Consider the following 144,179-nt stretch of genomic DNA (forward strand, 5'->3'; position numbering starts at 1 on the left):
GGATGTAAAATCTACATTCTTGAATGTAATTCTTGAAGAGGAAGTTTACATAGAACAACTTGAAGGTTTTGTGGATCCTAGCACAAAGGATATGGTCTATAAATTACACAAAGCATTGTATGGTCTCAAGCAAGCTCCTAGAGCTTGGTATGAAAGACTTCATAACTACTTGATAAAGGTTGGTTTTCAAAGAACAAATGATAACAACAACCAGTATAAGGATAGACAAGAACATTGTGTTGGCAGAAATCTTTGTGGATGAAACTTTATTTATAAGAAATGATGATTTATGAAAGGAATTTTCAGAAGAGATGAGTAAATAATTTGAGATGTCCATGTTTGGAGAGATAAAATTCTTTGTTGGATTGTAGATTCAACAAAAGAAAGATGGTATCTACATTACTCAATCCAAATATATCAAAGAGATACCAAAGAAGTTTGGAATGGAAGGTTCAAGACCAGTTGGAACACCTACGTCTACTAGACATAAGCTTTCCAAAAATGATGATTCCAAAGAGGTAGATTAGACCACATATAGATCAATTATTGTAAACTTGCAATATGTAGTAGACACAAGGCCTAATATTGCATTAGCAGTTGATATGTGACAAGATTCTCAACAAATCCTAAAGAAAATCACATGATAGAAATCAAGATAATTATGAGGTATTTAAAAGGTACCAAAGACTATGGATTATGGTACAAAAAAAGAGGCAATTTGGATTTGAAAGCAATCACAGATTTTGATTGGGCAAGAAGTGTTGATGACCAAAAAAAGCACCAGTGGTGAAGTGCTTTTTCTTGGTAAAAGACTAGAAGCAGAATTTTATTTCTCAGCTTACAATAGAGGTAGAATATGTGGTAGCAGCAATTACTTGTTCCAATGTTGATTGGTTTAAGCAACTGTTGGCAGGTATGAAGATAAAAATCAAGGATCTAGTGATTATATTATGTGATAACACAAGTGTAATTAATATATCAAAGAATCCTATGATGCATACCAAAACCAAGCACATTGTTATAAAATATCATTTTTTTTAGAGAATTGGTATAAAATAAAGAGGTAAGATTGGAATATGTGAATACTAAAGAACAAATTGTAGACATATTCACTAAGCCATTACCTAAGGATGCACTTTTGTATCTAAGAAGTGAGTTAGGGTGATTCCCCTATCTAAAGCTCACTATATGAAGTTTAATGATGCATCAACCAGAGCATGTTGAAGATTAGTCAGTTGATGAAATATTGAAAAGGGAACATTGCATATGAATTGGTACATAAGGTACACTAATATTCATTGACTATTGTCTTTGGCATAAGATTTCAAAGAGGGAGAAGTTTATTGTCATTATCTCACAGAAATTTGAGAAAGAGGGAGAGAATATATTTCTAGAGATGTCAAAGAAGGGAAGTTTGCTATTAGAAGAAGATGTTGAAGCCATAATTTTGCTAACAATGGGAGAAACTCAAGGTAGAGGGGGTTCACATTGATAGAAGTAGTTCTCATGGATGAGAATCAAAATGAAACTAAGGATATGTTCCTTACTTTATTCTTGCTCTAAAAATTTCATTGCATTATGACATGTTGTGTTGCCATCAATGCCAAAGAGGGAGATTGTTGAAAATAATCGATTAAATGTATATTGTCTTTGATGTTACACAAAATTTCATCTAATTGCCAATTAGTGTATGTCGATTTCATTTGGGCAATGAAGACAATTTCCTGTGTCTGTCGAGCATTCCAAATTTTTCCAAGTTTAAACTACGCTGAGTTCACTCAGGCGTCAAAAGAAAGTTTGTAGAAGTTAAGTATTAATCAAGCTCACTCAGTTAATGAAGGAAACGTTGGATAGAACTAGTGTTAACTAAGATCACTCAGTTATGAAAGGAACTTTGTGAATATGCAGTGTTAACCGAGTTCAGTTGGTTAACACAAGAAAATCATTTTTGAGTTAGTGTCTACGGAGTAGGGTCAGCTAATGGAGGATTTTCTTATTTTGGCATATTGAGTTTAATTGATTTATTTGTTGGTTCTAGTTAACTGAGGAGATGAATGCTTAGTATTCTAAGTTGTATTTAACCCAACTTGACAATGTGTAAGATATAAATATAAGGTCAAGTTGAGGATTAAATGTGTGGAACAATAACTAAAGATTTGAAGATGCTTAAAGGAAGAAAATTATAAGGATAAGAAAAATATCCTTATTGAATTGTAAAGATACATTCGATCAGGAAGGATCAAGTATACAAGCCATAATTGAGATCTATAATCAGCAATTCAGTTGCATCAGAAATAAGGTCATCTCATTGTTACTCTCTAGCCATTTTAGCTATGATCTAAATCTCTTAATAGATTTGGCTTAACAACTATTTGTAAATCCTCTAACAAGGTGGCATTTCTACTTGAAGTGTCTTAAAGACCTCTAACAAGGCCACTCATAACAAGGTGATCAAATCATCTAATAGGGTCACACCTAATAGTATGTTTTGTCACCTTTAACAAGTTTGGCTCCTAACATGGGTCACTTTAGAAGAGTGAAAATTAGTAACTAGTTGCAATTGGTGGTTTTTTCCAAATTGGGTTTCCACATTAAATATTGGTGTCACTTGTGCTCATGCTAGTTCTTTTATGTGTTTGCAACTAAGGTAAATAAGGCTAATCACAAAAAATATCTTAAGATTTTCATTTGTCGAGTTACTACTACTATTTCAATGTTTATTGAGTTACAACATTTTCTAGAGTAAATCGAGTACATGTGTGTTTGCTGAGTTATTGCAGAATACAGTTTAACCAGAGTTTTGATTTGTATTGACATCTAAGGAATCTAGGATTTATTTTTGTGGCAACTGATTCACCCCTCCCCTTTTAGTTACTCCTCTTATATTTCCAACACACAGACATAAAAAATAATAGTTATGTATTATTTTTCATCATCCCTAAGAAAATTAAAAAAAGAACATTATGAATAGTGATACGTGCATGACAAAACATGTAACAACATATATAATAAATGAGATACAAATATATGAATGCCACAATTGGTTGATTCCTTCATCACCATGTGCAAATAAAGAAACAAGGATTGTCTAAATAAATCTAAATAAATTATATAACGAACAACACATCATGGGGGAGACACAATACAATAAGAAAACACAAATAATTCATAGTACAAGAAGGGCTAGTCAAACATATTTCTTTCCCACCATCTCAATTTTCAGTGTTTAGGGAAGATGGGTATTACGCTAAAGGATAAATATCAAACATGAAAATGGAACAATAGCCAGTTCCAAACAAGAACCATGTTGTAGATGGGTCACTTTTTTCTTGATTGGGATGGAGAGATAATGATTTTCCAAATATAGTTGGTAAGCCATGATTAACATCAATAAGCTCACATATATCATATAAAGTTCACTAGTATGAATATCATAATTTGCATTAGGAGCATTGAAAATCTTCATCATCAAGAGTATCTTCTTCATCCAAATTAGTTGTAATAAGATCTAAGATTCAAATAGACTTATCATGTTTGTTCAAATTTATATTCTCCAAATTAACTTCCTCCCTTGGGCTACACCTTAGTTTATCAAAGAGAATCAAAGCATCAGTACTTGTCTTAAGGGACGAAAGATTTTGGGAAGCATTCTCATGGGCTCTAGCATGATGTTTATGATAGTGGTCACGAACATAAGTTATATTTATATTTTCTTGAGATTTTTTTTTTTTAAGACAAATCAACCTTGGGTACTTTTCTTCTCTAGGAGCAAGAATGGAAGGCACAAAACTAGGTTGAGAAATAACATCAATGATATATTTATAAGACATAAAATGTGGAATGAGAGCATAATTAGGATGAATGAAAGGTGTGGGAAGAATTCTAAATCTAGGGAAAGTATATGGTGTTAGAGTAATATTTTGTTTTCTTACTACTTAAATCATTTTGATTTAATTAGTTAAGTTATTACTCTTTAGTGCTTAAGCTTTCTCTTAGGTGCATTAATAATTAATTCTTTTATTAATTATTAATGTGCAACCTAGCTTTCTTAGGCTTTAGGGTTTTGTTCACCTTTAAGATTGAACTCTTGTATTTTTTGCTTTTTAGAATCTTGGAATACATTTTTTGCTCTCACTCTGTTGAGATTTGCAAGCTATACTTTTTCCCTCTTTGGTTTCCTTTTAGCAATAAGTTATTTGCATGTAGGCATTCTTGGCGAACTGTGAAGTTGATTTTTCTCAACTTCTACATGGTATTAGAGCTTCCTTATTGTTGCTTGGTCTGGAGATCTTAAAGCCATGATTCAAAGATGGAAAACCAAGTTTTTTGTGGTTTTTTTCTTCAATCTGGAGGAGGTTCTAAAATGGATGCTGCCATTGTGCTCAGAAGGCCTGGTATAGTCAAAATCTATATAAAATTTGTCAATTTTGGCCACAGTAGCCTCTGGATTTTTTTTTCCTTCCCAGGAATGTACAACTCAAAAATTAAGAAAAAAAATTAGAAAAAATAAAATAAAAAGCATTTATTGGCATGCAAACACCACTCCACCAACATGCCGCTCACTCCTAACCCATGTCCCGCCCCCACCAGTCTGCCATTGTAGCTTGACCTGTGCCCTACCATCATCGGTGAGCCACTATCCTGCTGCTACTGCCAGCACAACACCACCCGACAACCACTGATGCTGCCACCCTGTCGCTTGGTAGCCACCACCGCTAACCTATCACCATTGCTGATGCTGATGTCAACAACCTAATGGTGATGTCATCATTTTGTCACCAATTTTTTTTTGGTAGGGTGATTTTTCTAGCAAGTTTTTCAACGAATGGAATTTTTTCCTAGCGACCAAATTTATTTTTTGGCAGAGGTCCTCTTGACGGTCATATGACCATCAAATTTTTTGTTGTCTTTATATTTTTCTAGAGAGTTTGCTATTTGGAAGAGCAATTGGTCTTTTGGTCATAACTTGCGCATATAGAGGTCTTTTTTCAATCCAAAAGAAGCATCAGAAAGCTAGTTCTAAGCCAAAGATGATGATACTGGTTCCATTTTATGACTTGACTATTTGAGCTCCTATTTTTGGTATTGAAGTAGAGGCTCTAGTTTCCTCCCTCTCTGCATCTGGCGTCTAGGTTTTCTTCTAGTTTTTTGTGCTTTCCTTAGTTGTTTCTTTGGTATACAAGGGATAAATTTATACATTGTGGGGGGTGCATTTCATTTCTATAAATTAATTTAGAAATGTCCCTTCTACTTCTGTCTATTTTCTCTCAATGCCAAACTCTTCTATTACCTACCTTACACCTCGTAACTACCATACTTGGAAAGGACAGATGGCTAGATTGCTTATGGCAAAGGGGTTATGGTCATGCCTTGATGCAGCTCAACCAATTCTATAGAGGCCTTATGAGGTTCTTATGTAGTGAAATAAAATGGATGAGGCAATGGGCCTTATTGCACTGAATATTTTAGATGGGTTACTATTTCATTTGGATGGTTTAACTACACCTAGGGCTATGTGGGACAAGTTTTCCACCTTGTTTGGTACAATGAATCAATTTAGGGTTCTATAGATAGATGTAGAGTTCACCTCCTGGATACCTAAATCATTCTCTAGCATTGAGGACTTCTTGATGAAGTTCAAGTCTATTCAATCTATTTTATAGGTTTCTAGAAAGACAAAGTCAAATGATGAGTGTACATTTCTGATACTCTCAAAGCTTCAAGGTCTTTATCAGATTTTCACTTCTACCTTCTACTCCACTATGGATGCACTAGGTGCATGGCATGTTATGTCCTCTTCTAAGACATTCTATGATAGGTTGACTCGTGAGCAATCCAAGCTCACTCAAATGGGTTCACTTATAGGTTCATAGTTACAGGCATTGCTTTCCAAGTCACATTAGGGTACACAAAAGCAGATATCAGATTCCTCTTCTTAGAATTCTACTGACCCATCATCCTCTTCTAAGAAGGAGAAATAGAAGACCAAGATTCCTACATGTCCCTACTATCAAAGGGGACCTCGTGATGAGTCACATTTTTTTTAGAAGAGATTTGATGGCTATGAGAAATAGATTGTAGATTTGCAAGCTCCTTCTTTAGAAGAACATTGTTTCCTCTCTATCATCTTCTACCTCACAAGGGTTTTCTTTTCTGTCTTCTTCCATATCTTTGACATCTACACTAGATTTTAGACAGGGTCATGCATTACGGGCATCCATTGCATCCCCTTCCCAGGCCCCTTGGATACTGGATTTAGGTGCTTCTCACCATATGGCATCTTCTCAATTGGTCTTCTCCACTATTGAGGCTTCTCCCATTCCTCATATTCTCATGGGGAATAACACTACCCTAACAGTCTGTGGGAAAGGTTTAGTTGGCATTCAGGATGGCACATTCAATGATGTATTCTATGTTCCATCTCTGTCTGCAAACCTTCTCTCAATTTATCAGATTACACATAGTGAATCAGGGAAGACAGTTGAGTTCACAATAGATTTGGTCTTCATTCGGGATAGTGCAATAGGAGGCCTTATTGCTATAGGGATAGTTGATCATACCACCCATCTCTACACCTTCTCACACTTTGGTCCATCATCTCCATTGTTGGACTATAGCTCTTCTCTTTTGCGAGAGCATCATGTGGTGCAGTCAGGACACTTGAACCTTTGTATTGTTCTTGAGATCACTATTTTGATTACCACACCGCATCCAGTTGAGGTTTGTTCTCTTTAATAGGATTCTTCTTCAACTCGACTTGACCCTCTAGCTTCATTCATTAGGCCTCCAAGTGCACTTGTTGAGGATTCCAAAGAGGACATTCATCTCCTCTTTCATGACAGTATCAGCACACCTATCAATCCACCTACATTCAAGATTCCCTTTCAGAATCCTCATGTGTTTTCCTTTGAGCATCAGTTAGGCCTTCCAGTTTTACCTCTCATTTAGGGGTTTCCTTGTTTTGTGCCTCTGTTTATTTTGCATTGGAGTTTCATTGGCTTGATCATTTATATAGGGGCTCCATCATTCTTGGGGGGCTTTGGTGTCTCTCTCTATCTCTCTCTCTCTCACTCATGGGGGGGCTAGTTGTACTTATGGTTTTGAGAGAGTCTCTTGAGCCATTTCCTTTTTTTTTTGTTTTTTTTTTCTATCTCTTTTTGGAGAGAAGTTTTTCCCACTGGGTTTTCTCCTTTGTCTCTAGTTTATAGACATTTCCTTGTATTGGGTACTTGATCAACCCTTGTTGCTGGGACCCAATTCCTGCTTTCATAGCTGTGCTAGGTTAGCTTTTCCCCCGCGCTTAGCTTAGGGGGGGTGTTAGAGTAATATTTTGTTTTCTTACTAATAATTTTGATTTAATTAGTTAAATTATTACTCTTTAGTGCTTAATCTTTCTCTTAGGTGCATTAATAATTAATTCTTTTATTAATTAGTAATGTGCAACCTAGTTTTCTTAGGCTTTAGGGTTTCGTTCACCTTTAAGGTTGAACTCTTGTATTTTTTGTTTTCTAGAATCTTGGAATTTTTTTTTTCTCTCACTTTACTAAGAGTTCCAAGCTATGCCTTTTCCATCTTTGGTTTCCTTTTAGCAACATGTTATTTGCATGCAAGTGTTCTTGGTAAACAGTGAAGTTGGTTTTTCTCAACTTCTACATATGGAACATCCTTAGAATAGTTGAGCTCACAAATATTTTGGAATTTGAATTTTTGATAGAATAAAAAATGTTTATTTTGTGAGGTTTAAATTGGTTGAGACATGGAAGGCCATAATAAGTCAAGGTCAAATTTCCCTCAAGGTACTAAAGGTTGATATAGACTGTAATTAATCATGATGATTTCTTCATCATGGGGAAATTTCAAACATTTTTGAATATGAGATACTACAAGTTTTATGGAGGTAAGTGAAAGAAGACCATGTTATATATTATTGGTATTGTTGCAAAGGAGATTGCATTATATAATTTGGTATTAATGTTTTTTCATTGATGTCAACATAAATTTTTTCCTAACAATGTTAACAATTTATTATGTGGAGAGATTGGATTGGTATGGCTTCTATGTTACTAATCATATGGTGTGTGGTTGTAGATGGATTCATTAATGTTCTTATATGATCATTGTTGGACATAGTAATTGATGTTAATATTTATTTGAGTAATGGTGAGTTAATCAATTATTTGGTTATATGATTTTTCTAGTGATGATATTGTTGCAATATTTAGATTGGTACAGAATGGTTATTTCTGCTAACAAGATGGCATGCTTAGGAATTGGATGTGTTTCCTCATCTAGATTATTTCATTATGATATGCAAGTTATTTTATATTTATGTGACAATGATTGTCTAGTGATGTTTATGATGAATGGTGCATAATTGTTTGTGAATTTGAAGATAAAGATGTTGGTGTTGTGGTGGTATTCAATGATGATTGTTATTAATTCTTAATGGTTTCCTACTCTTAGTATTAGTTTGAGTTGGCTCATACATGATCAAATTAGAAGATTTTATGAATCATGTTAAGGTATTCTCGGTTGATTGGGTTAGTCAGCATGTTGATTTGGATTGTGAACACAATTAATGTATCATGGTGTGTTGGAAATTATTTTTTAATGTATTATCTATGTCCTAATAGACATATCTTGGATAGCATTGGTTTTTGTGACGTATTATTATGGTTATGACCTTGATCTTAGCTAAGCTAATTTCATGTTGATGTATTTTATAAAAGGATGAAAATATTTTGTATTTGCAAGAGAAAGATGTTGTGATGAGTATATGAGATGAGAAGGTGTGTGAACATGTTATATGTATAATGCAGAAGAGGTACGAGTGGAGTTTTTTGAGAAAAAGAGTTGATGTAAATTATTAGAGTTGTATTGGCATATCAGATATGTTATCGATCAATTCATAATTTAGTAATTTTTTAATATTGGATTGTTATCCATTCCAGGATTGTTGCCCTTGTACTCTCAAGGTTGTTTCCCTCTTGTTTATCTTTGAGTAATGATCTCTTGGAAGTGATTTTGGATGCATGTGTATTCCCTCTACACTTTAATAGCTTTTATATGCTTGTTACCAATTTTCATGTTCATTCATTGGTGAGGTTTAGTAGCCTTACTACTAGGTGAAGTTTCCTCTACAATACCTGAGTTTGTCATTATTATGTGATCTTGATTAGATTTGTGTTCATTTGCATAATAATGGAAAAATCAAGTACATATGCATAAAAACTAAAAGATCACAAAAAAAGAATACAAGGATAAAAAATATTCATGGAAAAGGAGCTTTCATGGCGACGGGAACTACATCATAGGTTGAAAACTCAATAAGCCTAGTGCTACATGAAGAAAGTAGAAATAATCATTCAGCAGAAATGCATGTGATAAGAACATGTTCTGAAGGTGCAATTGTGATTTCAACATCTAAAGAATACTCCAAATCATCGAGACATATAAGATACATCAACAAGTGATATGTATCTCTGCACATATGTTGAGGCAATGAGACCCATTCAACCTATTGCAACATGCTATAGGATAATCAAGAAGCGACGGGAAAAGGGATGAAATATCAAAAATATCATCACACATGACATGCATGGTTTAAATGAACCATTAAAGAAAAGAAATCCCCTGCAAGAATTAATGGTGTATGTTATAGCTTCAAGTATTCCTATATCAACAAAACAAATATCAATGCAAGCAATATGATAAATACATGGTGAACATTTGGGCACCTATTCATGCATTTCAAAATGTAGCCCTAAAAAGGTACCAAGTGTCTTTTTGCATGCATCTATCATAGTGATAAGGAATTCAAATGCATCATTTCTCAAACATACAATCTCATCAAAGTGATGACCTTCAAATACATGCATGTAGAAGTGACAAGAACAAGTTGTAATTCCTATAGCACAAGACATGTGGATTCAAAGAATGCAGCCAGTGGCTTCCATATAATGGACTACAACAAAACCCCATCAAACAAAGCATAAAGATCTCATTTAGGTCATTAACTTGCAGAAATAAAACCCTTTCCAAATGCATCAATTTTGTATGGTAAAAATGACACATGTAATTGGGTTATAAAAGAATGAAACAAAGCATAAAGAATCCATGACTAAGAAATTGTAGAAATAAAATGTGCAATAGCATTCAAAGTTTTTTCACCACAAATAAAATGAGAAAATTGAGAAATAAGAATCAAAATCCTACTTTATAGATTGAAGATTGATGTTTCTAATTTTGAGCTATAGGAAGTTTACTCAAACTATCTCCTGTCATGGAAAATTTGCAAAACCTCCTCCAGTTCAAACTTAGACATCTTTTAAAAGGCTTTGAAGGTATGCGAAGCATATTTTAGCCTTTATAAATCACTCTTTCATATTTATGATATCATTTTTATGAGGGGGTTTTTATAAAAGAGTGTATAATAATGGTAGGGAATATATTTATTTTTCTAAGTATTTATAAGGCATGTTTTTGTCCAAGATGGGAGATTTTTTTAATGTTCAAATTCCTAGGTGGTAATAGGGGCTTTTGTTTTCATGGAGTTATAAGGATTTTACACTTGGGATGTAATTGAATTGTATGTGTGAGGGGGTCATTATTTTTGCATTTTGCATTAAACATGTAAACATTTAAATGGATGATGCTCTTATAATCATTCCATTTAAATATAATTTTAAAATGCAAAGATTGATGAAATGATTGGATTTGATCATGCCCAAGTCACGGGGCCTTGGTAATTAGTTTCCCTTGTTACATACACCCACCGACTGAATTTGAGGAAAATGGCATATTTCATATTTCAGCATGATCCATGGGGATGTCAGATTTCATCTACAATTGATTTAAGGGAAATCATGGATATATTTCTAATTTGAAGGCATGGTGCAGTTGTGGCTTTTGAACCTATTTATACCTCATTCCTTAGCATTTTTAGCTAGTTCATGCATCCTATCTCATTGTAAGAGGCTTTATTCTTTCTCCTTTCAAAGATAGTCTTGTTTGTAGCTCATGTCCTATATTGTGATGCAATTTTTCAGCCTTTACTCCTTTTGAAAAAAATATAACAATGATCCTCTTTGGACCTATTGTTAGTTTGTCATTGTCTTTGATCATTTTCAACAGTTAGTGTGGTTTCATTAATCCTTGACTTGAGTTAAATGTTTGAGAGGCATTTGAGAAATAGTTTTATGAGAAGAGTAAGTGTAACTTGTGTGTAATTTGGTTTAGAATTTGTGAACAAGTTTCCTCCTTTTGGATCCCACACCTTGTTATATTTCATGCACTTAAAGTTAATATGATTTTCATGTGATCAAATTGTTATAATAATTTCAAGTTGTGAGTTGTTTATTCAAAGTTGAATCACCCTTATAGTTTTGGTGAGTCACCTTCATTTCTAGTCTATTTTATGTTATTTGTTCTCTCTCCCCTTTTCTTACCAAGTCCAAGTCTAGTTTTACTGGGTGATTCAAGGGAAGCCGACCCTTTATACTTGAGGTTGATCCTTAACATGACATACCCACAAGCCAAGGATCATCCCATGTTTCACTATACTGTTAAAAGTTAAAATTCAGCACAAGGGTGCAATCTAAGTGACTACGATGCTATTACATTATCTAATGGGTTTGATCCCCATCATGTTTTTTCCTATAACAAGGTTTCGACACAAAAAAATTGGGTTTTATGTGTTATGGTGATTTTTCTTTCTTTGCTTTAATGATTATGTTTCATAACTAAGATGTTTTGGTGGTGAATGGTTTTATGGATCAACTTTTATTTCAAAAATGATTCACACCCCTCCCTAGTTATGAGTGTTACCTTGGTATTCCTAACAAATGGTATCAAAGCCTTGTCTATTTCTAGAAGCTTAACCACTTGAGGAGATATATGATGACAACCTTTAAGAAGGATAATTTAAAGTTTTATGGAACCAATTATGCTTTATGGAAAAGAAGAATGATTGCTCATTTTTCCTACATGGGAGTAGAATATTGGGAAGTGCAAAGAAGAATCATAAGCCTCCTACTGATCTATCTAATGCTAGTGCTAGTGGGGAGAAGGGATTTTAAAATAATACAAGATCCATTGAAATATTATACAATGCCTTATTAGACCCAAAATATGAAAATTTCATGAAACTGGATACTACTAATGGTGAAAGGGTAAGTATGGAATCATTGCATGAAGAAGACACCTATGTGAAGCAAGGAAAATGTAGAATTTAAAAGAAAATCTTGAATTATTGAGTATGAGTGAGGATGAGAACATTAGTTCCTATGTTTAAAAAGTGACAAGGCTTGTTTATGGAATTAGATGCACCAGTGGAATCATGGATGGAAATAAAAGCATTTCAAAGACACTAAGATATTTTCCTCTTACTTATGACCACAAAGCTGTTGCAATTTAACAAATGAAAATAATATCTAAGGTTAATAGGGATCCATTGGGTTAAGTTATCTACTTATGAAATAACTATATTTGGTGGCAACTTTACTAAAGTAGAATCTACATTTAAAGCTATTATTTCTAAGGATAAGAAAATGTGCGGATCTAGTGAAATTTCTACAAGTTCTTATTTTAATTCCAAATCAAGATATTATAAGGACTTGGAAGAGATTGAGGAAGAAGAAAGAAATATGGAAGAGTTGTAAGCCATGATTTTAAAAAGAGTATCTAAGGGTGAAGGTAAGTATGGAGGAAACTATCTTGAAGTGTTTTTTATGTAATGAGATTGGTCATTTTGCCTCTAGATATCTAGGGAGAACTCCAAAGTACAAACTTAGAAGGTTTCACCCTAAATTTCATAAGAAATATTAATATGCAAGTGAAGGTGTGCCTAATGATGAATATAAGAAGAGTAAAGAAGATATTGTATTCATTATGATTAGAGATGAGAGCCCTATTTGTTTAAATGAATAGAAAGCCATGATTACACATATTGAAAATAAATTTGAATGGGTGATTGACAATGGATGTTCAAATCACATAACCAGAGATAAGAATAAATTTGTGAAGTTAGACATATATGATGGGGGTGTTTTGAAATTGGGTGATAAAATTTCTTATTTGTTAAAAAGAAGAGGTTATGTTAGTCTTGATGGTAATAATAACATTAATGATTCTCTATATGTTGAAGGATTAAAGCATAATATTTTGAGTGTTGTAGTGCCTCCCATGTTTGCATTTTTTTCCATGGTTATTTTGACCTAAGAGATACCTTGATTGTTGTTATTTTCATATTGAGATGATTCAATGACGATACATTATTTTGATTACTAGTATCATAGGTGCTAGATGTTAGATGATGTTGCTATTTAGTTTGATCATATATGGATGATGATGCTAGTGATATAACATGATGATATATGATGATACTTAGTTTATTTTATAGGTAGACTTGGACTATGATTTATATGTTATCAAATTGACATTATTAGATTCATTTTTCATGTGTTTTATTGTGTGGATATCTGTCTTTTACCTTTAGTAGATATAATCTCAAATGATGAATAATGATTATTTAAAATATTTATCATATGATTATGGTGTGGATATTTCTCTTTTACCTTCAATAGGAATGGAACCATAGTCACTTGCTTGCAATATCTACATGGTGTCTCGTTCTCCTTCATGTAATTATGTGTCTATATATTCTTCAACTATTTATACATTCAATGCCTACACTTGATGTTTTTTATTTATTGAACATGTAATGAGTACATTTACCTTGAATTCAAGATTTGAGTGTGTACCTATATCCCTGAGAATGACACTAGGAGATAGTGATCTTGTTTATTCATGTTGAGCCAATGTCATCCATGTATGGGAGATGTATTTGCATATTGTTATTGTTAGAGTAATTAGCTATTTTTGAAATATCTTCATTCTACTTAATCTAAACTTTAGGCATATAATAATTAATTATTTTATTAATTATTATAATGCAACCTAGGTTTTACATTTTAGGGTTTTGATCTCCTTTATAAGGATGATCTATTTTTGTAATATTATGCATTCACTCAATCACAATTTCTCTTTTTTCCCAACAAGAATGTCTCATTTGTGTGTTTGGGAATTCTAGCCTCAATAGCTTTTGCTCCTCTCTTTCTATGAGAAGTGTTTGCATGCAGGTGATTCTTGGGAGCTATGGGGTTGATGCTTCATCAACTTCAACAAGGCATTAGAGCTCCAGGTCTTCATGCCCCTGTCCATTTCGTAGAGTGCAAGATTTTTTTTGGACCCTTGCAACGATGTATGTTCTATCAATGCCATTAAAGGCATGTTTATTTGAGGATCTAACACTTCAGCATCACCATCAGCACTTCCTATGGCTCATTCAATGTGCATTCCTTGTGTCTTGTGCTTGTTGACCAATCCCACCTACCCCACAAAATTTAGAATTTGGAATTTTTTTAGTCAAATCTAGCGACTAAATTTTTTTCCCTTTCTTGGGTAGTTTTTTTTTTTTGGGCTTTTTGGGTGACAATTTTGGGCTCAAGCCTCTCCTTTTTTCTGACACATGGAAGGGGCCTTTATGGGTGTGGGTTATTTTGGTCTACATTTTTTGGAGGACAACCAAATTGCCTGCATAAGTCATGGCACATTTTCCATCCACGCGGAAATATTAGCACTCCTTCTTGGTCAATGACCCATCTTTAGAGATCCTTTAGTGGTTTTTTCAAAATTCTTCAAGCAATTTGGACCCTATGTAGTAATTTCCATGCCTTTTTTTGAGATGCCACATCAAACTCCACTAATCCCATATTTTTTGGTCCATGAGATTGGAGCAACCCAAGAAAAGTGATGCATTTATTGAAGCCCACCATGGACTTACTCCAAAATATTCTTGGTCAGAGCCTCTGCCTTGATTGGATGATGCCTTGGGAATGGGTGCACATGATAATTTGAGTCCCCTCGTTATTCATGGATGAGTGAAACCTTTTTTTTGTGGACCATTTATGGTGGTAGGTGGTTTTTAGAGTTTAATTGGTGTTTGGCCCCGTTCTCACTCTCCTCATCATGAGTCGGTTTGAAGACTATAACTAGTAGTTCTTTCACTTTGATTGAGCGTTTTTTACCAAATTTTTTTAAAGTGCCAATTGTTCAATTTGGGCTCCCACCATTTTTGCACTTGTTGATTTGGTTGGTTAGCTAGGATATTGGCAGTTTTAGCTTGGATATTTGCAATTTTTTTGGAGGTATGGAGATACAAATGGGTTTGATTTTCAGACAAGCACAAACCTTTTTGGTGCCTCATTAGGAGCACAAGAACTTGAGCGTCATTGTCTTTAGAGAGTACACATCTTCTCCTTAGGTATTTGTTTCTTGTGTCAAGATGTGTGTTTAGTAGTTTTTTTATTGCCTTGGCCTGTATTTCCAATGTTGATGTCTACAAATTGAGGAAGACATGCCCTCTATTTTTTCACCATTTCAAGAAAAACCTTTGCCCAATCACTATGGGCCCACCCCTAACTCCTCTACTTAGACTTTTCTTAGAGGACCACTCATTTTGGATGTTTCTCATGAAAAAAGGGATTTGGAGGAGGTTCTTTTATTTGGGGATTTCATGTGGCACATTTCTTAAGTAGCACATTTTTTTTGGTTAAGTGCATGGACTTTCAGCCTTCCTCATCTTGGAGCCTTGACCTTAGGACAATAATGCATGGCACTATTCTTTTTGGTGAAGGCATGAGGGCAATTTGGACTTTATGACCATTTTTTATAAACAATGGTTTTGCCATTATTCTTATGTTTGTTTTGCATGTGCCATTTTATGGATCCTTTATGGATGGTTTCCCTAGATGCATGTGAAAATTTATGGCCACCAAAATTATTTTCCCAGCACTGGCTCAAATTTCTCATGCTTTTTTTTGGCAATGTGTTTCTAGCAATAGCGATTTTCCAGCACACTAGATATTATTTTCTAGCTACTGGGTCATTTTAAAGCATTTGTTTTCCCCAAAGACCATTTGACTGTCAAATTTATGCTTGTCACTTACTAATGCCAGCACTGCATCAACACTCCTGCTACCCCTTTTAGCTTTGTTTGGACCTATCTTTACATTTTTTCTCATATCTTAGGCATACAAATTCTATTTTTCACAAACGAGATATAGTCAAAAAGTTGGCTCTAAGCCTATCATAGTGGTATAGCTAATTTTTTAGTTTTGATGTTTTTTTGATGGATTTTTTTTGCTGTCAAAGTCCAAAGTTCTATTTTTCACTCTAGGAGACATATCTTGAGAATTAGATCTTTGATTTGGGAATTATTTATATCATTGGAAAGGTCTTTTAGAGCTTTTCTAGTGATGCTATTTATTTTTATAAATTCTATTCCAGGCACATTGTAATGCCCTGCCAAGGGATCCAAAGAATTAACCTAGAATTTCACTAAATTTGGTAACATTTTTTTATTATAAAAAAAACATGAAAGTAAATACCACATATAACTTGTACTTAATAACAGAAGCAATAGCAATGTCTATCTGATAGTAAACATAACATACATAACTGATTACATTCTTTAAAGATCCCTTAACGTTGAATTACATACATGAATCCATCTAGTACAACATCCACATGAAGTAATAATGATAAGTCCAATGTTTAAATATTACATTTCAAATGCTCATTCATCCTCTGTACATGTCACAGGGTATGACAAGCTCAAAGAGTATACATATGTAGAATAAGGTACATCATCCTATTCTAATCCATGATACATCAAAGTAAAGATAATCACATGATACATCATCATAGAAGACATATACATCCATCATAAAGATCAAACAAAATAAACTAAGTGCACGGTTCCTCCCAACTGTTAATAGCATCATTAGACCATTGTGGGCCCTAGCCATCCGTCTGTGCGTAACATCCCAAAACACCGAAGAGATCATTGGTATTAACATAATAGGAATGTCACTCCTAACATATACAACATCATATGTAGAAAGTAATCTAACATGCAAATATAAGCATAAGATAACATCATCTAACTTATGCTAATCATCAATGAAAGGATACATATCCACCATCATGAAGGACGCATCAGCCATGATGTCTCAATGAATCTCAAATGATAAGAGTGGAAAATACACTACCACCCGACCACGTGGTACCTAAGTGGTCCACTTCCACTGTGCTGAGGAGATAATCTCAAGTCCTAAACAAGCTATCCATATAGCACAAATCTCTATAGTCCAGGAATCCTAAAAGTATACTAACTCAAAGGTTCCAACACACACAAAATTGACATCTAATTCCGAGAGGCACACAATGACATGTAGGAAACTTACTCTGCAAGCGGGAAAGTGTCATCGCATTTATCTTGTACAAGTTACCCTGGCAGTTAGCTAAACTCCATAGGTCCATACAGATCTCATGCGGCCACTAGTATCCCCTCATATTGACAAGGCATACTATGGAATGCAAGGTCGCAACCATGCGTTCTCACTACTCCCATCCTAGCCTATACAAGCACTCAAGGCATGGGCGAGAACCAAAACTCTTATCTTTTTAGGTTCATTCAGTTAGTGTTAGGTGTGAATTTTATCACTTATTAATCCAACTTACAATGAGTTACCTTGGCAGCCTCTTAGGGCCCCGGCCCCCATTGCAAGCCACTTCTTGACACTACAAGTAGATTACCTACCCTAGGCTCATGGAATCATAAATCACCACAGTCTTGTACAAGTGACTATAAAGAAAATCCAGAAGATAATCCATAAAAAGAATCATCAAATAAGCATCAAATATCCATAATAAGAATCATCAAATCTCCAAGATAAGAATCATCAAATCTCCAAGATAAGAATCATCAAATCTCCATGAGCATCCGAAAAGCATCCATAGAAAATCATGACCACAACAGTTCTCTATTGGCAACTGAAGGCATCACTGATAATCATAAGTATCCATTGGTTCTCAATAATCAAAATATATTTCAAAATAAATCACAATATTCATTGGTTCTCAATAAACAACCAAGAATATCTCAAAATCATACTGATCGAAGACTCCAAAATGGTTGAGTCAAACATGTCACAACATGACATCATCAAGAAATAAATCCACATTTCAGTCCCATCATGGTGACTAGAAAATAATCCAAGGATAATTGATCGATGACTCAAAAATGGTTAGCTCAAGTGTCTCATACACATACATCTCAGCTTCACACATGAAGACTGATGAACAATAACATACAGTAAATACAAACATTTCATAGAGCATATGATCACATAACCATGGTTGGGCTTATAAAGATCGAGACCAAATAAGATCAACATGCCATCACATCTCATAACCTCCGAGCCTCTGGTAACAACCTAGGACTGGTCAACACTAGTCAACCCAAAATCCAAAACAAGAAGCATAGAGAATACACGATGCAAACAAATGTTTTGATTTTGCTATCTTACATAGTTGAATCAAGTGTAGAGGTTTTTAGTTTTCTGTTTGCAAGTATATTTTCAAGTGTCTTAAGTTTCATCATTTGACCTACAAGTCAACCCATTTGTTCTCTGATAGCATTATCCTTCCATTATTAAAAATTACATTCTAAGAATAGCTTAAGGGTAAAAATTTACTTATTAAATCATTTTCTTTATTTGCTAAGATCCATAGTACTAATTGGATAACTCTTCCTTAATGTTACTTCTACATTTCATAATCAAAGGACCATTATTCATTTATAAAAGAACCAATTATCAATCTTCGAATAAGAAGAAGAAAACTTTATTTATCTCAATCCATTAACATAGGTACACCATCCATGACCTATTACATCTTATTAGTTTTCAATTAGAAACTTAATTAAGTATTACTAAAGTTTGATTTTTTTAATTTAATCGTTATCATCATTGACAACCATATAATATCTAAAGTCATAATTCAAGTCATAAGACTTATCAACTTCGATATAGATAATCTACAATCTCGTTAAAAGAATTATATCAATTAAATCTCTATTACATAACTTGATTATTAATTAAATCTAATTAACTCTCATTAATTGATTTAATTAATAATTGCATAACCATAGCAACATTCCAATTAATATTAGTTGACTAATAACCAACTAGAATTCTATAAGTTGAAAGTCAACTATAATTCAATACTCAATGATCATATTAAGAATTCAATAATAATAATCTTGTTAATAATTAATAACAAGTTATATTGGAAATCTTATTAATAATTCTATACTAACCAAATTCATCACTCTTCAACAAAGTTCTCATTTATATTTTAATAATAACAAGTTATAATAAATTCTCAATACCAGGTATTATTATCTCAAATAAGTTTTCCCTATGTATATTAATTCAGTTAACTGATAATCCTCCAAATTATTAATCAATTCAATTTGATTAATATCTTTTACAGTACTTCGATCATTAACTAATCTCCTTTAGAGTAACTCTGTTCGTATTAGTTAATAACTATTTGAACTATTTATACTATTATTTATTAATAGTTTGTTAGACCCAACAAACATTAATAAATAATAAACTTATCACAACTATAAATAATCAATTTAGAGAACTTTTACATAGAACTTCATTAGCTAACTTTTAATACCATTAAGGTATTCAAACGTATTAACCAATAACATAATAATTCAATCTTAATCCAATATCATTTAGAATTTCTAAATTTAAATCAACATAATATAACTTATCATCTTACAATTATTTAATCAATATTAAAATCAACCATTAGACTTCATTTTCTAATTGTTCTAATAATATTTTGTCTATACAAAAGTTGTTTGAAAAAGATCCCTATCACAAACCGATAAGACTCATTATAGATTTTAACATGAATAATTTTTAAATTCTTAGCATTATCATCTTCATTGAACAACTCTAAAATTGTTTAATCGTATTCAATATACATTATAAAAAGTCCACTATATAAACTATATTAAAATCTCTTTTCTTTTAATCCATTTACTTAGATTGACTAATAATTAACTACACTTCTTCTACTATTAACTAATCTTAATTAAATTTGATTTAATTAGATTACATAATAGACCATATAAAACTAATGCATATTAATAAGATTTTAATAAGGGAAGATTGCAATAATATCTTTAATTCATTAAATAATCGCCAATAGATTATCTCTAATCAAATTTGTTGATAACTATTTAAACCATTATTTATTAATAGTTTGTTAGACCTAACAAACATTAATAAATAATAAACTCATTAAACTATATTTTCATAAGCTCCATTAGTTATTATTTAACTAACCTTTAAGGCATATCAATAATTCAAATCGTAGCTATGTTATAACAATGTTATAATGTAACTATGACTCCTTGTCAATATAATAATTCTTATTTAAATCTAAATCCAATATCATTAAAATTTGAGTCTCTTAATAATCATCATTAAACACTTTTACCACCCCTTAACTATATATTAAATAGTATTTAATATACATTAAATAATTAATATTAAAAGTCATCCATTCTCTATTGAATTCAATATCTCTATCCATCAGCTCCATCCACAAACTTTCCATTAAAAATCTCCATTAATTCATTTAGAACATTCTTATTAGTCTTTAGAATAATTAAATAATTATTAAATTCTAATTATATTACTTTGATATATTATTTTTGTGATGTTTAAGCATAAAGAACTCTTGGTTATGGGAAATGAAGAGACATCCGTTTTTGAATAAAACAGTCTCAGTACGACGGCCATATCTCCCTAATGAACCGTTGGATCGGGCTGAAATTTAAATATGTTGGAGAGGGCCAAGTTGTGCCGATTTTGACTAGAGCAATCGAAAAATTCGATCCTAATAAAATATTATGAATGACTGAATTCGGGTCTATCCAAGAGGCAGCGACATGACAATTTGTGATGAATTAAGAATTTTCTCTTAAAATAATTGTTCTCTAAATTTAACCATAAAAGGTTTTGTTCATATGCATCTAAAAATATAATTGATAGAAATATTACATCTAATCATTCGAATTTTCACCATAAAATTTCTATTTTAATTCCAAATCTTGTCTATCTAATTTCACAATATAAATTCGAACCCAAACTCGATTAAGATCTAATTATTTCTCCTTAATTGGATCTAAGATTTTTTTATTGTTTTCTTCTCAACCAAATAAAATATCTTGATTCCAATTTCAAATAGTAGATTCAATCATAGAGAGTGTTCAGACACATAAAACAGATATGATGAAGATAGGAAGAGAAAGAGTGCAAAGGAAATATGAGAATATCACGAGTGCACTTGGACACTGATGCTAATTTGCCATGCCTCAGAAGTCCATAGAAAATCCCTTCCTTCTCCATCATTCGCAATTCTTCGAAGAATCCAAGCCGATCGAATCCTCCAAGTGATTAGAAGTGCTAGAAGGAGCATAGAAGCAAGTAGAAAATATATGAGCATATGAATCTTCTCCCATGCATGTAAGTTATGAAGCTTCTATTTTTGCTTGTAACTCATGGCTTCCATTAAGCTTGCAGCTTCCATTAAACTTGTAGCTTCCATTAAGCTTTTCTTTTAAGATTCTATGAATGCCTGAATATCAAGAGCTCTCAAGAAACCTTTGGAATGCTTCTTGAAACTGCTGAAAGGTGTCACCAACTAAGCATGGGTCTTTTCCAATTCTTTTTTGACGAGTCATAGAATTATAGACACCTTGTGCTTAATTGATGCACTAACCCCTGTGTTGTTGACACATGTTAATTCCCATGCAAGCTTATAACTCCAATTTACTTTACTCTTTCCAATTTTATTTATTCAGTCTCATGCACTAACTTTAATATCTCCACTTTTCAATCCTAATATATTTATATTTTAATCATATGAGATTTAGAATCTTTTAATAATTTAAAATATATTTTCCACTTTTAAATTTTATTTTCCAAAACTTTATTGCTAAAATATTTATTAGCTTTAATAATAATATTATTTAGTCATCTATTTAAAAATGAGCCCCAAATATATTATTATTAAAATAAATATTGTCACATTCTAAATTTAATATTATAACTTTTATCTTCCAATTTAATTATTTTATTTAATTAATTTTTCAATTAATTAAATAAAATAAATATCAAAATACCATATTAATTTTCTATTAAATTAAACCATTAACTAAATATTTTAATTAGGCTTAATTAATAGAAAATACTCCAAAGACTCACAAAGGTAAAAATACGAAAAACTCATCATAGCCAATATACATACAAATCAAACCAAGGGGTTTATATCATGAATTACATCATCTAATGCATTCAGAGGGTACTCAACTCAGATACTTGTCCTAATTTTTCAATTAGAACAAATGGCTTAAAGGGTTGGGATTTGGACTTGAGAATTTATCTCCCCTCTCTTATCATTGAGATAATGTGATAGGGTACGCTCATCGTAGCAATTCAGGGAAGTCGATACCTGGTACCTGCAACCTGCATAAAAACTATGCATGTACAAGCACAATATATACTAAACTAAACAGGCAATGGCAGGAAGTGGTGCATCGTGTATATCCTGACTAGTAGGTGACTACGACTCCCTTCCTTAACCACATCAGACACACCATACAAAAGAAAACACACAAAGCAAACACACACACCATACACATGCAAGTATGGGGTAAGTATCCATAAGAAAACACATATGATAATAAATCATCTTACTAATCATCATTAATAACTGCAAACATTGAAAATAATCATCATACATACATGAAATGTAGAGTCTAAGTAATCTCATCACATATCAACTGAATTCATAACACAATATCTGATAATCTCATAATAATGTTACTAACCATCAATATGAAACTAGCTCTAAAAGAGTTCAACAATGATAACAAAATGCAAACCAGGGGCAGGCACTACACACATTCTATTCATTTTTTATTGCATTTTTGAATTCTAGTGGATATCTTGGTTATTTTAGGTCTGGGGATAGATTTTGTTGCTTTAGAGAATTTTTCATGGGTTGTGCTATCCATTGTATCAACCTTATGTCTCTTCTAGTCTATTTAGACTTCATTTGTATGCATTCTTAAAAACGCACTTAGATAAAGTGCCATATTACATCTACATTTTTGTTTTAATTTTTTTGCCTTCTGATTTGAGTAGTTTCATTTTAGGACACTCATATAGATTACTATATTCTTAGAATTTACCATATCTTGTGCCTTATTGTACATGCACTACTCTGATTAAAGTGCCAAAGTGGGTTGATTTTTTGCCTTTGTTTTCCATCTCCATTTGTCCAGTGAGTATTCCTTTTGTGACATTAGCCTCATGATGTGTCTAAGGTTGATCACCTAAGTACACACATATGTATTATTTTGTGCATCTTGATCATGGTTCCTTCATATGTAGTTCTTGTAGCCCACTTTTTCAGTTTCCTATAACCTCACCCTTGTCTGCATTAGGGAGGGTTCTTTCATTATTTCTCATGCTTCCTTGGTTCAACAAAGTAAGCTATGTATTTAGTATTTATTCCTATGTACTAGGTGGATGTAGTGGCTAGGTACCTATGCATTTTGATGAGATGGATCATTTACAATGTAGACACTATTTTTTTTTTCCTACTCTAGTTGCAACCTCCCATGTTCAATTGATAATCTCTTCAAGCTTTAGTGTTTATGCCATTTGTATCTTCGAGTTTAGTTGTTTTCCTTTATGTGCCTCCTAATTTAATTAGTGTCTTTTGAGAGCACTCATGTAGATTACAATCTTCTCTACATGGTTAGGTTTTATTTTAGTGGAGGTTCTTTAGATCAATAGTTACTTTTGATAGAGCTTTACAACTTCTTATGCTTCATTGGTATTCTACATAATCATATTTTATTCATATCTTTTGGGACATTCCCTAGTTTGGAGGCTTCTTTAGTCCTTCACTAGTTCTTTCAACATTCTTTTCATCTCTCTTTGGAGGGTTTTTCCCATGTGATTTTCTCTATTTCTCCTCTTTATAAAGATTTAGTTGTGCTTGGGTATGTCATCAGGCTTTTCTTTTAGGACCCAAATCTACTTTCAATAGCAGTTTCTAGGTTTTTAGCTACTCCCTAAGTTTATCTTAAGAGGGGTTATTAGAGTAATTAGACATTTTTTATTAACTCTATTCTACTTAAGCTAAACTTTAGACATCTAATAATTAATTATTATAATGCAGCCTAGATTTTACCTTTTAGGGTTTTGATCTCACTTATAAGGATGATCTCTCTTTATAATATTATTCATTCACTCAATAGAAATTTCTTTTTTTTCTCATCAAGAATGTCTCATCTGTGGATCTAGGAATTCTAGCCTCCATAGTTTTTGCTCCTATCTTTTTGTGACAAGTGTTTGCATCCAAGTGATTCTTGGGAGTTGTGGGTTGATCTTTCATCAACTTCAACAACTATTGTTAATCCTCTGGTAATTAGTAAATTTTGAATTCCTAATGCATTATGTGATTAGATCTGTGAGCCAGTTCATGCATTTAGGGTTTTGAAGTTATTGTGTAACATATTAATTAAAATGTTGATTTTAATTAATTTGGGGAATTTTTATTATTTTATTTTAATGTATTTTATTTATTAGTTGATTGACTATAGTAGAATTATAAAAATTTGGAATTGTTTAATTTAATTTGGGAAAGGGACCAATTAGATTGTTAAGTGATTTAATAATCTAATTTATAAGTCACTTTAATGAAAGTTTTTATATTAGGCAAATGTGAGTTTTATTACTTCTCACCTTTTTATTTCATGATTTTAGAGAATTTTCTCCAAAACCCTCTTTGGTCTTTTGTGGGATTCGTTCATTGTCAAAGTTTATCTCATTAGAACTTTGTGTGAGTGGGATTGTGGGATTCATAGTGGAATTCTCCTTCTTTGTTGAGGTTTCTATTGTATTAAGTGCCCTTGTTTATTGTTGCATTTCCTAGTTTTCAACATTTGGTGAGAAATAGGGCTCTCAAGTTTCTTTTAATTTACCTTGTTTATTATTGTTTTATTTGTTGCAAAATGAACACAGGTCTAGAGCTAGTGTTCCCCTTTGTTTTCATGCATTTTCATAGCTTGATTGGTCAAGTATGAGTGTTTTGGTGATTTAATTCATATGTTTTGGTAATTTCATGCTGTCATATTTTACATGTGCACTTGAATTGAGAATTTTATTGGATTTTAGTGGTTTGACCACATGTTGAAGTGGTTTTTTATTTTCATTAAGATTTGAGAAGTTGAAATTTCAGATATAATTTTAAAAAAAAATCTTTGCCTCATTTTGATTGTCACCTAGATTTTGTTTGGATTTTGTGGTGTATGTTTGGATAATGGAAATGGATTTTCCTCCATGTTGCCATTTATGCCATGGTTTTAATTTTTGGATTATGGATTCATTGGTGAATTTGTACTCCTAACAAAATGCTAAATTATGTGAACTTTTACACTTGTTTATTTTTCTTGTATTTCTTGAATCCAACCCTTGCATTGGTTTAATTATGGTTTCATGTTATGTTTTTTGTGACCACCCATGAGTACGTGCACATGCATATGGAAAGATCTTACAAGACAAGCATAAATCATGTCAACACTAATGTGAGTTTATATATTTACAAGTATGTTTCTACTCTGAATTGTTGGATTTAGGTTAGTTGAGTGATTGTTCATTTGGGGGTTGGGTTGGGAATGCATTACCTTATAGAACTCATTGTATAATGAGAAAGGGTATGTACGAGTAGACATGTAGAGTGCCTTTTCATGGACACCCCATCCCAAAAGTATCTAAAATGGTAATGTGGAGAGGTTTTAATAAACTAATAACCAATTAAATACACATTTAATAACACTTAATGAACGATATGAGAACACTTATATGGTAGCAAAGCATCCCAAGGGAGTTGATGTGAGGGTGTCTAGATGTTACCCAATCTCCTGCACGAGTTGGTGTGAGGGCATAGTATGCAGCTTCCCAAGGGAGTTTATTTACCATATCATTTTACATTACTTGGGCTAGTATGAGCTAAGAGATTACACTCCACCAGAGTCCCTACATTGTTATCCTATAGTTTGTTCTAACTAGTGACTTGATATACTACACTCCATTCATTATTATCGGGTTTTTATGTCTTATTATATTTGGCATGTGTAAGCCTTGGATTCTTTTGTCTTATGTTTATGTGGCCAAGTCACTGTCCTCATGAGCATGTCAAGGTGGGCCTACAAGCTCCACATAGTTGAGAGGTTTTGCTACTGATACCATTGTTAGGGATTAGAGAATAGAGACAAATATCTTCCAAATGTAGGATCTTATCAACTTATTCCTCCTCCTTTGTTCCTATTGAATTCACTTTTGTACTTTCACTCTTGGAGCAAGTTCTTCTTGTATTAAGTTATTCTTGTACCTTGATGCATGACCTAGATGTTTTACTTTTATGTTGCATTTTTTTTTGTAATCAAGAAAATGATGCTTTAATATTCTATAATCCAGTACTCCCTAGTTTGGAGTCAGCTTTCATTTCATGTCATACATTGGCGTTGACATGTCCTCTCTTTTTTTTTCAGAGCATCTTAGCCATTGCATATTTTGGCAACTGTGATTACCTATTTTAGGCTATATTTTATTCCTTTGTGAGGTGTCAAAATTGGTTTTGTCCTATGATAGCTTTAGGTTCTTTATGTTGTAGAGCTTGTCAAGAGAGTTTGACACTTTTTGAATGGAGTCAATTAGAGTATAGATGTGAAAATTATGGCTTCTGGAGTGAAGGTCATTTTAATTGTGTAGTATTAGTATTTTATCATGCCCAATAGTAGCATCTCTTCACATGATGAAATGCAAAAGTGCATTTTATCATGTACAGTAGTAGCATTTCCTTATATCATTTATTAGATGAAGTCTCTCCTTTTTAGGCATTATATCATTCAATACAATATTTTATCCCACTTTTAAAGGAGTTTTATTGCATGACATTGATTGTACCTTTTTGCACCTTGGATAGTGAGCACTTATAGACATTTTTAATGTTTATGATTTAGTTTTTTCAGGTAACCATTTGGAAGTTGTACCTTCCCAACCTAGAACAAATCAACTATTGGACACACTTGGATGGTTAGGAAAGTTATCACAATATCTTTGCATATGAGATGGAAATGGACTTGAATGGTTAATAATCTAAGAGTTTGTACTTGGGAATTAAAATGAACATCATAGCTAATGCTAGTATGGACAATGGAATGAACCTTGCATACATTAATCAGCTAGATGAAAAATATATGTGTTTGAGAGTAATGGTGGTCTTAGAAATATTTGGTCATTTGGTGAAGTATTTTGCTTGCAATCATTATGATTGGTTTATTAATGTATCTATGCTTTATTTAATATAAAATATATATATTAGTGTATGTTTTATCCTTCTTTCAGCATTACATCTAGTATCAAAGCCCATGTTCAAACATTTGGATCTTTGTATTATGCTCAAATTATGTTACTTGAACATTGAATTCTATATATATACTATGAAATGATATGTTATTTTTATATAGTCTTATATGCTTTCATGAGGTTCTAACTCATGTCTTGTTTCCCCATGAAGGATTACTCTTTCACATGGGCATGAAAGTGGTTGTGACAATAAGAATGTTAGTTAGAGTGATCATGAGGAAGAAAAATGTGAGGAATATTTCAAGAAAGAGACTTAGTAGGAAAGAGAAAAATATGGAGAGAATTGAGGTGGATTAGAGGCATTGACTTCATTGATTCAGAAGCTCATGTCTTAGTTGGGACCCCAGATTAGCATGGTGGTTTATAGTTAGAGGGATCACATAGTGGAGACTCCCATATACCTAATCAAGGAGAAGAGGAGGGGGAACATGAGCATTCTCACACCATTGAGTGCTACAAGGAATGCAAGAGAGATAGAGTTGTGGGTGATGAGGATATTATCTAGTTGGACATTATTATAGGCCTTCAACAATCTCAACTCATTTTCTTTGATGGAAAGGGAGGCAACAGGAAGGCCAATACTTGGTTTTTGGGCCTTGGACATTACTTTGCTAAGTATCCTTATGAAAGAAACTTTAGAGAACATTATGTAATCACACACTTCATAGATCATACTTACACCTGGTATAACATAGAGGAATATAAGCTCTAAATTAGCCATGCAAATATCACATGGGAGATATTCAATGAGAGGTTTAGAGAGAAGTTTATCTCTTCTTAGTAAAGAGAGGCTAAGGCATATTAGTTCTATGAGTTCAGGTAGGGTGACATGATAGTGGAACAATATGAGATGAGATTCTTCAAGTTGAGACAATACTTGAGTTGTAACCATGATGAGGTTCTTCTGACTCATCAATTCATTTGATATCTTATCAGATCTATCATTGGGGATGTCTGTATACACCAACCTAGGACACTTCAAAATTTTCATCAAGAAGGAAAATATTGTTGAGAGTAATGTGGCTAGAGGAGATAGTAGCAGAGTACGTACAAAGAATTATTATGTACAACCTATAGGGTTAATTACACTTTATACAAAAACATAGTCTAGTCAACCAACTCATACCTAATATACACCTTTTGGTTATGCTACTCTAAGAGTTAGAAGAGTACTTTTAGTACAAGTGCCTCAAGAGGACATTCATATGATATGGGTGTTGGTAAATAGATTTTTTCTTCTTTGATTATGACTCTTGAATGCCCAAATTAGGAACAATATCTAATTACAACAACTAAAAAGCCACTTGTGAGTAAACTGGCTTCTCTTTGAACTGATAGGTACAACTCCCTATGGTAGATTCACAATGAATTATGTTTTGTTTCTAAAACTAAAATGGGTTATGTTCTTGACCCGAGAATAGAAGAGGTAAACCAAGCCAGACCTAAACAAAATCTAACTCAGGCAAAAAGGATTTCTAAAGAATTGATTGAGTTTATGAACCCACACATCTTATGGACTCATAAAGCTTAATAATATGATTAATAATACTGAACTTAGTTAATTTTAATTTGAACTATAGTTAGCTTAATAGGAAAAATTCTTTGCAGATCTCTCTTTGAACATGTAGTAACAGTACTTATCACAAATGTTCGCTACTTTGAAATAGAGGAGCGAAACTCTATTCTTCCTTTGTTTCAATTAGAAAAAAGAGAAATCATAAAACTATAACTAACAAAAATGGAACAAAAAATAATTGGTACAAAAATACCATTAATTGTCTCTATAACATCAAGTATTTCACACCAAAAATTTGTTGACCTTTTATTAATCTTTCAATTTCATACATCTATGATTTTGAGATGATCGTTACAATAGAAGTTCAATTAGTTCATATTCTCAAAAATTACAAATGGAAAGACACCAATTTGTCATATGACAATAATTACATAAGAAAAAAAAAAAGGGGGGGGGGGCAAAATGTGAATCACTTCGACTTCTTCCCTTTTTTTACTTTCACTCTATAGGCCTTAGTGGCAGTTATGATTGGGATGAGTTCTTCATGCTTAGGCACATGCATGTTGGTGTATCTCAAGAGCCATTTGGAATGTTATTTGGCCAACTCTTTCACATTAATCAATTGATTTGGTAGCTCCTTCATGGCCAGGTGTATGCATCCACTGAGTGCCTAGAGTTCTGCAACTCTATTTTGACTATTGGAAGACACACCAGGCATACTATCCAAGAATTTGGAGAAGTTCTCCTTCATGACATTTATCCTAATGACTGCTTTTCCTTGGCCACTCATCTATGAATCTGTATGTAGCACCTTCATGAGTTTGAATCCTCTGTATTGGGTCTTCTTCACTTTATCCTCTATTTTTTTAAGTCCTTTTTCTGCTGACAAGATCATTTTTGTCTTGAACTACATGATCGTAAGCCACTCGAATAGAGGTTCATCTCCCTTTGGCAATATTTTTTCTTCAATAGCTTCTTTTTCCTTCATTTGAATGATCATCTTCAAAAGGGAGACACAATCATCGCACTTCATCCTTTCTCTGGCTAGAGTATTGCTATTTGATAAGATATTATCCTTCTCCAATTCCAACCTTAGGATAAAATTACCAATTTGTTCTATAATAGTGGCTCCTTTTAATTTGAGCTTCTTAATCCATTCCTTACCAATCTAGCCAAAGTGCCTGTCTTCCTGAAGTTGAGAGATGAGGGTCTAAACCTTAGCAATAGTAGGATTTTTGGTTACTGATACTCCAAAGATAGCTACCAATGGAGTAACCATCTAATGAAACTATTCAATTCTTATATCTTAGCATTCATTCTAGTCTTTGATAACTTTAGACTTTCTAATTGTCCCTCAATCACCTCATTGGTTAACTTCCACAAGCCAACTTTGGTATCCTGCTTGGCCTCTTCAAGGTCCATAGAGTGCAGAGTAAAATCATTAGTAGTCATATCTTCAATCCTTCCTCCTTTGTTGGGCTTGGCTATCTCCATTGTCAGGTGCCCTATTTTTGGATCTTTCCCAAGTATAGATAAAGTTTTCTATTTCTTTACCTTGGTTAATGCAGATCCAGAATGAACTACAAGGGATACCATGTCTTTGGCGAGAACACTTTCATCTTTCCTTTTCCTCTTTCTTTCTAGAGTATCCTCCAATCAAGAATTAGTGCCTATCACTTTGGAGGCCATTCCAAGTGATTCTATACTAAACATCTTCTTCTTAGCTAGAGTGATTGTCACCACAGATGAAGAGAAGGGATTCTTTGGATCTTGTAAAATGAGATTTGAAGAGCTCTGACATTTATCTACCTCTAGTGTTTTCTTCACTGCCTCATCAGACTCAGTAGACTCACTACTACTGCTCTTTCCATCTCCTAGATCTACTCTCTATATTGGGGAGCCACTTGGTTGCAGAAGTGTAGCACTTACTAGCAGAACAGGGCTATGATTAGAAGAGAGAACTGGAGTTACATGGGGAGAAGGAACCAGAGAAACACGAGGAGATGGAACTGGTGTGGTAGCACTATCCTTTGGCTCCTCCGTCTTCTTCTCTTCAATGCTAGTTTGGGTTTTGATGACTAGGAGGGAGCCATCATGACAAGTCTTAGCTATGGGAATGCTCTTGTCTAGAGGTTGATCACTTCCTCTTGAAGGTTGAGCTAGTCCTTGAGTGATAGCTATTGTTATGCCTGGTGTAGCACTCTGGGAGGAAGAAGGCATTACAATTGCTAGGGAGGCTTGAGTGGTTGTACCTTTACTCTGGCTCCTCTTGGTCATCCATTCAACCCACTTCCCAATTCTCTTGATGATTCTAGCCATCATAACATTTAAATCCTCCTCAACATCCTCAAAAGGTTTTGAACTGATAGGGATTCTCCTTATCTTAGTTAAATATGTATTGCTATACATATTTTGTCCATCATCCTCCAATCCTTCAACATTGAAATTGATACCATATGTTTTAATTTGCTCCACTATGAGCCTGGTGAAAGCATGATCTCAACTTTCAAGTTCATCTTTACAATCTGCCCAATAGTCTTCAATTGTGGTAATGGTTTTGATCACACTTCCAATCTGCAACACATCCTTCACATATCCATTCAGATCAAACATAGGTCTCATGACCTCATACGCCTCTAATTTGTATTTCATCTCAAACATTTCGAGCATATTCTTTTCATCAGAGCAGGACTTGCAACTATAAGATCCAACTTTCATAGGGAATTCATACCCTTTCTTCTTCAAGCTTCCGCTTAGCACATTCACCTGCACTTCCTACCTCATGATCTCTATCAGCATAATCATGTCATTTGGGTACCTAGGCAACTTCAAAGGGAATCCATCAAAAGCTGCACGACACAAATATGAGAAAGATGAGAACTAGATAAAATAGATCCCAAATTGTTTAATAGTCGCCATTGCATCCAGGCTAAATCTCCTCTCCAAATATCCCTGGAGTTCCCTGCAAATTCTCATTGTAAACCCGTCATTAACTTTGACATATTGTGCATAACTATTTTACAATTGCAAACCTAGATAAAACTCAACGTTTCACATCATCAGGAAATTTTTCTATTCTTGGAAGGCCCGACCACAACTGTAGAGATGCTAGCATATAAATTAGAAATGAAGACATATAAAAGGTGTTGTAAAACTTTGTGGCATTGAGAGCTCTGGACATATTCTCACTTACCTCATGGGCCTAATCAATATACTACGCATCTGAACAAATAATTTGTACTAGAAAGAAACACTGTTCAACAAAATTTAGAGCCTCTACCTCACCTTTCAATCTGTGCAGGAGAACCAAAATGTCTACAATCTCAGGTTTGAGATTAGTACCAAATAGAGTTTTGGGGACCTTACTCTTGGCACCTTGCAGCTTTTGAAACAAAGATCACATGCTTTTTTACTCCACACCATCTTCTTTGAGGAGAACTTAGAGACTGCTCCTCCTATTGTTAGTTCTAAAAACTCCTCTCATTTTGGGACTCAGAGGCAATTCACCATAGTTTGCCTATCAATGGAGATTAGTACTGTATGATCAGGTAGCAAAATTTGTTTGGTATCTAGATTGTAGTGATTTATGCATTCATAAATCAATTCTGGAGCTTGGACTACCACCGAGAAACCAACTACCTCTACTAGTCCACTTCCTCAGAGATTCTCAATTATAGGATGAATCAGCTTTGACCTTAGCCTCCTTTGGAAATCTTGCATGTCATAAAAGTAGAGCGAAGTATCTGTAAAGTTTTGCAATGTGGACTTAATCCCATTTAGCCCATCAAAACCCACAAATCTGGTTGCCATTCTATTTGAGAATGAAGTAAATTGAAACTTTGAATTTAGATGAGGCACAGAGAATTGAATTCAAAAGCACAAAAAAATTGAAAGTGTTGTCCAATTTAATAGCATAATAATTTAAGAAAAGTAATAGTTTGAAAAACTATTATGTTTCTCTCTTTATAGAAATCCTAATTCATTTATTAATCTTTAGGATCTGTGCCACACGAATGAATTAAAGGATAAATCCATTGAATTAGTAAATGTAGGAGCTTCTAATAGACATTTCAGTTTCTTTTCACTATTTTTGTTGGCCCAATAATGACTTTCCTTTCTTTCATACTTATCTTTCCATTTCCCATTCAGTTTAAGAGAATTAAGAACAGAGTATTCCGTAAGGAAATATCTGCCTAACCAGATTTTGCTTAGCATACCTTTCCAACAATGGTTAGATTATTTTCATTAATATCTTAAGATGCCTTGTTTGTAATTCAAGAGTCCAATCTACTTATAAAGTTGATTTCTTTATGAATGCGGAAAATCGCCCTCATGGGTTGAAAACCAGTCGAGGAGAAGGCAATTTCCATTTTTCTGCCCAGGCTTTATTTACACTCTATCTTTTGAGTTAACATTTCCTTTGGGTTTAGAAAATCTTGAAAGGACTACAAAAGTTGAAGGGTGTCCCACTTCCTTGTCTCTTTCCTTCACAATTGCCTTTGGCGAAAAATAGACTTCATGGGTCGAAAGCCCACTAAGGAGGTGTCATTTTTTGGGTTTTTTTGCTAAGGATGATTCTGAGCATCATGATGAATCCCAAATGTTTCCCAAGGTAGAAAACTGTACTGAAAATGGGAATTTATTGTAAAGAAACTCATTATCTTCTTACCTCAATGTGTAAGCCTCATTTATTAATCTTTGTGGGGAATCACCTTCATGGGTTGGAAACCCACTGAGGAGAAAGCGAAGCTCAATTTTCCACAAACTTCATTCTTTAATGGGAAAAACATGATAAGCCATGAACAAGTTCAACTTTGTGAATAGCTTTACAAATTGCAAGGATCTCCATCGAATTAGGTACTAAGCTATCCATAACTCGGGACATCAAGGAAAACCCACCTGGCCATAAAATGTGGGAGAAGGAAAAGATGAACAATCCAATGGAGACTCTTTTCACCTAAGGGAAAAAAATAGACCCAAACATACCTAGACCAAACTAAGACACAAAAATCTCCACTTTTTCAAAATGGATATAGGGTGAAAAGTGGGGCAACAATGGGGAAAGAGAGGTAGTCACAACATAGTCTCCAATCTCAAGGTGGACAATCAAGCTCTAGCATGGGGAGTATCGAGTCATCTAATGCACCTTATGGTGGGCATGGGTTTATTAGAGGACCATGCTTCTCATGTGTTTATTAGGGACCTTGAGTAGAAATGCATCCATAGAAGTCATCAACAAGGTTGAGTAGGAGTGTGGCTATGTTAAAACCTATTCCATTAGGGATGTAGGTAGATCCTATTGAGTATTTGCAATGGTTGATAATTATTAGCTATTCTTAGGGCACCATAGTTGATACTAGAGGTGTGTTACATGGTATTTCTACCACTATTTTATTTGATTTTGGTGCTTTGAATTCTTTTATTTCATCTCTTTTATTCAATGATGTGGGCTAGCAACAAAATGATAGGTAGATAGGCAACATGTAGAGTTGGCCATGGGATCCAAGTTAATATGGGTCCCTAGTCGGTTGTTGTGTGTTGGACTTAGGTGTCATCACCACCATAGTTTATCTCCACATCCTACCTTTAGGATCTCATGGCATTGTATTGTGTATGGATTGATTAGCTTCTCATTAGACAAGTATTGATTGTTGATGCAAGTTAGTACAATATGTCGATGACATAGGTGAGCAAGTCAAGCTTGTAGGGGTGTAGAGACCAATATCACTTTGGATGATCTTAGCTAAGAAGCTAAAATAGAATGTGAGACATGAATGTCAAATGTTTGAAAAATCATTGAACTTGATGAAATTGAGAGTCATGAGGTATAACTTGATGATCACCCACTCCCTAATGAGTACACTAATGTATTTCTAAATGAGTTACCTAGTGTGTCACTGCAACATGACATTGATTTATGTATTGATATAATCCCTGGAGTAGAGTCTATTTATTGTGTAGCTTACTACATGAATACTCAAGCGTTTAGTGACCTTTAGTTGTAGCTAGAGGATTTGTTGTCCAAGGGCCATATTTGTCCTACTATATCCTCATGGGGTGCATTAGTCATATTTGTTAAGAATAAGGTCAGGTCTTTTTATTTGTGCATTGAGAATTGGTAGTTAAATAAAGTGATGGTGAAGAACTGATATCCCTTGATGAGAATTGATGATTTATTTGATTAGATGAATGGAGTATAAGTGGTCTTGAATATTGATCTTTATTCAAGATACCCTCATCTTTGTATCTAGGAGGCATGTAATCATCGACAACTTTCATACACACTTTAGGCAATATAATTTTATGGTTGTACCTTCTAGGTTGACCCATGTGGCATCAATGTTCATGATCTTGATGAATAAGATATTTTTCTTATATCTTGATCAGTTTTTCCTTTTTTCCCTCGATAAAAAACTTATTTATTATGAGAGTATGAAGGAGCATGAGGTCCACTTATGGTAGGTACTGCGGTGCTTATGCAACCATCAGTTATATGGATTGGACAAGTGTGATTTTTTCTAGATTGAGGTGAAGTATTTGGGGCACAACATTAAGGGTGATGGTATTGTAGTCGATCCTTCTAAGATATGAGATATCATGGATTGACTAGCATCCACTTGTGATCTTGATATTCATAATTATATGGATTTGGTGGGTTACCATTGTTGTTTCTTAAAGGATTTCTCTCATGTGGCTCAGCATATCACTTCTCTTAAGAGGAAATGGAAATATGCTTTTGGATAGAGCAATGTGAGTTTGATGTTCTTAAGGAGTGATTAACTAGTACACATATCCTTGTAGTGCCATATCCTACAAGAAAGTTTATGGTGTGTATTGATGCATCATTAGAGGTCATGGGTGTAGTGCTAATGCAAGAGAGATGTGTGATTTCATATGAGTCTTGGAAACTCAAGGATCATGAGTTGGACTACCCCAATCGTGATTTTTTGTTAGTGATCATTATACATGTGCTTCTGCATTGGAGATATTTTCTTTTGGTTGATAGGTTTCAAAAGCATAACAATCATTGTAGCTTGTAGTATATCTTTACTCAGTCAAACCTAAATGCATGATAGTGTCATTGGCTAGAGTTATTGTGTGAGTATGATTTTGATGCTCCTTAAATCAAGGGGATGAAAAACATGATCACAGATTCTTTGAGAAGAAGGATGAATGAGATATCATTTTTTTCATTGGGATTGGATTTGTGTTGTTATATCTTGAAGGTTATTCTTAGTAATACTTGGTATTGGGAGGTTAGAGTGGATATTGATTTCAGATGTACCCTTAAGGGGTGGTTCACAAGTTATTCTTTAGAGTCTAATGGATTATTGTGACACTTGGAGTGCATATATGTACCAGTGTTAGGAGATATTCTTCCTTTGGTTTTGTTAGAGGTATGTAGTGCATCATATTTTGCACATTTTGACATCAAGAAGATACATATCAACCTTAGTTATACTTTTGGGCAAGGATGAAGTGAGTTGTTTCTAATTTGTTTCTCAATTCCTTAAGTGTCAGAGAGTGAAGTAAGAGCACCAACATTGTGTGGATCCTTTGCAACCATATTCCATTCCTGAGTATAAGTAGGATACTATATCTATTAATTTTGCTACAAAATTTCCTATGTCATCACATAATCATGATTCTATTATGGCAATGGTGGACAAGTTGTCCAAGCTATCTCACTTTTCACCCCTGAGGGAATCATATACAACTACTTTTGTAGCTTATGTGTTCTTGGAGGATATTGTTCAGTTGCATGGGATTCCTCATAGGATCATTTTAGATGGATATTCAATGTTCACTTAAGCACTGTAGACATATCTTCAATATGCTTTGGGCGTGGAACTCAATTTTAGTTCTACTTATCACCTAGAAACGTATGGATAGGATAAGTGGGTGAATTAGGTCCTTGAGGATATGCTTCACATGTACATGATGGATCAACAAGAAGTTAGAGTACTATTTGTACTTGGTTGAGTTTTCCTATAATAAGGGGTACCATAGTTCTCTTGGCATGTCACCTTTCAAGACTTGTACAATAAACCTTGTCTTACCCCTTTGAGTTGGGATTGATTGGAGGATCAAGAAATATTGGGTCTAGAGATGCTTCAAAATATAGAGAAGTAGGTTATTTATACTAGAGACCATTTAGTTATTGCCTAGGATTGGCAAAAGAAGAATTGAGATGCCCATAGGCTGGATCATTACTTTTTTGTTAGTGACCCAGTGTTTTTGAGAGTTCCTTTGTAGATGGGCCCTATCGATTATGGAAAAGGCTCTAAGTTAATACCACACTTTATTGGACCTTTTGAGATCTTAGAGAGGATCAATCCTATTGCTTGTCACTTGGAATTTCCACCTAGCCTATCTTACATCCATGATGTTTTTCATGTTTATGTTTTGAGACAATATATTCCTAATGTAACCCATGCATTTTCTTGGGATGATTTATAGGAAAAGAACAAGCAACTTTCTTTGGATCCCATATACAGTTTTCAATATCAGAGGTCTACCTAAAGAGGTTAGGACATAGAATAGGTAAGGGTCCAATGGGATCCAAATAATGAGAAAGTAATCACATGGGAGGATGCCACACTATTAATAGATTTATACCCATATCATTTTGCAAGTTTCTAGGAGTAATCCTATACCTAGTGTGGGAGGATGTAGTACCTCTTGTTTTTGCATTCTATTCCATGGTTATTTTGACTTGAGAGATACTTTGAATTTCATTACATGTTTATTTGCATATTGAGATACTTTGATGACTATACATTATTTTGACCACTAGTATCACAGCTACTAGATGTTACATGATGTTGCTATAAGTTTGATCATATGCGCATGATGATGCTAGTGATGTGACATGATACTTTATGATGGTACTTGGTTTATTTTGTATGTAGACTTGGACTATGATTTATATGCTATTAGATGAACATTATTGGATTCATTTCTAGTGTGCTTTTATGTTGTGGATATTTGTCTTTTACCTTCAATAGATAAATGTTCAAATGATGAATAATGATTATTTAAATTATTCAATTAAATTATTTATTATATGATTATGTGTTGTTATGTTGTACTACTCCACTACTATGTGTTGTTTCCGTTTGGTGCTAGTATGAAGTAGGAACACAGTTGCAATCACTTGCTTGTGAGACCTACACAATGTCCCATTCTCATTCATGTGACTAAGTGTCTATATGTGTTTTGGCCATTTATATAGTGATCATACACACTTGATGGTTTTTGTTTGCTAAATTGGTACTAGGTACATCCACCATAAATTTAGGATCTAAGTGTGTACCTATATCACCGACATTGTCGCTAGAAGATAGTGACTTGGACTATTTATGTTGAGACAATGCCATCCTTGTATGGGAAATGTATTAGTATATTGTTATTATTAATACTCTAGTAATTGGTAAATTAAAATTCATAATACATTATGTGATTAGACTTCTAAGCATGTATGTGCATTCACTGTTTACAATTGTCATGGAAAATGTTGATTTAATTGATTTGGGGGATTTTCATTATTTTATTTTATTTATTGACTAGTTTATCATAGTTGAGTTCCAAATGCCTAAAATAATTTAATTTGATTTTGGAAAGGGGCCAATTAATTTTTTAAGTGATTTAATAATCTATTTTATAAGTCACTTTAATGAAAGTTCTTATATTAGTCAAAAGTGAGTTTTATCACTCATTTCTCACCTTTTTATTTCATGATTTTGGAGAATATACTCTAGAACCCTCTTTGGTCTTTTGTGAGATTTTCTTGCCTTGCTATAGTTTAGCTCATTTGATATTTGCAAGAGTTGGCTCATTGGATTTGTAGTGAGATTCACCTTTCTCCTTGAGGTTTCCATCACATTGGGTACCCTCGTATTTTTATTATTGCATTTCTTGATTTTTAGCATTTTGTGAGAGGTATGGCTCTCAAATTTATCTGAATTTACTTTGTTTGTTTGTAAATGATTGGAGGTTGGTAACTAGTGTACCCCACTATTTTCATGCATTTGTATTGCTTGGTTGGTTGGGTGTGAGTATTTTAGTGATTTAATTTGTAAGTTTTGGTAATGATATGTTGCCAAGTTTTGCATGTGAACTCAGATTAAGAATTTTAAGTATATTTTAAATAGTTTTACCACATTATGGAAGTGGGTTTTCATTTTCAATGAATTCTAAGAAGTTGGAATTTTGGGAATTTTATCTTTGCCTCATTTTGTGTGCCACCTAGATTTTATTTGTATTTTTTGGCCTATGTTTGGATAATAGAAATTGATAGTCCATATTTCCATTCATCTCATAGTTCTAATATGTGGATTTTGGATTCATTGGTGAATCCATACTCCCGACAAAATGCTCAATTGAGTGAACTCTTACACTTGATTCTTTTTCTTGCATTTCTCAATTCTAAACCTTGCATTGGTTTTATAATGGTTTCACATGGATTTAGTTGTAACCACCCATGAGAATGTACATGTGCATGTGGAGGGATCTTGCAAGAGTAAAGCTCCTAGATTTAGGCTAGTTGAATGATTATTCATTAGGGGTTTGGGTTGAGAATGTATTGCCTTATGGCATTCCTTATATAAAGGGAAAGGGTATGTATGATTAGAAATGTAGAGTGGATTCTCATGGGCACCCTAACCTAGAAGTAGATAAGAAGATAATGTGGAGAGTTTTTGAGTAAGTTATAACTACTTAAACATATTGGTAATAAATATTAATGATGGTAGTCGAGCGTCCCGAGGGAGCCAGTGTGAGGGTGTAGTGTTTGGACGGTAGCTAGTCTCCTGTGTGAGGTTATGATATGAAATCTCTCAAGTAAGATAATTTACCATGCCATTTTACATAATTTTAGTTAGCATAAGCTAATTGATTACACTCCACTAGAGTCCCTACATAGTTATCCTATATTGTGCATTGATTAATGACTTGATATACTACATTTCATTCATCATCATTGTGTTTTTGTATCTTAATTTATTTAGCATATGTGTAAACCTTGGATTATTTTGTATTATATTTATGTGGTTGGGTCAGTATCTCCATAAGCATAACAAGGTGAGCCTATGGGTTCTACATGATTGGGAGGTAATACTAACTATACCACTATTGGGGATCACAAAATAGGGCAAACTATCTTCCATATATAGGATATTGTAAAATTTTTCCTCCTTCTCTTGTTCTCTTGACTTCACTTTTGTACATGCACTCTTTGTGCAAATTCTCTTTACATTAAGTTATTCTTGTATCTTGATGGATGACCTAGATGTTTACTTTTATGTTATATTTATTTCGTAATTGAGTGGATGATGCCTTAGTATTTTGATATTTGGTGCTCCCTAGTGTGGATTTAGCTTTCATTTCATGTTGTATGTTGGTGTTAGTATGTTCTCTCTTTTTATTTTAAAGCATCTTAAGTATTGCAAAAATTGGAAATTATGATTATCTATTTTAGGCTATGCTTGATTCCTTTGTATTGTATCAAGAAATGGTTTTTTCCTATTGTTTAGTGGTAAAATGTGTTACAAATGAGGGTTTTTCATTGCACCAAAAGATTGACTTGTTAATTCTTGATACAACTACTAGACTTCTAAACACAGGAGGCAATTAAGCCATGCCACGAGTCCTAAAGGGGAATGTTTTTAGTTAGTCCAACAATCCCCCCCCTTAGCATTACCCAAGGAGATTCAAACCTATGACCAAGCTCTGATACCACTTGTTACAAACTATGGTTACCACACCAAAAGATCAACTTGTTAATGCTTGATACAACCACTAGACTTATAGAACACAGGAGGTGGTTAAGCCATGCCACAAATCTTGAAGGGGAATATTGGTGGTTACTCCAACAAAATGGAAGTGTTTCAATAAGATGTGTAAGTATGATACTTCCACTTCACACTAAGATTGAAATATAAGAGAAAGGGGGGCTTCCATACATTAATCTCAATATAACCCAAGTTAGATTAGCACAACCCAAAGGAATGAAGACACACAAATTCTAAACCTAATTTATATCAAGGAAGTATGAAAGAAAGTCCTCTTTCATGAAATATTAATTGATTTTAGATATGCAATGTGAATGTGTAATTAAACTATTGATTGAATAATGAGAGTAAGATATCTCTAGGTGTTAAATATATGGAATCAACCTAAGGTATTAAAATAGGTCTATGATAAGAGAAAAAATAAAGGATGAATAACTTACCCTCAAAATGTGCAAGGGAATATATATATATATATATATATATATATATATATATATATATATATATATATATATATATATTTCCTCCAAAGATCACATATATTAAATTGTGACTATAATTCTAATTGTGAATCTTGGATCATGACATAAAACCCAGAGAGCATTATTTTTCTGAGACCTCTAGGAACATGTTGACTTGGTAGAAAAAGTGTCTAACATTTTTATAGGAAGATTAACATGTTCCTAAGGAACTATAAAAAAAATTGACCCAATTTCTCTGAAAAGGTCTCATCAAGTAGTTTTCAAATCTATAACCACAATTTTGATATCCTACTCCTGCACACAAGAAAAGCTAGTTTTTATTCTAGTTTGATTAGGTATTTCATTTTTAAATCCCTAAATTGATAAATCAACCTTGAGATCAAGATGTAAAATACTGATAAAGGAAATGCTATCATGTAATAGGACTAAATATATCGATGAGAAATACAATTACCTTTGTAGATGCATTTGATTTTGATAATTGATCAAGTATGCAAATGTAATAGCCTTGACATAAAGAAACCAAAAGGAAATCATAGAAGAAAAAAACTCATGAATGGGAATGTATGTGATGTGCCTTGATGAAGGATGAAAGAACTTGGATGAATTAGATGAGAGATGTCCTCCTTAGAAGCCAAACTCCACTATAACCTTGAAGGAATAAATTGCACACAAGAAGGAAATACTTGATCTTGATGAATGCTTGAAGATGCTTGTGAATTCTTATGCCTACATGTATGCTTTCTCTTAATTTCTTGTATGGTAATAATAGATGGAAATGAAGAGCCCAAGCCTCCTTATATACTACTTTTTGGAAGAAAAAATAAAGTAGGCCAATTGGGAAACAAAATTAAATAATTGACAAACTTGAGACACTTTGAGTCCGAGAACAAATTCCTCAAGCAAGAGGTCGACCTATTACCAATGGAGTCTCAAAAAAGGGGTCCTAGAATCCTTAGAGAATATGTAGAAAGATTCAAGAAATTTTGAATCTGCCAAACTAAATGTCCAAAAAGGTGACAAAATAGAACCTAAAGGACCATGCCAAAATATAAGAGATGACCTATAAATTTGGGTAATATTAGGAAGAAGAGAGTGAGATCCTATTGTTGATAAGCTATAGGTGAGGTATTGAGGTGTAGGGGGGGAAATCAGTACCTAAAAATCTCTAGTTTAAACCCTTTTCTTCACACAGACAATTAGTCTATCAAAACACTTAAACTAATAGTTCTTCTTTATAACTAATAGCATTATGAATATCTAATGCATTCATGTAAACAATAATAATGTAAAATAACCACAAAAAACATAAGATAAAAAAAATGCAACACAATGATTTTGGTATCTCAGAAAACCCTTGGTCAAAGGCAAAAATATGATGGGGGTGATACCCATAACTCATCACTAAAGTAAAAGGTGCTTGGTTAAAAGATTACAATAATATAATCTTTTGAATGAATGCACTATGTTAAAGGTGTCTAATACACTACTAAGAGTATCAAAATTCCTATTAAAGACTACTCTACTAAGAGATTCAATCCCACTAATACAGTGTTCACCCCCGATAAGTCCAAAATAAGAACTTCTAAGTCTTTTTAAAGACCACCTTGGGAAAGGATTTTACAATCTTGTTGAGAAACTTGTTACATAAAAACAACAAGAAATTATTGTGTACTTTGCCTTTCCTTTTTCTTGATAGGTCCTCTTTATTCTTTACTAACTGTTGTCCTTCTAATAATTTGTCGCACTATTCCTCAACCGATAATTACTTTACTTATCACTATTCCAATAATCAACTTACTCATGTTGAATACAACTTCTTCACATCACCTCTTCCTCTTCTCTCCAATATTTTCTTCTCTTCATGTTTCCTTTCTTTTGAACCTAATTAAGGTTTCTAGACCCTTCCATAAACCATCTTTTTTTACTTTTCCTCTTCATTATGCCGATAAATCTCATCATATCTAATAAACAAAACATTGTAGAGTTTCAATAACATTCTAACCTCCGATAACATTCTAAACAAAACACTTGTCTAAATAAATCATTCACTTAATATTTTTTCCAACAAGGACAAAATCATTTTAAATCATCACCATAGGGGTCTATGTTTCAAGGTAGCAATATTCCCCTTTGACATTTGTGGAAAAACATTCAATACTTAAACTCAATACCCCCCTTAGATATTTCTCCAGTTTTGGTTAGTCAACTCTATACATAGCTTTGTGTACTTAATGCCTATATACATATCTCTCCATACATACATCTCTTCCTCTTGTACATAATCTCTCCCCCTTTGACAACAATTCTAATGGAGAAAACCAAACTTCTCATTGTCCCTATGTAGTTGTTGTATACCAAAAATAGGGTACACTTCTATAAACCATTGCACTTGAGAGAACCCATGTAAGAGGGAGTCTCAAAAAGTGGCTTATAGCTTCCTATATATGACATGCAAGAGCTATGATAAGGTGGATTTAAAATGAACCTAACTAAAACAACCCTTGCAAGGTGCATCATAGAATGGAAGATTCCAAAGGTAGATGCAAGAATGCTAATATCCAAGAATCAAGATGAGTGCAATGCAAATGCAAGTAAACTAGAATGAGATGCAAGACTAAGCTAACAATATGAAGAGTAACATAGACACCTAGTTAAGCTATGTGAGCTATGCTATGCATAAAAGAAGTAATAAGATAATGCAAGTATGAGAGTGCAAGTGCAAGATGAGTGCTCCAAGTGCTCCAAAATCACCAAGAAAATTTGTAACATAACAATAGTATAAGTGTGTAAGAGATGAAAGAGTAAGGAGATAATCTCCTTTTAAAGAGAAGTGGACGTTAGCAATTAAGAGGCAAAATCAAGGGTGGGGAATGAATCTAATGTTGACTTTGTGTACAAGAATCTCAACTAAGAAAAATCAATAGATATGTTTAAAAGGAAAAAGATATGTGAAGGAGATTAAAGATTCCACCCACCTTGGAAAGTGTCGTTAGGAATAAGGTGTCTCAACCTTGGATAATTCCTATTCTTCTAATTTGTTTTGTAAATGTATTTTTACAAATAATATGTAAATGTGAGTGTACATGTCTAGTTGGCATGTTGATCACTTACATGTGTTGGCATCTTGAAGTGTGTGAAGGAGATCATGGCTAAAATGGTTATGATGGATTCCTATGATGCGTAAGAGCTATTTAAGGAATGAGCTATGATAGGTGTAAGAGAATCTTATGACATGGGGCCTATTTGGGCACCCAAGAATGAGTGGTTGATGTGTGTAAGAGAATACGCCAAAAATAGGTTGGTATGACAGATTCTCTTACACTTCTCTTGTGACCACTATTTTTGGTAGATTCTATGACAAGATGTCATTGCCTATTCAAGGGATGGACACCCTTTTCTTGGTATTGCATGTACATGTGGCATTGTGCATGGTTCATGGTGGTTGAGCCATGAAAAATTCCCAACTCCTTTCTGGGCATTTTGTTGGGTCGTAAGATGTTCATAAAAGTAGTATTGCATGTTGTAAATGCAAGAGAGAGGAAGAGGAGAGTGTGCAGGTACTGAGGTGCTAATGGAGTCTTCTATTGTTGCTGTTGAACTTGCATTGCAAGTGTATTGTAACCTTGTGTTGAAGATAATACATTGTGCATGTTCTAGAGGGGTGGGGTTGTTTTACTGAAAGGTATTTCCCCACTGGAAAATCTTTGTGTTATGTGTTTCTTTCTCTGTCTATTTTCTTTATGCTTGCTTGGCTGAAATATTATTGTTTACATGATATTGAATTTGTAAGTGTAAAAGATTTTAATAGGATTTGCACCATACTTCTCTTAAGAGATTAGTGTAGGAAGTTGTTTCTGCCTCTGAATTTCCTTACAAGTGTGCACCTCATGTGAGACAACAATGCCTTTTCTTTTATTTTTTAAATAGGAATAATGTTTTTCATGTGCACACTTAGGATAAATGTGACCTTGGGGACTTTATTTAATTAAAAGGGAGCAAGTTATTTCAATTAAATAAAAGAATTAGAATAAGGTGGTCAAACCATAGGTTATAATTAAATAGCAAAGTGATGATTTGATCAAGAATAAGCAATGGATATATTAATTAAAAGTTATAGAAAAGGGGCTCATAGTCTAGATGACAATTTTTGGGTGATTACATTTTCTCCTCTTTGACTAATGTGTGATTTATCTGGAAACACATTGTATCAAAGAAGAAGAAGTGAAGCTAGAAATAGATAGGTAGATCTGACTTTGATGAATGAAGCATAAAGAGAAAGTTGATCCTGAAGGCATATTCGATAAGTAGTAGGAACAAACATTAGGCAAGAGATAGGTCAAGAGAAAATAGAAATGTCAAACATATGCCCTAGATAAATAGGTAGATCAAGAGAAAATGGAAAGGTCAATCATATTCTCCTGAGAAATAGATGTAAAGCAATGATAGAGTATTCTTGCCCTCTTAGGATAGAAATCAAAATGAGATAGAGGAGATGCAAAAATAAGATAGGTTTCATGAAATGAAGATAATGTAAAGTCCTAGATGATAAATTAAGACCAAAGAGTGACCACTAAGAAATGAAGATAAAAGAGAGGTGCAGAGAGTATAAATGACGAGGAAGTGAAGAAATGAAGATTACCTTAGAAAGATTCAAAAATTAAGCCTCAAAAAGTTAGTCAATTGCATAGAAGAAGGATAAATTTTTTAATGCAATTTTAATGATCAAGATTAATCTAGATTTCAATTTTGATCTCAAAAATGGATCCATGATGTCAAAAATAGTTAAGGGTGCAATTTTTGCATAAATTTGAGGAGTTCCAAAACTAGGTTAAAATGTTATATAATGGGTCCAAAAGGGTGGATAGATGTGATGATAAGATTAACCCTTTTGATGAAAGGAAAAGAAAGAATATGATGAGAAAAAAGATAGAAGATATGATGAAGACACGGTCAAAAAGAATAAAAGAGATGAATATAGTTGATTGACACATCTGTAAAAGATAAAGAAGATTCTCTCGACACTCAAATATTGCAATCTAAGCTAGAATGAATTTTAGAATGCAAGCTAGTATGCAAGGTGCAATTTCAAGGGTTATAAAAGTAGGTCCTAGTTTTTATCATTGAGCCTTATTACAGACATCATAAGATCATACAAATAGTTAGTAGTGTAAATTTTTAGGATACAGGTATTATCTATATTAGATAGGTATGTGGGAACCCAACCTATGCATCAAAGACATAAAGGTCAAGATGACAGTGCAATTATATTTTCTAGGTTTGGTGTAGCAAGATGATGCTCATATTGAGACACAAAATATTGAGATGACCATAAGCATGCACTTGTAGAAAAGACAAGGATGATATATATTAGACCCTACGTGTCAAGCATGACAAGTAAGACACTCAAGACACCTAAGATCAACAAGGTATACCCACATGCAGAAAGAAGAAAATGTGCCACATGACCCTAGTCCTCTAGTTCATGAAATCCTTGAGAGACTATTACGGAGAGAACACTCAGCAAAGAAATCATCATAGACATCACACAAAGAACACAAGCCAACAAGTCTTAGGCATTTTTTTTCTAAGTGTGTGTGTAAGTCACATGACTATCTCTTTAAGACTCAAGTCTGCCAATTAGAAGTATCTTGACATCCTAGATTGTAGCCAAAGTATCCATTACATGTTGAGAAACACTCGATATCAAGGGGAAGTGATGAAAAACAATGTTCGAGAGTTGGAAAAGAAACACCAAGGTAACAAGGAGACCCATGATAAGTTATGTAGTTCGTGCCTTGTAGACCTAAACAAGAGTCACTTTCAAGCTAGGCGAGGCAAAGAAATATGAAATGAATGGTTCATGAGTGTAAAGAGAGAGACTGATATACATATGTGCAAGAGTCTCAAGTAGCACCTATTTCCAAATTTTCAACACTTGGTAGGATTTACTAATTCTTTAGAAAGATCACATCATTTTGTCCTATTGTCTAGCAAGGTGTAGGGAATGATGAAGTAGCAAGTTGGTGGATAATATGAATAGGAAATGATGAATGAAGAAGGATGAATGCAATCCTCAAGGACCATATCCTAAATAGTACCCAAGCTAGGGAAAGGGTGAAATGGCCATTTGAAGCATGTTTTGGATAAGCCAAGAAAGCCAAGAAGAGAGATAGCATGCAGGATAAGTAGAAGAGTCCAATAAGAGAGATAGCATATGAGATAAGTAGTGGAAGCCAATAAGTGAGATAACATATAGGAAAAGCAATGGAATCCAATAAGATAGATAACATGAAAGTGTGTAATCTAAAAGAGTAGACATGTCAAGAGGCCCATGAAAACCAAGTTTTTCTTTGTGTGATAAAGACCAAGGGGTCAATTGGATAGGATAGCGATAGGATAGAGCAATAAGAATGAAGTTGTATATGAAGTATATGAGTGAAAGAAAAGGCACAATACGGAAGCTAATGGATAAGATAGCCAATATGCAAGGATAGCTCAACATTGTCAAGATCAAAGAGGGAATAAATGGATTATGGAAGAACTATGCATGATGTTTATTTGCAAGTTTTTCATCATGACACTTATCCAAGGTGCTACAAGAATGATTTTCACCATTAGACAATTTATTTCTCTTTACCTTTTCTAGCAAGGTGCCCATTTCTAGGTTTTCACCAAGGCACTTTTTATATTTTATTTTTTCATTTTTATTTTATAAATAGATCAAGATTTTTCATGTTAGATAGTGCTCCTATTGTAAGGACAAATAATGATAAGCCAAGACCATAGAAAGGTATACTCAAAGATGTTGATAGGGTAATGGAATAGAGATGGTAAAAAAGGTAAAAGAAGGATAAGAGTTTATGCTTCGGGAGACTAGGTAAGTGTAGGCTTGAAAAGATTGTATAATGGTAGGTGAGAAGGTAGGCAAGATCAACATAGACACACATCTTGAAGGATGGTGGAATGTAGAAGAATCATGGACGAAATAGTTGTTAGGATAAAACCACAAAAATAAATAACAATTACATGCAAATATAAACAATATCATAAAATAATAGATCACACAAAAGAGAACACAAGACACCAAGATTTAATGTGGTTCACCCAATCCCTAGTCTATGTCCACCAAATAACAAGTCCAATATTATTATGATCCAGTGATTACAACTTGATTACAATCTGTAATCCCTTATAGCTCAATACCACCACAAGTTGCAATTTTTGCATCACACATTATAAAACAATCCCTAACCCTAAGCACTTTTATACAAGTATTTTTGCCACTTTATGGTTAAAATTAGTTACAACATGTCAACCATAAATTGGTGAATAATTGGCCATAAATTAACAAATAATATCAAAAAAAAAAATTTGGGCCGATGCCCCAAACCCCAAAGAATTTATGATGTATAGTACTTCCCTAATCAGTCACCACAAACTAACAATCTCCCAACTGGGGACTGATTATACTCCACATTAAACAACAATCTCCCACTTGGAGACTGATCTTGTAGCTATGTTGCTACTCCATGAGGCTCCCACTAGATCAAACCACCCTGGACTGTACTATTCTTTTATTCATGTTCAGTCTAGAAGACCAACTAAAGCTAAAGAGGAGTTCAACTTCTCCCTTGTCACTACCTTTTTAAACATATCTGCTAGATTTTCATATGTATGTATCTTGTCTAGCTTTAATTGTCCATCATCCAAAACTGACCAAATGAAATGGTACCATAACTGAATGTGTTTTGTCTTTGAATGTAGAGCTAAATTCTTTGCAAGATGAATGACACTTTGACTTTCTATAAACAAATAATTATCCCTTTGAGGGTGTCCTAATTCTTCTAGGAAGAAATAAAACCATATCATCTCCTTGGCTACCTCTGTAGTAGCAAGATACTCTACCTTTGTAGTGGATAAAGCATTAACCTTTTGCAATCAAGAAACTCAACTCATGGCTACCCCACCAATAGTAACTACATAACCTGTAGTACTCCATCTAGTATTAATATCTCTTGCTAAATATGAGTCAACATAGCCTTGTAAAGTAGTAGTAGAGCCCACAAAGTGTAAACACTTACTAGATGTTCTTTTCAAACTTCTAAGAATCTATTTAACTGCATTCCAATGCTCAATTCTTGGATGACTCATAAACCTACTAACAACTCCCACTGCATGTGGAATATCTAGCCTAGTACATATCATAACATACATCAAGCTTCCTATAGCTAAAGCATAAGGTACCTTGGACATCTTATTTTCCTCTTCTTGTGTCTTGGGACACATCTCCTTAGTCAACTTCAAATGACCAGGTAAAGGTGTGCTGACAACTTTAGCATTCTCTATAGAAAACTGTTGCAACACCTTCATAATATAATCAACTTGAGATAATGTCAATTTCCTATTCTTTCTATCTCTACAAATCTTCATACCAAGGATTTGTTTTGCTGTTCTCAAATCCTTCATAGCAAATGCATGCGCTAACTGGTGTTTCAGCCCCTTAATGTGATCCATGTTAGACCTAGCTACAAGCATATCATCAATATACAAACATAAAATAATGCAATTTTCATCATCCAACTACTTAAAGTAAACATAATGATCTAAGTGACACCTACTATATTCATGCCCATGCATAAATTTTTCAAATTTTAGATACCATTGCCAATGTGCTTGCTTCAAGCCATATAAACTTTTCTTTAATTTGTACACTAAGTTCTTCTTACCTTTGACCACAAATCTCTGTGGTTGTGCCATATATATCTCTTCATCCAAATAACCATGAAGGAAAGTTTTTTTAACATCAAGCTTCTCCAAATGCAAATATTCAGTAGCCACAATACTTAAATTAGTACAGATAGAAGTCATCTTAACAACAAGAGAGAATATCTCATCAAAATCAATGCCTTTTTTCTATGCAAATCCTTTTACCACTAACCTAGCTTTAAATCTTTTCTCACCTCTATCCTCTTCTTTCAACCTATAAACCTACTTATTCTTTAGAGCTTGTTTACCTACAGACAACTTGCATAAATTCCAAGTCTTATTTTTTACCAACGAGTCCATTTCATCTTTCATTACAGACTCCCACTGAATCTTAATATCCACCTGCACAACTTTATCATAATATTTAGGTTCACCAACATATGTTAGTAAAATAGAGTAAAAAGAAGGAGAAAATCTTTCTAGAGGTCTACTTAGCCTCGTTGACCATCTAACATTCATTGGTGCGTGTGGTATTTTTTGTTGCAGTTGTTGCACATCATGAGGAATTGCTGGAACATCATCTTTTGGAGTATCATCCAACACTACATAATCATCTTCTTTCTTCTCATATTGCTGCAACAAATCTTTATGATGAGGCTAATTATTTCCTCTATTTCATGATAGTTTTAAACACTTTGTTAATACTTTGTTTCATTTTCATCAGGACATTTGTGAACTTATGTTTACCTAAACCAATGATTAACCTATGGGTAGATAGTATGTCATCTTTTGCCAATATTATATATATGATGTAGTATTTAATATAATTATCCAAATGTGTGTTCTTATATTTGAATTTAATTTGATAATACATAGTTGCAATTATCTCTGCATTATAACTAACCTGTTAGCAACGAAGCTGAAGATGATTGGAAGAATTCAAAGATGAACATTGAAGATAGCCAATAGCATTCAAGGATAAAAGAACGTTGAGGTTTAGCCATGGTGGAGAAAAATCATAATGGTACCAAAGGACACAGTTGTGAGTATGGACGAGCTATGAAGAATTACGACATTCTCTACATTTATTATTATGTCAAGCAGTTGTTTAGACTTTATTATTCCCGCCTTGAGCCGTTATCTTTTCTTCTCACCTCGAGTTGTTATTTTCCTTCTTTCTCTACTATGAATTTATAGCTAGGTAATTTACTTTTCTATTTTGGAACAAGCATCAATCTTCTATATATAGGGATTGGACCAAGTGTGTTAGTTTAGTTAGAAGGAGAAAGTTTATGAAAACAAATTGTTAACTTTTGCAGTGAGTAGTTTCTACAATTCTATGTATTGTTCCCATGTAATGAATTTTTGAAATGTAATGAAATAGTTTTTGGCTTCTATCCTATGTTAGTAGGTTAGTAGAAGCTAACCAAAGGGGCCCACTTGGGAGATGGATTAGATTAGAATAGTATAGATTTATTTGCAAGCATTTTTAGTATTGCAAGTAGAAGTTGTAAGTTCCTTCCTGTAGCATCATACTTTGTGAATGTTCCTACAACATCTGTGAGAATAGTTATAGTAAATGAACCGAGTTGGAATATATGTTAGTATTTTATTGCATTTCTAGTATTCATTTTAGTAAAGAGTTAAACATGTTAGTTTCTTGCAGCAATAGTGTAGGTTATTTTCCTCACATTTTACTTTCCTACAACATAAGCATAACGACTCATTAAGAGACCTAGTGCACATTCTGTGCCGACCATTTCAAGTATATGTCCTTGGGTTGACAAGATTAAATGCACCTCATAGTGGGAAAAATAGTCCTTAGATTGAATACATTATTCCTAAGCATGGCCTAAAGCATGATTATTATATGCCTATTGTAAGGAAAACCATTTTTGGCACCATTGCCAGGGATGGTGTCAAGCTAGGAGCATTCTTGAGTCATAGTTCTTAGATAAAGTTTTTTAGAAATTTCTAGTTTTAAAACTTTCTTCACCAGTGTGAAGAGTTCAATTGCATGCATCGAAGATGAAGACAATGAGATGAATATGGTAGATTTCTTCCATGGGAGTCTATTAATTTGAACAAAGAAATTGAAGAAGAAGAAGTTAAGTTTCCTTTTGAAGATGCAAGTCCTATTTTTCCTACAAAATCATCTTCAAGACCAAAACCTATAGATACAAGTGGTCTTCAACCTTTTACTAAAATTTTGGCTAGTTTCATTTATAATACTGCTTTAAATCCACTAGTTGTTAATAATCCAGTACCCAATGTTCCTTTTTAGCAGCAGCCTCATAATCTAATACCTCCAGTAATGGCACAACCTACTTTTCCATTTCCTCTCCCAAGCCTCATAAATATTGATAATCTCTAGAATATACTTGTAGCTACTCTTCCAAAGTTCTATGGCCTTGCAATTGAAGACCCTGATACTTTCTTGTTTGAATTTGACATACTCTATTATAGTTTTGACTACAACACTAATGCCCATAAGCTCAAATTATTTTGAGCAACATTGAAAGAATCAGCTCTACGATGGTTCATGGGCTTAAGAGCCAATGTAGCAGGAACTTGGGATGAAATACAAACTCTCTTTTTGGATAAATATAAAGAGTATTGCAAAGCATCTGGTTCAAGAGAAGATGATGTATTCATAATATCACAGGAGGAGGAAGAAACATTTGAAGACTTTGTTTCATGTTTCTTATATACACTGCAGAAGAACCCTCAACATGTGTTGTCTGAGGATTCACAAAAGCTAGTCTTTCTGAGAGGTGTGAATGATAACTGTGTAGAAGCACTAGACTTGATGGCTGGTGGTGATGTATATCAAGCTTCCTAGGATGACCTCAAGAAGATCTATCAAAACTATTCAAAGTCAACCATGAAGAAATGTCGAGGACCTCGTTCCACAGTCACTAAAGGAATCAACCAAGGTATTTCAAAGCTTGAGATATCAAACCTATTGTCAAATTTCAAGTAGGACATCATCAATGATGTCGCTAAACATCTTGACACAATGACTACAAAGAAGAAGTACGTAGAAGTTGAGTTACAACTAGCTGAATACAACCCTCATTGTCAGAAGCAAAAGTAGGACTGCCAATGCAAATTGGTTGCAAGCATGGAGAACCAACATCTTCCAACTAAGTACCTCAAGATAGATGGAGATGATGATCAAATATTTTTTGTTGCTCAATGCTAGCCATGGGCCCAACGTCAAGGTATGCCTCAAGACCCTTTGCAAAATTTAAATTCATATGGTAATCAATGGAAAAATTGTAATCCCTAAGGTCCTCCACAATATCAACCTAATTGGAATAATGCTGGGCAAAACAATCTACAAGAACCCTAATGGCCTCAGAATTCCCAACCATCCTGGCCCAACCAATAGAATAACCAATGGTAGAACCAATGGAACTACTAGCAAAACCAGTAGAATCAATGGCAACCACCCCAAGGGAATTGGCAGTTTATGAACCAATGGAGGGAATCTCAATAGTGGCCTAACCAAAATACCAATACTCCACAATTACCACCTCTAGTTCAACAACTTGCTCTAATGCCACCACTTGCAAATCCTATACCTCAAAAGTAGACATAATTACCTGCACAACCTTGGTCAAATCCAAATAGCCAACAACCATAGTAACCCATGTATATTGATGATGCTCAACAATATCCTACTTATGCTCTAAGTGTTGTAGATATACATCTGAGATCTAGTTCAACTTTACCAATGCCTAAATAACTAAAATACTAGATACTCCTGCAACATTAGAATCCTTAGTCGCTAAACCAGCTGACCCAACCAATGTCACCATTGCAACCAAGCTCAACCAATAGTGGAACCTCCTTTTCTAGAAAAGTTTATACAAAGTAAACCTATACAAATAGAGGAACAACCTTTTGATATTTTTGATTAGTTGAAAAACATACATGTCCAAAAACCCCTGTTCCAAGCCATTAAAGATGTTCCAATCTATGGAAAAAATATTAGAGATGCCTGCCTAAAGAAGCTTGGAATGAAGAAAAAGGACCACACCACAATCCATCTTGTGGAACAATTGGCTGACATTATGTTAGGAAAATTGATCACACCAAAATATTCTGATCCAAGTAGTCCAGTAGTGAATGTGAGCATAAATGGGTAGTCTATTAAAAATGCTTTAATAGATCTTGGTGCTGCTATAAATGCCATGACTAAGGACACTATGAAGAAGTTGAAAATAGAAGGATTAAGGGCTACTCCAACAATTCTACAACTTGAAGATAGTTCTATTGTCACCCCTAATGGGATGAAAGAAAACATATTTGTAACCTTAGATTCTCTAGAGTATCCTGCAAACTTCATGATTCTATCCCCCAAAGTTAATCTATCTAGTTACCTTGTCATCCTAGGTCGACCATGATTAGCCACAATTGATGCAAATATAATTTGTAGATTACGGAATATGACCATATCCAATGGCCAAGCAACAAAGAAATTTGATTTATACCCTATAGCACAACCATTACCAGATTTGAGCACATTTATTTGGCCAAATAGAGGGGATGAAGAAAAAGAGTTAAATTCTATAGTATAACTCATGATGTTACATAGAAAATCCTTTCTAAAGTTACAGGAGGAAGATTCAATACTTCAAAGTATTCTTACTAACAGTTGTGTGGTAGAAAAAGATGTATCTGAAAGTTTTGTGTTGGAACTAATCACATATGAGGAATGTGATGAGAGTTGTACTCTGCTCAAGAACCTAACATTATTCATCCACTCTTACTGTGTGAATTAGAATCAAGTCCAATCTTTGAAGTTGGTATGATAGAGTCTACAACTACTGTTGAACTATCTAAAGGTCATAATCTCCATGTTAATCCTAAATTAACACCCACACAGATGGAATAGTTAACAGAGTTGCTTCAAAGGCATGAAAAGGCCTTTACATGGGACTATGGTGATATGAAAGGGTTGATTCCTACATTGTGCACCCATAGGATATACATCAATGAAGGGTGTCTACCACTCCGTCAACCCCAGACAAGGATAAATCCAAGTCTTAGAGAAATAGTTAAAACTGAATTGAAAAAATTGTTTAATGCTAGTTTTATTTATCCTATATCTGATAGTAGATGGGTACCACCCCTGGTCATAGTGCCTAAAAAGGGAGGAAAATGGATAATTTGTGTAGATTACAAAGAATTAAACAAGGCCATCAAAAAGGATCACTTTCCTTTACCATTTATAAAACAAGTTCTAGACACTCTAGCTGGAAAGAAGTATTTCTCTTTTCTATATGGGTATAGTGGTTATAATCAAATTATTATTGCTCCTGAAGATTAAGAAAAAACCACATTTACATGCCCATGGGGTACTTTTGCATACTCTATTTTACCATTTGGTCTATGTAATGCCCGTGTAATGTTCCAATGAGTTGTTATTAGCATCTTTGTTGATATATCACATGATTGTGTGGAAATATATATGAATGATTTCACAACATTTGGAGTCACCTTTGAGGAAGCAATGATGAATCTTGAAAAGGTTTTGGTAAGGTGTGAAGAACATAATTTGGCACTTAATAGTGAAAAATATTTCATGCTCATGTAGGAAGGTGTGGTACTTGGTCATTTCATATCAACTGCAGGAATACAAGTGGATCTAGCTAAGATAGAGGTAATTCAAACATTACCCATATCTACAAAATCAAAAGATGTAAGATATTTTCTAGGTCATGCTGGATATTATAGACATTTTATAAGAGATTTCAGCAAAATAGCTAGTCCCTTGTATAAATTACTTGCAAAGGAAGTTGAATTCAGTTGGACATCTGAATGTAATGAAGCCTTCCTACACCTTAAGAAACTGCTCACTACAGCCCTAGTTTTACAAGGCCTTGATTGGAATTTACCTTTTCACACACACACACACACACACACACACACACACACACACACACACACACACACACACACACACACACACACACACACACACACACACATAGATGCTTCTGACTATGCCATAGGTGCAATTCTAGCACAACAATATCAAAATCTTGAAAATGCAATATATTATATTAGCAAGAGCCTTCATGGACCAAAATTAAACTACATAGTGACTGAAAAATAATTGCTAGCAGTAGTTTATGCATTGAACAAATTTTGGCATTACATAACTAGCCATCCCATATTTGTTCATACTGATCATGCAACGATTAAATATCTCATGAACAAACCTACTATAATAGATAGGATAGCAAGATGGTTACTATTGTTGCAAGAATTTGATATAACTATCATTGATAAGCCTGAAAGAGCCAATGTTGTAGCTGATTATTTATCAAGAATCCATCATGATGATACTAATACTACTCTGGTAGATGATGCATTTCTAGATGAGCATTTATTTCATATTGCTATTCAAACTCCATGGTATGTAGACATTGGTAATTACATTGCAACTAATAAAATACCATAACATTTTTCTTATAAGGAAAAGAAGCTACTTGTAGAGAAAAGTTTCCATTTCTCTTGGATAGATAATCTCCAATTTTACACTAGACCTAATCAAGTTATGAGAAGATGTGTGAAAGGATGAGACATATGACATTCTACATGCATGTCATAATGAACCATGTGGAGGAGACTTTGCAACAAAAAGAATAGCCTTGAAAATCTTGACAACTAGTTATTATTGGCCTACACTTCACAAAGATGCAGCCAACTATACACGAAAGTGTGATAAGTGTCAAAGGATGGGCCAACCAACAAGAACATATGAAATGCCCCGTAATCCATAGATGTTATTAACACTATTTGACAAATGGGGCATGGACTTCATTGGTCCAATCGATCCTCCATTCAATGAGAAATCCTACATCCTTGTGGGCACTAATTACTTGAAAAAATGGGTTCAAGTCAAAGCCATGAAGCATGCTCATGATAAAAAAGTTGCAAAATTTCTGTATGAAGAAATTTTTACTTGCTATGGTGTATCCAAAGAGCTAGTCACTAACCAAGGTGTGCAGTTTACCTCTAATCTGATCTCAAAATTGATGAAACAATATAACATCAAGCACTGAAAATAAAGTACTTATCAACCTCAAGCTAATGGGCAAGAAAAGGTCACAAATTGTGAGCTAGAGAACATCTTAACAAAAAAAATTCATTTACATCATAGGGATTGGATTAGTAGATTACAAGAAGCTGTTTGGGCCTACAGAACAACCTAGAAGACTACTACAGGATTCACACCATTTGAGCTCCTATATGGGAAAGTAGCAATGCTCTCCATTGAATTTAAACATAAAACATTAAGAACTGCACTAGAGTTAGACATTGAACTTCCTATAGCACAAATAGAACGTCTTTTGCATCTTAACTCTTTGGATGAAATGCACAAAGCTACTTTGGAATGTACTAAAATTATACAAAAATAAAGAAAACAATGGCATGACTCACATTATTAATAAATAATTTCAAGTTGGTGATTGGGCACTACTATATGAATCCAAATTTAAAGATATGCCAGGCAAGCTGCATATTAGATGACTGGGTCCATATCAAATTAATCATGTCTTTGACAATGGAGCTATCCAATTAACTACCATTGAACCAGTGCCTTTTAAAACATTAGTCAATGGTCACAACCTCAAGTTATATAAATGACCCCAAACAAAAGAGGACTTCCTGCAACAGTTCTAGCGGTCAAAATCAAATACAAACCAAGTACCTCTTCTTGCAGCCAAAGGTGTTACCTTCCAACTGCCGCTCTTCAACACTAATTTCTTTGTGCATGCTCATAATTAAAACTTTATGCTCACATAAAGTTCCAAATTTCTCCATTCACTTTCTCATTTCATCTCATTTCCTTACCTTCCACCCAACCACCTCATCTCATTTCTTTACCTTCCACCCACCCACTTTCCACATCATCATTTTCTAATGCTTTCAATAAACACCGCAAATTTGTTGACAGATGCTGTCACTAACATAAATTTTGCCACCTTTTGGTATGTACAATCAATTAATAGGTATAAGATTTTTAAATTATTATTCATTTATATTATGTAGATTTTGTTGATTATATTTAACACTACATTCTTTATATTATGGCGGCATTATGCCAGTTCCATACCTCGTACTAAGTCTAACAAGTGTGGACACTTGTCCATATTTCGTAGGGGGCAGGGAAGGTTACTAAAACCAAATGACATTCCTATTTATTCGTAAAGATTTTTATTGTCAGGTTGTGATGTGACTTGTATTTAAATTTTAAGTGATTTGAATCTCATTTTCGGATGATTTTTACACACATCTGTGATTTACTCTCATTAAAGTCATATTATTTCTCATAAAAAATTGTTATGACAATAATTACCTATCAAATGAAATGTGAAAATGGGTCTATAAAATAACAAAAGAAGCCTAAATTTGTAAGGGGGAAATAGTGCAAGCAGTGTAGACAGTGAATGTGTTAAGCATAAATGGGTGGATAATTGCAGCGGTGAGAACCAGTGGAGCATACCATTTTTCTCTCAGATGTAGAGGTAGTGAGGAGATTTAATACATGTGGTTGGTTAGGGTATTTCTTAAGTTTGACTACATTTGATGAAGAACTAGCCACATAATTCACAAGGACATTTGATGAAGGAGAAGTTTCTATATGGAGCTTAACAGTGGTTGCTATAGAAGAGCGTATAACATAAGTAACTAGGTTACTAGCAATAGGAGAACATTATACCAATACTCATGATGCAAGATCAACCAGGGCTCAATTTTTCATACCAACCAATCCTTAGATGGATATTACCAAGCAAGGTTGCAAAAGAACATCTCTTCTACCACCATACAATGAGCTGGCCATGCACATTATTAGGTACCTCACATGCAAAGGAATATTTTCATATTTACATGCACATCATTTTAAATTGCTCAATTGTATAATGGATAATCATCTAGTAAATGTTCCCAATTTCTTATACAATATGTTGTGTATTAGTGCTGAAGAAACCCAAAAGGGAAAGGACAATTCCATAACCCATCATGCCCTAATTAAATTACTCATAGAAAGATCACTTAGGGATGTTTCTCCCATGTCAGGGGTGAAATTTTTCCAAGCTAAAACCTTACAACCCCAGGTTTCCCTTCATGAATAGCCTAGTGAGGAGAATGTAGTTCCCACTAATGAACCTACTAAGCAAAGCACTTAAGAGGCTGAAGCTGAAAATGTGCAAGGAAATGTACAAGAAAATGTGCAAGAGACTGTGCCTTTACCTATTCAAGAAACCCAAAAACCTACCTCTAGTTGAGTAAAGAGAAAATGAAAATTGCAAGAAGAAATCTCTATTCTGGTAAAAGAAGAGCCAAAACCTATAGTCGTGAGGCAAAAGAGAACTAAGAAGGGTCCTGCAATAGTTACTCCTACAACAGAGACACCAAAAGGAAGAGGTAGGCATAAGGCTATGATACTAGAAGAAACTCGTGTAAGAAGAAGTCCTAGAATGAGAGGACAAATTTCTAAAGAATCCCTCTCATCAAAGCCATCTACTAAAGAATCCCCCATATAAATTTAGGCTTCTTTTGTTGTTTTATAGACCCATTTTCACATTTCATTTGATAGGTAATTAATGTCATAATGATTCATTATGAGCAATAATAGAGCTTTAATGAGAGTAAATCATGGATGTGTCTGTCGAAAAATAGAATTCAGATCACTTAAAATTTAAATATAGGTCACATCATAGCCTGACAATAAAATCATTAAAAAATAAGGGGTATGACACCTAGACACTTGTGTACTTAAGGAAATATGAAGATTTGGAAAAAATCTTTACGAATAAATAGAATGTCATTGGGTTTTAGTGAAAAATGTTTCATGCTCATGTAGGAAGGTGTGGTACTTGGTCATTTCATATTAGCTGCAGGAATACAAGTGGATCCAACTAAGATAGAGGTAATTCAAACATTGCCCATACCTACAAAATCGAAAGATGTAAGATCTTTTCTAGGTCATGCTGGATATTATAGACACTTTATAAGAGATTTTAGCAAAATAGCTAGTCCCTTGTATAATTTAGTCACAAAGGAAGATGAATTTAGTTGGATACCTAAATGTAATGAAGCCTTCTTGCACCTTAAGAAACTTCTCAATACAGCCCCAATTTTTCAAGGCCTTGATTGGAATATATCTTTTCATATATAGATAGATGCTTCTGACTATGCCATAGGTGCAATTCTAGCACAACAATCTCAAAATCTTGAAAATGCAATATATTATATTAGCAAGAGCCTTCATGGACGAGAATTAAACAACACAGTGACTAAAAAAGAACTATTAGCAGTAGTTTATGCCTTGAACAAATTTCAGCATTACATAACTGGCTATCTCATGTTTGTTCATACTGATCATGAAACAATTAAATATCTCATGAACAAACTTGCTATAATAGGCAAGTTAGCAAGATGGTTACTGTTGTTGCAAGAATTTGATATAACCATCATTGATAAGCTTGGAAGAGCCAATGTTGTAGCTGATTATTTATCAAGAATCCATCATGATGATACTGACACTACTCTGGTAGATGATGCATTTCCAAATGAGCATTTATTTCATATTTCTATTCAAACTCCATGGTATATAGACATTGCTAATTAAATTGTAGCTAATAAAATGCTAGAACATTTTTCTTACAAGGAAAAGAAGCTGCTTGTAGAGAAAAGTTTCCATTTCTCTTGGATAGATAATCTCTTGTTTTACACTGGACCTGATCAAGTTATGAGAAGATGTGTGAGAGAGGATGAGACATAAGACATTTTACATGCATTTCATAATGAACCATGTGGAGGACACTTTGTAGTAAAAAGAATAACCTTGAAAATCTTGACAACAGGTTATTATTGGCCTACACTTCACAAAGTTGCAACCAACTATATATGGAAGTGTGATAAGTGTGAAAGGATGAGCCGACCAAGAATAACAGATGAAATGCCTCTTAACCCATAGATGGCGTTAACACTATTTAACAAATGGGGCATGGACTCCATTGGTCTAATCGATCCTCCATCCAATGGGAAATCCTACATCCTTGTGTGCACTGATTACATGACAAAATGGGTTGAAGTCAAAGCCATGAAGCATGCTCATGATGAAAAAGTTGCAAAATTTTTGTATGAAGAAATTTTTACTCGCTATGGTGTACCCAAAGAGCTAGTCATTGACCAAGGTGCACAATTTACCTCTAATCTAATCTTAGAACTGATGAAACAATATAACATTAGGTACCAAAAATCAAGTCCTTATCACCCTCAAGCTAATGGGCAAGTAGAGGTCACAAAATGTGAGCTAGAGAGCATCTTAACAAAAATAGTTCATTTACACCATAGGGATTGGACCAACAGATTACAAGAAGCTACTTGGGCCTACAGAACAACCTGGAATACTACTACAGGATTCACACCATTTGAGCTCCTATATGGGAAAGTAGCAATGCTCCCCATTGAATTTGAACATAAAACTTTGAGAACTGCACTAGAGTTAGACATTGAAATTCCTATAGCACAAACAAAATGTCTTTTGCATCTTAACTCTTTGGATGAAATGTACAAAGCTACTTTGGAACATACTAAAATTATACAGAAACAAAGAAAACAATGGCACAACTCTCACATTATTAATAAATAATTTCAAATTGGTGATTGGGCACTACTATATGATTCTAGATTTAAAGATATGCCAGGAAAGCTGTAGACAAGATGGCTGGGTCCATATGAAATTAATCATGGCTTTGATAATAGAGCTATCCAATTAACTACCATTGATCCAGTGCCTTTTAAATTATTAGTCAATGGTCATAGACTCAAGATATATAAATGACCCCAAAAAAAAGTGGACTTCCTGTAGCAGTTCTAGCAGCCAAATTCAAATACACACAGGTAACTCTTCCTATAGTCGAAGGTGTTAACCTTCCACCTACCACTCTTCAACACTAATTTGTTTGTGCATGCTCATAATTAAAACTTTATGCCCACATAAAGTTCCAAATTTCTCCACTCACTTTCTCATTTCATCTCATTTCTTTACCTTACAACCACCCACTTTCCACATCATCATTTTCTAATGCTTTCAATAAGCACCACAAGTTTGCTGACGGATGTTGTCACTACTCACGTAACTTCCACCACCTTTTGGTATGTACAACAATCAATTAATAGGTATAAGATTTTCAAATTATTATTCAATTATAGTATGCAAATTTCATTGATTATATTTAATACTACATTCTTTATATTATGGCAGCATTGTGCTAGTTCCATACCCCATACTAAGTCTGACAAGTGTGGACACTTGTCCATATTGCTCATAACGAATCGTTATGACTTTAATTACCTGTCAAATGACATGTGAAAATGGGTCTGTAAAACAACAAAAGAAACCTAAATTTGTAAGGGGGAAATAATGCAAGTAGTGTAGACAGGGAAAGTGTTAAACAGAAATGGGTAGACAATTGCAGTGGCAAGAACCAAAGGAGCATACCATTTTTCTCTTAGATGTAGAGGTAGTGAGGAGATTTAATGTGTGTGGCTGGTTAGGGTGTTTCTTAAGTTTGATTGCATTTGATGAAGAACTAGCCACAAAATTCACAAGGACATTTGATGAAGGAGAAGCTTCTACATGGGGCCTAATGGTGGTTGCTACAGAAGAGCGTATAACAAAGTAACTGGGTTATCGGCAATAGGAGAACATTATCCCAATACTCATGATGCAAGATCAGCCAAGGCTCAGTTTGTCATACCAACCGATCCTCAGATGGATATTACCAAGCCAGGTTGCAAAAGAACATCTCTTTTGCTGCCATACAATGAGCTGGCCATGCACATTATTAGGTACCTCACATGTAAAGGAAGATTTTCATATTTACATGCACATCATTTTAAGTTGCTCAGTTGTATAAGGCATAATCATCCATTAAATGTTCCCAATTTCTTATACAATATGTTGTGTATTAGTGCGGAAGAAATCCAAAATGGAAAGGATTGTTCCATCACCCATCATGCCCTAATTAAATTGCTCATGGAAAGATCACTTAGGGATGTTTCTCCCATGTCATGGTTAGAATTTTTCCAAGCTAAAACCTTACAACACTAGGCTTCCCTTCATGAACAACTCAGTGAGGAGAATGTAGTTCCCACTAATGAACCTATTGAGCAAAGCACTCAAGAGGCTAAAGTTGAAAATGTGCAAGGCAATGTATGACAAAATGTACAACAAAATGTGCAAGAGAGTGTGCCTTTACCTGTTCAAGAAACCTAGAAACCTAGAAACCTAGCTCTAGCTAAGGAAAGAGAAAATGGAAATTGCAAGAAGAAATCTCTATTCTAGTAAAAGAAGAGCCAAACCCTACAATCATGAGGCAAAAGAGAACTTAGAAGGGTCCTGTAATAGTTACTCTTGCAATAGAGACACCAAAAGGAAGAGGTAGGTAGAAGGCTGTGATACTAGAAGAAACTCCTGTAAGAAGAAGTCCTAGAATGAGAGGACAAATTTCTAAAGAATTCCCCTCATCCAAGCCATCTACTAAAGAATCCCCCATACAAATTGTTCTTGATCACTCTCCTCCTCACCCTAAAACTACAAACATTCCTAAAAACCCCAATGAGGAACGTAGGGTTGAAGTCAATGAAAATCCAAATGATACCCCAATAGGCCAACCAGATACTTCAAGCTACAGAGATGAAATAGTTCCTAAGAAAATTTATCCAAATTAAAAATAAAGGATAGATCATGCCCTCAAATTGGCTGATCAATCACTTGCCTATAGACCGCTGCCATGGATTTATGCTCTCTCTTTAAAAGAACAAATTCTTTTATTCCAACTTATGCTAACCCTTAAGAATGTAAATACAAAATTTAAATTGACCTAGGAATTTTATGGTTTATATCAAACTCTACCATCCTGGCAGCAAAATTTTCTCTATGAATTATATGTGCATAATTTTGTTACCCAAAAATGGTCTGCCTCACAATAGGTGTATAATAATCATGCTCTAGGCCATGCTTAGGAATAATGTATTCAATCTAAGGACTATTTTTCCCACTATGAGGTGAATTTAATCTTTTCAACCCAGGGACATATACTTGAAATGGTCGGCACAATATGTGCACTAGGTCTCTTAATGAGTCATTATGCTTATGCTGTAGGAAAGTAGAATGCAAGGAAAAGAACCTACAATATTGCTGCCTAAAACTAATATGTTTAACTCTTTACTAAAATGAATACTAGAAATGCAATGAAATGCTAACATATATTCCAACTCAGTTCATCTACCATAACTATTCTCACAAATGTTGTAGGAACATTCACAAAGTATGATGCTACAGGAAGGAACTTACACCTTTTACTTGCAATACTAAAAATGCTTGGAAATAAATCTATACTATTCTAATATAATCCACCTCCCAAGTGGGCCCCCTTGTTTGGCTTCTACTAATCTACTAACATAGGATATAAGCCAAAAACTATTTCATTGCATTTCAAAAATTCATTACATGGGAACAATACACAGAATTGTAAAAATAACTCATTGCAAAAGTTAACAATTTGTTTTCATAAACTTTCTCCTTCTATGATATCCCAAAGACATCATCTCCTCTTGAACCAGATGCTTCGCAATACTCTTTATATTTATCTAGAAATAGAGTTTGCATTTCATCCCAAGTTCCTACTACATTGGCTCTTAAGCCCATGAACCATCATAGAACCGATTCTTTCAATGTTGTTGGAAACAATTTGAGCTTATGGGCATCAGTGTTGTAGTCAAAACTATGATAGAGTATGTCAAATTCAAACAAGAAAATATCAGGGTCTTCGGTTGCAAGGCCATAGAACTTTGGAAGAGCAGCTGCAGGTATATTCTTGAGATTATCAGTATTTATGAGGCTTGGGAGAGGAAATGGAAAAGTAGGTTGTGCCATTACTAGAGGTATTAGATTATGAGGTTGTTGTTGAAAAGGAGTATTGGGTAGTGGATTATTACCAATTGGTGGATTTAAAGCAGTATTATCAAGGAAACTGGCCAAAATAATGCATCATGATATATAATATCATATATATAATATATATAAACACTCTGTTTCATTTAAAATCAAAGCCCATAGATGTTTCATTTAACAGTAAAGAGTAAAACAAAGAGTAAAACATGTTAGTTTCTTGTATTAATTGTGTAAGTTCTTTTCCAAGCCATCTACTAAATAAACTCTCGTACAAATTGTTCCTAATCACTCTCCTCATCACCCTAAAATTACAAACATTCATGAAAACCCTAATGAGGAATGTAGGGTTGAAGTCAATGAAAATCCAAATGATACCCCAATAGGCCAAATATATTCTTCAAGCTATAGAGATGAAATAGTTCCTGAGCAAGTTTTTCCAAACATTGCCCTAGTTCCCTATTAATCAACATGGCTTATTGATTTTGTAGAGCATTTATGGAGGGAATAGAGAAAGAGGAAAAGAAACCATGAATAAGACAGTGGTTCCATTACCTTGCAAAAAATCCTTTTCCAGTTGTTTGGATAACATATGTTTGTTGAGGCCTTATGGGAAGAGGAGAGAAAAAGAATGAAGAAAGACATAGTGTCTCTAAGTGCAGAAATTACAGATTTGAAAGAGCAATTAGCAAATAAAAAACAAAAGATGGATCATGCCCTCAAATTGGATGATCAAACACTTGCCTGTTGACTGCCGCCACAGATTTATGCTTTCTGTTTAAAAGAACAATTTCTCTTATTCCAACTTATGCTAACCCTTAAAAATGTAAATGCAGAATTTAAATTGGCCCAGGAATTTTATGGTTTATATCAAAGTCTACCATCCTAGTAGCAAAATTTTCTTTGTGAATTATATGTGCATAATTTTGTTATCCCTTCAGAAATCCAATGGAACCCTTATATACATTTAAGGGCTTTGATGTCCTAGATGTCTAATGAAGAAAACTATGATAGGAAACTAAATAATTATAGAGATGAGGAAAGAACAGAGCCCCTACCATTAAGATCTAAGAGTAGTAAACTAGAAGAAGTTCTTAGAGATTGATTCAAATTAACTTATGAGGATAAGAACAAGGGAGTAAGGGATATAATCTTTGCTGCCAAAACCAAGGCCTATGCTGATTATGAGAACTTACTCTACTTTTCTTTGCAGAGAGCTATGGTTGGGGCTAGAAGTAGATGGGCTAGATTACCTTAGTCACTTAAAAGGTTAGAGCCACATAGTCCCATCAACTTGGAGGCTGCCCTTGACCGAGCTCCAAAGTATCTAGAGTTAGGGAAATAGACTAGACTAGAACTATGTTGCCCACTCACTATGCAACCCCCAATGCTCATGTGGCCTTTATATGACATTAATGCTGACAAACTTGACAAGCTACATGAGGACAACAGAAGAGAGGTTTAGGAAAGAACATGAGGATTCTATTATACTTTCAAGAGCAGTAGGAAAGGAAGGATAGAAGTGGGGGAATTTAGGTCACTGACTAGGAAATGCCATGCTTGAGGACAAGCATTAGTTTGCCAAGGGGCAGATGATGAGGCTAATTATTGCCTCTATTTCATGATAGTTTTAAACACTTTGTTAACACTCTATTTCATTTTCATCAGGACATTTGTGAACTTATGTTTACCTAAACCAATGATTAACCTATGTGTAGATAGTATGTCATCTTTTGCTGATATTATATATATGATGTAATATTTCATATAATTATCATAATGTGTGTTCTTATATTTGAATTTAATTTGATAATGTTTATTTGCAATTATCTTTGCATTATGAATAACTTGTTAGTAATGAAGCCAAAGATGATTGGAAGAATTCAAAGATGAATGTTGAAGACAATCAATAGCATTCAAGGAGAAAAGAATGTTGAGGTTTAGCCACAGTGGAGAAAAATCATAACGGTACCAAAGGACGTGGCTGTGAGTATGGAGGAGCTATGAAGACTTACTACATTCTCTACATTTATTATTATGTCAAGTGGTTGTTTAGACTTTATTATTCCCGCCTGAAGCTATTATCTTTTCTTCTTGCCTTGAGTTGTTATTTTCCTTTTTTCTCTTGTGCATATTTATAGCTAGGTTGTTTACATTTTTGCTTTGGAATAAGCATCGATATTCTATATATAGGAATTAGACCAAGTGTGTTAGTTTAGTTAGAAGGAGAAAGTTTATGAAAACAAACTATTAACTTTTGTAGTGAGTTGTTTTACAATTCTATGTATTGTTCCCATGTAATGAATTTTTGAAATGTAATGAAATAGTTTTTGGCTTCTATCTTGTGTTAGTAGATTAGTAGAAGCTAACCAAGAGGGTCCACTTGGGAGGTGGATTAGATTAGAATAGCATAGATTTATTTCCAAGCATTTTTAGTATTGCAAGTAGAAGTTGTAAGTTCCTTCCTATAGCATCATACTTTGTGAATGTTCCTGCAACAAATGTGAGAATAGTTATAGTAGATGAACTGAGTTGGAATATATGTTAGCATTTTATCACATTTTCAGTATTCATTTCAGTAAAGATTTAAACATGTTAGTTTCCTACAGTAGTAGTGTAGGTTCTTTTCCTTGCATTTTACTTTTCTACAACATAAGCATAATGACTCATTAAGAGACCTAGTGCACATACTGTGCTGACCATTTCAAGTATACGTCCCAAGGTTAACAAGATTAAATGCACCTCATAGTGGGAAAAATAGTCTTTATATTGAATACATTATTCCTAAGCATGGCCTAGAGCATGATTATTATACACCTATTGTGAGGCAGACCACTTTGTACAACACTTTCTCATTGACTATGGCATCCTTGCTTCTTACAATTTTAAAATTTAAAAAATCCCAAAGCCTATAACCAAATTCATCAATGCCATATCCAACAAATAGACATTTCTTTGACTTAGCATTAAGTTTGGTTCTATTTTTAGAATCCATATGAGCAAATGCTTCACAACTGAAGGTTTTGAGAAAAGAATAACTCACCTTCTTACCATTCAATGCTTCCTCTAGAATACCATAGCCAAAAGGAGTAGAGGGACCTCTATTAATCAAATATATAGTAGTATTGACAGTCTCTACCCACATGTGCAAGGGCAACCCTGCATGCAACCTCATGCTTCTTGCATGCTCCATTATAGTTTTATTCATGTTTCAACCACTCTATTTTCCTGTGGAGTCCTTGGAATAGTTTTCTATCTACAAATACCATTACTAAAGCAATAATCTTCAAATTTATGACTACAATACTCACCACCATTATTAGATCTAAGACATTTTAATTTCCTACCCATCTCATTTTCAACCAAGCATTTCCATTTCTTAAAAGTTTGAAATACATCAGATTTTTGTCCAAGGAAATAAACCCATACCTTTCTAGTTGCATCATCAATAAATGTAACATAATAATGAGATCCACTGAGGGAAGATACCTAAGCTAGTACCTATACATCTATATGTAGAAGCTCTAATTTCTCACTTTTATTTACCTTCCCAGTATTCACAAAACTCACTCTCTTTTATTTTCCATACACACAACTTTCACAAAAATCCATATTAACACATTTCAAACCTGGTAAAACTTTCTTTGAATGAATTTCTTTCATACCTTTCTCACTTAGGTGTCTAAGTCTGTTGTGCCACAATGCTGCATTAGAATCTATAGTAGCTATTTGTTCTCTTTGCTCAACTATAGCAACTGTTCATGAACATTTATTTTTCTTTGAAATGATCAAAGTAGAAGGAACAATATGACCTATACAAAGATATAAGGTGCCTACTTTCACACCTTTTCCTACTACAAGGGAACATTTTGAAACCTTCCAATTTTTATCATTAAAAGTAACTACACAACCCTCATCACCGAGTTGCACTGCTAAAATTAAATTCCTACTCAGCCTTGGAACATGGCTTACCTCATGTAGTAGCCAATGATTCCCATTCTGCAACTTAATTTTAACTTTTCCTTTTCTAACAATCTGACAGGGTTCATTATCCCCCAAATAAACAAGCCCAAAATCCCCTTGGACATAATCACTGAAATAACCTCTATGAGGTGTAGCATGAAATGAAACACCAAAATCTAAAACCCATGAATCATAAACACTTTCTAAAGATAGAATCAAAGAATCTTCTTCAGATTTGGTACTCACCACATTTTCCTCCTTGTTCCCTTCTGGTTTATCTCCTTCATTTTTCTTTTGAGTCCAAGAATCTTTCTTCTTATGCCCTAGTTTCCCATAGTAGCAGCAATCATTTGGTCCTCTCGATTGAGACCTTTTCCCCTTTGACTTTTCTCATGATTTTCCATGATTTTTGAAATTATTTCCTCACTTAGTTGTTCTCCCTCTACTTTTTGCATTCAAAGCACTTATTGATGTAGATCCATCTGAGGTTTTCTTACAAGTTTTCTCACTCAAAATAACACTGATCACATCATCATATTTTAGGGTATTAGATCCAGAAAATTAATTACTCACATCCATTCCAACTTTTAGGCAAAGAACACAAAATCAAGAGAGCCTTAATTTTTTCATCAAAATTAATACCCACAAAAGATAACTGACTAGTAGCAATATTAAATTCATTTAAATGATCTACAATGGATCCACCTTCTGTCATTTTTATATTAAATAAATGCTTCATGAGAAATACCTTAGTTGAAGCAAAGGGCTTTTCATACAATTTCAGTAGCGTTTCCATCAACTCTTCCATCTTCTTCACTTTTGTAATGTTAAATGTCACTGGTGGTGCCAAGCATAATCGAATGCTTCCAAGTGCCTTTCTATCTAAAATCTCCTAGTCCTCATTTGTCATAGTTCCTTGGTTCTTAGTTTTTTGTTCCAACGACTTCCATAAATCCTTCTAATAAAGATAGTCCTCCATTTGCATCTTCCATAACTAAAAGTTCTGGCAATTAAACTTGTCAAACCTCAGCTTACCCTTGTCTACCATCATTCCCATCCAACCACAAGACTTTCCTATAGAGGATAACTAAAAAAACCTTGCTCTAATACCACTTGTTAGGATAAAACCATGGACATGTAAAAATCACATGAAAATATAAACAATACCAAAAAATAATAGATCACACAAAAGAGAACACATGACACCAAGATTAACATGGTTCACCCAATCCCTGGGCTATGTCCACCAAACGACAAGTCCAATATTATTATGATCTAGTGATTACAACCTGATTACAATTTGTAATCCCTTACAAATCAATATTTTTGCAAGAGGCACATTTCACATCATACATTATAAAACAATGCCTAACCCTAAGCCCTTTTATACACATATTTTTGTTGCTTTAGGGTTAAAATTAGTTACAACGTGTTAGCCATAAATTGGTGAATAATCAACCATAAATTAGTGAATAATAGCCAATTGGCATATACTTTATGAATTGATAAATTATGTATAATACTTCCCTAATCAGTCACCACAAACTAACAATAGCTATAGGTTGTGATATATCAGATGGTAGAGTAATTTTGGAGGAAGATGGAGTGGAAGAGTTTGAAATTTTTTGAGGAAGATGTTTGGAAGATGGAGTAGAAGCCTTTGGAAGTTTGAATGTCAACTTTGATTTATTTTCAATATTAAAGTCTTTCAAAAGAGACTTTGGAATCCATATAGCTTTTGATTTTTCTTTTCCTTTGGATGCTTTAGAGTACATTTCTTTAATGATGGATTTAAGAACCCATATTTGCTTTGATTTTTGTCTTTGACTAGTGGACCTGTGTGGTCTCTTGAATGTTTTTCCTTTATTTGCATTCACATGTTAATTAGATAGGACACAATGATCTTCATTTTTCAATGGGTTATTGTATTTCTTATTTTGAACATTCAAATTACTTTGAAAAGAATTGGGATTTATGGATGGATAAGGTTGATATGTCTAGTTCATATGGATAGATGAATGAAGATTTATCAATGATGAGCATCTTTGTTGATCTTTAGATATGATAGGAGAGCTAGGAGTGAAAGTAGGAGATGGAGGAACATAGGGTCCCAATATGGATGGAAGGTTTGAAGGCTTTGCCTTTTATGGATAAGGACCAAGGATAGACTTAGGAGATGTAAATGGATAGTGAGTAGGGATATCAACATCTTTAGAGTGAGCAACATGACCAAGGCCATCAATAGACTCATGAGTAGCTTTGATAGGAGTGTTTGAAGCTTGAGCATAGTTTTGAAGTGGATATGGAGAAGTAGAACAAGAGGAGATGCTTTGATCTTGACAAGTAGCTTTGGATAGAATAAGAAGAGAACTTTCTCATAATTTTTAGTAAGCTCAAGGGAAACAGTTGAAGTGGTATTTTCATCATACTCAGGTGGAAAAGACATAGGATATCAAGGGGTGATATCTTGAAGGAGATAAAATTGTGCTTGATCCTGATCTTTATTGACATTTATATCTTTTTGAGAGTCCTCTTGACATGGAGCCACTTCTAAGAAAAAGGGAGAATGTGAGGTTTGTGTGATAGGATCTTGAAGAGGTAATAGAGGACTATCTGAAATGAGCATAATAGGCATAACATCATATGAAGGTTGAGGGTATTTAGTTTGAGTAGCATAGAAAATGTTTGCAACCAAACATAGATTATCTTGAGATTCTTTTAGAGGTACCCCTTGAGAGTAGGAATAGTCAGTGCAGAAAGCATTTGGTTATTTATTTGATGGAGGTATGTTGGAAAGCTTTTATATTTTAGAAGGTTAATGAATGTTAGAAGAAGTGGAGGTGTCAAGGGAACCAATACTAGACATAGGTTCATCAATATGATCTTACTCAAGAGAATTATCCTCATTACACGAGTCATTAGGGCTTCCAAGATCAATGATCCCATTATCAATAAGATCTTTAATTCTATGTTTCAACTCAATGTAATCTTTAGTTTTATGACCTTTTTTTCTATGGTAGTTACAATAGTGATCATCATACCTTAGGTTCATAAGGTCTATATTTTCATGGTAAAGTAATGATATTGTTTGCAACTAGGGTCTTAAGCACCATATCATATTAGTGTCCCAAAGGGGTCAAAGTCCTCTCAAAAGTATGCCTAGGCTCTTTTGTTTCTTCTCAAGTGCATAGCATGCATCCATCTCTTCATCATAGTGGTCAAAGATAGGTCCATCATGAAATCTTGGCATAGGATCAAAGGAGGTATCATTTAATTTCTCTTTAAATAGGCCTTTGGATCTAGAAGATGAAGGCAATTGATGTCTTGGAGTAGAATATGTAGACCTTGAAGAAGATGATGACCTATGTGTATGTAAAGATCTTAAGCAAGATGCATGTGATGAATGTCATTCTTTCTTCTATAATTTTTTCAAACTATGAGTATGCTTCTATCATTCCCTTAGTGAGGCTAAGGTAAATGAGGTCATTGGTATCTTCTAGTTCTTTATATTGAGTGTATTTGCATTGCCATTTCCTAGCAAGATCAATCATCTCAGCATCATCTAGAGGTGGTTGATACTTGGTAGCACAAGGTTTGAAGCACATGGTAAGATATGAAAAGTAAAGAATGAAGGAGACTAGAAGAAGATAATGTGACATAAGATAACTTGATGTCCAAACTAGAAAAGTAAAGAGTTCACTTACCAAGATAGACAACAATGAGAGATTGACTTGTCAAGAAAAGTGTCCAAGAAACTTATGAAACTAGAAATTAAAGTCAAGAGCTAGACAATAAGACCAATAGCCAAGTAGCCAAGTAGATAGAGTAGGTGAGATGATATGTGAACAACCTCTTCTAATCAAGTAGTTTAGTCAAGAGATCAAGGTAACCATTTTAGGAAAAAGAAGGCCCTACTATGTTGTCATAGACCAAGAAGGTGGAATAGATCAAGAGCACTAAGACCAAAGAGCCATTTAAAGAAATTTCAAGCACTAGAGACATAACAAAGAAAAGTCAAATGATGAAACCCCCTAGCAAGAAACACAAGAAAAATGTTTAGATTTGATGTTTGGGCGTGGTTGACAATAGTTGATATCATAGAAAGTTTGATGTTCAAAATCAAGTTTCCAAGAAAGATAGTGACAGATGTATGGAGTTGTCTTTAGACAATCAAGAAAGGGACAAAGAAACCTTGCATGAGACAAGAATATGTGAGGTCTAAAATGGAAAGCCCTAGAACTACCATCATGTGTATGTTCAATAGATTTCCACATGTCAAGCAAAAATACAAGACACATCAAACAATATCTACCTAAAGATAACAATTCATTACTAAATACCTTGGCCCACAACTTGATGCCCCCTCACCTCACACAAAATGGTTGCCAACAATAGATATTGGCATTGTCATAGATGGGTTACCCACATCTAAAGGAACACATATGGTGAGTCAAATCTTTAGATGATCCAAGTAGTCCACTAGGATTGATCCTTGCACTAAGATATTGAGTGAGTAAAAAGGGTGGCCTCTAAATCCTAGAGTGTCAAGTGAGGGTCTCATTCATAACACCTCTCTTGCACTTGATAATTATGATAAGTAATGAACCTCATGGTTATAACCATGATAAGTAATGGACCTCACAGTCACAAGAGTACCTTAAGAATTCCCACCTAGTGATTTCCTTATGGTTCCAATCCCATGGATAATCTCCCTATACAAAGACAAGTGTTAAGCCCCTCAAGGATTTGGCCTTTGTCAAGGGGTTTGTGATTATAGCGGGTTAGGTTAGCTGGGTTTTGCTTGTTCCTACTGTGGGTTGTTCCTATTTGTAGCTTTCCACCAATAGAAGACCCTCTAAAGGTATGAATCTCACTAGAAGATTGAACATAATGGATCCATACCAAGGAGGTCAAGATTACTGATTCACCCTTTAGGTGAAGAACATACTCTCCTACTCCCTAATGCTTCTCCCAAACACTTCAAGAAAGTTAATTACAACCACTAAAGAGTGGAGTATCCCACCCACTTTGTTGATTTAATGAAGGGTCAAGATTTTTGATTCACCTAAAACGTAAAGAGCATACTCTCCTACTAACAATGAACCCTTACTAATGGGTTTTATGTGCCTATTAAATGAAACAACTAGTAAATGTCGTACATCAAAATGAAAGAAGACACACATAATCTTTTTTTTTTGCTTGGGTAGTTGTGCAACAAGTGTTAGTAGCCCTTTCAATTTTTATTTTTTTCAATTTTTCCTTTAGAAAAGAAAGAAATCCCTACAAAACAACAAGGTTAGGGCATCAAAAAGAAAAAGAAAACAGAATGTAAACCCTGCAAAACTAGCATTATGACTTGTTAGAAAATCAAATAATTGAAATGAAAGCAATCTGGTCTCTAAGAATGTAGAGTAGGGTAAGGACATTATAGAAATCCTTGAAAGTGCTACAACGAGTAGTAAAAGCACTACAGAAAAGAGTAAAGGTGCTAAAACAAAGAGAAGATGCATTGAAATAGAGAACAAACACGCCACAAATGTATAGAATGATCAAAAAGTTGCTTGAAACACTTCTGTGTAAATGCGTTATAGAATTATTCAAATGCACTATAGAAATATTCATATGCTCCACAAAAACTTTGAAATTCTCTATAGAAACTTTAAAATGCTCTAGTTTCATATGCACTATAGAAACATTCAAATTATCTACATCAACTTTCAAATGCACTACAAAAACTTTCAAATGCTCTACAAAAACATTCAAATGCATTACAAAAATTTGCAAATGCGCTATAAAAACTTTCAAATGCTCTACATACATATTCAAATGCTCTACATAAAATTTCAAGTTACTACAAAAACTTTCAAATGCTTCACATAAACATTCAAATGCTCTACATAAACTTTCAAATGCACTACAAAAACTTTCAAATGCTCTATAGAAATATTCAAATGTGCTACATAAAATTTCAAATGCTCTACATAAAATTTCAAATGCTCTACAAAAATATTCAAATGTATAACATACATTTACAAATGTGCTATAAAAAGTGTCAAATGCGCTACAACAAGTTTAAGATGTAGTACATAAATGTGCAAATGTGCTACTGAAAGTTTCAAATACAATACACAAATATTCAAATGTGCTACAAAATTGTACAAATCCACTACAAAAATTTAAAAATGCACTAAACCACCTGTAAATGCACCAAAACACCTTGCAAAAAGGACAAAAAAATATGCAAAGTAAATGCAGTATAGAAATAGACAAATGCATTGCAAGAATATATAAAAGGCTATAGAAATACTCAAATGCACTACAAAAATGCTCAAAAGTGTTATAGAAGTTCAAAAGCACTGTAGGAATGATCATATGCACTGCTCAAATGCGTTGTAATTTATTTCAAAAGTGCTATAGGAATTGACGAATGTGTTGAAACCCCCTACAAACAAAAGTTACTAGAAAACTAGAAATATGCAAAAGCACTATAGAACTGGTTATATGTGTTGAAAGAATAAGCAAAAGTGTTATTTCAATTTTTAGACATGCTATAGAAACTTGTAGAAGTGTTGAAACATAGTGTAGAAGTGTCAAAAAGCTACACAAAAGCAATGTTTCATCTATAATCATAGAAAAATAAAAAAATGCTAAATATGAGAATGTAGAGCTAGAAACCAGTTCCAGCCCCACAATTGACACCAAAAAAATGTGCTAAAAATGTATCACACTTGTATAAACCATTATACTCAAGAATACCCATGAAAGAGAGCATCTCAAGAGGTGACTTATAGCTTTCTATCTATGACATGCAAAGGTTCAAGAAGTGAAATGGTGGCTCTCAAATGAACCAAATCTATGCAACCCTTGCAAGGTGCACCATAGAATGAGAGATTAAAAGAGAAGAGGCAATGAGTGCCAATATCTAAGAATCCTCAAATGGGTATGCAATGCAAGATAAAAGATAAACTAAATGAGATGCAAGATGCAATCTAACAAGTATGAAAGATTACAAAACCCCTATTTAGACTAGTTGAGCTATTCTAAAGCACAAAAGGAAATCTAAACTAAAATGCCATAATGCAAGAATGAGAAAGAAAATATGAAATTCAAATGTAAAAGTGCTCCAAGTCCTTCAAAGATCCAAAGTCACCAAGAAAATGTGTAGCATAAAGTTAGCATGAGAGTCTAAGATGAGAGAATGAGGAGAGAGCTCTCCTTTTAAATAAAAATGGACGATAGGGACTAAGAGACAAAAGAGGCATAATCAAGGGAGGAGAATGCATCTTGAGTGATCCATGTGCACAAGAATCTCCACCAATCACAATCTAAAGTTGAATTTTGAGAGGGAAAGAAATGCATGGAGGAGAATTAACAATACTTTAAAATTAGAAGATTCCTCTCACGTAGAAAGTTGTGCATTCACGTGTAGACAAAAATGCCTTTTTCTCTTATTTTTGAATAGGAAAAATGTTTTATGTGTGCACACTTAGGATAAGTGGGAAGTGGGGATTTTTATTTAATTTAGAGGGAGCAAGCTCTTTTAATTAAATAGGAACTTAGGATATAGTGGTCAAACCATAGGTTATAATTGAATAAATATTTTTTTGATGATTTGATCAAAGATAAGCCATAGATAAATTATGAAAAATTGCTAGAAAGGGGACTCATAGTCCAAATGACTATTTTTGGGTGATTACACTATGCACCCAAGTGGTTTCTAGTTAATTAATTTAAAGCCAACATGCACCACTCCCATCTCAAGAATTCCATTATAGATTTATCAATGTCTTGAAGGTTTCTACAATAAAGTAAAGGCCTTCTCCTCTATCTCTTAAGAGGAAATTTGAGCAGGGCTCTTGTCCCAAAGTTTAGGTGTCTCTAATATATCCTCTTTAATTCTCATTGTGGAGAAATATCTATCTTCTCTTTAGTTTAACTCCACCCCTTTCACTGAGGTTAGTAGAGATCCTTTCTCCATCTACAAATATACATGGGTTTTCTACAAATATTAATAGTTGCATATTTGACCCACTAGATAATATTCTGATATTGAAGATAATATTCAAATGATCCATCTAACCCACCAAAATTAAGATTTTCAAATGATAGCATTGCAAAGGCTTTATCCTTGACTCTAGTTGTTGACACGGATCCTAGGGATATCATTGTAGCTATGCCATTGCATTCACAACCTCCCTCCCTATATGATCAAGATTGGGAGGATGATGGTTTTTTTATGGACAAACTATGAAGGTAGTGCCATTTCTTCATCAATAGATTAAAATATGCTTTCCTCTATTGCTCAATGCTTGTATTTCAATGTTACCCCTCTCGAAGGAACCTTATACCAAGTTGATACTTATAAATGAGAGGTTTTCTATTATGTACCTTCTTATATTTGTGGTCTTATTCTTCTATTTGTTGTATCCTTGAGTTTGGACATTTACAAATGATGCAAAGTATTGGGGACATTTACGTACTCCTTCCATGTTGACCCAATTTTTTGTTTCTTTGTCTTACTGTGATTTTCTTCAGATTCAATCCATCATTGGAAATGATGAGATATCCCTTGAGAGTATGTATCCTCTATCTTATGAGATTTGATTCTAATCCATCAGTTGCTCTCGTCTCTATGAAAATGTTGTGGAATCATGTGTCACTTATTAGGAAGTGAAATTTGATGCCAATATTTTATATATTGGCATGCCATAATATCTTTTATTTCCTTGGAGTGTCTTATGGTACCCTCATAGAAATATAGCCCATTACAAGTGGAGGGTTGTATTATGTGTGAGTTAGTGTCTAATTTTGTTTTTATCTAATAATCATGATGTCTCTAAATTATAATATTTCCACAAAATTTCAAATTCGATCTTAGTTGTGTCTTCCTTTGTGGGGACCAATCCACTATCTTTGTGTCTTGATCTTTCCCTTCATACGCTTATCTAGTTTAATGCCACACATATTGACAATGATTTTAAGCCACCCTATCACAAGCCTATCTAGCATTTCATCATGTCAACATATGTATCTAAGCCACCCTATCACATACCTATATAACATTTTTTATGCATGTAGAGCACTATAAAAATCACCCTATCATATAGTTATCTAGAATAACACAACTTTACAACCATATCGACATAACATCAATAGTTTTGTATCTACAAGTTGTCTTCATCATCTAGCACAATCATCTACAACTTGTATGCTAGTTACAACTCAATAGTAATTTAGGGATTCCTAATTGGGGGTGACCCCACTTGATGAAATGATCATAGGTTAGTAAAGTAATCTTATCTTACTTTATCTTGACATCTCACTCTAAAGTGGGGGAAAAATATAATGGCATAAATTTACACCCTTGTGTGAATTTCCATTTTTCATTACCACTATCTTGGCGTTAGACTTAGTTTTCACATCACCCCCACCATTCATTTGCATGTTGCATATCAACATATGTTTTAGAATCTTGAACATGGAACTTGGATGACATAGGACACGTTCATGTTGTAGAGATAGTCATGTGACATGCACACAAATATAGAGATATAAAGGTTGTCACTAAGGAATTAAAAAACTACCACCTTGCATTCATAATGACTAAATCCTATGTTTGTTTGTGTTGGAATCAACTTGCATGCATTATAATCCTTTCTTTCATATTCATTTGGTCTTCTTTGAACACTTGTAAGTTTTTAAGTGCCTTAATTTATTTCCATGCTCCATTCTCACAATCTTGGAGGAGTTTAGTCTCTTAAACTCTCATAATTATCCACATATTGGATCCACTCTCTCCCCTTGGATCATATGTTGTTGAGGGGAGTCACTTTAATTTACTTTATTGCAATCTTGTTAGTTTATCTATTTTCTATATTTATATCTTTTTTTATCATTATGCATGACATTTTTATACAATTATTTACCATCAAATTTGTGACTACTTGAATATTTTGAAGGTGAAAACATTGAAGCAAGGACTTGACTAAAGAAAGTCTCCAACAACCCCAACAATTTTCTTTTTTAGTGTGGGTAGCTTTTGAAGAAAGGTGAGCTCAATTTTTTTTATTTTATCGACCATCAAATCTAGAATCTTCTTCCAACTTCTTTATGTTAGATTAGTATTCTATTAGTTTGCTTATTTTTTGGTCCTAATCTTTGTACTCTATCTGTACAAGATGTTTGTGTGTCATGATATCATCCATGAATCATATTGGTGTTTAAGGTAGTAAGCTTATACAAATTAGTGTATGTTCTTAGCATTTGAATCATTTATTTCCAATAGCTTAATCATTTTTATCAATCAAATTAATTCAATTATGATTGCTCATTTATATTTAATATTTTAGTTAATAAAGAACATTTGCAATTAATACAATATAAATTACTCAAACACTTCTCCTATAAAAAGTCACATTTGATCTCACTGGCTCTGTAATGCCTCACCTGGGAACCCAAAAGAAATAAACCTAACATGTAACAATATTTACTGAACTATTTAAAAAAAAAGTTTAAACAACATCAAGATAATAATGTGGAAGCAATATAAACATACACAACAAGTACACAATCAATGATAGATACCAATTCCATTTCCCAAGGGTTCCTTCACATTGATTCATGTTAAGAGGTTTATATTAATTAGTTTAAGTCTCATCTACAATGTCTCATGATCATAAAGAAGTAACAAATACATAAATGCATAAGCAAATGCATAAGTATAATTAATACAATGAAAGTACATCCAATAAATAACATCCACTACACGTCATAGGATATATGAGAATAGATCTAATACATCAAAATACATGATAACATATATACATCAACTAAAAAGAAGTCCTTCAGATAAGAAATAAGAATGATAAAGGTACATCTCCTACACTAAACATCCAACAATTGGTAATGTGAGGGGGACCCAAATGGTAAGAAGACACTACCTCCCAATTGTGTGGTTACCTAGTCAAGATTCCACTCCCATTGTGCAGGGAAGATAATGAACAATCCACAAATGGCTAATCAATCATAAAGCATTCCTAGGAAAGTAATCCTAACAGCCAAAACTACCTCAAGGTACACATACTACTCAAGAAGATAAGATAATCCAAAAGAAAGAACACTCAATCCAATACCAACACTGCATAACAAAATATCATACATATACCAAGAATAGATCAAATCACCAAAGTCATAAGATAAAGTCAACGAAAGATATCTACCTCAACTCAATAACCACAGGTGGGTAAAAGCACAAATATGTGTCATCGTTATGATACCAAAACTTGTTTTGGTCAAATCTCATTTCTCTATCAAAACTCAATTTTTTCCAAAAACTAAAAGTATCCTTTTATAGATCTCAGATTCAATAGCATCATTATATAATTTTTTGAGTGTTTTGATTAGTTATAATATGTTACAATCTCAAAATATTATAAGTTGATATTTCGACATTTTAGAAGATGCTCCCTCAAAAAAGGAAAAAAATAGTAAATCATATCAAAAAAATTTAAAAATTATATTTATCTCTAGAGGAGAGAATCCTCTTCATGAATATGTAATTTTTTTCAAGAAGGTATAGATTTGATAGGGAAGTTTTGACAGGAGGAAAAAACTGTTGGATTCTGATAAGGTCGAACTTGAGTACTTATAACAAAGAAGATATACATCAAAAATAATTATTTCTTTTTTTTTTCACTAGCTATACATGTCATTTATAAGATATTTTCAAATCAGAACAAGAAAAAAGATGATTTGCACATACTTGTTTGACAGGAACTACACCCTATGTTTTTTACAGTTAAAAAAGAGACTTCAAAATAAAATAAAATGAATAAATTCTTACTCAAAAAATTATAAAAATTATAGGCATAAAATTCATCCAATTCTATGCATTTCATCAGTTTACATCATCTTCATATTTTAAACACAAACACCATTTTTTTTGTCATTAATGTTGAACCATCACATTTTGATATCTTGTTTCTTTATAAAAGATGACATAGGTTTGTGCTTTGACCCAGGTCAAAAGAACATCAATTGCAAATCACCAATCACCAACAATGAAAGTAAACAACCACATTAAATACATCCAACAATACGTACACCACCAGAGGTAAATACAAAATCTACGAAGGAGACTTGATCTACATACTAGGGAGTGTCATCACATGGTCAAACTACTTGAGTTACCTTGGACTGATCTCTCAATAGACCCCAGACCCTCAAATGTTGAACTACCCTAGACTGGTTACTCTAAACCCCAAACACTCAACGTGACACATGTGGAACTAGAAAACCCTCTCAAGAAAATGAGGCAAACCAATCATACATTCATCCCATTCCCATCCTTACTCTATACAAGCACTCAAGGCATGGGCGAGGCAATATCTCTAACTTATCTTATTAGTGTATTTCCCAAATTATTAATTACTAGATTATCACTTATTACATAACTTACAATAGGTTACCCTGGCACTGACCACTTCGGGTCCCAGACCCCTACTATAAGCCACTCTCGAAGACATGTACCTAAACAACCTCTCCTAATCACATAAAACACAGTTGTGTCCCATACCACAACACCCATAATGGTCAAACTCAGTTCCTTAATAGACAACCCAAAAACAAGTTGGTTCTCCCAACCCAAGTAAACACAAAATCACCACATAACAAATCTCATAAATGCAACTTTCAAATTGAAACACAAGTTCATCATGATAATCAAAATAGAGAAACATCATAAAAGAAAACACAATGACAAACTCTGGTGTACATCATAGTTGGCCATTCTAAATAACTCATAGAAAAAGAACTATCATAAAAGGTTGATGTAAGACTACAAGTAAATACCAAAAGAAAACCACAAATAAACAAGTCATATGGTTAAAAAAATCTGTTTGATTTAGCCAAAAGAATGTCCTTTTAGTCATCATCTTATCTATGGTTTCTAGGTTAAATAATGTCTCTACGAACTCAAATATCTAACATAATCATAATCACATTCTCAGACACAAGTAAATATAATAAATCAAAATAATTTATCAGTTAAATTGATGCAGTTTTAAATTCCAACTTCATTAGAAAATAATGATATTTATAGATACTATAGCTCTAAGAACGTAGAATTGTATTTTAGAAAAAAATCATAATTAAATCCATTATATTGATTTCCATTTTTTAGCAAATTCCAAATTTAAATCAATTTAAAAATATAGTCCAAAACCTTTTAATTATGATATAACATCATCAATATATTACTATTAATTTATTTTAAAACAAAACAATTAATTATTAACAATTAGCTAAAATTCTAAATAAATTTATAAAAGAATTAATTAAAACTAATATAAATTTTAAAACATATTTTAATTAAAATAATAATAAAATAAAATAATTTTAAAATTTTAATAATAATAATATTTTTTTACTAACCCCAAACTATGGGTGTGGCCTAGTGTCGCGCTACCAAAGGTAGTCGTACGCTACCTTGGCATCAACAGATTGTCCATAGACAGCTGTATGTTGCCTCGATAGTGTACCTATCCTTTGGGATAGTCATTGTCGTTGACAATCGTGGGGGTGAGAGATGGGGTTCTTGCCCCCCTCTAATTTTATATGTATGTGTATATATATACTTGCAAGTCTGAGCCTAGAGAACAAAATTTTCTAGCACCTTTTTTTTCAACAAATACTAATGAGTAGATTTTCAAAATAACAAATCGTAAATAAGATCTAAATTGATTCCAATCAATCCCTAGTCAGACATTCATTTTCTCCCAAACAATCCTTCTGTAAACAATTAAGAATTAACTTCATTCAATTAGATCTGGAAGACAATCAAGATGATAGGCATAATTTCAATCACTCACACAAGCATAGAGAAAACTAATCTTTTCCAAATTAAGAATACATTCAAGGGATTTCAAACCCTAACTCATGCTCATGCTAAAATCTGACAACCGATGAAATTCCTATTGCAAAACAAAAATCCTTCAAGCCACGAAATATCCTTCTTTCTAAACCCCAGAGTTGCTCTCTAAAACCTGTGTATGTAATAATGACTTGAAAACCCTCTAATATAGGATTCTAATTATCTTTTAGGGTCTCTGTCTCCAAAGCTCTAAAATTACAATTTTTTTATTTAATTATTCATTTCTTGCATAAATGATCCACTTTTTAATAAAAAAATCTTTTATTATTTATTTCTCCACTTTTCTTTTAAAGTAATTTCATAAAAAAACATTTATTTATTATTTAATTAATAAATATAACTTAAGTGCATTATTTAAATGTCACTAATTTTAAATCTTTATTAATTAAATAATAATGCTATCATAATTAAATTTTAATATTTAATATTTAATTTTCAAATCTTTTTAATGTAGTTTTCTAAATTAGGACTTTTAAATTAAATCAAATTTAACTTTAAAAATCTATTTAATCCAAAAAATGTAAAATCGTCCTATTTTAACATTTTTCCATTTTTTATTATTAAATAACATTTGATAAATTGATATCAATGTTTGATCCAAGAATCATAAATAATTAGTCTATCAAGCTTATCACCAAGTCAAACCTCAAAAAATGCATAAGGAAAATTAACCAAAGCAAGAATCAAACCACATACAAACAAAAGACTCATGGGTTTAAAAAGGGTAGATAGTCTGTTATGATTCCTCCTTGTAAGACAAGTATTTAGGCTATGTTTGGGATTAAACCTGATCATTATCTTGTCATTCTCACTATTGAGTATTTGTAATAGGGCACACTCATCTTGGTAATTTAGGAAAGTTGATGTCTGGTACTTGCATCCTACATAAAAGATAAGCATGTACATGTATATAAATATATCTAAACTAAATAGGTAATGACAATGAGCGATACATCGTGTAGATCTCGACTAGTAGGTGACTACGACTCCCTCCCTTAACCACATCAAACATGTCAGTCAAAAGACAAAGCAAACACATGCACCATACACATGGAAGTATGGGGTAAGTATCATAATTATTCACAAGTCAAAACATCAAAGCCTCAGGTACAATAATGCATCTTTGTGAATACAAACATAGTCATTATTAAAAAAATCTCATTTAACATCATTATGAAAGAAACCACATTTACTAACCATGAATCATTTGAACATCATTAATGCACAAGCAATCATAAACATTAATAACACATGAAATTAAGTCAACTAACCAATCAACACTGAAACATCTCTAATCCACGTCATGAAATAATATCATATAACTATAAATCTAGTATCTCTAAAACTAATCAATGCATGAAATTGTCCTAAAAGAGTTTGGCAATTAGAACATAAAAACAAACTACGGGTGGGCATTACAAGCTCTATGTGGTAGCTATCAGAGATGGTGTAAGGGAACATTCAACCTTGAGACTTCATTTGGTCTCTAAGTTGACACAAATTTTCTTTCTCCACATATACATAAATAGTGTACAACACTTTCCTCATTACTCACCACAAACCAAAAATCCCCCCTTACAATGTAGCATCATAGGTTTTGAAACATTTCAACTACTACTATTGACCCTATGCTAGTTCATTTTGCTTGGTGTATTCATTTCCAAGGCTTGGGTTTGTAATTTTGATTGAGTTATTTGGGTATGGTTGATCCTTGTCTCCCATTTTATGTGAAGCCTAAGATTTGCATTCAACTCATTTACTATTGTAAAAGAGCCCAACATTTGTGGACATGCATACATGATTTTTTTCTAGCCTTTTTATCTTGATCCCTTTTCTTTGCATATGATCTTGTTGGGGGATTTTCCTCAGCTTCTCTTCAAGTTCATGCAAATTTTGTATGTTTTTAGGGTGGAAATCCTCTTCACATTGTAAAAAGATAAAATTGTTGTTATGTTTTCCCACAACTATCTTGATATACATGTATCTCTATATACTAAAGCTTATATTTGTAATATATCACTCTCTAGATTCAATTACAAGCCAACAAAGTTGCACTAGAAGTTTCCCACTTTTAGAAGCTTTTGGAGCGTAGGGAAAGTGTCCCATGAATGGTTCCTAGAGTACCTTTAGATCCTCTGATGATCATTCTTTGCCTCATGAAGATGGGTGTGGCTATAGTTTCTTGGTGCACATATTGCACACAACACATTCTCGGGCTCCTCACCACAAGTCCTACAACATAAGAGATTTTTTAGTATAGACTTTCAACTCCTCCACCACATTGTGCCTCTACTTATAGTCTGAACATTGGAGCTATCAAATCTTTGATTGATAGTGGTACAAATTGGCTAGATACTAAGATTTTGATTAGTTGTGTTCCTCTAAATGGTTTATATGACTTTTCCTGTCTACTTCTCCTACCAAGGAGACTGAGAAAGAAGAAGATGTCTCTATAGAGGAGGCATGATCCAATCTAGATGACACACTTGACCCCGCTAATGTATTGGGTTGCAAAGATAACAAAGATCCCTCACCACATTTATTGGTCACTTTTGAGTTTGCCCATATTTCTTATTATGTTTCTTTGTTGGTCTATCCCCATGTGACTCTTCTAGAGCGATCTTGCATCCACCTCTTTTTTTTGTGAGGAGTTTATTTTTAATACCTAATCCATGAAAATGCCTATTTATATAAAAAAGCGTAATAACTTAAATATTATAAGGTAAAAATAATTGTAGAGCCTTGAGGATTACTATAAGTAGCAAATAAGTGAGGTATAGTATAGAGGGAGAAGATCAAAGTCCATTATCGTCGACCTAACAATGTGTTATATAAATTGATAAATTATATAATTTATTTATATATCATAATAATATATAAAATAAAATACAATATTGATATCATATCATGTATTATTATATTGTTGTTAATATAAATACATGACAATGGCAATTAATATTATTATTTGTTGATATAATATAATATATAATAATGATAGATTAATTTAACATATTGATTATGATATTACTATATCTTATTATTATGATGATAATGTTAATTATATTAGTAGAATCAAGTTTCACTAGTTTTATTATATTACAAATTGTAATTAAGTTGATAGGTTTATATGTGGGAACTTTGTTCTTAGATTTTACAATTTTCTACCAGAAAATTGTCAACCTTAATGGTTTTTTTATTTTATGGTGGATTTTCCTATACACAACAATTTTTAGAAATTTCTAAAAAATAATCTTTAATCTTGTCATAGAAACTTTCTAATTTTTAATAGACTTTCAACAAATAACAAATAAAAAAGAACATAGAAATTGTTAGTTACATATATGTTCACAGAAATTGTTGGTATTATTTAAAAATTCATCCACATTTGACCAAAAATATTTCTCTACATGAATTCACCTCCATTTAAACCAATGCTTCTAAATTTCTAGTTAATGTGAGCATTGGGACTCTGTGTTTATTCATCTCTACAGAAATAACTAATAATGGATGTAATTAGGGTAGCTCTTACTCTTTATGCTAAAGAAGGCCAAAATGTGAGGCGTCACCTTGACCCATCATAGCATAGACTTTTTATCACATTTTGATATTCGAGACTTTGATATTTTGACAGCTACTTGAGACTTAGAAGGACAATGGATTGTTTTATCTATTGATTTTGATAATGCAGTAGTATTTTACATTATGATATGCACTAAGAACCTATTATTGTGTATGAAATGATCAAACACATATGGATGCAGCTTTATGACATGATACTATTAGATTTTGATGTGATGTAAAATGGTAATTTGATTATGATGATTTATGATTTGTAGATAAATGTTAATTTGATTATGATGCTTTATGAGATGAATGATTATGATACACAGATAAATGTTAATTTGAAAATGATGACTTATGACATGCAAATTTTGATATTTTAACATGTTGAATGGAATAATTGAAATGACTAGGAAAGGAAAATTAATTTGAATTATGTTAATATGGATATTAGTATCTACATTTTTGTTATATATGTTTATATGACCCCCTTGGACTACTGATGCTTGAGTTTAATGTGTAGGAAGTGGAACCATGGAAATTCTTGGGGGAAACAAGTTCCAAACCTATGTGAACACAGTTTAACCAAGGCAAATCTTTGGAAGATTCAAAAGCCTCATTGTGAAAGTATTTTGTTTCATAATGTAAATTTGTTTGTATGCATAAATGGTTAATCATAATTTAGATGCATTAAGGACATGTCATGGTGAAGTGTAATGTATTTTAATGTGTCACTTGACACTTGTATTTGTCTATGTGTTGATGACATGCCACCTAGAGTGTTGGTCAGAAGGTCACTTAATCTCCGTCCTTTTCTTTTCTTCCAATTAATGTTTAAGTACACCCACTTGGGAGAAAGTGTTAGGATAGGTCACCATCATGTTGATTTTCGAATTCAAACTTGTCAAGGATTTTAGGGGACCTAAATGGGATCCTAAAGTGTCATTTTATTGAAAATAAGCCACTCTAATGGTAGTATAACATGTTAGGGGCCTAAATTCAACCATTTTAGTGACTAGCTAACTTAGGGGACCCCTTAAACAATGCATTCTTGAACCAATTCGAAATTTGGGGCTTCCCCATGAGTGTACCCTCGCCATCCCACTTGGTCAACTTTCTTATTTTGAAGGGGCAACAATGTAAGAAAGAGGAGGCTTGATGTTCCTACTAAAAAAGGGTTAGTAGAGAGTCTTTTTAGTGGAGGGGTGACAAATTAGTGGGTTGTTCACCCACTCTCTAAGTTTAGGGATAGTTAGGTTTTTGAGGGAGATTAAGGGAGCTCCACTACAACTATCATTACCCTAGCTTGGACCAAGGTTGGTGTTTTCAAACTATGCTTCATTTTCTTTCTTTTTTTCCTTGAGTATGGCAAAGTAAATCTACAAGTATGGAGGATTGTAAATGGAGCATGCATTGTATTGAGAATCTTACTTTGTGGATTTGGCATTGTGTTGTGGAAATGTGAATGTGCTATGTTTGCTTGAAGATTTTCTTTGGGTAAATTGTTTTCTTCTTGATTTTCTTGTTTGAATGTGAGTGTTGAATGTGTTCATGGGTGTGAAGGCTTCACTTACCCTTGGGAGGGAAGATAAGCCTTGGGTGAAGGGCTTAGTTGGGCTCAACATTGTAGTTAAGAAGATTTACCTCATGTTGAGGGGTTGTTTTCTTTCATGGAGTATGGGCTCCATTGAAGCCATATTCATTTTCAATATGATGTTACATGTTGTTTATGGCATTTCCTCTTGAAAAGCCCACCCACCTTCACCTAATGTGAAATGGGTCTAATGGTGAATCATTGTGCAAGCCATGAGAGGGAGGTGTTTTGTTTTTTGTGTTGTGTTCATGCAATGTCAAGTGATGTATGTATGCAACCCATTTGGGTCTTATTTCCCCTGCTTGGTGGGTGGCTTCATAGAAGCCTAGGATGGGAGGTAAGCCTCCATGGTTCCTAGTTTGTGTGTATATGCAGGTTTTATGAACATGGCCCCTTTGGAGATATTAAGGTTTTCACCCTTAACAAAGTTTAAAAAAATGTGTAAAGAGGGACAAATGTATCATGTCCTCTCAATGGATTGTGTTATTAAGCACTTGTTTGTTGTTTCATCTTGATGTAAAAGAGAATTGTATCATTGTTAATTGTTTGAAAATGTGTAAGGAAAGATTGAGAGATTGTTCATATATTTTACTTGTAAGAAAATTTCTATTATGAGATTCAATGATAAACAATGAAATTATGTGATATGACTCTCTATCTCTTATGTTATTTGCAAATCATTTGGTAGAACAATTTTCATAAATGTTGTATGGAAGAATACTATAGCTATAGATGATCAGTTCATAACATAGATGTTGCATTGTAACTTTCATAGTGATATGTATTGGAAGAAAGTTGTTATACTTGTTAGATCATTTTGTATGTATGAAAATTTGATCTTTTCATTTTCTAAGTTTTAATCAATTTTCAGGTTGGATAACACCATCACATCATTTAAAAACTTATTCTCTAGAAACATCATGGTGGAATTAGGAGGAAAATAGCTTTTAAGAAAAAAGGAATACATAGTCCATATGCAAGAGTGAGCAAGCTGTAGATGACATTTAATCCTCTGGAATTTGTATGAGGAATGACAAAAAAACAAACTTTCCATTACAGTCTAATATTTTATTCAAGAGGAATATTCTTTGAACCTTGAGCTTAAAATAATAATAGATAAATGTCTTGTCTTGGAGGAAAAAGAAAAAATGCAAGCAAAATAATCCATCTTGTCCTAAATTATTTGCAAGTCTCTCATAAATCCTGTGACTTGTATAGAGAAAAAAAAAAAAAAAAAAAAAAAAACTAAAATTAAAAAAAATTAAAAAAAAAAATAAAAAAATATATATATATATATAAATAAATAAATAAATAAATAAATAAATATATATATATATATATATATATATATATATATATATATATATATATATATGGGCTTTATGTAAATAATTAAGGCCATGTCAGGCCTAGGATGCAAGGACCTAGGCACCTTTCTCCTAGGTAGTTCCCCCTTAACACCCAATGAGAGGAAAAAAAAGAAAAAAAGAAAACACTCTAACAAAAATAATAATTAGCAAATTTAAAATCACAAAAGCACTTCATAATGAGCGCTATAGGGAAAAAGAGGTCAATTTTGCAGATAGAAGGGATAGTGGTCCCCACTTGCACCTTAGGCATACTTAGCCAAGGTAACACTTGCAAGTTTTGTTTTTAAAAAGTTTTGGGGGCGAAGATCTGACATACATTAGACTCCCCTTCCTTAAGGCATCCCATCCTTGGGAGAATAAAGCACACCATGCAAGGAGAGGTAGGTGTCTTGGGGAGAGTTTAATCCCATGTTGGGATGTGGGAAGAAAAATCACATAGTTAAATCCTGATAGCAATATCACAATGTGGGAAGAAGTTTGGGGGGAATTAAGGGGTAGACATGTGTTGTATTAATAATTTTCTTTTTGGTTTTGGGAGCTTTTATAGTAAAGAGTGTGTGTTAGGATGGATGGTTAGTTATTAGGTAGTAGTATTGTTTTTGTGTAGTTTATTATTATAAATGATTATGGTTAAGTATAGAATGTTAGTTATTAGATAGAACATTGGATAGAGTTTTGATTTGGAATTAGTAAATTAAAAAGGTATATGACTACGGAATAATTAGTAATATATTTAATTTATTGTGAATTATTATTATTTAAATTTATAATGTAGGATCCTTTACCAAATTAATGAGGCAAACATTGATGTATGGGGTCATGGTTTAATAGGTGAGATGAGTACCTTAGACAATTTGCATATGGAATTTAAATGGTGGATAAACTTAGTATTGAAAAAATGGGAGATAAAAGCTTGGTTAAAATTTAGTAATATTAATATTAAAGATTAGACTTTTGATTTTATGTTTTGTGACATGTCAAATTAATACAAATTTCATTAAACATGTTGATTTACTCTCTCAATTGGGGATATTGGTGCTATAGAATAAATAGTAAATAAGTAAAGAATTAAGAGAAATAAAATAAAATCAATATTCAATACTTAATTCTAGGACAAAATCAGATAAACAAATAAATAACTAACCTCAAACTCCAACCAATAAATAATTAAAAATACCAAATTAGTAATGTATCAAATTGAACAAGGCCATGAAAGGAGGAAGGTGTAATGAGTCCCTTAAGGGGATATTTATATGCAATGGAAGACAAATGGGAAATGTACGTATGTGATAGGGTAACTTGTATCCAAACACATTTAGGACAATTATCAAACATCTTTGTGTTTGCAAAACCTAGAACCATGACAACTGCATTCATACGAAAATGGAACCTTATGTGCATTTGCAAAGTGACTTAAATCAGAGTGTGGAGGGTGAAAGTTTTATAACATTAACCACATGTAATGTTGTCCTTATAACCTAGTATTGTTACCGATGCTAGCCAACTAGGTGACCTCTTATGGAAGGCTTAAAAACCCTAAGTTTGAATAGAGCAAATTCTGTTACATTAACTAACTTAAATATCTCCTAAAACTCGAGGAATGAATTAATAAACTTCCAACACCCTTAAGGAAACATGAAATGTTATGTGGACTATTCCTCGTTCAATAGTACGTCTGTAACAAGTATAAACCTATACATAAATTCTGTAGCACACCTTTCGAAAAAAAATTGGTTGTATTTTTTTTTTGTCTTGTAATTTTAGGGCATGACACAAAAGCCCTTTCTCAGCACCAATACCCTTTCATTTGGGTTGCATTTCTTAGTTCACCATCAAATGCAAGTTTGAATTTGAAATTATTGCCTTTCTATTTGATTGCAGTTGTAATACCCCAAAATTGGCACATTGTCATATTAACCGACTTTGGTTTATTCAACTATTCCTAAGTCCTATTTTACTAGGCAATTCTAATTCTAATAATCGCTACTTGACCTAGGTGTCAAATGCAAAAAACCATAATTTGCATTAATCATATTATTTATTTAATTCCTAAATATCAACTCAAATTAGCTACACAAACCTATCGATTTAATTTAATTTAATTATAAGTGTTCTACTTTAATTAAATTAAAATTACCTCTTTAGCTAATATACAAAGGAATTAAATACATTTAATTTAATGAGATATCTCCTCTTTTTAATTATTGAATTTAATTATTCAATCAGTTAAAGTTATCCATTTATGAGATCATATTCTATTTTATTAAATTAAATATTCACTCAAAAAAGGAACCAGTTAGCTCCTTTTATCACTTAAAAAGGAACCAGTCAACTCCTTTTATCACTCAAAAAGGCACTTAGTTAGCTCCTTTTATCACTCAAAAGGTAGTTAGTTAGCTCCTTTTATCACTCAAAAGGAACTCAGTTAACTCCTTTTATCACTCAAAAGGCACTCAGTTAACTCCTTTTATCACTCAAAAAGGACTCAATTAACTCCTTTTATCACTCAAAGGCAACCAGTTAACTCTCTTTTCATAAGGAAGTTACCTTTATGATTGGCTCTCCTCTTCAATCTTGACCGTCCATTTCGATTTATCTCGACCGTCGATTACCTCTTGCATTCTATAAAAGAAGCTCTCCATTCCTCATTATAGAGGATGAATTTTGGAATTTGCGTTGAATTTATGCTGAAATTCTTACTCACTTTGCTCACATTTGCATAGCTTTATTTCTTTCATTGTAATATCATTTAGATTTTAAAATATGCATCCATTTAGCATACTATGCTTCGTCATTTCTTAGATTAATAATTGCATCTCTCATCTAGATTAATTGCACTTTCATTTAGCTGCATAAATCCTTTGTTCTAGAGGTTTGGTTGCCCGCTTCTCGTTCTGAGAGCAAAGGCATAATCCTTCTAGTTAGAAGGTAACAGGTTGCTCTGTTAGACTTTTTGAATAAGCAATACAATGTTTATTTTGGGATGATCTCACAGGTAATGACCATGTTGAAGTGTATGTGAGGATCAGAGGCCCCCAATTTCACATATACAACAGTAAGTTTTCATTTTGAATTGTTTCTTTGTTGTTTGATTGCAGCTATGCTTAGAATTACCAAATTCTAAGAGATGTATTTTAATGACAAGTTTAAATTGTAAAGATTTGGGTTCTTGCAATTTCTTCATATGTCCTAAGCCTATTAGAATTTATTCAGAGAGTATTTTGAGCTCCCAAAAGAGTAATGTTACCTGTAGATCATAGATGCTAAATTTTTTCATTAGGACAGACCTTTGGTGCAGGTTGTCAATGGACTGCTTTCTCTCACTATCATGATTGTTGTTAAGTTTATCAAATAAATTTATATGATTACACCTTGTTAAACTTTGAGTTCAAGGAAAAACAAATTTGATTCTTATTGAAATAACACAAATGAATACAATTTGCAATACAAAATAAATTTAATAGTATTTGTAACAATGATGCAAATTTATTTTTGTGTTTGTTGATTAGGAAAAATAAAATCGCTCACCTTCCATTCTTTTGTATAGACTGCCAAACTTTAGTAGTTGTAATTCATCCATATTTCTTGAGTTAGATGCTTTAATTATTTATTTTTATATATTGTAAACAAGTTGTGTTTCTTCTTATGACATAAACAAATTGAAAAAGAAATTACGAAAATGTGTTTGTAGAATTTGCTTGCCCATGAAATATGATTCAATTTTTTTTTTGAGCTAATATGTATTTTTTTTAATTCAATTTTTTTTTGAACACTTATGACATATTTTAAATAAAGTTTGAATGTGTTCTTAAGATTATGGGAAATATTTGTTCAAAATTAGAAAGCACTTGATTATTAGAAATAAATCTAAGATGAAACATATATTTTCTAACTTAATTTTTTAAAAATTTCTTTATCACTTTATGCATGAAATATTTTCAATTAAAGTTAAATGTGTCCTTAAGATTAATTTGGCAAACACTTGTTTCAAATTAGAAAGCATGTGGTTATTAGAAACAAATCTAAGATCTTTGTATCTTAAATTTTGTATTCCTTTGTTGTTTTAGCCATTACGGATAAATGTTGAATGTGTTTTAAGATTAATTTGGGAAACATTTAGTTTAAATTAGAAAGAGCATGATTATTAGAAAAATCTAAAATAAAATATTAAAAAAAAGATCAACAAATATATTTAAGAAATATTAAAAAATGAAAGTGATTTAGACTAAAAAGAAGTTAATAATTTTTTATGATTTATAATAGAAATAGATCTTCAAAATAAAGCTGACTTTTAGAGAAAATCTAATGGAAAAAGTTTCAATGTTTTTAGCAATTAAAAATACGAATAATGTATCATTCATTATTAATAGACTTCTAACCTTTTATCATAATTTTCTTATACTCTCAAAATGATATCTTTATTGAACCTTGTAAACTGTAGATATTAATTTGTAAAGTTGATATTTTTAGTGACCTTGATTTTTTGCTTATTTATCATCTTTTTTTTTTCTAAATAAAAAAATTAATAATTTATTTATATTTATGAAAGTTAGATATCTTGAAATTTCACAATTCTCAAGTTATTTTATCAACAAGAAAGTTAAGATAGACATTTGTTTGTTTTTTATCTTCTCACTCGAACTTGAAAAGACTTGCTAATAGTAATTTTTTTGAAAAGTACAAGAACAAACCCCTTTCTACAAATACAAACACTATCGGCTTATCGTTGCATGTACAAAATCGTTCAACTACTAGTATTATTATATTATAATTAATTTATATTATATATACTTTAGTTAATGTGGCACTTTCGAGGCCACACCCATATATTGCATGCTTTTGAGGTGGAAATCCTCTTCACATTGTGAAAATATAAAAATGTTGTGTTTTCCCACAACTATCTTGACATACATCTATCTCTATATACTAAAGCTTGTATTTGTAGTATGTCACGCTTTAGATTCAATTACAAGCCAATAAAGTTGCACTCGAAGTAGCCCACTTGTAGGAGCTTTTGGAGCATAGAGAAAGTGCACCATGAATGGTTCCTAGAGTACCTTCAGACCCTCTAGTGATCATTCTTTGCCTCACAAAGAGGGGTGTGGATATAGTTCCTTGGTGCACATCTTGCATACAACACATTCTCGGGCTCCTTGCCACAAGTCCTACATCTAAGAGAATTTTTAGTACAAACTCTCAATTCCTCCACCACATGGTACCTCTACTTATAGTTGGAACATTGGAGCTATCAAACCTTCGACTAGTAGTGGCACAAGTTGGCCATATACAAACATATATTTTGATTAGTTGCATTCCTCTAAATGGTTTATGTGGTTTTTCCTATCTATTTTTCCTGCAAAGGAGACTGAGAAAGAAGTTGATGTTTCTATATAGGAGGCATGGTCCAATCCAGATGACACTCCTAACCCCACTAATGTATTGGGTTGCAAAGATAGCAAAGGTCCCTCACAACATCTATTGGTAACTTGAGCTTTGCCCATATTTCTTATTATGTTTCTTTGTTGGTCTCTCCTTGGGTGACTCTTTTAGAGTGATCTTGTATCCACCTCTTTTTTTGTGAGTAGTGTATCTTTAATACCTAATCCATGAAAATGCCCATTTATTAAAAAGAGACTAATAACTTAAATATTATAGGGTAAAAATAGTGTATTTAATAGCCTTAAGGATTAATATGAGTAGCAAATAAGTGAGGTATAATAGTAGAGGGAAAAGATTAAAGGCCATTGTTGTGGACCTAACAATGTGTTATATAAATTGATAAATTATATAATCTATTTATATATCGTGATAATATATAAAATAAAATACAATTTTAATATTATATCATGCATTATTATAATTATTATATTGTTGTTATTGAAAATACATGACAATGACAATTAATATTATTATTCGTTGATATAATATAATATATAATAATGATAGATTAATTCAACATATTGATTATGATATTATTATATCATCTTATTATTATTATTATGATAATGTTAATTATATTAGTAGTGTCAAGTTTTACTAATTTTACTATTTTACAAATTGTAATATTATTATATTATATTTAATTTATATTATATATAGTTTAGTTAATGTGTCACTTTCGAGGCCACACTTATATATTGATCATAAAAAAAGTTTATATATTAGCATATTGGCAAATAACATGGGTATAATTATTAGCTACATTGCAACCTCAAATTGAGCTAGGCACAAAAATTGGCTCCTTCCAAAATACTTTCTAACCTTGCCATACATTCATATACCATACACATCAACCCAACAAACAACTCATCTCCTAAACTTACACTCTGAGGTTGAATATTAGATAAAAACACCTAAACCCTACACTATTATAGCATAACCATGGACATAACAATCACATAGAAAAGGGAACATAATAGAATACAACATCAACCAACCTTGCCACTTGTAGAAACATCCTCCTCCTCCTCTAGATCCTCACCAAAGTTAACGCCCACTGACTCTCCTCAGGTGGCACCCCTTCAACACATCCCTTTAAGAAGTTGATATCAATCCTTGGTTTCCTTCACCTTATATAAATGTCCACATCGACATCCTAAACTACAAATTTCATACTGGGTCATCCTCCTCATCTCGCTTCTATCATGTTTGCCCACTAGGAATTGGACCTTGCCTTGAGATGGTGAGCAAAATGTAGCCCTTGAGACCACCACACCACCACCACTTCAATTTATCACCACCGCCTCTACTATTTTCTCCCTTACCTGGATAAAGCCACATCACAAAAATCTTTTTGCACAAAGCCCAAAAAGAGCAATATAAAGATTTGCTTCATTATTGGAAGCAATCTCTAATTTGACTCTAACAACTAGAAGTTGTTCCTCATTGTTCCTCGCTACTAACCGTACTTGACCGACCCAAAATTACCTTGAAATGCTTCATCAAAATTAACCTCTAACCACCTAACACCTAGTAATTGTCACTTAATGTCCTTCCTCAAAGTCAAAGACATATCAACCTATCAAATACCATAAACAATTTTTTAAATATTTTAAATATTATTATAATTACATATTATATAATATTACGCTATTCTTATTATTCCATCTTATATTATTATTACACCATCTTCATTCACATAACTTCAATTAGCAAATGTATAAAATCAGAAAATGAACATGCCTAGAATTAGCAACTCATATTACATTAAAACACAACCAAATCAAATGAGAGCACTCGAGGGCGTGCTATTTATCCTATTGAAATTCCTCATATCCTGAAAGTTTCTGGGCGACTCGGAATGAAACTCGAGTTTGCTCGTTGCTCGTTTGGTAAATTGACAATTGAGTAGTCTTTTATCCGAGGAGGTTTGAACCGATGCCCTGCCATCAAAAGAGACGATGACAGATGTCGTAGCTCACAAAAATGTCTGAAAAGGGTAAACAATCCCCCCTATGGAACAGCCGCAGGACTACGAAATCCCATATATCAAACTTGCAAGCCATGATTTAGCCTAATGCAGATGCTTTTTCTTCTATATCTATCCCCTTCCCCTATCTGAAATCTTATTCATGGAGGAACCTTCAGAACACTCCTTAACCCCCTCTTCTGCCCACGTGCACTCATCTGACCCCGATCCCGTTTCTGTTCAGAAGAAGAAGACGAAAAAAAGCCCTAACAACAAAGCCATCAAGAAGGTAAGAACGCCTGACAACAATGACGGTACCCCTTTGATTAATCAGTTCCTCGTCAACAACAAAAAGTTGGGTGAATCACCAGCAGAAGGCAGAGGCAGGGGAAGAAGGAAAAAGTTAACAATTAGTAATGTCAGTATAGAAAACCCTACGAAAACAGAGGCCACGGTTGCCCAGTCAGTGGGATTTCCCGCGGATTCCCTCACAGAAGAAGAGATTGAATCAGGTGTGGTCTCGACCGTGGGAGGGGCAGAACAGGCTAGCTATGTTGCAATCAGGAACCAAATCATATGTCTTTGGAGGGAAAATGTGAATGTTTGGTTGAGCAAGGAGCAGGTAATGGGGATCGATCAGCAAAAGTCTCACCTGGTAAGTTCTGCATACAATTTCCTTACGGCTCATGGTTACATTAATTTTGGTGTCGCCCCTGCAATTAAGTCTATGGTGCCCACTGAGGCAACTAGGGGAAATGTGGTGGTCGTAGGTGCTGGTCTTGCAGGCCTAGCCGCAGCCAGGCAATTGCTTTCGTTTGGGTTTAAGGTGGTCATAGTGGAGGGTAGAAAGAGGCCCGGGGGAAGGGTTTATACAAAGAAAATGGAGGTGGGTAATACTGCCGCTGCAGCAGATTTGGGGGGGAGTGTGTTGACTGGAACTCATGGGAATCCATTAGGCGTCCTGGCTAGACAGCTTTCCTACCCTCTTCACAAAATCAGGGAGAAGTGCCCCCTCTATGAGCCGGACGGGCAGCCCGTGAATGTGGAGGTGGATTCTAGGATTGAAGAAGCATTCAATAAGTTGTTAGATAAGGCGGGGCAACTGAGGCAATTGATGGGTGAGGTTGCAGTGGATATCTCGTTGGGGACAGCTTTGGAGACCTTTAGGAAGGTATATGGAGTAGCACAGGGGGTGGAAGAGGGGAGGCTATTCAACTGGCATCTGGCCAATTTGGAGTATGCTAATGCTGGTTTGCTATCTAAGCTTTCTCTTGCGTTTTGGGATCAGGATGACCCTTACGAGATGGGTGGGGATCATTGTTTTGTGCCTGGCGGTAACGGTAGGTTAGTCCAGGCCTTGACGGAGAATTTGCCTATTTTTTATGAGAAGACTGTGAACACCATCCGGTACGGGAGTGATGGGGTGCAGGTGTTGGCTGGAGGTCAGGTGTTTCAAGGTGATATGGCGTTGTGTACAGTCCCACTTGGGGTGTTGAAGAGTAACTCAGTTAGGTTCATTCCTGAATTGCCTCAGAGGAAAATCGATGCTATAAAGAGACTAGGATTTGGATTGCTGAACAAGGTTTCAATGCTCTTTCCCCATGTGTTTTGGGGTGCTGAACTTGATACATTCGGGCATCTTTGTCATGATATGGCTCGCCGTGGTGAGTTCTTTTTGTTCTATAGCTATGCTGCTGTGTCTGGAGGACCACTTTTGATTGCTCTTGTTGCGGGAGAAGCTGCTATCAAGTTTGAAAGCATGCCTGCAACTGATGCTGTCACGCGAGTTCTTGAGATCCTCAAAGGTATGGTTCAGTTGTACACGTTTCTATAACCATGCCTCTTTATCTTGCTATGTTTGTTTGAATTGGAATTTCTTGTTCTGAGATTCGAGAGATCCTTTAGTGTCAACTGAGTTTTCTTTTGAAGTATCATACCATATGGCTATAGAAACAAACACTGAACATGTTTGCAGTAGGTTCGCCGTCAGTTTGTTAGGATGGGTTGTAATTTGGTGTATGAACAGTAGAATCATATGAACTTAAGTGGGGTTTCATGTATATGATATGGCTATGACCATGCATGTACACCATTTCTTTTTATTGAATTTTGGCTATAAGAATTGCGGAGATCTGCTTGATGTCAACTTAGAATGTTTGAAGCATGGTCCTAGGAGCTTACAGATGAACTGAATATCCTATGGCTTGTATGGACAGGCATTTATGGTCCACGGGGAATTGATGTACCTGATCCCATTCAAACAGTTTGTACAAGATGGGGCAGTGATCCTCTTAGTCTTGGGTCATACTCACATGTTGCAGTTGGGGCATCGGGTGATGACTATGACATTTTAGCAGAAAGTGTAGGAGAGGGCCGTCTTTTCTTTGCAGGAGAGGCCACGAATCGGCGATATCCAGCAACCATGCATGGTGCATATTTAAGTGGATTGCGGGAGGCAGCAAATATCTCTAATGTTGCAAACATCAGATCAATGCCATCAAAAGTAGAAAGGGGATTGTCCAAAGACATTCAGTCTTATGCTGCTCTTCTTGCCGACTTATTTAGACATCCTGATCTAGAATTTGGTAGTTTTTCTGTTCTCTTTGATCCACAGTCAAATGACCCTAAATCAACAGCTCTTTTGAGGGTCATGGTTGGTGGAACTAGAAGGAAAAACAGTGACAATCCTAAAGCGGATCAGCAACATTCTAACAAGCTCATCTTTCAGCAACTTCAATCGCATTTAAGCCAACAACTATATTTATACACTTTGATAACACAACAGCAAGCTCTTGAACTAAGGGAAGTAAGGGGAGGAGATGAAATTAGATTGAGATTCTTGTATGAAAAACTTGGAGTGAAGCTAGTAGGTAGGAGAGGTCTAGGTACGCATGGAGACACCCTTGTTGCTTCTATCAAGTCAGCAAGAGCTGCACGCAGGCCTATTTCAGCTCCACCACCATTTAAGTTTGGTAACTTAATCTAGTTTTGAAGCAATATTTTGTCCATTGTACAGAGGCTTAAAGTTTGCCATTTTCAAGAAGGCCTTCAGATGCTAGGTTAGAATTTTAAAAAGTAGTGTTCATGTTTATAGTAAAAAGGGCTACAAATACAATAATTTACACTGAGCATCGGCATTAAGTTACGTAAAGAGAAAAGGCCTTGCATTGAAAATCCAAAATCATCCAAGTTTTACGGGTGCTAGTTTTGTACATGGAAGAACATAAAGGATTTACAGTAGCTATTATCAAAATTTAAATTAGAAAGCATCTTTTTTTTTTTGTTTTTTGCATCAGCCGGAATAAAGTACGTATAACCTCTATTTTCACAAATTTCATTTGAGTTCCCACATCATCATGGAGTCGGAAGTCCATTTTGATTTGAACCAATTCACAAATCTCTTACATGCGTCCAAAATTATCTTGCCACTAATAGCTGCGACTTCCTCCGGACTCCAGCTCAACCAATTTAATCAATCATATTCGTATCGTGCTTCCTGGAAGAACATTTTATGATGGCCAAATGAAAACAATGTTCAATGCCTTGCACACAAATAAGGGTATCTTCTTGGTGGCTTGTTTATTGCCTACGGTCCCTATTGCAACATATTCTGATATCTGACTTTGGTCGATCTTTGAAATTTTCATGACATATTTTATCATAAATATGAAGGATATTATTAGTTCAATTATGGTTTTTCTGTTCTAATGGTATATTATCATACAACAAATCTTTTTGCAAATAAATATTTCTTACATTGTTTCTATAAGAGCATTATTTCTCAGAAAATGCACAGAGGCCATTTGTGGATGTAATGCTGCCTCCTTCTAACATAGAGAGGAAGCCATTTCCCTGCAAGTGCTGTATTTTTAAAATTTAATCTAAACATTTTTGTGATTATTTTTAATTGGTAAAAGATTATTTTATTAATAATATAAAGTAAAGCATTACAATGTTTCATGTATGTGATATGTCACTCACAGCACCACCCCAAAATCTACACTCACTAGCCGATAGTACCCAAAATTTGACCACCAAGTATGATAATACCAACTATATAAGGGCAGTTTATACAAATCACCCAATTTTTTAAGAGCATATTGACACTTTAATATCACTACAAAATTCCCATTTCGCCAACCAACTTACACCTATTTATCTACGAGACAAAACTTTTTTCAAAGAAAATGGTGGGGCAGAAGTAGGAGGGTGATAAACCATTAGTCTCAACCACAACACCACCACCACCACCTGATGCCTCACTTGAATCACCACCTCTTGATGCCTCAACAACTGTGAACAATCCACTACCTAGCAGTGCCAACTGCTTCAAATTAATGAACACCTCGACCAGGATGCACCCCATTGCCTTAAGCAAGACCTTTGCGGGGTGCATGACCAATCCTTCCAGTTCTTCCTTGGCCTCCTCGTAATATCTTCCTTTGGCACCATTGACCCCTTCACCGGTCGTGCATCCAATTAGTTATTTGCCTCTCCCACTTTTGGCGTTCTTTTTCCCTCCATACACATGTTAACCTTATCCAAAACAAATTTGAGTTCATTTGACTCTTGGGTAACCTTATTGCTAATTCAAGCTTCCAATCGTAGATGAAGTCTACCAGTAGAGCCCATACCTACCTTGCTTTCCTCGCCAAAATGTCCCCCAAACTATTTGTGAAAAAGAAATGGGTGCGCTCATAGGCAAAATGTTGGGAAGCCTAGCCAATCACCTTGTGTGGCGAAATTTAAGGTTTCCTCAAGCCCTCAACAAGGCACACAAAATTTAAGGTTTCCTCAAGCCCTGCCCTCTATTCTGGCCCCACACACCTTTCTACAATGCACTTCTTTGTTTGACCCAAAATGTAAACCCTAGGTGCATAATAGGGCAACAATCTTTGAATTTGTTGTCCAACAGAATTGTAAAACTGCATATTCCATCGCCAAAAATGCCCAATTGGTGTTGAGGGAGAAGGGATGGGTCAAAGAAAGTACATTCTTCAACTGTTCTTCTATTAACGGGCTCTTGAATGCCATCTGCTATATTATGGTGTTGAAGGCCAAGTTTGCTTCCATGCTGCCTTTCCCCTCTCCGCTTCTCTCAACCCACTTATCGTTTTCGCTTCTCACACTCAGAATACCGTTTGAAATGTGGATGGTGGAATGTATATTGTGTAACACATTCCCCACATTGAATGCACACACAAAAGCATGTGCAAAGGTACATGAGTAAATTTTGTTTGCACCACCTTCCTTTTTATTCAATGTAAAAGCTATCCTTCATCGTTCTCCAATCATCTGCCAACTCTAAACGACACCATATCTCTTCACTCCAAACGTCACTGTCCTCTCTGTGATGGCATCTCCACATCGATTGTCAATTTCAATGAGTTTGGTAATGTATTCCCTTCTCCGCAGGCATGGGAAATTTTGAAAAAAAAAAAATAATTTCTATTCTTATGACTTCGACCACCATCTACAATTACCATGCATACGATTTTCCAGTTGAAATGACATATACTGTGATTTGAGAGCTTCCTCCAAATGCAAATTTTCAACTTGTAGTCTCTATGCCAACTCTACCCCTATCAAGATTTCGTGGACTTTGGCTTCATTATTAGTCCCTACTCCCAACATCTTCCTCGATAGCAATGATATGACCATTGGAGTCTCTAGCCAAATGTCCAACACCGAAAGTCCTAGATTTTCTTGGGCAACTTTTTCAAATTTTATTTTGATCCATCCCTCATTTGGTGCATCCTATTGTACCTCTTCCCCACGCTCCTTTTGAAGATCAACCTTCATGTACCCTAATGGATTTGTATTTCAACATGTTCCAAGATCTCTGGAGAATTCTATCTGATAGACTGAAAGGATATTTTCTTGAATTTTTTTTGTTGAAACTGCCACATTCACTAATTCTGAAACACTCTATTATTTTCAAATATACAACTATTCAAATGATTCCTCCCTCCTCTAAGAAATTCTCCTAGTTTGCTCCTCGCAAAACTCCCAAAGTATTAATGAGGGATACACCAACCAACTATATGAGAAAGCCAACTTATGCCTAGGTCCTTGCCATAGTTGTGACATTTACTTGAGTGTGGCTAGAAAAACCCCTTGCATATTCAAGTTAGTTCATACAAATTGCGAGCATGCAATTACAACCTTGCATTGCAGTAAGAGTTGATCAATAGTCTCTACTTTACATGTACAAAAAAGGCATAAAAATGGACCATGAAACCATATTTCATAAGTGTTTCGCCTATCAAAATATGACCTCTACATGTCAATCGAGAAAAAGCACACGCCTCCGGTGGACAACATTTTTCCAAAATAATTGTGTTGGTTCTTGTTCAACACTATCTGTTGGCTCTGCTAATTTATACCCCACGTGCATAGTGTACTCTCCATTTTTATTACCACACCCTATAATTTTATCTGGTTCACTCGATAACAAAAATTTCCTTCCCTCCCAAATCCTCTGGAGTTCCTTGGCCTCATCATTTTAATCCCAACACACTATCCCCTTTCCACTTCCACAACTTGGTACCTCCATGTTGTTTCGACTTTGGCTCTCAATTCTTTATTGTAATCCCCATCTGTTAGTGTTGGTTGACCTTCAAACGAATCATCCCAAAACTTAGCCTTTTCCTTATGCCCTTGCTTCCATGTAATGTGATTCATAATGATGTGTCTTCAAGCCAGCTTGAAATTCCAAAATTGATGATCCTTTAGACAGGTTGGTGATAGTGAGAATGCAATCTTTTTCTTGGTTGTCTAAATACTTTTTTGAGAATATCATTTCCTGCTTTTGTAGAGGGTTCCCACACATCATCCACAACTTTGCCCTCATTACCTCATTCAATTAGATTCCATCTTCTCAAACCCGCACCACCGGTTGGTTTGCATATTTGCTTCCAAGCCAAAAACATAGTCTTATCCTTATCTTGGCCTTGTTCTAGAAAGCACTACTTATTTTCTACTTGATGGTTTTGATGATTTTTGCATGTATTTTCTTGCACATCATGGAGCATAATTGGATGATAAAGATAATGGATTTTAGCATCAGTACGTGCCTTGCATACGAGGGCCATATGCAAGGCACGTACTGATGCTAAAATCCATTATATTTACCATTCATCATTGAATAATGTCTAACTCAGAAATATATGTAGGTAAAATATTTCTGAGTTAGACATTATTCGATGGTGAATTGATGAGAACTTGAGACTTATAAATGGCAAAGTATTACCCAAACACCAAACACCAGAGGTCGGTGTTGGTGGTGGACCTTATATGAATAGCCAGTATCTTGAATGTGCTTGACCACTAAGGCAATGGTACACATAGCTACAACAATGTACCCCCCACACATGGGTCCCCAGAGCACGAACTCGTAGGCCTTTGAATCCGGTGACCACACAATGGGGGTTGGGGATTGAACTTGAGACTTATCAATGGTAAAGCATTACCCAAACACCAAAACACCAGAGGTCGGTGTTGGTGACAGCCCTTATATGAATAGCTAGTATCTTGAATGTGCTTGACCACTAAGGCAATGGTACGCACAACTGCAACAATGTACCCCCACACATGGGTCCCCAGAGCATGAACCCGTAGGCCCCTCAATCCGGTGACCACACAATGGGGGTTGGGGTTTGAACTTGAGACTTATCAATGGTAAACTATTACCCAAACACCAAAACACCAGAGGCTGGTGTTGGTGATGGACCTTATATGAATAGCTAGTATCTTGAATGTGCTTGACCACTAAGGCAATGGTATGCACAACTGCAACAATGTACCCCCACACATGGGTCCCCAGAGCACGAACCCTTAGGCCCCTCAATCCGATGACCACATAATGGGGGTTGGAGTTTGAACTTGAGACTTATCAATGGTAAAGTATTACCCAAACACCAGAACACCAGAGGCCAGTGTTGGTGATGGACCTTATATGAATAGCCAGTATCTTGAATGTGCTTGACCACTAAGGCAATGGCACACATAGTTGCAACAATGTACCCCCCACACATGGGTCCCCAGAGTATATTGTAAATTGAAAGCTCACATCACACATGAACTATAGAAATCTATTATCTATAATTCATTTAATTGTAACATTTCACTATAAACTAAAAAAATAAGCTCCCATTTCTTACATTGTTTCTATAAGAGCATTATTTCTTAGAAAATGCATAGAGGACATTTATGGATGTAATGCTGCCTCCTTAATATAACATAGAGGGGAAGCCATTTCCTTGCAAGTGCTGTATTTTAAAAATTTAATCTAAATATTTTTGTGATTTTTTTTATTGGTAAAAGATTATTTATTAATATTATAAAGTAAAGCATTGCTATGTTTCATGTATGTGATATGTCACTCACAACACCACACCAAAATCTACACTCACTAGCCGATAGTACCCAAAATTTGACCACCATGTATGAGAATACCAACTATATACGAGTAGTTGGGAGGGTATACTATACAAAATCACCCTTTTTTTGGGAGAGAGCATATTAACACTTTAATATCACTATGAAATTCCCATTTCGCCAACCAACCTACACCTATTTATCTACAAGACAACTTTTTTCAAAGAAAATGGTGGCGCAAAAGTAGGAGGGTGATAAACCATTCATCTCACCTGCACCACCACCACTTGATGCCTCACTCAAATCACCACCACTTGATGCCTCAACAACTTTGAACAATCCACTACCTAGCGTTGTTGACTACCTCAAAATAATGAAAACCTCCACCATGATGCATGCCATACCCTTAAGCAAGACCTTTGTGGGGTGCATGACCAATCCTCCTAGTTCTTCCTCTCCCTCCTCCCCTATAATATCTTCCTTTGGCACCATTGACCCCTTCACGACTGTGCCTCCAGGTAGCTCTTTGCCTTACCCACTTTTGGCATTCTTTTTCCCTCTGTACACATATTAAACTTAGCCAGAACAAATTTGAGTTCATTTGACTCTTGGGTATCCTTATTGCTAATTCAAGCTTCCAATCGTAGATGAAGTCTGCCAGTAGAGCCCATACCTTGCTTGCTCTCCTCACCAAAATGTCCCCCAAAATTTTGTGAAAAAGAAATATAAACAAACTTAACCATATGAGTAATATAAACTAAAACCAGAACAAGATACTCATACACAATAACACTAGATATGTTAACTAGGGAAACCTTTGATCAGAGGGAAAACCCCGGTGGGGATGATACCCACAAGATGATGTACTAATATAAATGTTCCTTGTTAGAGGATGGACCTTGTTAAGAGTCTATGAATACATTCAATACATATGAGTACCTATCAGGAGATTTTGAATCCCTGTTAAGAGATTTCAACCTTGTTAGGAGTTGTGGAAGACAACTGGACCCACCACCCAAACAACTTCAAGGGCAAGACCAATGAACCCACCATCCAAATGATCTCTATATTATTCCTTGCAAAATAATAGAATTGTATTGTACCGTTCCTTCCTTTTTCTCTGTCCTGTCAACCAAACTTCTGCTCCTGATTTTGTGATCACAAATCTCACATCCAATAATCCCTCGGATCGCTTACATGTATTTAGTAAGCACTCTACTTCTTTTCGTACTTCACACTTCTTACAACGATCACAAAACATTACAAACAAGGAAAACATCTTTCCTCTATACCATATCTTCATAATAATTCCTTGAGTCGGCCTTGAGGCTTTGCCAATTAATAATAATAAGATAATTAATTAATTACAATTACAATAGCATTGTTCGCTCATAGTCTATACAAAACTTCACACGTGTGATACTAAGGCTTGCATACTTGCTGATGTCACCAGTTGACTGTCCTCTGTCACTGCCTGATTGTGCATCTCTTCATTACATCTCAGATGTAAGATAGCCAACAAACAACATGAACTGCTTTCTCAATATTCTATCTCCGAATTGCTCTCTGTAAATCATGTACAAGTTTCGTATGTCTTCAGCTTAGACTCTGTGCACTTAACCACATCATCAAGACATAATGTTGAACATATCCATAACTGCAAATCATGAGACAATTAGACCATTGCTCGTACTATCAAGATTTCTGTCTGTTACTTAGCCAGTCTTTATAGAAATTGTGCTATGTTGACATCAATGACAAACCCATTCATGAATGCAACATGTCAATACTCTCTAATGCTTAGGATACTCCTCCAATGCTCAAGATACTCCCCCAATGCAGTATCATCAACATTCATGCTAACAATCTCCCCCTTTGGCATTGATGGCAACATAGATGAAAAAACCATCTAAGTTCCAAGAATACCAAACAATATTCTGTTACTACTGCTGACCAATATCAGTTGTCCACAAACTAAAAATAATCTCAAAACAACAGATACATACTCCTTAAACATCAATAGTTTAGTACATCAGGTGCATATTCCTACTTCCTTTTATGAATCTTTCTAAATCTCTCTAAAGAGATATATCTCGCCCATACTTAGTAGATGTTTCTTTTCATGCATACTTCCCCCCACGCCTTAGGAGATACTCTCCCCCATACCTTAGGAGATGTGTTTTTTCCATGCATATTCTCCCCCATTGACATCAATGACAAGGACCTCAATCTCAATGCTACTACATATCAATTGATAAATACCAATTGCTAATATGTTGCTTCAAGTCTACAACCAACTCGAGTGTCCAAAGACACTATTCAATACCAAATACCAAGAGTCCTTAGTGACTTGGATCATCACAGATACTCCCCCATACATGAAGCATCAACATTTAGTCTAGGCTAACAATAGTGCTCTATACCATTGGACTGGTGCACTCTCTACATCATCTACTTAGAAGTAGGTAGTTGGCATAACCCCAAGCATACCTCTCAAGTACTCAAAAGTATCTTTAGGGAAAGGCTTCGTAAAGATATCTACAATGTGATCTTTAGTACTCACATACTCCAATCTGATCTCTTTTTCTGTTGCTTTCTCTCTCAACACATGATACTTAATAGGTATATGCTTAGTCTTAGAATGCAATACAAGATTCTTAGACATACTCAACTTATAGTACACAGGAGATGGTTAAACCCTTGTCAAAAATCCCGAGGGGAACACTGAACAAATTTCCAACAATCTCCCCCTCAGCATTACTTGATGGTCTGAGGATTTGAACCTGTGACCAAGCTTTGATACCACTTGTTAAGAGTGGGGTTTCCATTGCACTAGAAGACTGATCTATCATACCAAATTCCATAGTCATATGTCCTTTTCAAATATCTGAATATTCTCTTCACTGCTGCAAAATGATATTCCTTAGGATCAGCTTGAAATCTAGCTATAATCCCAACTGCATTTGCTATATCTAGTTTGGTGTGAGGTAGATACTGCAATCCTCCAATCATGGATCTGTACTTCTTCTACTCCACTGCAGGTGTCTCATCTTTGTTGGATAACTTGTGACTCGTTATCATAGGTGTACCAACAGGTTTACAAATTTTCCAAATCAAACTTTTTCAACAAATCATTCAAGTACTTAGGTTGTGAAATGAAAATACTATCAATTTTTTGTACAATTTGCAATCTAAAAAAAACTTCATTTCTCCTATCATGCTAATTTCAAACTCATTCTTCATCTCTTCAACAAACTTATCACTTGTTTCATCATTACCTTCAAAAATGATGTCATCAACAAATATTACAATAACCAACAAACCATTTTAAACTTCTTTCAAGTACAAGTTACTGTCTGCCATATCTTTAGCAAATCCAAACTTTGCCAAATAACTGTCCAACCTTGCATACTAGGTTTTAGGTGCTTTCTTTAGACCATATAAAGCTTTCTTTAGTGTGCATACTATGTCTTTGTCTTCTGATAAAGGAAAACCTTCAGGGTGCTCAATATATACCTCTTCTTCAAGCTCTCCATTCAGAAATGTTGATTTAACAACCATTTGATAAACCTTGAATTCTTATTCGTGGCATAAACCAGGAACATCCTTACTGCTTCCATTCTGGCTATAGGTGCATGTCTTCTCATAGTCTATGCCTTCTTGCTATGAATATCCCTTGCATACAAGTCTAGCCTTGTTTCTCAGAACTTTGCCTTGCTCATTCATCTTGTTTCTGAATACCCATTTGGTTCCTATCACATTCTTGTCTTTAGGTCTAGGAACTAACTCCCATGTATCATTCTTCACAATTTGGTCTAATTCTTCTTTCATTGCTTGAATCCAATGATCATATTTACATGCTTCATCTGCACTTTTAGGCTCAACTTGAGATATCAAACATATCTCCTCATTTACTTTGTTCCTTGTCATCACACCTTTTTCTTTACTTCCAATTATTTGCTTAGGAGGATGATTCTTTGTTAGATTCTTGTTAGAGGTAGGAGTTGACATCTCAACTCTTATTTCTTCTATAGGTTTAGATCTCTACTCTCCTCTTTGCTCAACAGTGAGCACATCATTCTACAAATCATTGTTGTTCTCAAAGAAAACTTCAACATTTTGTCTAACAATTCCAGAATTATCTTCTTCTTCATTTGAACTATATTCTACCATCTTTCCTTAGTTCCAAAATTTTCATCAATCCTTACATTTGCGCATTCAACTATTGTCTTAGTTCTATAGTTAAAACATCTGTATGGCTTTCTTTTCAATGAATAACCAAGAAAAATACCTTTATCATTTCTTGGATCAAACTTACCAATGTCATCATCTCTATTAATATAACATTTGCTCCCAAATATTTTGAAATTCTTAATTGATGGTGAATGACCAAATCATAGTTCATAAGGTATCTTGTTCACATTTTTTCTGATCTGTACTCTATTCAGAGTGTGTACTATTGTATTGATTGCTTCTCTCCAAAATGTCTTAGAAACATCATTCTCAAACAACATCGCTCTTGCTACTTCTGCTACTTAATTATTCCTTCTTTCAACAATCCAAATTTTCTCAGGTGTTCTAGGTGAAGATAGCCGCCTTTTGATTCCATTTTCTTTACAAAAAATGTTAAAATCTCTAGAGGCAAATTTTCCTCCTCTATTAGATCTCAAACACTTTATCTTAACACCAGATTCATTCTCAACTCTATTCTTAAATATCTTAAACTTCTCAAAAGCTTCAGATTTCTCTTTAAGAAATGCTATCCACATCATTCTAGTGAAATCATCAACAAAAATCATAAAATACCTTTTACCATAGAATCCTCTTGTTCTAGAGGGACCACTTAGATCTTTGTGAATGATCTCCAGCTTCTTTGTGGTAGTGAACTTCTTGCTAGGAAATGTTACTTTCTTCTGCTTAGCCATAATACATTATTTAGACAAAACATTAGCAGGCTTTGTAATCTTAGGCAAGTCTCTAACTGCAAAAGTGCTACTAACCTTCACAATATTATTAAAGTTTATGTGACATAATCTTTTATGCTACAACCAACTATTATCCACTTTAGCTACCAAACATGTCATCTCAGTAGGATTCAACCGAAATACATTACCTCTGGATCTAGTGCCAGTTCCAGTCAACTTACCATCTCTGTCTTTGATAATGTAGGCCTTCTCAGTGAATTGCAACTGATAACCCTTGTCCACCAACTGTCCAACACTCAACAAGTTATGTTTCAATCCATAAACAAAATAAACATCATCAATATTAGTTATACCATCAAGAGTAATGGATCCAATTGGTTTTACATGACAGGATGCATTGTTACCAACTTTGACAATACCTCGATCATGATTCTTGAACTTAACAAAATTATTCATATCACTAGTCATGTAATGTGAACAACCACTATCAATTATCCAATTATATTTCTTTTCCACTTGGAAAACTAGAGCTCTTTCTTCTCTAATTTCTCTACCAAGATCATCTTCCTTGATAGCCACAAATCCCAATTCATCATCACTTTCACTTTGGCCTTTCTCATCAGATTCTCCATCTTCATTTGCATACAAACAATTTCTATCTCTATCTCTTCTAGGCTTAAACTTTCCCTTATACTTTTTCTCTCTTTTAGGACATTTAGTTGCATAATGACCAAATTCATCACAAGTCCAACATTTAAAGATTTTCTTACCATCTTTTTCTCTTCTCACAAGAAGGGCTATTCCTTCCTCAATCTTCTAGTCTTCATTAGATCTACTGCTGCCAGAAAAATCTCCATGTGTGCTGGCACTCCTTGTCAAATTAGGTCAAATGTTCAGGGCACCGAAGGCTATTTCAACTCTTGCTAGATCTCCAGACTGTCTCAAATATGCTTCTATTGATTCTAATCTTCCAAGTAATGTTTCCTTTGTGAAATCCTTAGTGCAGGGCATTGCTAGTTGAATCATCCAAGCTACTGGCTTGAATGACAGTGTCAAACTTTTCAAGATCTTCCATATAACTTCATCATCTTCCTTGGTTCCACCATGAGACCAAATTCCTACATCAATTACTGATATTCTGCAAATAAAACTTCTTACAAATTCATCTTCCATCATTTTAACATCTTGAAATGCACATATCCAATTCTGTAATCTCATTCTCTTTGCATGATCATCACCTTCAAAAGTAGATTCTAATGATTTTTAAATTTCATAAGATGTTACTAGTGACTTGAGCTTCTCTTTCTCTCATGTTACACATGAATAGATCTCTCTCTTCTTAACTGCACCCTTCAAGCTTTTCTTCTTCATTGATTGTCTTCTTACTTTTTGTCAAGATCTAATATCCCAGACCTGTGCACAACAAACGAGTCTTCATCTTCTCCTTCCAATAGTCATACTTGGCCCCATCAAATCTAGGACTATCCTTTCTGAATTTTTTTTCCATCGATCTCTCAAAGATGTTAAGCTTATCCTTCAAGGACCTAGAGCTCTGATACCAATTGTTAGAATATACAGTCCACTAATATAACTAAGAGGGAGGGGGGGGGGGGGGGGGGGGGTGTGGCGTAAATTAGTTATCCAACTATTATCACAATTATCAACCTTAAACAAACTAACCATATGAGTAATATAAACTAAAACAAAGATAAGATACTCATACATAATAACACTAGATATGTTAACTAGGGAAACCCTTGATCAGAGAAAAAACCCTGATGGGGATGGTACCTACAAGATGATGTACTAATATAAATATTCCTTGTTAGAGGATAGACCCTGCTAGGAGTTTGTTACAACATTCAGTACATATGAGTCCCTTTTAGGAGACTTTGAATCCCTGTTAGGAGATTCAACCCTATTAGGAGTTGTGTCAACCTTGTTAGGAGTTGTGGAAGATAGCTCCATTGCCCAAACAACTTCAAGGGCAAAACCAATGAACCCACTATCCTAATGATCTCTGTATTATTCCTTGTAGAATAATAGAATTGTACTATACTATTCCTTCCTCTTTCTCTGTCTTGTCAACCAGATTTATGCTCCTTTTGATCTTGTAACTAGATCACAAATCTCGCATCCAATAATCTCTCGAATCGCTTACACATATTTAGTAAGTAGTCTACTTCTTTTTTCACTTTGCACTTCTTACAATGATCTCAACACATTACAAACAAGGAAAACATCTTTCCTTTATACCATATCTTTATAATAATTCCTTGAGTTAGCCTTGAGGCTTTCCTAATTAAGTATAATAAGATAATTAATTAATTACAATTACAATAGCATTGTCGGCTCATAGGCTATACAAAACTTCACACATGTGATACTAGGGTATGCACTCGTTGACATCATCAACTGATTGTCCTCTGTCAGTGCTTGACTGTGCATCTTAGATGTAATCTAGCAAACAAACATCACGAATTGCTTTCCCAATACTTTGTCTTTGAATTGCTCTCTATAAATCAGGTACAAATTTCGTATGTTATCGACTCAGACTCTGCACACTTAACCACATCATTAGGATATAGTGCTGAACATATCACATTACCAGACAATCAAACCATTGTCTGTACCATCAAGATCTCTGTCTGTTACTCATCCAGTCTTTATAGAAACTGTGCTATGTTGACATTAATGATAAACACAGTCATGAATGCAATGTGTCAATACTCTCCAATGCTTAGGATACTCCCCCAATGTAGTGTCATTATTATTCATGCTAACATCTATTGTGGCCACACACACCTTTCCACAATACACTTCACTTCTTTGTTTGACCCAAAATGTAAACTTTAGGTGCATAATAGGGCAACAATGTTTAAATTTATCATCCACCAAAATTGTAAGATTGCATATTCCATTGCCAACAATGCCCAATTGGTGTTGAGGGAGAAGGGATAGGTCAAAGAAAGTACATTCTTCAACTATTCTTTTGTTAATGGGATCTTGAATGCCATCTGCTATATCATGGTGTCAAAGGAAAAGTTTGCTTCCATGTTGCCTTTCCCCTCTCTGCTTCTTTCAACCCACTTATCATTTTTGCTTCTCACACTCAAAATGCCATTTGAAATGTGGATGGTGGAATGTATATTGTGTACCACATTCCCCACATTGAATGCACACACAATAATGTGCAAAGGCACATGAGTAAGTTTTGCTTGCACCACCTTCCTTTTTATTCAATGTAAAAGCCATCCTTCATCATTCTCCAATCATCTGCCAACTCCAAATGACACCATATCTCTTCACTCCAAACGTCATTGTCCTCTATCTGTGATGACATCTCCACATCAATTGTCAATTTGAATGGGTTTGCTAATGTATTCCCTTCTCCGTAAGCATGAGAAATTTTGAAAAAAGAAAATTCTTTTCTTATGACTTCGATTACCATCTACAATTACCATACATATGATTTTCCAGTTGAAATGACATACTGTGATTTGAGAGCTTCCTTCCAAATGAAAATTTTCAACTTGTAGTCTCTATGCCAATTCTACCCCTATAAAGATTTTGTGGACTTTGGCTTCATTATTAGTCCCTACTCCCAAAATCTTCCTTAGTGGCAATGATATGACCATTGGAGTCTCTAGACAAATGTCCAACACCAAAAGTCCCAGATTTTCTTGGGTAACTTTTTCAAATTTTATTTTGATCCATCCCTCATCTACTACATCCTATTGTATCTCTTTTTTATGCTCCTTTTGAAGATTGACCTTCATGTACCCTAATGGATTTTTATTTCAACATGTTCCAAGACCTCTGGAGAATACTATCTAATAGACTAAAAGGATATTTTCTTGAATCTTTTGTTGAAACTGCCACATTCACTAGTTCCAAAACACTATATTATATTCAAATATACAACTATTCAAATGATTCCTCCCTCCCTTAGGAAATTCTCCTAGTTTTCTCCTTGCAAAACTCCCAAAGTATTAATGAGGGATAGACCAACCAACTACATGAGAAAGCCAACTTATGTCTAGGTACTTGCCATAGTTGCAACATTTTCTTGAGTGTGGCTAGAAAATCCCCTTGCATATTCAAGTTGTTGAAATTTGTCGGTTGCCCCTTGAGTCAACTGCCCACCTACCCGTCAGAAACATTGAACTCGGTAGGTGAGTTTGAATTTCAAAATGAGAGGGAAAGTTTATGAGGCAAGACAAAAGGAAAGAATGTTCATTCATTTCATACAGTTAGATATATTAGTTGAAGAGAGGAGAGCTTTCAGAGAACAAAAGGAAGGTTTAGGAAGTCAAGAAGAAGACCAGAAGTTGCCACAACACAAGTCTTGATCTCCTTGTTCTCTGTATGTTCATTTTGTTTGTCCTATTGAAGTAGTGATTGCTTCAGGCTTTATTGTATGCAACCTTCAAGTGCTACAAGTTTATATTATCAATCATAGTTGTAGGTTAAAGTATTTTGATTATGTTTGAAGCTATATGCTCCTAGATTTGTAATAGTTGAATCAATTTTTTGAATAGAAAGCAAGCAAGCAGGCATATTAGTCGATCCAATCATTTGGCTTATTGTTGTTTCCTTTCTATCCATTTTACATTGTGTTTAGTATTTGTGAAAGAGTAGAGTTGCAAGTTCTTGTTCTTATCTTTGTGTTTTAATGGTGGAAGAAACTAGATTGTAGATTGGTCACCAAGTAACTCAATATCCCTGTTAACCAAGTTCTCTACTCTAAATTAGTTCTAGGGTTGACCGAGTTGTTCTCATGTTTACCAAATCATTTGGTCTTAGTACTGACCGAGATCACTCAGTCACTATATCATCTAAGCTCACTCAGTCTCGTCCCTAACCGAGTTGATTGAGCTTTCTTAGTGTAGTGTTGTTTGAGCCCATTGTTGCCAAGCTCTTTCCTTTGGAGACCGAGTCACTTGGGTCCCATTGTTGCTACGAAACTCGACATTTCCTATCACTCAACTACTTAAAGTGCCGAGCAACTCAACATTCACGGTGTCACTTGATTGTCAAGAAAAAATAATTGTGAAGTTTTCAGATGGTATCAGAGCTTTGAGGCTCCACATCCTCGTGAGTTTGGGATTTTTTTTTCTAGGTATTTGATATGGTAGGAGATGTAGGAAAGACATGGCAATAACCATCATCCTTTAATGGACAAAATATGACACTTGTGTAAAGAAAATGAGAACCATTATGGTTGCAAATGATTTGTGGGAATTTGTGATGAATAGGTTTAATGATATAACTGACCCAACATAATATGCTGCCCTCACAAACCCTTAGAAGACTCAGCTAAAGGAGTCAAGAAGAAAGGATGCAAAAACCTTAAGTCTGATTGAGGCAGCAATGATAGAGACTATTATTGCTAAGATAGCAACAACTAACTATTCAAAGGAAGCATGGGATATTCTTGAGACAAAATTCAAAGGAACTAATAAGGTCCGAGTAGTGAAGCTACAAATGATCAGAAGGTAATTTGAGAACCTTCAAATGAAGGATAATAAACCTATTGTAGATTTTAGCTCAAGAATCTCTACTTTGATAAATTGACTTAAATCAAATGGAGAAGAGCGTGAAGAGAAAAGGATTGTGGGGAAGATATTGAGGAGTTTACCTAAAAAATATGAAAATTGTGTAATGACCATTGAGGAAGCAAAGGACCTCACCACAGTGATAATGGATGAGTTGATGGGAACTCTTCAAACCCATGAGCACTAGCTAAACAAGTCAATTACAACTTTCCAAGAGCAAGCTTTCAAAGCTCAAGAAAATTCAAGTGGCAGGGGGAGAGGAAGGAATGGCTCTGATAGAGGCTCAAGAAGTAGAGGTTGTAGAAGAAATGGTCAGAGGAATGGTGGTGTAGAAAGCTTAGGACGAGCAAACAATCAAGAGGGAGCAAGAAGCTCTGAAAACAACTCTAGAGGAGGTAAGAAGAATTAAAGCTCCAATAAGAACAATGTAGGATGCTAGTATTGTATAAATTTGGGCATTATGCAAGTGAATGCTGGAAGAAGCAATATGATCAATCAAGACAGAATGAAAATGTGGCTGATGTGAATATGGGAAATGTAAACAATCCCACAACCTTCATCATGTGCAACATTGGTGAAGAACGAAAACCTGAGGTATGGTACTTGGACAGTGGTTGCAACAATCACATGAGTGGTAATGAAAGTTTATTTTTTTTCATTGATAGAAATTTCAAGTCTAAAATTCAAATGGGAAACAATGGAACTATTCCCATTGTGGGCAAGGGATCTATCATGGTTTGCACCAAGCAAGGTGAGAAGAAGTAGATACAAATTTTTTATTTTGCCCAGGTATGAAGTACAATTTGATGAGTGTTGGACAACTCATTCAAAATGGTTACAAGGTGCTAATGGGAAATGAAAAGTGTGTCATTCATGAAAAGGATGGGAGTAAGAGAATATTTGTAGTAGTCCAAATGAAAAAGAACAAGATGTTCCCCTTAAAGATAAGAGACATGTTTCTCTTCTTAAGTCATTGCTACACCTCCCAAGCATGCATGTACAATAATACATCAACAATTAACTGTTAGGACCATGATTGAAGACCCCTACAAGCTATGGCATCTCAAGTATGAATATCTTGGCCTTGCTGGTTTAAATTTATTGTCCAAGAAAAGAATGGTAGATCGTTTGCCAAACATTGTAGATTCATGTGACAAGTGTGAGACTTGTATTTTGGGTAAGCAACATAGGCTTCCCTTTAATTCTGGTAATTCTAGAAGGGTAAGGACACCATTAGAATTGGTGAATCTTGATTTAGTTGGCCCTATGCAAACCGCTTCTATTGGGGGGAGTACTTATTTCATGACTTTCATAGATGATTTCAATCGTAGGACATGGATGTATTTTTTGAAAAGTGAATTTGAAGCATTTGATAAATTTTTTGAATTTAAAGCCCTAGCTAAAAAATAATGTAGACAATATGTAAAAGAATTAAGGATGGATAGGGGAGGGGAGTTTACCTCCAATATGTTTGTAAATTTTTGCAGGAAGAATGACATCAAGAAGGAATTTACAGCCAACTATACTCTGCAACAAAATGGAGTAGCTGAGAGGAAGAATAGGACCATTGCCGAGATGGCAAGGAGAATGATGAAAGAAAAAGGACTCCTAACTGAATATTGGGGAGAGACTATAGAAACAACAATGTACTTGATAAATAGGTGTCCTACAAAGGTAGTCCATGACAAGATTCCTCTTGAGGCATGGTGAAGACATAGATGGACAATTGAGCACTTGATAGTGTTTGGATGTGTAGCATATGCACATGTGCCAAAGGAAAAAAGAAAAAAGATGGATGACAAAGGTGTGAAGTGCATCTTCACAGGTTATAGCTCAAAATCAAAGGCCTATAGGTTGTATGATCCAATCAACAAGAAGACCATCTTTTCAAGAGATGTGGAGTTTCTTGAAAATCAGTCATGGGATGGCTCGGTAGATGAATCTTCAAGCACTTCAAGAAAAGTGATGATTATTGATGAAGAAGATGAAATTGGTGATCAACAAAATGAAAGACAAGAAAATGTACATGATTCTAAACAAAGGCAAAAAGGAAAGTAGCCTCAAACATGCAGAGTTTTAGCTCCTAGCATCTCAAGATAGCTCTGCATTGGTATGCATAATAGTAGCAACAACAATACTAAAAATTCAAATCCCACACTCACCTCCCTATTGCTAAGAAAGACTAAGAGTCCATAGGAGATATATCGAGAAGAAAGGTATGATGAAGACTATGATGAGAGTGTTAATTTTGCATTATTTTCTCATAGTGACCTAATCTATTTTGAAGAAGCGATGATAGAAGAGAAATGGTGTAATGTCATGGATGAGGGAATAGATGCTATAGAGGTAAATTAAACATGGGAGTTAACTACTTTGCCTCCCAAGAAATAAGTAATTAGAGTTAAATGGGTTTACAAGACCAAGTGCAATGCTAAAGGAAAAATAGATAGGCATAAGACACAATTAGTGGTCAAGGGGTACAAGCAACAATATGGCAAAGATTATGATGAGACATATGACCTAGTTGCAAGAATCAAAATTGTGTGTGTTGTCATAGCAATTGCAGCCCAACACAAATGGAAGGTATATCAAATGGATTTGAAGTCTGCCTTCTTGAATGATGTATTGAAAGAAGAGGTATATGTGGAGCAACCACCTGGTTATGAAGTTGCAGGTTAGGAACACAAGGTGTATAGGTTGAAGAGAGCTCTATATGGGCTCGAGCAAGCTCCATGAGCATGGTATAGTAGGATTGACTCATACTTGATGGGAAATGGCTTTAGAAAAAGTGATGGTGAGCTCACTCTCTACATCAAGGTAGAAAATGGTAAGGTTTTGATTGTTGTCTTGTATATAGATGACTTAATCTTTACTGGAAATGATACTTTCCTGATTGGTGATTTCAAAGAGGCCATGAAGAATGGTTTTGGAATGATGAACCTAGGTCTCTTGAAGTACTTTCTAGGCATATAAGTAAAACAAATGCATGATGGCACCTTCATCTCTTAAGAAAAAAATGCAAATTGGATTTTGCAGAGATTTAAAATGTAGAATAGTAATGTAGCCCCAACACCAACAATAGTAGGTTTGAAGTTGAGCAAGGAAGATTGCACCGACAATGTGAATCCAATCTTTTATAGAAGTATGGTTGGAAGCTTGATGTATTTGACAACAACTCGACCTAATATTATGCATGCAATAAGTTTGATTTTCAAATTTATGAAAACACTAAAGGATTCCCATTGGCATGCAGGAAAGAGGATCCTAAGGTATGTGAATGGTATCAAGAGTTTTGGCATTTTGCATATTGTTGATAATGATTTTAAGTTGGTTGGATACACTGATAGTGATTGGGATGGAAGCCTAGATGATAGGAAGAACACTTTTGGTTATATGTTTCACATGGGTTCAGGTGCAATTTCATGGGCATCCAAGAAGCAACCAATTGTTGCTCAATCTACAATAGAGGCTAAATACATAGCAACGAATGCAACAACATGTCAAGCTATTTGGCTAAGGAGAATCTTGGCAAATTTGAATGAAAAGGAAGAGGATGGAACCACAATCTTTTGTGACAAAATTTTTCCAATTCAACTATCAAAGAATCCAATCTTCCATGGGAGATGCAAGTACATTGAGATCAGATATCACTTCATTAGAGAGCTAGTGGAGAATGGAAAAATCAAGATGGAATTTTGTAAGTGTGAGCAACAACTAGCAGACATATTCACTAAGCCATTGGGAATAGAAACCTATGTGCACCTAAGAAGAAGTCTTGGCATAGTTGATTTGGATAAGGAGTAATCCTTTCTTGTTGGCTCAAGACAAAGGGGGAGTATTTAAATTTGTCCATTGCCCCTTGAGCCAACTGCCTACCTACCTGTCAGAAACATTAAACTCAGTAGATGAGTTTGAAATTTGAAATGAGAGGGAAAGTTTTTGAGACAAGACAAAAGGAAGAATGTCCATCCATTTCATATGGGTATAGAGATTAGTTGAAGAGAGTAGAGCTTTTAGAGAGTAGAAGGAAGGTTCAAGAAGTTAGGAAGAAGATCAGAAGTTGCAACAACATAGGTCTTGATCTCCTTGTTTTCTATATTCTCATTTTGTTTGTCCTGTTGAAGTAGTGATTGCTCTAGGCTTTATTGTATGCATCCTTCAAGTGTTGCAAGTTTATATTATCAATAATAGTTGTAGGTTAAAGTACTTTGATTCTGGTTGAAGCCATATGCTCCCAGATTTGTAAAATTTGAATCAATTTTTTGAATAAAAAGCAAGCAAGTAGACATATTAGTGGATCTAGTCATTTGGCTTATTGTTGTCTCCTTTGTATCTATTTTGCATTGTGTTTAGTATTTGTGAAAGAGTACAGTTGCAAGTTCTTGTTCTTATGTCTATGTTTTAATGGTAGAAGAAACTAGACTATAGGTTGGTCACCAAGTAACTCGGTATCCTAATTAACCAAGCTCTCTACTCTAACTAGGTTCTAGTGCTGATCGAGTTGTTCTCGTGTTTACCAAATCATTTGGTCTTAGTGTTGACCAAGCTCACTCGGTCACTATATCATCTGAGTTCACTCGTCCTCTCCCTAACTAAGTTGACCAAGCTCACTTAGTTCTTTTATCAATCGAGCTCACTCTGTGTAGTGTTGTCTGAGCCCATTATTGCTAAGCTCTTTCCTTTGGAGACTGAGTCACTTGGGTCCCATTGCTGTCAAGAAACTTGACATTGCCTGTCACTCGACTAACTCGGCACTCACTGTGTCACTTGATTTTCGAGCAATTGTTTTTGTGAAGTTACTTTATACAAACCACAAGCACACAATTACAACCTTTCACTGTAGTAAGAGTTGATCAATAGTCTCTATTTCAAATGTACAAAAAGGGCATAAAAATAGACCATGAAGCCATATTTCATAAGTGTTTTGCCTATCAAAATATGACCTCTACATGTCAATTAAGTAAAAGCACAGGCCTCTGGTGGAGAATATTTTTACAAAATATTTGTGTTGGTTCTTGTTCAACACTATTTGTTGGCTTTGCTAATTTACACCCCATGCACATAGTGTACTCTCCCTTTTTACTACTACACCATATAATTTTATCTAGTTCACCCAATAACAAAAAATTCCCTCTCTCCCAAATCCTCTGGAGTTCCTTGGCCTCATCATTTTAATCCCAAAATACTGTCCTCTTTCCACTTCCACAACTTGGTCCCTCCATGTTGTTTCTACTTTGGCTCTCAATTCTTTATTGTAATCCCCATCTACTAGTGTTGATTTAGCTTCAAATGAATGATCCCAAAATTTAGCCTTTTCCTTATGCACTTGTTTCCATGTAATGTGACTTGTAATGATATGTATTAAAGCCATCTTGAAATTCCAAAGTTGATGATCTTTAAGGTAGGTTGGCGATAGTGAGAATGCAATCTTTTTCTTGGTTGTCTAAATACTTTCTTGAGAGTATCCATTCCTACTTTTGTTGAGGGTTCCTACACATCATCCATATTAACTTCACCCCTCATTATCTCATTCAATCAGATTCCATCTTCTCAAACCTGCACCACCAATTGGTTTGCATATTTGATCCCAAGCCAAAAACATAATTTTATCCTCATCTTGGTCCTATTCTAGAAAGCACTACTCATTTTCTACTTGATGGTTTTGATGATTTTTGGATGTATTTTCTCGCACATAATGGAGTGTAATTGGATGGTAAAGATAATGGATTTTAGTGCAAATTAGAGTCATATGCTCTTCTACTCCTTTATTTTATCCACATTGATATCCACAAGCTTTGTCTACGAATTGACTCTGCCAACATCCCCAAACAAAGGTAAACTAGGAAATTACCCTATAATTTCCCTATCTTGACTTGGGGTATCTTGGAAATTGCTTATTGCTTTCTTAGAGTCATATTGAAGGAGAATATTTTGATTTGTTCCAATTGATACCATGTTACTTTCAAACATCTAACTTATGTCAAAGATGCCTCCCCTACCAACATGCTATCATCTAAAAATCGCTACTGTGATGTTGGTTCCATTCCATGCACAATCTAAATGCCTTTCCACTATCCTTCCTATCATTTTTTGTATATCATCCTACCAAAGACTTCTACCATAATTATAAACAAAGTTAGTGAGAGTGGGTCCCCTTGCTGTAATCCCCTAGAAGAATTAAAAAAAATTGCAAACTGCCATTGACAACATTGCAAAATCTAGATATGGTGATGCAACTTTTAATCTAGTCAACTCAATTCTCCAAGAAACCAAAACACCTTAAAACCTAAAGTAAAAAGGAACAATTGATGTAATTGTTGGCCAAAAGTGTCCTCCTACCAAAAGAATAAATTCAAATATTTAAACCCACCCAATACTCACAAGATTCAAAGATCCAACATTTGAATAATGCACAAAGTGCACATTATAACCTCAAGTTATCTTTTACGCTAAGTTTTGAGCCATTTCATGTCATATTTTAAGTCCTAGAGCTACAACAAGATAATATGGTCCTAATCTTACGATAACCCTTTTATTGGAGAATCATTGGGTGAATCAAGTAGTGACAAAATGCTACGAGGCTCCTATTGGTTGAGTAGTCTGGTTGTCATAACATCATTAATAGTAGAAGGATTGTAAGCCAAAGAAAAGTCTTGCCCAATTTTATGACAATCAATTATTGTGAGATCGTAGGCATAGCGAGGATGTCCTCCAAGGACACGAGATAAAGAATTGGCATAACATCGAGTTGTCGTGACATTCAAGGTTTTGTAAGATCACGAGTCAAAGGAATATGTGTTTGGATGCCATGAAAGGTTAGCGATTGTAGGATTATGGGGTTGACTTCCTAGGTTGACGATGCTACGAAGGGGAAGGTTAGTCATATGATCTTAGAGTTATAATATCGCAAGGGGTGGAGGCCAGTTTCAAAAAAACATCAGGTATTCTGATCTTACGATATTCCTCTATTGTAAGGTCATAAGTAAAAATAAGGAGATCGCCAAAGTCACGACAAAAAGATAGTTAACCATAATCGTAGGATCGTAGGGGTTATTTCTATAGCTATTGATGTTATGATAGACTCTGATCGTAAGATCATGAAGTTTAAATCAATGACACTTGTAACATCACAAGGGGAGATTGATGGTACCGCGACCTTATGCCAGGGGTGTTATCGTGTCATTGTTCTATTGTAAGATCATAGGTCTTGTTGCTATCGAAGGATCATAAGGAGAATGAAGGATGGGATTGAGCTACGAGGTATAGTTGATCGTAAGATCATAGAGGTTAGGGTTATGAGAAAAAGGTGACATGAAGTGTTTTAACCATAGTTGATGATTATAGGACCATGAGTTCTAGTGTTGACCAAAATATAAGGAGCTTCACTCACCAAGTTGGAAAAGGAGTCCTTGACCAATCATGTAGCAGGAAAGGTATAGAGTGATAGTTGAATATGATTGACCCACATCTATTATCTAACTTGGCATACTGATAACAAGGAATAGGTAGCTCTCTGATGGCAAATTTGATCTTTTGATTTCCTACAACCACTTTCATCGTTCCCCAGGCCTGATAAGTATGAGAAACACTCCATCACCACCTATTGATCTATTTACTTAGTTAGAAGGTTGATGGCCACCGTTCTTGTCCTTTTAGAGTTTTTTTTGGTGGATAAATCATCTTCCTACGTCTAGATTTGTGCTATGATAAGATCTTTTCCAATTTTTCAATAATTATTCTCTGTAAATTTGAATGCAGTTGTTGAGTTTTATCTTAGAGTGGAAGCTATCTAAGTTATGCTTACACTATAAAGGTAGATTTTGTAATCTTTCTTAGGGTTAGATCTTCTTTGTTTCTCTAGTATTGCTCTAGCATACTATTGTAAATCCCCTTTTTGGCTCTAAATTATATGACACTTTTTCTTATCTCTTTTAGCCATTGATGTACTATGCAAGCTCTATTTGTCTCTCTTCAATGTATTGTGGTATCTATAAACTACATGTCTATATCTCTTTTGGCCTATGAATGATAAGAAGTGAATCTCTTCTTCCTTGTATCATCATTTGGTTGTCTGATATGCATGTGGCTATTGGATTAAAACAAGTCTAAATCCATATATCTTTAGATTGTTATGATAGTTGTATTGTGTATGTATGGGTAGAGAGTGGTCTGAACACCCTATTTTGGTGCATCACCTCCTTATAATACATTAGATAGCTTTCTTTTATGCATTCCTCCTCCCTTTTCCTCTCCAAGTGTAGCCTAGGTGCATCTTGATAGCAAAGGAAGCCAGCCTTCTCCGAAGACTCAACCTCATTGTTCAAGTCCCACAACTTGGAGGTTGTTTCCATGTTTCACAAGGTTGTCTTTAGATAAAAACTTTGGGCAAGGGTGCAAACCTTTATGACAATAGTTTTTGGCATGCCTGGTGGGACCCTCATATCAAACATTCTAAGTTCACTGCCATCAAAGAAAGATTTCATGTTCATGTTGAGGGGATAATACTTCCTTTTGTATTAAAACCTTTAAGAGGCTCATTTGTTCAAGTGCTTAGCGACTCCAAGCTTCAAGCACATCTAGTTTCCAGACCAAGGTTGTTGTGATTCATGCCCAAAGCACACACAAGGGCATCTTCTACAGGTAATTTTAAGTACTCAAAGCTCTCAATTTTAAATCCTAGGAGAAAGAAGGGAGGGTTGTCTTTATCACCAGTTAGGAGTACAAAGGAAGTCAACACACCTGGAAGATCCATCACTACCCCTCCTATTGATAGATTCTAACCTCAGATACCATATGCTCATATCAATAGACGACTTGTTTATATGGCTAGAGCACATGCATTTTCCACCTTCAATGGTGGAAGCCCTCTCCTCTTGGCCCAAAGACATGATATTCCAGTGTCAACCCTCAACATTATACTTGAGTTTACTGGTGAAACCTCCATTTCCCCTATTGAGCATATTTAAGAGGTGTCTAACGTCTGCAATATTCATGGCATCACCAAAGGTGATGTAGTAGTTAAGCTTCTAGCCTCATCCTTAAAAAGGAAATACATTACAATGATATATAGGGTTTTCTCATAATGCTATAGTTGATTGGGATGGGTTAGGAGCAGCCCTATGCAAACATTTTGAGGATAAAAGTGACTATCTTTCACTTTTAGAGCAGCTAACAACCATCAAGAGGGCACCCAATGAATGTATGACTGATTTTAATTATAGGTTTCAAAAGATATGATATAGAATAACTATTGCAGTAAAGCCCTCCCCTAGTAATACATTCTTGTATTACCTTAGAACCTTCAACAATGATATTGCTACCACACTATAGTCTATGGGAGGGGATATTTTACCAAATGCATATGAGGTAGTTGTAAGGGCAAAAAATATCTTGATACAAGGAGGGAAGTTAGCTCCAAGGCCCCCAATGCCCTTCTTTCCTGATATGCCCAATCATCAGCCTGTTGTAGACCCTATTACCACCTCCTCTACAAGCTAGCCCCTTGTTGTGGTACCAATAACCTCCACATCCTCTAATGGAGTTGATAGGATTGAGGCCAAGATGTAGACACTGATGTTGAATATGGATAAGAGGTTGCAGATCAAGAAAGGAAGATGGAGGACAATAGTGTAGTGATGCAGAAGATGGGTAATGAGTTAGTAACTATGAAGAGGCATCAAGCTCAAAGTAATAAGCCTCCCCAACTCCAGTATCAAGGTCCCATTCATAATAGATCCCCAAACTAGAGTCATGCCTCTTATAATCAGAATAAACCTATCAACAGTTCCCATGGTATGAATAACAACCTAAATGGAGGTTACAATCAGAATAGACCTATTGATAACCCCCTCCCATGCTATGAATACCAACCTCAATAGGGCTTTAGTCCCTTAGAACAATCTTTCTCAAGATTAAGATTTCTGCCCTTCTTGTAACTATTCCCATGGATATTGTATGTGTCAGAAGGAAATTTTTTACTTGGCATTAATTATGCTAGAGCAAGAAATTGACTAGCAACACAATGCTAATCAACCTGTTAATGCTTCTTTGCAAGGTAGTTTCTCCTTCATGAACCATCAGGTGGGAGTGCCTTGTAATGTAAACTTGGATTCCTATGCTTACAATACTAGGACAAAAAGAAGAGCTATAGAAGATGTTGCCTCTTCGCCTCCTAATAAAGCCTCAACATCAAGAACAATACCTCATGTACAAGTAGTTGATCAAAAGCACACTGCTAATCAACCTGTTGATTCTTCTCAACAACAAAGGGAAAATGATAGCAGGAGAGATGTGGATGTTCCTCAAGCTATTCTATCTCTACCTTCTACACATGCAACTCCTAAGGTTTCTACAAAGGCACCTTTTTAGTGTGGTAGAACAAATGAAGGAAACAAATGTGTATATTTCTATGTGGGATGTTGTTGCTACCATACCATCATAAAAGAGGCTGCTACAACAAGAGTTGGAAAGCATTGAACTCAGAGATCAACTACCTAGAGAAGAGAGTGTAAAAAGCCTGGTGCAACCAAGCAAAGAAGGAGAAGCAAGAAAGAAAATCAGACCTCCTCCTTTATATGTCTCTTTAATTATAGGAGATAAACTAGTCTACAATTGCATGATAGATTTAGGGGCTAGCAGTTCAGTGATGCTTAAGTGTGTTACTGATATCCTAGGAATGAAATATGAGCCCATTGTTAAGGATGTATTGCAACTAGATGGTAGTACTGCCAAGACTATAGGGATCCTTAGGAATGTTGAAATGGCCCTACATAGATGCCTTGGTTGTACTATAGTTCAAGATATATCAGTTGCCAAGGTCAAACCACACTTTGCTAGCTCTCTTTCTAGAGACTTTACTACCCAAATAGGTGGCTATATCTCCTTTGATTGATCATACATATTTTTAGAACAAGATATAGAACTAAAGATTCAATCAGAGCAGAGCCTCTCGCCCTCCATCATACTGAGCCCTATACCCCTAGTCCCATCAATATGAATTACACCATTTATGAAGAAAAGGAGGGAGACATAGTATATGATCCTGCTACTTCCCTAACAAAGATACCTAATTTCCTCTTAGATAAATGGGCTAGTGCATATTAGCTTGACCCTATAATAGAAGCGATTGAGATAGGCCTTGGCACATACTGTATATCAAAAAAGGATGTGCTTTTCCCTAATCTAATGAAAATCAAAGAAGATACTAGTGGACTATGGAAGATTTACTTTGATGGATCAAGGAATAAGAATGGACTAGGGGCTGGTGTGATGTTGGTTTCTCCCATGTTAGAAAGGTATTACTTCTCATTTAGGCTTCAATTTAGTTGTACTAATAATGTAGCAAAGTATGAGGCATTGATTCAAGGTCTCCTACTTGGTCAAAAAAGATGAATTCAAGCCTTAAGTGTATATGGAGATAGTGAGCTGATTGTTCATCAGGTAAGAAATTAGAATGTCACTAAGAATGTTTTTCTCATGTCTTATAAACATAGAGTGCAGGATTTGTTTGAAAGTTTCAATGAATTTAATATTCAAAGCATTCCAAGGAAAGAAAATAGACATGCTGATAGACTTGCAGTAGTTGGTGCATCTTATGACGTACTAAGAAGTGTTGAAGATGAGAAAAGATAGTAGATTAAGATGGTGATTAGACCTGCTATTCCTAATAACAATGCCAATTGGTAGGTGTTTGAGTCTGATGCACAAATCATAAGTTTCTTACATAATGAACTAGAGTTCTCAGAGAGAAATTAGTCAAGGCTACATGATCAGTTTGGGGATCAAATCATCAAGCTCAACTCGAACAAGTTTCCTAAGGGTCTGATTAGGGTAGAAAGCATTTTCATTCCTAATGATTAAACAAGAGATAGAGGCATGAACCTTACTGCAAGAAAGGATGATTATATTCCTGTCACTGTTGCTAATGGGAGAACTCTTAATATGGGAAAGGTGTGTTATGAAACCAAGCAAGAAAGTTTTGTTCATCTATGTCAAGAATTTGATGATATATTTGCTTGGACATATGATGATTTAAAGGGTTTTGGCCTAAGTTTGTTTTAACATACCATATATTTAGTTGATAATGTCAAACCAGTTAGGCAAAAATAGACACTAGTTAATCCCAAGATTGAGCCATTAATGAGAAAAGACTATCCAAGTTGATTGAGGGAAATATCATTTTCCCTATCAATCACTCATCATGGGTAGCTAAACTTATTCCTATTAGGAAGAAGAGTGGAGAAATAAGACTATGTGTAGACTTTACGGATCTTAACCAAGCCTCCCTTAAGGATCATCACTCTCTCTCTTCCATGGAATATATATTGTCTAAGGTTAGTGGTTCAGAGAGATTCTCCTTCTTGGATGGATTCTCTAGTTACAATCAAGTGCTGGTCAAGGTGTTTGATAGATATAAAATTGTACTCACCACCAAGTGGGGCACCTATGCCTATAGTAAATGCCTTTTGGACTAACAAATGCAGGTACCAAATTTCAAAATGTGATGGAGATGGCCTTCAAGAACATGATTGAAAGGTTTGTGTTGGTCCACCTTGATGATATCATCATGTATTCAAAGAATGTAGTAGATCACTTTGGCCACCTCAAACAAGTATTCATAAGATGTAGAGAGTACGAAGTATCTTTGAATCTAGGAAAGTGTGTCTTTGCCACTAATCAAGGGAAATTGTTAGGACACATTGTATCCAAAGATGGTTTGGCCATTGATCCAGAGAGGACAAAGCTATACTCTCTCTCTCTCTCTCTCTCTCTCTCTCTCTCTCTCTCTCTCTCTCTCTCTCTCTCTCTCTTTCTCTCTCTGTCTCTCTCGTCACAAGAAGGGGTTGCAAGGTTTCCTTGGTAGGATTAATTTTGTAAGAAGATTTATTCCTAGTCTTGCTACCATGGTGAAACCTCTTACAACTATTCTTAAGAAGAATATTGTCTTTGCATGAACCAAGGAAGGGAAAGAAAGTTTTGAAGAGATCAAAGCAGCCATAGGCTCAACCCCCACTCTCATCAATCCTAATTTTGAGAAAGACTTCATTCTTTACACCTTGGGAGGTGAGTCAAACATTTCTACTATTTTGACTCAGTTGAATGATAAGAATGAAGAACAATCCATTTGCTTCTTTAGTGAAGGGCTTAAGGAGTATGAAGACAAGTACAACTATGTGTGAAAAGTAGGCCCTTGCAATCATAAGATCTTTGAAGAAATTTAGACATATTTTCTCCCATAATAAGATTCATTTGCTAGTACCTCACACAAGAGTCAAGGACTTCCTTTTGAGCAGAGACATCAATGAGAAAAGAGTTGGTTGGATCACTAAAGTGATGGAGTATGATATGGACATCCAGATTACCAAATTGGTAAGAGGTAAGGGATTGTGCAAATAAATGGTTTCATCCTAGGAATCAAAAGAGGAGGTTTCCTTAATATCAACAGAGCAACAAGAAGTACAAGATGATAACCCTAGAAGCTAGATAGATGACATGAATACTTTCTTGTTAGGTAATGGATACACTCAGGGTTTGGATAGAGCAAAAAGAAGGTAGTTCAGATTGCAGTCAATCCCCTATGTCATAGTTGATGGTATTCTCTTTAGGAAGGATTTCAATGGGGCATTTTTGAGATGTATCAATGCAAAGTAGGATGAAAGGATGATTTAAGAGCTTCATGATGGTCCCAATGGTGGCCACTTCTCAACAAGAACCACTGTAGTGAAGATCATGAGAGCTGGTTACTACTGGCCATCCTTTTTCAATGATTTCCATAGACATGTAAGGAAGTGTAAAAAGTGTGCTTTCTTTTCAAGTAAGCAGAGACTTGCGACCCTTCCACTTCGTCCCATTCAAGTCAATCAACTCTTTGCTCAGTGGGGATTGGATTTCATAGGTCCCATTAATCCACCTTCTAGCTTTGGTCATAGGTGGATTTTGGCTGCAAGAGATTACTTTACAAGGTGGATAGAGGTAGTAGCCTTGAAAGATTCCACAGAGGCATCATTAGTGGAATTCCTTAATGAAATTATTACCAAGTTTGGTGCTCCAACCATAATATCAGATAATGCCAAGTCATTTATAGGAGCTTAGGTATGTGCATGTGTGGTAGATCATGGTATTTACTTGAGCACATATTCTAATTACTACCTACAAGGTAATGGTTTAGATGAGTCCTCCAACAATAATTTGATCCAAATCATTAAGAGTCCTAACTATTGAAGACAATCAAAGGTGTTGGCAGTAAAATTGAGAATATCCCTATGGGATGATAGAATAATGCCTAAGAGGGCTATTGGAAATTCTCTATTCATGCTAATGTATGATAGGGAAGATAGACTTCCCATTTCATTGGAGTTTCCACCCCTAGAGCTAGCTCATTAGTTGGACCTAACTGAAAATGATGCTATATCTATAAGAATAGTAGAGTTGATGGAGCTAGAGGAGAAAAGAAATCAGGTCGTGCATACTTTGGAGACACATCAATAATAGATGAAGAAGAACTTTGATAAGAAAGCTAAGGTCAAAAATTTCAAAGAAGGTGATCTTTTCTCAAGTGGGATGCATATAGAGAAAAAGTAGGGAGACACTCAAAATTTGGTGCCTAATGGAGTGGTCCCTATGTGATTATCAATTGTAAATAGGCTAATGCTTTCCAGTTAAGCAAGCCTAATGATGAAATTCTGGCTATTCTAGTAAATGGAATATATCTTGAACCCTATTTCTAAGAAAAGATGTTGTTCTATGTGTATAGTTAGATTCATTTTCTTTCAGTTCCATCCTGTTTTCCAAGAAGTGCTGGGTGCACATTGTGTTGTTCCTTTGGAATGACATTTTCAAGGAGTTTTGCAGATTTGCAGAAGTGGATGGGGTTATTATATTGATTAGAATGTAGAAGAGGCAATAAATTTGATAAGTTTTCAGAGTTTAGGGACTCCATAACCCATTGGATTTTTCGATGTTCATTGGTCATATGCGAAGCAAGTTTGCATCCCCTCTAAGTTGCTAGAAATGTTGGCCAAAAGTGCCCTCTAGCCAAAACAAAAAATTCAAATATTTAAACCCACTCGACAGTCACAAGATTCAAAGATCCAACATTTGAATAATGCACAAAGTGCACATTATAACCTTAGGTTATCTTTTACCCTAAGTTTTGAGCCATTTCATGTTAAATTTTAAGTCCTGGAGCTGCGATAAGATAATATGGTCCTGATCTTAAGATAACCCTTTTATCAAAGGATTGTTGGGTGAATTAAGTAGTTATAAGATGCTACAAGGATCCCATTGGTCAAGTGGTTGGGTTGTCATAGCATTGCAAATAGTTGAAGGATTGTAAGCTAAAGAAAATTCTTGCCCGATGTTATGACAATCAATGATTATGATATTGTAGCCACAACAAGGATGTCTTTCGAGGACACGAGATAAAGAATTGGCATAGCATCAGGTTGTCATAACATCAGAGCTTTCATAAGATTGTGAGTCAAAGGAATATATGTTTTGACATCATGAAAGGTCAGTGATCATAGGATCGCAAGGTTGACTTCCTAGGTTGATGATGCTACGAAGGTGATTGTTATTCATATGATCTTAGAGTCATAAGATTGTAAGGGGTGGAGGCTAGTTTTAGATGAACATCAGGTGTTCCAATCTTACAATATTTTCCTACCATAAGGTCATGAGTACAAATAAGGAGACCACCGAAGTCATGACAGAAATATAGTTAACCATGATTGTGGGATCATAGGGGTTATTTCTGTAGTTGTTAATGTTACAATATATTGTGATTGTAAGATTGTAAAGGTCAAATCGACCATGCCTATAACATCACAAGGGGAGATTGATGGTATCGTGACCTTATGCCAAGGGTGTTATTGTGCCATCATTTTATCATAAGATTGTAGGTCTTGTTGCTATCAAAAGATCGTAAGGAGAATGAAGGATGGAATCAATGCTACGAGGTATGGGCAATCATAAGATTGTAGAGGTCAAGGTTATGAACAAAAGGTGACATGAAGGTTTTGACCACTGTTGATGATCGTAGGATCATGAGTTCCAGTGTTGACCAAAATATAAGGAGCTTCACCCGCCAAGCTGGAAAAGTAGGGGTCCTTGACAAATCAAGTAGCAGGAAAGGTACAAAGTGACATTTGAATATGGTTGACCCACATCTTTTTTTATCTAACTTGGCATGTTGATAACAAGGAATAGGCAACTCTCTGATGGCAAATTTGATATTTTGATCTCCTGCAACCACTTTCATTGTTCTCCAAGCTTGATAAGTATGAGAAACAATCCATCACCACCTTTTGATCTATTTACTTAGTCAGAAGGTCAATGGCCATCGTTCTTGTCCTCTTAGAGTTTTGTTTGGTGGATAAGTGATCTTCTTGCATCCAGGGATTTGTGCTATGATAAGATCTTTTCCAGTTTTGCAATAATTATTCTCTACAAATTTGAATGCAATTGTTGAGTTTTATCCTAAAGAGAATAATATCCCCTTGACCTCCTATAGTGTAATTGGTTCATCAAGGTCCTATCAGATTAGGAATCATATCTCCCACACTTTCTACTTGGTCCTCATTAAGTAGAGAAGATAAATAAAAAACTGTTTTAGCATTAGCACTATCCCAATATTAGAGCAGTTCATGTCCTTGATTGCACTTATTTTATTAGTAATTCTTAGAGCTATAATTGAGGATTGGAATTTTTTCACATTTCAATCCCCAACTTTTTCTAGACATCTACATTAAGATTTTATCCTTCTCAAACTCAAAATGTGTCATCCCCTACATCATAACTTTCTCATTTATCTCTTATAAATTCTTTTGAATTTTTTCCTCCTCCTAAAAATGCTCTTATAAGTCTTTCTATTCTACTTGTTGAGCATCCCTTTGATGAATTCTAGTTTTTTGGTAAATCAAAATGGAAGGTCATAGGGATTATGAATTTCCTTAACACCGAGGAAGGATAGATAGGAGAACCAAAGGTCACACAAGAGTCACACAAGAGTTGCACATGTGGATGAGGACTCTAAGTCATCACATTTTAAAGATGTTGAAAGAAGAGAATTCCTAGCTAACAAAATAATCATGTTGAGTGGTGAGGATGGTTCTGAGCAAGGGAGGACCTTATTTTACACTAGGTGTAAATGTGAGGATATGTTTTGTAATGTGGTTATCGATATTTAGAGCATTGAAAAGTTTGTGGTAGAGGAGATGGTCTCACATTCATATCTCAAGAGGAAGAAAAACCTACATCTATATTATATTACATGGGTATAGGATGACTACAAGGTCATGTTCAATGAATAATGCCTAGTAAATTTAAAGATTGGGAGCTACCAAGATGAGGTACTATGTGACATCATGCCAATGGATGTATTTTATATATTTTTGGGAAGGTAATGGTAGTTTGATAGGTGTGTTGTACATGATGGTTATGTCAATACCCATTCTTTGATAAAGGATGGAGTGAAACATAAGCTAAATCTATTGAAAGAAATATAATAAAAGGTATGTAGTAATTCCAAAATAAGTTTTGTTGGTGGAAGAAAGTTCCTAGAGGCTATGAGGCATGAGTATATGTGTTTTTCTATAATTCCAAAACATGGCAAAGAAGAAGTAGAAGACGTGCCTACAGAAGTTGTAGATTCATTGGATAAATCTTAGGGTATTTTATCTCATAATGTACCTAATGGGTTGTTACTAGTAAGAAAGATTAGTCATCAAATGGGCTTGATCCCAATATCTAGTTTGCCAAATAAGGTAGTGCACAAAATGCAATCAGTAGAAAGTGAATAGTTGAACATGAAAGTGTAGGAGTTATTGTGGAAGGGGTTGATTTGAGAGAGTCTAAGTGCATGTCTTGTACCAATAGTATTAGTACCAAAGAAGAATTGGGAATGGAGGATGTGTATAGATTCTAGGGGTATCATTTAAATCACAATCAAGTACAAATTTTCTTCACCAAGGATGGATGATATTATGGACTATGTATTTCACAAAGATAGATTTGAAGAGTGGATACCACTAGATTCAGATTAGAGAAGGAGATGAATGGAAGAATATCTTTAAGATAAAGGAGTGATTGTATGAGTGGTTTAGGCATGCCTTTTGGGCTAACCAATGTACCAAGCACTTTCATGTGACTTATGAATAACATACATAAATAATTTCTAGGGAAGATTGTCATTGTTTACCTAGATGATATTTTGATCTTCAATAAGACATTAGAAGAGCATATAATGCATATTTGTAGGGTGTTTGAGAATCCAAGTGAATAGAAATTGTTGATCAATTTGAAGAATTGTATTTTTGTGAAGGAGTTAGTATATCTAGGATTTGTAGTTTTAGCACAAGTTCTAAAATGGACCTAGAGAAAGTGAATGCTATTCTTGAATGGCCTACTCCAAGGAGTGCTATTGAAGTAAGATCTTTTCATGATTTAGCTATCTTTCATGAAAAATATATCAAGAGTTTTAGAAATATCTATGGACCCTTGACTGAACCAATGTGAAGGAATAGGAAGGAGTGTACCATCTTAAATTGGATGCACTCTAATTTAAGACCTTTTAGCCCCTCTTTAGTGTGTTTTTCATTTTATGTTAACATCTTTAGCACACACCTCATATCTTTTCTCTTCTTTCTCTTACATGAAACTGAGGTAGGACCTAACTAATCCTCCTTGATTTCCCTCAATCATGACCTAATCTTTGAGTATCCTCTCTTCCTAAGACCCCAACACCCTAGATTAGATCTTTGAGTGATAGTTCGAGACACACATTTTCATCACTGAACCTCTACTAGTCTAAAGTCTAGATAGAAAGACCCTAAAGGTCAACCTTCTAGAATAGGTTGACTTGGTCTTGACTCTTCTGTTAATTTTGGGCTTGTAGTTGTTTAACACTCCTGTTAAAATCCCACTTGTGCAGTTAGCCCTGGCAGTGTAATTTTATGATTATTCTAAAAATCCACTATAAAAGGCATCTAATCCCTCATTTTCACATAGCATGAAAACAAGATGAATTGAGGAGTAAGAAGTAAGCAAGTATGGACACCCCAATCTGACTTTGAGAAATTGCAAGGTGGAAACATAGGCTAGTTTCTTATTCTTCATTCAAGAATTCAAGGAGAATATACTTTAGGCTTGGGGGATTAGTATTATTTCTACATCATTCTTCATATCTGATTCTTTGCACTTTCATACACTTACATACATTTACACTTACATGCTAGGGTTTCACTCACATAGTAGATTCTTAGCATTTTAGCATATTTACATTCTAGATCTACAAGTCTAGGATTACACACATACACATGACATTTTTCCTAATAGCTATTAGTGGAGGTGGAAATCACCAAAATGGGGGGTTGACTAAAGGAAACCCCTTTATAGCCACCCACACACACAAGATTGCTATAAATTTTTAGGTTTGGAGTAGAAAGGATTACATATCTGCAACCTATAGTTCACAAGCTTCCTGGAGTCATCAGTTTTGAAGTCATGGACTACCTCAACCTGGTTGTAGGACATCCTTCCAAGTCGACCTAGTCCTTCAAATCTCAAATTTCGGGGAGGTTTTTGGGTTTTGTTCCTTTCAACATTTTATTCCTAGATCCATAGTCAAAAGTTCATAAATAGTTTAGATCTTAGTTCTAGGTCCAAATTACATCTTCCAATACATGTTTCTTGATAAGTACTTCATCTCTCATTTTCCCTCTTAGCATACATTTACTTTCAGATATATTCATTTCATATCCCTTGTTTACATTGAATGGAAGATAACTTGCTAGCATACTTCCTTGACAAGTTTCTATATTCACATTAGTATCCCTTTATCCTCTTTTGGATTTTGCTAATCAAATTTAGGGCTTATCGAGAGTTATTCTTGGAAGCCCCTCTTTCTCTTGCATTGAATTTCTTAGGGTGAAAGTGTTTAACTTTCCTAGCCTTGTTTGCATTATTGTCACTGATGTCATTTCCCCCCTAAATATTTTGGTGAACCTAATATGAAAAATGGCTTTTGTTGATCTTGGTAGTTAGATCTTTCTTTTATGCATTTTGTTTATAAATTCAAAAATTCAAATCTATTTTTCATTTCCTTTACAATCTACATGTTAATTTATGTAATTTTTCTTTACTTCAAGATTTATGATTTCTTTTATTAGTACTTTGATGATGCATTTTCTAGAGAACCTTTAAAGGTGTCTAGTAGGGAAGAGTCAAACAAAAAGAGTGAGATCTTCATTGAATTCATTCCTCTTACAACTTCCTCTACATCTTTTGCAACAAATCTTTGCAATAGGTTTATGTCATGACTTCCTATGTGTGTAGTATTGAACCTATGTGATTCTCTCAACCTATTATCAATCTTAAAGGATGTCCACCTCAACAATCCATTATCACTCTTAAAGGAGTTCCCCAGGATGATAAGCCTCTTATAGTCCTTAAAGGGGAATTTGATTACACTTTAGTTGCTCACACTTATCAGACACAAAACAATCCTCAACTGACTATTCTGATAGCTCCTACATCTTTACCACCTTCTCAACTAGTGGTTCCTCAAGCACCTCGTTTACCAAGTTCCTTTGGAAAGGAGTATGACTTAGTTAAGTAGTTACGCGCTACTCCTACTAAAATCCCCTTATGGGAACTTCAAACTTCACCTACCTATCATGAAGCTTTGCAAAAGGCTTTATCTACTCTTCTTGAACCTCCACCTAATTTGATAATGTAAATTCTTTCTTAGAGTATATGCATCCTACACTTGCACCTCTTCAAATTGTGTTTACTAATGAAGATTTGCTAGTTAAGGAAGTTCAAGATCAATATGATGCTTTTATGGTTGTAATTTTTATTAATGAGAATCTCATTCAAAGGACTCTAATTGATAATGGATTGGGTTTGAATGTTTGTAACTTGGATATGTTGAAAGCTATAAATGCTAATGCATCTACTATGAAGCCAGATAGTCTTCCTATCCATGGTTTTGATAATATTGCTAAGAGAACTTTGGGAGTCATAACTCTTCCTATCATAGGTGGTTCATGTTAGATACAATTGATTAATTGTGTATTGTCTTTGATGTTACACAATGTCATAATCATTACCAGTCAGTATCTATCGAGCTCACTTGGGCAGTGAAGATAGTTTTCTATGTCTACCGAGCACTCCTATGTTTTTCTAGTTCAGAAGGCATTGTCTATTGAGTTCACTTAGGCGTCAAAGGAAATGATGCAGAAAGTGAGTGCTAACTGAGCTCACTTGGTTAATAAAGGAAATTTGGATGGAACTAGTGCTAACCAAGCTCACTTGGTTACCGAAGGATTTTCATGAGTTTGCAGTGTTAACCGAGCTTCTCTTGGTTAACAAAGGCAATCATTTCTGAGTTAGTTTCTATTGAGTTGGGTTGGTTAACGAAGGATTTTTTTATTTTGGCATAATAAGCTTAATTGATTTATCTATTGATTCCAGTCGACTAAGGTAATGAATGTTAATTATTTTAAGTTGTATTTGAGCCAACTTGACAAAATGAAAGATATAAGTATAATTTGAAGTTGTGATTTCAAAGCATGAGGTGTGTGAAATACATGAAGATGTTATTGAAGATTTAATGATGAGAAGAGGAAGAAAATTTGAGGGACAAGCAAAATATCCTTGTGGAGTAGCAAAGCTATATTCGATCAAGAAGGATCAAGTACAAGCCAAAACAAAGATCTATAATCATCAAATTAGTTGCATTCAAATAAAGTCATCTCATTGTTACTCTTTAACCATTGTAGCAGTGATCTAAATCTCTTAACAGAGTTGACTTAACAACTATTAGCAAATCCTCTAACAAGGTGGCAGTTCTATTAAATTATCTCAAGACCTCTAACAATGCCACTCCTAACAGGGTGATTAAATCCTCTAACAGGGTCACACCTAATAGTGTGTTTTGCAACTTTTAATAGGCTTGGCTCCTAATAGGGCTCACTTTAGAAGAGTGAAAATAGTAACTAGTTACAATTGGTGGTGTTTTTCAAATTGGGTTTCCACGTTAAATCCTAGTGTCAAATGTGTTCATGTTATTTTCTTTTGTATGTTTGCAACTCAGTTAAAGTAATGATAATCATAGACAACATGTAAAAGTTTATATGTTAAGCATTTACTGAGCTAATTCAGTTATGACCGAGTTACAACATTTTATGTGTATTTACTGAGCTTCAACAATATTCAGTTTTTAGTTTGCATTTTTGATCTTAAATCTAAGGGATTTGGGATTTATTTTGGTAGTATTCACCCCTCCCTCTTAGTTACTCCTCTAATATTTGCAACAATTGGTATCAGAGCTTTTGGTGCTTGTAGAGAAGGTTTCAAGGCCCTAAGCTAAAGATCAGGATGTCTTACAAAAGAGAGATTCCCAAACTGAACAAAGACTATTTTGCAGCATGGCAAGGACTTATGAGGTTACATCTAGCTACTATCAGTTATTCAAGTTGCAAGTATCTTGATGCTGAATACAAAACTCCCACTGGAACATTATTAATTGAAGATATTGTTGAAAAGAAGAATCATAATATCATGATGATTAATATTACATCTGCTCTCATTTATGCCAAATTTAATGAGGTAAAGGATTGCAAGGTTACTCATGCAATGTGGACCAAACTGAAAGATATCTATGGAGGAGATGACAATGTAAGAAGAGCCAAATCAGAAAATATTAGAGGATAATTTGATCAAATAAAAATGAGAGAAGACAAAAACATTACAAAATACGTGGAAAGAATCAAGGCCAGTGTAAGTGCAATCAAAGCATCTAGAGGAGACATTAAGGAGGAAACTATTGTAAGAAAAGTGCTCAAAACCCTTCTTCCTATTTATGCAATTAGAGTGTCTATTATTAAAGAAATGAGATGTGATCCAAATAAAAAACTAGGCTTGGATTCTCTAATAGGAAGACTGACAACTTTTGAACTAGACAAGTATGATAACTATGTTTTTGCTTCAAAGAATATTGAATTTTCATTTAAACATAATCTCTCACTCAAAGAAAAGGGTAAGAAATAAAAGTCTAGTCAATCAGGAAGTGAAGAGGAAGGAACATTAGAAGAAAGTTTAGACAGTGATCTTGAAGTTGTTGAAGCCCTACTTGCAAGGAAGTATTCCAAAGGTAGAGGAAAGTACAAAGGTAAAGTTCCTCTGATCTACTTATCTTGTGAAGAAGTTGGTAACATTGCTTCTAGGTGTCCAAATAAGGAAATCAAGGATGAGAAGAAAAGAAATAAGCATAAAGGCAAGAAGGACTCCAAGAACTACAAGAACTACAAGGACAAAGGTAAGAAATCTTGTTATATAGCTAAAGATTCTGATAACAGTGAAGATGAAATGGTATATATTATTGTGAAAGATGAATTTGATGATGGAGGAGATAAGATGGCACTTATTTCTCATGTTAACAAAAATGATATATGGATTATTGACAGTGGCTATTCACATCATATGACTAGAGACAAAACAAAAATTGAGCACATGGAATATTATGATGGATCTAGTGTGAGATTTGGAAACAATGAACCTTGTAACATAAAAAGATAATGATGTATTTTATTAACAAAAGAACTTGTATGTGACAATGCTTATTAGGTTGAAGAACTAAAGAATAATATACTAAGTGTGGCCCAGTTGAATAACATTGGATTCAAGATAACATTCATGAATCGACAAGCCAAACTACTAGATGGAAAAAGGAAATCTAGTTAGATTTGGCAAGCAAACAAAAGGTAATCTATTTTATCTTGATCTCAGTGATTGTTCATGTTTTATTTCTCAACTAGAAGAAAGATTATTATGGCACAAAAGGCTATGTCATGTCATTAGAGTAAGAGGCTATGTCTTGGTAAGATGGGAAAGACTAGCTTCAAAAGAAAAAACTATCAGTTAGAAGAAGTCTTGGAAATTGTTCATATAGATTTATGTGGACCTATTGGAATAGAAAGCTATAGTGGAGAAATTTTTTTCATTCTTTTTGTTGATGATTATTCTAGAATGATGATAATAATGTATCTAAAAGAAAAATTAGAAGCCTTTCAAAAATTCAAGTGGTATCTGGCAAGAGTAGAAAAGGAAACTGGAAAGAGGTTGAAATGCTTAAGATTAGACGGAGGTGGTAAATTCATCTCAAATGAATACAATAATGTTTGCATTGAAAGAGGAATCAAAAGACAAGTATCTGCCTCTGGTACACCACAACAAAATGGTATAGCTAAAAGAAGAAATAGATCTATCATGGATTGTGCAAGAACCCTGATGATTGAAAAGAAGGTTGCTCTCAAATATTGGAAGGAAGCTATCAACACTACAATTCATACCTTGAACAGAGTACGGTTGAGGAAAGATTCAAATAAAACACCTTATCAAATATGGTATGGCTACAAACCTAATGTAAGTTACTTGAAAGTATTTGACAACAAATGTTATATATTAAAAGAATCTAGAAAAGGAAAATTTGATGTAAAAGGTGATGAAGGTATATTTCTAGGATACTCCTATAGAAGTAAAGCATACAGATGTTTGAATTTTTCTACTCGTAAAATTACAAAAAGTGTACATGTTAGAATTGATGAGTTTGTAGAAAAGAGTGAAGAAGAAAGCAACAAGGAACCAGAAGATTACAAAAGATTTGTTTACTATGAACCTAATACCCTACCAAATCTATTTGAGAGAAAAAGAAGCTTCACCTCTTGAGTCCTCAATAGTTACCGAGTTGAAGATAGTGCAACCTGAGTTACAGCCTAAAGGACCCGAGTCAAAATCAGAGGCTACCAAGCTAGTTCAAACCGAGCCTAATGGACCTGAGTCACAGACAGAAGGACCTGAGATTGAAACTAAAACTCAAGATGAAGATGGTGGAACTCATTTAAAAACTAAAGAGCCTATGTTAGGAAGATATGTTAGAAGGCATCATGCACTTGATCAGATCATTGGAGACAAATCAGATGGAACAATGACAAGAGGCAAATTAAAAGGTACATGTTTACTTGCTGAATTTGAACCTACAAGTGTTAAGGATGCTCTGGAAAATAAAAGTTAGATTGAAGCAATGAATGAAAAGATAGAACAGATAGAAAAGAACAAAACTTGGGCTCTTGTTCTTAGACCTAAGGATAAAAATGTAATTGGTACAAAGTGGGTATTTAGAAATAAGCTGAATGAGGATGGAAAAGTTTCAAGAAACAAAGCAAGATTGGTGTGCAAAGGTTATTCTCAAGAAGAAGGTATTGACTATGGTGAGACTTTTGCTCCTGTAGCAAGACTAAAAGGTGTTATAATCTTACTAGCATATGCTGCACATATAAGATTTAAGGTATATCAAATGGATGTTAAATCTACATTCTTCAATGGAATTCTTGATGAGGAAGTCTACATTGATCAACCAAAAAATTTTGTAGATCGTAGCAAAAGGAACATGGTTTGCAAATTACACAAAGCATTATATGGTCTCAAACAAGCTCCCAGAGCTTGATATGAAAGACTTCATTATTACTTAGTATAGATTGGCTTTCAAAGGGCAAATGATAATAGTAGTCTGTATATCAAAGAAGGACTAGACAAGAAGATTGTGTTGGCAGAAATATTTGTTGATGATACTTTATTTATAGGAAATGATGACTTATGCAAAGCATTTTCAGAAGAAATGAGTAAAGAATTTGAGATGTCTATGTTTGGTGAGCTAAAATTCTTTGTTGGATTGTAGATACAACATAACAAAAATGATATCTACATCACTCAATCGAAGTATATCAAGGAGATATTGAAAAAATTTGGAATGGAAGATTCAAGACCAGTTGGAACCCCTATGTCTATTGAACATAAGCTCTCCAAAAATGATGATTCCAAAGAAGTGGATTAGACCACATACAAATCAATGATTGGAAAATTCTAGTATGTAGTACACACAAGACCTGATATTACTCTAGCAGTTGGAATAGTGGCAAGATTCTCAACAAATCCTAAGGAAAATCACATGACGAAAATCAAGAGAATCATGAAAGGTACTGAAGACTATGGTTTATGGTAAAAACTTTGAGGCAATCTAGACTGAAAAGTGTTTACTGATGCTGATTGGGTAGGAAGTCTTAATGACAGAAAAAGCACTAGTGGAGGAGCATTCTTTCTTGGTAAATGACTAGTATCTTAGACAAGCAAGAAGCAAAATTGTACATTTCAATCCATAACAGAAGCAAAATATGTAGCAGCAACAGTTAATTGCTCTAACATTGTTTGGTTCAAACAACTCTTGGAAGGAATGAAGGTAGAGATCAAAAATCCAATAGTCATATATTTTGATAACACTAGTGCAAACAACATATCAAGGAAACTAGTAATGCATTCCAAAACAAAGCACATTGCTATAAAATATCACTTCTTAAGAGAATTAGTGCAGGATAAAGAAGTCAGATTGGAATATGTGAATACAAAAGAACAAATTGCAGACATATTCACCAAGCCATTACCTAAGGATGCATTTCTATGTCTAAGAGGTAAGATAGGGGTCATTCCCTTATCTGAAATTCACTAAATGAAGTTTAATGATGCATCAATTGGAACCTATTTAAGATCAATCAATTGGTGCAGGATTAACAAAGAGCATATTGCAAATGAATAAGTATTTAAGGTACATTGGTATTTACAAAATTATTGTCTTTGACATGTATTGTCAAAGAGGGAGAAGTATACTCTCATATCTCTGAGAAATTTTTGGAACCAGAATAAAGTAAGGAACCAAAGAGGGAGAAGTTTTCCAAAGAAGAAGTTTTCTAAAAGAGGGAGAAAGTTCTAAATGAACTTGGTAGCAGTTGTTATAGACATAATCTAGTGAAAGGGAGAGCTCATACTGATAGAGGGAGTTCTCAAGTCTAAATAAAAAAATTTATTGTGTTATGACATGTTGTGTTGCCATAAATTCCAAAGGGGGAGATTGTTGGATATAATTGATTAATTGTGTATTGTCTTTGATGTTACAAAAAATTCATAATCATTATCAGTTAGTTTATGCTGAGCTCACTCAGGCAATGAAGACAATTTTTTGTGTTCACCGAGCACTCCTGTGTTTGCCTAGTTAAAAAGGTAGTGTCTATCGAGTTCACTCGGGTGTCAAAGGAAATGATGTAGAAAGTGAGTGTTAATTGAGCTCACTTAGTTAATGAAGGACAATTGGATGGAACAAGTGCTAACCAAGCTCATTCGGTTGCCAAAAGATTTTTGTGGGTTTGCAGTGTTAATCGAGCTTCTGTTGGTTAACAAAGGAAATCATTTCCGAGTTAGTTTCTACTTAGATGGGTTGGCTAATGAAGAATTTTCTTATTTTGGCATAATAGGCTTAATTGATTTATCTATTGATTCTAGTTGACTAAAGTAATGCATATTAATTATTCTAAGTTGTATATGATCCAACTTGACAAAATGAAAGATATAAGTATAATGTTAAGTTGTGATTTCAAAGCATGAGGTGTGTGAAATACATGAAGATGTTATTGAAGATTTAATGATGAGAAGAGGAAGTGAATTTGAGAGATAAGCAAAATATCCTTGTGGAGCAACAAAGCTATGTTTGATCAAGAATGGTCAAGTACAAGCCATAACAGAGATCTGTAATCAAAAAATTAGTTGTATTCAAATCAAGTCATTTCATTGTTAGCCTCTAACCATTGTAGCTCAGTGATCTAAATCTCTTAACAGAGTTGGCTTAACAACTATTAGTAAATCCTCTAACAAGGTGGCAGTTCTATTAAATTGTCTCAAGACCTCTAACAAGGCCACTCCTAATAGGGTGATTAAATCCTCTAATAGGGTCACACCTAACAATGTGTTTTGTAACCTTTAATAGGGTTGGCTCCTAACAGGGCTCACTTCAGAAGAGTGAAAACAATAACTAGTTGCAATTGGTAGTTTTTCCCAAATTGGGTTTCCACATTAAATCCTGGTGTCAAATCTGTTCATGTTATTTTCTTTTATATGTTTGCAACTTAGTTAAACTAATGGTAATCACAGACAACATCTAAAAGTTTATATGTTAAGCATTTATTGAGCTAATTTGATTATTACCAAGTTACAACATTTTATGTGTGTTTACTGAGCTTCAACAGTATCCAATTTTTAGTTTACATTTCTATACTGACATCTAAGGGATCTAGGATTTATTTTAGTAGTAATTGATTCACCCCTCCCCTCTCAATTATTCCTCTTATATTTTGAACAGTCTAGTTGTGTTAGATACTTTGATTCATGTGATGCCTAGACCTTTCAATTACAACCTTCTTTGGGGAGACCATGGTTGCATAACATGCATGCTGTTCCTTCTATTCTTAATCATAATGTTAAGTTTATCTATGATAATGTTATATATACTCTGCATGTAGATGATAAACCTAATAACTATTTTAACACTTAATCTTCTAAGCTGTCAGAACCTAGGGAAGATAAACAAAAGGACAAAGTTGAAATTAATGACCAATCAAGTGAAGAAATTGTTGGAAATCTGATTGAAAAGATCATTGTAAGAAGAAGATTCATTGAAAGAGGGAAATT

The 144,179-nt window shown here is 34.4% G+C and overlaps 1 protein-coding gene across 1 annotated transcript; it reads left to right on the forward strand.

Annotated features, from left to right (window-relative positions):
* The first annotated feature begins 96,578 nt into the window (after nucleotides 1–96,578).
* Nucleotides 96,579–100,029, forward strand: FLD (protein FLOWERING locus D-like protein). Its single transcript, XM_089827582.1, has 2 exons — nucleotides 96,579–98,553; nucleotides 98,965–100,029. Exons 1-2 carry the CDS (start codon nucleotides 96,912–96,914, stop codon nucleotides 99,732–99,734), a joined length of 2,412 nt encoding a protein of 803 aa, XP_089683708.1. The 5' UTR covers nucleotides 96,579–96,911; the 3' UTR covers nucleotides 99,735–100,029.
* The last annotated feature ends 44,150 nt before the right edge of the window (nucleotides 100,030–144,179 follow it).

This window comes from Cupressus sempervirens, chromosome 1 (assembly GCF_028749045.1).
Source record: "Cupressus sempervirens isolate cs-2001-9-10 chromosome 1, ASM2874904v1, whole genome shotgun sequence".
NCBI lineage: Eukaryota > Viridiplantae > Streptophyta > Pinopsida > Cupressales > Cupressaceae > Cupressus > Cupressus sempervirens.

Coding starts and splice junctions, on each gene's coding strand:
- FLD (XM_089827582.1), top strand. CDS start 96,912: ATGGAGGAACCTTCAGAACACTCCTTAACCCCCTCTTCTGCCCACGTG. Junction 98,554..98,964: donor AGTTCTTGAGATCCTCAAAG/GTATGGTTCAGT, acceptor TTGTATGGACAG/GCATTTATGGTCCACGGGGA.